We start from the raw sequence: 144,179 nt of genomic DNA, 5'->3' as shown, positions 1-144,179 counted from the left end.
TTAAAAACATTGCTTTCGGTATACATCTTGCAGATAAACCAAAATTTTCTGCATACAATCATAAAAAATATAATATCCTCGAAAGATAACTTCGTTTCAAAATGGTTTTCCCGTATTGATGTGTGTGTGTGCGTGTGTACGTGCCAGCGGGGGCGCGCGCGCGTTTGTGTGTGTGTGGAGCAAGAGACATGGATAGAGAGAGAGAGAGAGAGAGAGAGAGAGAGAGAGCGTGTCGCCAAAAATTAATGAAGTGGGACGTAATTTCAAGTTTATGAGGTAGGAAATGAAATGAGCAGCAAATAACCGTAAAACTACCAGGCAGGAATCGTTAAATTCGCAAAACGTGTTTGGTAATGGGAACAGCGAAGAGTGTCTACAGCAGGTATCTCTCGCCGCAGACAGCGAAAATGAAGTGCACCCAAGTTCCGAAGAGACAAAAATAAACTGCTATCATAATATAAAAAAGCTACAAAATACTATATCTCCTGTTTATCCCCTGTTCTTTGCGCCAGTTCATTAGCCTTGACACTATAGCAGGCAGAATTCTTGCGATTATTACATGACGCTTTTAAGGCTGTTGTATATTTTAGCATAACGTCACCGAGCACTTTTGTTTCATGTTCCACCACAGTCTCAATTTCAGCCTTACGTCCGGAAATCAAAATGCCCACTCTGTTCCAAAACCATGCTACATTCAAGAGGAGACTAATGACTTCGGTGTTGACATCGGCGTAACTTACCAATTACGGATTTCAGCTGTTTTCCTCCTGTCCTATCCATCAATAACACGGTCGACCTTCTCCCAGCTTTCTCTATTCCCAGTCCATCTGTCCTTTTATTTTGCTTTTCCCTTCCCTGCCTTTTCTTCTCTCATCATCTCTCAGCTTATCGCTATTTCCAAGAGCAACTATTTTCCATTCCATATTTTTTTTCGAGATAGCTTTTATAAATTGGTATTTACATAGCTGCACAAACGTAAATTCTTCGGTTTGGATCAGGAGCACTCGTATCCGTACGTTTGCAACACAGGATACAGTTGTTTACAGACACATCTGTAGATTGGGAATGTTTTATATTTAAGTGAAAGCCCAGAGGCTGTCGCGCCTAACCGAAACGAAACGAGTAACGTATTTTCAACGCCGTTTTGAGAATTGTTGTGGTGGAGCTTCCTGCATTTTTTGGGTATAAGGTATAAAAGTTGTGTTAAGAGTTTTATAAGGTAGAAGTACAGAGTCGGTGCTATATGCGTTGTTCGTATTACGGTCGCCTGCCAAGTGGTGAAAATTTACACTAATATCAAGCCAACAATATTCCAGACTAAATGTTCCATATCTGTTAGCATCTAATAAAAAAAAAGAAAAAAAGAAAAAAATCACATAAGCTGTATTGTTGCACTTGATATACGTGGGTTCTGTAAGTCGTGTATATATCCACCACAAAACACACCTACTTGTGGGTCAATAAAACGATTAGCAAGAAATGTCGCAAAATGATTGACTCCTCACTATCAGTACAATTGGAAATTAAATGTCAATTACTTATGCAGTTTATACAGTCAAGCCAGAATCGTATGTTTTATCTTTTTCTACTTACGTCAGGTTATGATGCGTAAATCATTGTTTTCGTCTTTAAATACTCGCCAGGATCATGTACTCCACATTTTAAGCATTTTGTTTTGCGCCTTAGAGTGCGCTGTTGGTTTTTAAATACACTGAAATTTAAAAAGTCCGCGTAATGGTGGATCAAATGGCGGTGACCGATAATCCTTTTCGCCTACGCGGCGTTTGTGCTAAATTGCTGTAAAATCTCAAATAAGTGGCAAATATAGATTTTTATATAGTAAATGAATACTTGTGCGTTCAGTGTTGCTTTACAATGAATTAAGAAACATAATCATGGTACATATACAGCAATACCGACCTATAAGCCGAGATAAGAAAAAAATCGCTCCTATAATAAATGAAACAAGGAGTAGCTCTACACGACATACGAGAAACAAGATCAAAACGAAACGAGCAATAAAAAGCAATAGATAGAGAGATTTTAATTGTGAGTTGCTATTTATACACTGTTTACAATCGCAGGGAATGTTATATGTCTGCTTGCATCTACATATCTTTGATTGCCTTTCTTGTAACTAATATATGACATAAGTACACAAAATATCCCTACATTAAAGTTTCTTCGTTTTTATACGTTTAAAATTATTGTTTGTTAATATGTAATATCACTTTTTCTATAAATTATGAATGGTTTATTGAATTCACTACCCAAGGGACGGAACTCGCAAAGTTACCCTAATTCAGGTACAGAAATTTTCGCAGGAAAGGATTGTTGAAACACAAGGAATCATTCACGACAGTCACCGTTTACATTTGTCTTTTCCGAGCGGTGTGAAAAAATATTTTCGAGTGGTACGTTAATTACGTAACTGCCTCTTGGGAAGAGACCAATTTCTGGTCTGTGCTAAGAGGAACAGGCATAATGGCAATATTTTAAGGAGAATAAATATTGATACTGAGATTGATTGCGAGATTTGTAGCCTTCAAGCGTGTAAATAACTCTTGCAGGTTTTGTTTTTAACAAAATTAACCTTCAAACTTGTCTATTGTAGTGTGCCGCTGTTGATAGGAGTTAGGCAAGATTCCCGACCGGCATAATAAATTTCACGTCACCGTTACTGTGCGGCCAATGCTGACATTTTGGTCGGCATGATGCTACTAACTGTTTTAATCCGTTGAACTTACCGTGCAACAAGTACAAAATACTGGGTTCGAGTAGTCAAACGTTATTTGAGCCATCCCAACATTAGTGAACATAACTCCCATTATATTGTTGTTGTTGTGGTCTTCAGTCCTGAGACTGGTTTGATGCAGCTCTCCATGCTACTCTATCCTGTGCAAGCTTCTTCATCTCCCAGTAACTACTGCAACCTACATCCTACTGAATCTGCTTAGTGTATTCATCTCTTGGTCTCCCTCTACGATTTTTACCCTCCATGCTGCCCTCCAATACTAAATTGGTGATCCCTCGATGCCTCAGAACATGTGCTACCAACCGATCCCTTCTTCTAGTCAAGTTCTGCCACAAACTCCTCTTCTTCCCAATTCTATTCAATACCTCCTCATTAGTTATGTAATCTACCCATCTAATCTTCAGCATCCTTCTGTAGCACCACATTTCGAAAGCTTCTATTCTCTTCTTGTCCAAACGGTTTATCGTCCATGTTTCACTTCCATACATGGCTACACTCCATACAAGTATTTTCAGAAACGTCTCCCTGACACTTAAATCTATACTCGATGTTAACAAACTTCTCTTCTTCAGAAACGCTTTCCTTGCCATTACCAGTCTACATTTTATATCCTCTCTACTTCGACCATCGTCAGTTATTTTGCTCCCCAAATAGCAAAACTCCTTTACTACTTTAAGTGTCTCATTTCCTAATCTAATTCCCTCAAAATCACCTGACTTAATTCGACTACATTCCATTATCCTCGTTTTGCTTTTGTTGATTTTATTTATTTATTTATACGTGTCCAGAACATAACATATTAAATATAACTTATAGTACATAGCATATCATACGTAGTATATCACATAGCATATCATACATAGCATATATATTACAAGTATTACAGAGAATATGTGCGTCTTTATATTCCATGTGCTGCCCAGTATTCCGCTGTACAGACTGCCTTATCATTGGCGATAATCAGATCGTCCATGGACACAGGTTGCGACAGTTTCCTGCAGTTGAGTAGGTGCTGATGGTCTTGAGGTTCACCACATTTACATAGTTCGTCCCCTGAGATGTATCCCCATTTCTTCATGTTCTCCTTACATCGAGATACGCCAGTTCTAAGTCTATTGAGTACCTTCCATGTTGTGTATGGGAGATGATGACCTATAGCAAGTTCTTCCTTGGGGTTGTCCCAGTATTTCTCTGATGATGAGCTACGCCAGAGTTGTATCCTATGGTCTGCAGGTGATGTCTGGATTGGTCGCGTTGTCTGGAGAAAACTTTTTCTCGAGTCTTGACGTTTGATGTTCGCATCCACACAGGGGGTGTCTCTGATCTGTCTCCTGCTTCTTTCTTTCCACTTCAGCTACTGTTCTCCTTCGGATGTCTGGCGGTGCTACGCCCATGAGGTGGTAGATTTTGTCAACAGGGGTTGCCCGCAAGTAGCCGGTTACAATTCGTCCTGTTTCATTTAGGGCAATATTTACCTGTTTGGCATGGCTGGTGTTCTGCCATACAGGTGCTGCATATTCAGCAGTGGAGAAGCACAAAGCGAGGGCAGATGTGCGGAGGACCTGTGGGTGTGCTCCCCAGTTGTTGCCGGTCAGTCTCCTAATAATGTTGTTCCTAGCACTGACTTTCATTTTTGTATCTGTACAGTGGTCCTTGAAGGTGAGGGACCGGTCAAACTTCACTCCGAGGTACTTTGGGGTGTTACAGTGGGCCAGCTGTTGACCTCTCCAGGTTATTCTCAGTTTCCTCCGTGCCTCTCCGTTCCGTAAGTGAAATGCACACACTTGTGTTTTGGAGGGGTTTGGCTTCAGGTAGTTGCTATCGTAGTAGCTAGATAATGCCTCAAGACTTGTTGTGAGTTTTTCTTCCACCTCCTCAAAGGTTCTTCCTTGCGCTGCAAGTGCTGTGTCATCTGCATAAATGAAAGATCTTGTGACAGAATTAACAGGCTGGTCATTAGAGTAAATATTAAACTGCAGTGGGGCTAGCACACTTCCTTGGTGGATACCATTTCTCTGTGCCCTCCACCAGCTCCTCTTATTTTGTAGGGTAACAAAGAAACGTCTGTTTGTAGCAGGCATCTTATAAACTGTGTTAGGTGGAAGTCTTTCGTGATGGCATAGATCTTTGTTAACATTTTCCTGTGATTAACGGTGTCATATGAAGCAGTAAGATCCACAAAGGTGACACCGGTGATCTGCCCGCGTTCATATCCATCCTCTATGTGCTGTGTCAGGTTCAAGATCTGTCCACAACATGACCTCCCGGGGCGGAACCAAGATTGTTCTCTGATCAGTCTTTGATCGACTTGGTCCGAGATGCGATTGAGGACCATTGTCTCTAAAACTTTGTATAGATGACATAGGAGTGACATGGGTCGGAAATTTTTGACATCAGTGGGCTGTTTCCCCGGTTTCTGTAAGGCCACAACTTTGGTTTTGCTCCAGATCTTTGGTGTTTGCAATGTTGAGACACAGGTGTTAATCGTATCTAGAATCCACTTCTTGGTTGCTGGTCCAAACATTTTTATGTGTTCCGTCCTCAAATCATCAAACCCCGCAGCTTTATTATTCTTCATTGAGCATATTGCGGTTTCTAATTCTTCCAATGAGAATGGTGTGCCAATATAGTTATTCTCCTCAGTAATTCTCTGGATCTTTGGAGTTGCCGATTTTTTATTAACTTTGCCATTCAGCAGTAACTGATGTGCTATCTGGTTAGGTGTTATATCAGAAATGGCCGAGGGAATAGCTGTTGGGTCGTTTCCAAGATTTTTCAGCAATTGCCATGCCTTTCTACAATTTTGTTTCATATCGAGCTGCATCATAAGATCGCAACATTTTTCTTTCCTTCTAGCTGATATGGCTAGTATAAGTTCTTCACCAACCTGTATTGTTTCTTCAGCAAATGGGTCATCTTCAAAAAGGTGTTCATATTTATTCATAAGTGTTATTGTATCTTTGTCTAGTCCTGGTATGTAAGTTGTTCTACATCCGCGGGGTATATGCCTACAAGAGACAGCTTTCACCCGCTTTATAAAGCTATCATATTTCTCTGGAGAAGCATCTAGTTCAAAGATTTTGGAATCGAGTTCTTCAGTAAATTTATCCCATTGTGCTCGTTTAAGTTAAATCTTCTCTTGAAGGGGGTATAGCTGGGTTTGATGACTGCTTCTATAGTGCAAATAATTGCTCGGTGTTGTGTCCTTGGAATTGGGTCTCCCATTTCTTTCTTCACTTGGTGGGCAACATTTTCACTTGCAAAGATGTTATCTGGGTTATATCCACGGCCCCACCTTCCACTCCTGAAGGAGTATGGCAGTTTTGGATCATGTATTAACTTAAGCCCCTTGCTTTCTACCCAGTTTTCAAGGTCTTCTCCACTTTGGGCTGTTTCTCTGTAGCCCCATGGTACACTGTGGCAGTTAAAATCTCCCATGACCAACTTCACTGGTTGTAGATTGAAATTATCAGGTTCTTTGAAACGGAATGCATTATTTGGTGGTTTGTACACTGATGTTACTGTATAAGTCTCTGTTGCTGCAGTCAGTATTTCTGTGTCGTTATCTACAGTTAAGTCTGCGGACGAGATGTTGAGGCCTGGTTTAGCAAATATTGCACTGTCATATTGTTCGCTGGGTCTCTCAGTGATTAATGTCATTTCATGTATCCTCGGCCTTCTGCCATTCGGTCCTCTATGAGTTTCCTGGATGAGCAGGAGATCATAGTTCTTTGTCTTACACATATTGGATAGTAATAATTCCTTCTCTGCTGATATTCCTTCTATATTTATGGAGATTGTTGTAACTGCAAGTTGACTCTGAAGCCAATCTTGATGAAGTGAAGAAAAAGTACAAGCGTCTGTCCATATTGGTTCATCCAGACAAGAACCCAGATAAGAACGTGCTCAGCAAGCATTTGAAATTATTAATAAGGCGTGGAAAACACTAGAAAATGAAGAGACGAGGAGGAAATGTCTTGATGTTATTGAATAAGCAAAAGCTCGAACTGATCATATGATTTCAGAGAAACGGAAAAAGCTTAAGAAAGAAGGCAAAGATCCAAGAATTGATGAGGATGACCCTGCAAATTACAAGCATGCTGTATATGTAATGACGATGAAATTGTTTGCGGATATGGAGCGAAAGAGGCGGGACCTAGAACAGCGAGAAATGGAAGAAAGAAAACGTAAACGTGAACAGGAAATTGAAGAAGAAGAGAAGGTAAATTTGGAGAGAGAATGGCAGAAAAATTTCGAAGAATCTCGACAAAATCGTGTTAACAGCTGGAAAGCTTTCCAGGCTGGGAGCTCCGGATCAGGAAAAGTTAAAAACAAGAAGTTTAAAGGTACATTCAAACCCCCAAAGCACAAAGCAGAGTCTAGATAATGGATATTGCAGATTACATCAAACAGTTAATTATTTTTATTTCATACATCGGCAAAACTTGTATATCATTCTTCGTAGCATTTTCATCCATGTGTTTTCAGGATACCTTTTATTAGTTCCTTTGGAACAGCCTTGAAGCAAAGCAAGCGCTGTATCATGTATAAGATACAGAGGCGAGCGAGTGCACGGGACTTACCCTAGTTCACTGCTAGTAGCGTCACGTCATCGTAACGCGCCTGCATATAGTATTGCACCACATTTAACATAAAAGTAAAAATTAAGATTTGTGTGTAAAACTTTGTTAAAGTATAGTTCTATGTAATAATGTTTCAGGTAACAAATCTTAATGTTATAAAATTAGTAGTTTACGTAAAATTCACGTTTTGAAAGAAAAATAGGAGGCGCTAAATAATGACGCTAGGAAGCCAAAATTTGGTGAGAAGGTGCAGTAAGAAGTCATTAATGAGTGGTGCTGGTTTCCAAAACCATAAAACTAAAATTGACTCCAGAATCCGCGTTTTTCGGAAAAATCAGAGGCGCGAAATAATAGAGCTACAGTATTGAAAATTGGTAGGATGCTTCAGTTCACCCTAATAATAATAATGGAAATACCACAATCAGTTACCTCTTCTAGTTTTTTAGTAATTTAGTAAAAACTACTTTTGTGAGTAAAATGTACATAAGCATTATAGATTAAGTACTTTAAATTTTAATGATAAAACAAATTCTTTAAGACCAATGATCAGATAGGACAATTAACAAAGCTACACCAAGTTTTAGTCTTGTAGCATAATTAACAGCTGATACAAGTCTTGATAAAGCTATGGTTCAGAGGTGACAATCTACCGTTGGTTCCATTGTAAAAATTCTAGAGAGTAAAGTTTTAATTTTAGCGGGCTGAGATTTTCTACGTGCTTCTGTACTGCTCAGATGTATGTATACAAAAATTGAGAAGTTTGTAAAGCTATTATTAAATGTGATATTTAAGATTATGTGCCTGAGATAGCGGTCATTTGGAGGCCGCAGGCATCTGCATACGAACGGAAAGAACAGATGCTCTCTTGGCGGTACGCGCCGGAGCTATATAAAAAGAGCGGCAGAGGCAGTAGTAAGCTCACTCCGCATTAGACCAACGCCTAGTCCACGCGAGCTTAACGTCCGATCGCGCCTCGCCTCGGGTGACGTCATAGCGGGCTGTGACATGCGCGTACTTAGCAATGTAAACGGACATTGAAAATCGCGAGGACTGTACACCGTCCTGGATCGTTTAGACTTCGGTAACAAACTGTTATTGTGCCGTCCGTGTGAAGTATAATTCCGCGTGGCAAGTGGTGACTAACTCCACTTTTAAGGCGAGCATTAATTTTTTTTTTAACATTATTGCGAACTATTAATAGAGCACCGTTAGTTAGAGTAATGAACTATTCGGGAGGAACTTGCTGTAGAAGTCGCCTCTGAACTATTAAACGATTGGCTGAATTAACAATATTTAATGTCTTTAGCATTTTCAGAAGTTTCGAGTAATTTGTGTGAGCCTTTAAGATAATAAAATCTTGTTTGGAACTTTAAATTTTATTGAAGCAGCCCTAATCCCGTGAAGAACTATGGATATTTTTCGTTTAGCTGGGCTGTACAGGAATGTGGCCGTGCAGACTGGGAACTAAGGTCAGTAAGTTTCCCTTCGCTTTCTGACTGGCCACCAAATTAGTTGCCAGGCTCGCGTGATTTAAGGTGGCAATGTTCAACTTTCATTCAACATTAAACAACGACTTCTTCGCCGTCCCACATATGTTGCATCGGCAATAGTCTGTTACGTGAAATGAACATTCAAACAACTCATTCGACGACTTCTTCGCCGCCCCACATATGGTGCATCGGCCGGGAAAACTGAATTAAAAGCAAATAAAAGTGCTCGATGTGTGAAAGCGATTGGTATAAATTAACGAACTCGGTAGGCAATAACAGGACACTGAATTGAACTAGTGTGGGAACAGTGTTACCAGTAAAGGCAGGTGTAGTGTATAAACAATAAGTGTCTACCGCTGTACGTTGGTTAGTGACGATGGTGAGGAAGGCGACGATGCTGGATCGCGGCTGCCGACGGCGCTGAGACTAAAGGAAGACGGTGCGTCATCGCGGAGCTGCGCTGATCTGCGAGACAGCTGCCGGCTGCGCCGAGCGGTCAACGGTGCCTTGCTGCCCCCCCCCCCCCCCCCCCCTGGAGCTATTGCAGTAGGCGATTCCTGTGGCGGTACTCGACGCTACGGCTGCTGCTGCTGCCTTCAATACGTCGCGACGCGTCGCATCACGATTGCTGGTACACCGCGACGACATCATTCGTCGAAATCAAGCATTTAAGTTAAGTCAAAGACTTTTAAAATATTTATTAACTGCTGCTAACAAACTAAAAGATATGGAAAGTAGTGTACATTTCAGAAGGGAACCGGTCTCTGACCAAGAATCCTCACGATCAGGAATTGAGTTTAATGAGGATGGTTCCATTAATCCCTCAAATATTGAACTAGAACGTAATTTGTCACCAGTAAATTATGACTTTAATTTAAATGAGAGTGCAGGGATGCAATCAATAAGTGAAATAGAAGTCAAAAGGGAGCCAGTAGAGTTGCTAACTTTGTCAGGTAGTGAAACTGAGCTCAAAATATCTCCAGCTCAGTCAAGTCAAGAGATACAAAGTATCAAGGTAGAAGCTCCGGATTGGATGCAAATACTGTTTGCCAAACTCGAATCAAACCAAAATAAAATTGAGGCTAAAATTGAAAATAGTAATAAAGAGTTGGAGAATAAAATTGAGGTTAGTAATAAAGGGTTGGAGAATAAAATTGAGGTTAGTAATAAAGGGTTGGAGAATAAAATTGAGGTTAGTAATAAAGAACTAAAAGAAGAACTGCAATCAAAATGGAATAGTTTGAATTATAAGATAGATGCTATTCATCATGACATTCAAGTAAAAGTAGGGCAACAGTTAACTAAAATGCATAGTACTTTCAAATGTGAAATAGATCAAATTCAAAAAAATTATCAAGAGGCAGATGAACTTTTGGAAGTGAGGTTGTCCGAAAGATTGAGCAACGAGTCCAAACTTTGCTCTGACAAAGTTAAAGAGGTACAAATTAAAGTAGATACTTGTCAGAAAAACATTGAGAAAGTAAAAGAAACCTGTACCGAAATTCGTGGTGCAGTGGAACAAAGATGTTCTGCCAGGATAGAAGCAGTAGAGTCACAAGTGGAGGAATTAAATACTAACATTGCTAACCTAGAAAATAGAGTAACCTCTGTTAATTCTAGTCATTCTACTGTACAGCATGTGACTTCAGTTGACGCCGCTTTTATAGGGTGTCGACAGTTTTTGCGCTTTGATCCTGATAAGTACATTCACCCTCTTGAATTTTGGAATGACTTTGAGGATGTTCTCCCCAACACTTGGTCAGAAAGAGAAAAAATTTCATTTATAAGAAGTCATTTGTCAGGTGATGCTTTGCGATGGTCAGCGGATGTAATGATCAAATGTAAAACTTTATCTGAATTTAAGTCTGCATTTCTCAACGAATACTGGTCACATAACAAACAAAATGATGTGTTAAGGGAATTCTGGAGTGGTAAGAAGTTTTTCCCAGGGCGTGAATCAGTAAAGGATTTCGCTAGGAAGTGGGTTTCAAGACTGTCACATTTGACAGAAAAGATGAAGCCAGATATGATCATTATGGGTTTAGAAGGTAAGCTGCCGTGGTACTGGCAGAAGAGGATCATTTCCGCCCCTAGAGATAATATAGACAAATTTATTGAATATCTGGAAAGAGTGGAAAGAGTAGCTGCTGCTGAGGAGCAGGTGCAGCAGAATAACAAATCTTCTAACAATCACGTACAAAATAATGGAAACGTGAACGTTAGAAATATGGAAGTTAGGCACACCAAAACAAACTATCGAAACCAAAGCCGTGGCAGAGGAAGAGGGGGTAGATACTCACCACGCTTTCGTAACAACTACTATGACGAAAGTGGAGAAGTAAATACTATGCCATTAAGACAAGAAGGGAGTCATGATGCTACTATATCTAGTGGTGTCACAGATGAACACAACAGGCCGCGTGTGGGAAACTAAATCCCGTCTATGAGGAAACTGGCGCTCACCAGGCGGTAACAGTAACACAGCCAGTAACGGATACACAGACAATCAGCCAACATACACAGACAGACAACATGGATGACGAAATAAATACAGATAATACCAGTGATGTGTTAAGCCACTCTCACAAAATAGTGGATAGTATTTTGGATACACTAGAAAAAGGGGTCAAGGAAGAACAGGAACTCAAGGTAGATAATGGGGAAGAAATAGATAATGGGTTTGAGTCTGATGGGAATAATGATGAAGTAAAAGCTTACATCTTCGATGAAAATGGCAATCTAAAAGCTGAAGTAGAAGTAGCAGAAGTAGAATCAGTACTGCAAAACTTTAGAGAGGAGGAAATGATGAATGAAGGGGGTAGAAATAGTAACGAGGTGAAAGAATCTAGTAGCTGTGTAAACGTGCCACAAATGGTTGAAGGTGACGACATTCTTATGAACAGCAATATTGCGCAGGGACGCAGTTGCTCAGAGATAGAGGATAGTTTGGCTGATGTGCAGCAAACAAAAGTAGAAAAAGTCGTCAGATGCTTCGATTTAAAGTTAGTGGACAGATTAGAGAAAGCAGCTAAGATTATAGAGCATGATGAGCCCCAGGATGTAAATGTAAATGTAATTGCAACTGATCAGAATTACTTTAGCTGGAAGAACATAGAACGAGATTTATTAGACGAGGTGTGTGAGCAACCTGTTCAATGTAAAATAACTCACCCTGTTATCAAAGTAAACATATCAGGAGTCACTGTGCGTTGTCTGCTTGACAGTGGCAGTGAAGCAAGTGCTTTATCACAAACATTTTTTGACACCATACCCAATAAAGAGAAGTTAACAGTTATGAAAGTAAGTGGCTTAAAGATTATAGGTGCTACTGGAAAAGTCTCTAGACCAGTTCAACACGAAGCTTTGATACCCATTGGTATAAATGACGTAGTAATAGATCATCCTTGTTTGATTGTGCTAGGCTTAAGTGTTGATATGTTGATTGGTACTGATTTCTTATCAAAGTACCAGGGAAAGATCAATTTTGATCAGAACAACTTAATTTTAACTTTACCTGACTCTAAAGTGATAAGAGAGTCTTTTATAGGAAGTCATATAGGCGGTAGTAATGAAACTTGGGAACTGCCTATTAGAGTAATAAAGAATAAAGGATACTTGCAGGAAAATTTGGTTTTCAGTGAGAATGAGGAAAGTGCTAAGGTTGAAGAGAGACACATCCTAAAGGAATTTAAAATTAACAGTAATTAATTACTGTAGGGAGTCTGCCACTCTTTGGCGGATACACGGTTTGGCGTACCGTGCAGTCCCAGCTGGGTGAAACTTTATTTCCTTTTCAAGTTTCATTCCCTTCTTCTGGTCTATCATAACAGGTAAGAATCACATATGTCTTCATGTTGTATATATGCTATTAGGTTTTAAGTATTCTTAGTAAGGATCTACCTAGTGAATAGCAAAACAAAAGTCTGAGTACCAATAAGAGGCAAACATGGCTAAAATAAATAAATTAAAATATTTCATGTAATTGTAAAGGGTTAGAAACTACAACTAAGAGAGACACTTTGCAGTATACGAAGTACGGTATGAATATGAATAATCCATGAGATTATGCAGAAGGTAGTATGTTGCTAGAAATAAGGTTGTCTGAAGGAAAACAGCGTAAGAAGGTAATGCTCATAGAGGCAAGCAATGGCGTTTTAGAATTAAATAAATGGAGATGTGTGGAAGTGGTGTGAGGATCGCACCAAATATATAGAAACAGGACGTCAATAGGCTGACAAAAGGAAAAGGGAGAAAGAAGTGGAGAAATGAAGTATTTTGAATCTGGAAGAAAAGGGAGAAAATGAATAAGGTGAAGAAGTGAAGTAAGTAAATTGAAGTAAATGATGTAGGATTAAAGAATAATTCCCTCACGTCTCGTGAAATGGTGAAAAACGCTAAATCTTGCTTGAGGCAAATAAATAGTTAAACAGACAACAGAAACACACAAATATGGGAAAATGCAGAAATTTGGAATCGGTATACTGAAAATAACTAATTTCTTTAGTAATTCATACAATAAAGCAAAGTGCTGGTCAGCAAATGACTTCTTTGATGAACTAATCCATACGATAATTAAGCCAGAGTACATTAAAACTAAAAGGTTACTCAATTTTCTAAGTTGAAGCAAAATCTTAATATATTAATTTGCTAAAAGAATTTTCACTATTTAGGAACCTAAAAGATTATTTATGAAAGAAGAAAGTAGGAGCTATTGTATCAGATACGACTTAGTGCTAAATGTCTTTCTGACAACTTCACAATTAGTAAAATAGTGCCAGAATATAAATTATAAAATGTACTTTGTCCTACCTTAGATATAAGTTGAAAACAGAAACTTAGACTGTATTGTCTGTTTCTCAGGGACATGCAGGCTGCATGAATGACTGACAACAAGCGGTAGGGAGATTGGAAGTAGAGACGCAAACCACAGTGAATACAATTTCCTCCCACAATTTTGTCAATCAGTGAAATTAAATGAGTGTTACAATAGGACACCCACCACAGTGCCGAGTATTATAGTAAAAGAAAAATGTGAGTGCGTTGCAGTGATAAAAGTCGTGTGTATTTTCTTTTTCAGGAAGAGACTGATTTTAAAGAAAAAAAAAAATAACTATTTTGTAACCATTGAAAAATTTATATTTCCATGTAAATGTATGTAAATAATTTGTGAATGTCTTCTGTACTAGGTTTTCTATGTGTATATGAGTATGGTTATTTTGTGTATGTAGTAATAAGGAATTTCCTAAGAAGAAGCAACTTAAGTTGAAAGAGGTGTACTAAAGTAATCCATCGCTTGTTTGTTCTTTTAGAAATTTAATTTTGTTCAAAAATATATTTTCACGAAAATTAAAAAGGGGGTGATGAAGCAAAGCAAGCGCTGTATCATGTATAAGATACAGAGGCGAGCGAGTGCACGGGACTTACCCTAGTTCACTGCTAGTAGCGTCACGTCATCGTAACGCGCCTGCATATAGTATTGCACCAAATTTAACATAAAAGTAAAAATTAAGATTTGTGTGTAAAACTTTGTTAAAGTATAGTTCTATGTAATAATGTTTCAGGTAACAAATCTTAATGTTATAAAATTAGTAGTTTACGTAAAATTCACGTTTTGAAAGAAAAATAGGAGGCGCTAAATAATGACGCTAGGAAGCCAAAATTTGGTGAGAAGGTGCAGTAAGAAGTCATTAATGAGTGGTGCTGGTTTCCAAAACCATAAAACTAAAATTGACTCCAGAATCCGCGTTTTTCGGAAAAATCAGAGGCGCGAAATAATAGAGCTACAGTATTGAAAATTGGTAGGATGCTTCAGTTCACCCTAATAATAATAATGGAAATACCACAATCAGTTACCTCTTCTAGTTTTTTAGTAATTTAGTAAAAACTACTTTTGTGAGTAAAATGTACATAAGCATTATAGATTAAGTACTTTAAATTTTAATGATAAAACAAATTCTTTAAGACCAATGATCAGATAGGACAATTAACAAAGCTACACCAAGTTTTAGTCTTGTAGCATAATTAACAGCTGATACAAGTCTTGATAAAGCTATGGTTCAGAGGTAACAATCTACCGTTGGTTCCATTGTAAAAATTCTAGAGAGTAAAGTTTTAATTTTAGCGGGCTGAGATTTTCTACGTGCTTCTGTACTGCTCAGATGTATGTATACAAAAATTGAGAAGTTTGTAAAGCTATTATTAAATGTGATATTTAAGATTATGTGCCTGAGATAGCGGTCATTTGGAGGCCGCAGGCATCTGCATACGAACGGAAAGAACAGATGCTCTCTTGGCGGTACGCGCCGGAGCTATATAAAAAGAGCGGCAGAGGCAGTAGTAAGTAAGCTCACTCCGCATTAGACCAACGCCTAGTCCACGCGAGCTTAACGTCCGATCGCGCCTCGCCTCGGGTGACGTCATAGCGGGCTGTGACATGCGCGTACTTAGCAATGTAAACGGACATTGAAAATCGCGAGGACTGTACACCGTCCTGGATCGTTTAGACTTCGGTAACAAACTGTTATTGTGCCGTCCGTGTGAAGTATAATTCCGCGTGGCAAGTGGTGACTAACTCCACTTTTAAGGCGAGCATTAATTTTTTTTTTAACATTATTGCGAACTATTAATAGAGCACCGTTAGTTAGAGTAATGAACTATTCGGGAGGAACTTGCTGTAGAAGTCGCCTCTGAACTATTAAACGATTGGCTGAATTAACAATATTTAATGTCTTTAGCATTTTCAGAAGTTTCGAGTAATTTGTGTGAGCCTTTAAGATAATAAAATCTTGTTTGGAACTTTAAATTTTATTGAAGCAGCCCTAATCCCGTGAAGAACTATGGATATTTTTCGTTTAGCTGGGCTGTACAGGAATGTGGCCGTGCAGACTGGGAACTAAGGTCAGTAAGTTTCCCTTCGCTTTCTGACTGGCCACCAAATTAGTTGCCAGGCTCGCGTGATTTAAGGTGGCAATGTTCAACTTTCATTCAACATTAAACAACGACTTCTTCGCCGTCCCACATATGTTGCATCGGCAATAGTCTGTTACGTGAAATGAACATTCAAACAACTCATTCGACAACTTCTTCGCCGCCCCACAGCCTGTGTATAAATACTTGTCACTGATTTCCTTATGTTTCCTATTGTGTTTACAAAAGTAAAATGCTAATTGACTAATTAATAGTTTTCATAAATGTGTGCTGCTTTTATTTGAAATCGTGGATTTTTTCCTGACTGTGGCAATTCTTGAAGACAACTGTTTTTGCGAAGGACGATTCAGGCGGGGAGAGGAGCTTAAGAGAATATTCTGTCTAGAAGTTGTTACGAACTGAATTGCTGAAAAATTTCCATAACATCTCACTGAAGATTATGCACACAATATTAAAAGAACTTTCTACCTGTCAGTCTTGACTGACTGACGTATTAAATTTTGTGCGCTCTTTGCCAAGCTGAATTTTGGGATTAAAAAAAAATGTGTTGAAGTAATCAAAATGGAAGTCTGGTAGTCGTCTGTTATGGATTTACTTTGTCAGAATGATAATAGATTAGAGAAAAATCTAGTTTTTACTTACAAATGACATACGTGTTTTGATGTCAGAATTTTCTTGATGTAAATTATTGTATTAGCAAACTTCCCAAATGTCTCAGATAATTTGTGCTAATGCGTATATTGTTGCAATAACATTTAACCCTTTATGTTGAAAAATGTGTTTTGATAATAATAAATTTTAATTGAACTATCCACAAAATGTTTTCAAATAACTGCAGCATATTTTCGTGACAGCGACATTTTTTCTTAACAGAACGGTATATGACAGCGGTATTCTTTGAATGGAACGGTTTATTCAAAAGGCACTGAATTTATTGAGTCCTCGCACACATTAAGACACTCCGACTGGCATGTGCCGCAAATTAGATAGCTACTGACCAACGCACAAATCTTCAATTTCCTGTCGTATTCCCACTTCACAAAATATATTCAAAGTCCGAACTTTGTCTTAAAGTTCCTTTTTACAATCACAATCCCCATGACCTCTAAAGACTCTGTATAACGACTGTTAGGAATATTGAAACATTCAGCGACTGTCGACAATATTTCAAAGTTCAACAGGAATATTTATGCCCCACCATCTAGCAAACATTCAGAATTTCACCAATCAAACAACGTTACTGTTCCACCACTCGTTTCCCTACACTTCCTACTCACACAAATCGTTTCATGACAGTCTGTATCATGTGTGTTTGCGACGATGGATAACAAAAGACTGCAATCACGAGGGACCCTCAACTGAATTTACGATCGGGTTGACGGTTTTGCAGTGCCAGTGAAACTATAGTTTGTTTCGCCATCAAAACTTGCTGCAGTTTCCGTAGGTGTAATACATGTCGGATGACATGTCTTTCCAGTGTGCATTTCGCTCTGTGTTTATAAATTCCCTCTAACCACTGTTTTTCCAATGACCTTTAGAATACACTGTAACAAAGAATGGAGAAAACACTCACCACAAAGGAATCACTCAAACTGGTCACAGAAATATATACAGACAGATATGAGCGGAAAATGCAAAATTTTAATCTTTGGCAGCTGATGGATGAATGTGAGACGCTGCTGCGTCATTTTACCGCGCAGCTGGGTACGATAGTAAACAGGGGACACGTCGATACCAGGGCGTGAAGTCTTCGTGAATTTCATGTTCAAAATGTGTGTGAAATCTTATGGGGCTTAACTCAAAAAATGTGTGTGAAATCTTATGGGACTTAACTGCTAAGGTCATCAGTCCCTAAGCTTACGCACTACTTAACCTAAATTATCATAAGGACAAACACTCACGCCCGCGAATTTCATGCCGTGTATTCAGTTGGACAGTGACTATGCCTCGCAGACAGGCTCGTTAACAATATGAAGATATATGAAGATGGTATCTGTTCTTTCGGACATGCGACCGTGCAGCTCTCTAGGCTGAAATAATAATTAAATCAAGACCTTAAGCCATCGACAGTCGTTGATATACATCAACGGGGACAGTTGAAAATGTGTGCCCCGACCGGGACTCGAACCCGGGATCTTCTGCTTACATGGCAGACGCTCTATCCATTTTTTATTTATTTTTTAGGGCCTCCCAACTCCCTTTATAGCCCTCCTTACTCTTACCAAATAATGCCTTCTTCGGCGAGTTTCAACGCTATAATATCTGTCGTGGTAGAAGCTCGTCGCTCACAGCTTCTCTCTTGGATCATTGTGTTAAAATGAATGATCGTATCTTCTTCTGCGAAAGCAAATCATCCATCCACTCCACGGAATGCAAAAAAAAGACACTGTACCTCTTCAACTGGTAAAACCTCAAAATAATATATCCAAATTCTAAAAGAGTCCAGAGGCGACCAGCAGCTAAAATTCGTAGGGAAGTTCTTTAAAACAGAATAATGTCCATGTCCATTCGTGGAGAACAAGAAGCTCTTGGTGAATACAAAATCAAAACTCACTCTGAGTTCATAAAACGAAGGAAATAAAATGAAAGGAAAATTTTATCGTCACTTCCATGTAAGAAAACGAAATGCATAACTTCCGTAAGCTAAATAAAAGAAATATTTCATCTGTAGCGCAGAATAGCATCACCGACCAATCCCAACCGGTGGGTCGAATTCAAACATAAACGAAAGAAAAGGGAAAAAAATGATACAACCTCTTTAGTACATTCAATGGAGTATTCCTGGTGTTAATTATTGAGCGCCTTCGCGTAACCATACTGTAACGCTGCTCTCAGAAAATCGCAAAATATTCTTCAGCCGCTGTCCATGTGAATGGGAATCCCAAAAGGACGCTAAGTAAGTACACACATCCTTAACTTGGCAGTCCAGAATTGCGAAAACCGTGTGCCCTATGAGCCACACCATTGTGTTGTGCTTCGCGCGAGGGAAAGGTTTAAATCCTGGCGCAAGAACATCGGTGGGCGTCACGTTCGAAGGGGTCGTCCTCTTGATCAGAGCCACCGTGACCCTACACAGTTCCCAAACGGCCGATACAAGTCGACATTCAAAGCGGTGCTCTCTTGTGTCAGGAACACCGCAAGCCCCGCAGCTGGCAGATGAGAGCAAGCGAATTTCCGATAGACGCTGATTGGTGGCCACCGTTTATTAACCAGCTTACACTATTGGAACCGAGCGACCGCTACGGTCGCAAATTCGAATCCTGCCTCGGGCATGGATGTGTGTGATGTCCTTAGATTAGTTAGGTCTAATTAGTTCTAAGTTCTGATGACCTCAGAAGTTAAGTCGTATAGTGCTCAAAGCCATTACAACCGGACGCCGGAGGGCAACACAGAGTGGTGAATGTTGTGCCAGTTGGTCGTGGGGAAGCGAAGTGCCAGCTTGTGAGGGGGTGGTCTCCCTACCATCACTGCATAGGGGCGTCGAGAGTTCCGGTTCGTATTCAGTGCCGTGTCGAGGACGTAGCTCCGCTGCAGGTAGTAGGTCTTGGTGTAACCCAGTTGCTAAGGGATGCCTTCCACGGACACTGGTGCAGTCTCGGAGGGCGGCCGGAAAGCGACGAACAGGGCCGCCGTTGTTCCATCCCGACTGTCAACTCGCAGGGAGCTCATGCGGTTCACCAGTAGCGCCGAACACTTCCGTGAAAAATCGACGAGGCCGAGTCCTCGGAAGGTGGTGTCGAGAACGCAGGTCGCCGCCCGATCCTCGAAAATTTCGTGGCGCCACAGGAGCCAGTGCGCGGCCTGCGGAAAGGACGTGGCGAGTGGTCGCAGAACGTCCAGCAGTTGTGCCACGTACGAGGCCTTGGAATACACGGCGTAGTTAATTAGGTCGACCTTCTGTAGGAGAGTTAGGCGTCGTCTGGCGTGAGTCTTACAAAGTCCTCTGACAGTATTCAGCAGCTGGCGCCAGAGCGCGCCCGCATCTGTTGAGGATTAGCTGTAATATCGAGGCCCAGGATCGTGTGCTTACGGGCGACGCGCAACCAAGTCTGACTGCGATCCACGTCGCATTGGCCTAACGGAATCAGTACAGGGCTATTACAAATGATTGAAGCGATTTCATAAATTCACTGTAGCTCCATTCATTGACATATGGTCACGACACACTACAGATACGTAGAAAAACACATAAAGTTTCGTTCGCCTGAAGCCGCACTTCAGGTTTCTGCCGCCAGAGCGCTCTAGAGCGCAGTGAGACAAAATGGCGACAGGAGCCGAGAAAGCGTATGTCGTGCTTGAAATGCACTCACACCAGTCAGTCATAACACTGCAACGACACTTCAGGACGAAGTTCAACAAAGATCCACCAACTGCTAACTCCATTCGGCGATGGTATGCGCAGTTTAAAGCTTCTGGATGTCTCTGTAAGGGGAAATGAACGGGTCGGCCTGCACTGAGCGAAGAAACGGTTGAACGCGTTCACGCGTAGCCCGCGGAAGTCGACGAATAAAGCAAGCAGGGAGCTAAACGTACCACAGCCGACGCTTTGGAAAATCTTACGGAAAAGGCTAAAGCGGAAGCCTTACCGTTTACAATTGCTACAAGCCCTGACACCCGATGACAAAGTCAAACGCTTTGAATTTTCGGCGCTGTTGCAACAGCTCATGGAAGAGGATGCGTTCAGTACGAAACTTGTTTTCAGTGATGAAGCAACATTTTTTTCTTAATGGTAAAGTGAACAGACAAAATGTGGGATTCAGGGCGGTAGAGAATCCTCACGCATTCATGCAGCAAATTCGCAATTCACCAAAAGTTAACGTGTTTTGTGCAATCTCACGGTTTAAAGTTTACGGCCCCTTTTCCTTCTGCAAAAAAAAAAAGGAAAAAAAAACGTTACAGGACACGTGTATCTGGAAATCCTGGAAAATTGGCTCATGCCACAACTGGAGACCGACAGCGCCGACTTCATCTTTCAACAGGATGGTGCTCCACCGCACTTCCATCATGATGTTCGGCATTTCTTAAACAGGAGATTGGAAAACCGATGGATCGGTCGTGGTGGAGATCAGAGATCATGATCAGCAATTCATGTCATGGCCTCCACGCTCTCCCGCCTTAACCCCATGCGATTTCTCTCTGCGAGGTTATGTGAAAGATTCAGTGTTTAAACCTCATCTACCAAGAAACGTGCCAGAACTGCGAGCTCGCATCAACGATGCTTTCGAACTCATTGATGGGGACTTGCTGCGCCGAGTGTGGGAGGAACTTGATTATCGGCTTGATGTCTACCGAATCACTAAAGGGGCACATATCGAACATTTGTGAATGCCTAAAAAAAACTTTTTGGGTTTTTGTATGTGTGTGCAAAGCATTGTCAAAATATCTCAAATAATAAAGTTATTGTAGAGCTGCGAAATCGCTTCAATCATTTGTAATAACCCTGTACAGTCTTCCGCTGATTTATCAGGGCACCTGACGCACGTTTGTACCGCCTCAGTGAGGGCTGGATGTGGTCAAAATCACAGTCGTTGTAGATAAAAACACCTACGTCACCAGCGTAGGCTAGACATTTGACAGTGGAATGATGAATATCCACGCCGCCAATCGTGCGGTCTAGCGCTCGAAACAATGGGTCCAGCGCAAGCACAAAATGGTACATAGATAAGTGACAGCCCTGTCTCACCGATGGATGAAGAACAATAGGTGGCGTTCGCCATCCATTAATTGTGATCTCAAAACTGGCTCCTGTCAGGAAATGGCGAATCACCCAAATAAAGTGGAAGCTAAATCCCATCTTATCCGTAACTCGCAGCAAATAACCGTGGCCCATCCCGTGAAAAGCGTCGGCAAAGTCCAGAGAAAGAACACCTGCTGATAGGCGATGGATAACAGAGTAGGCTATGACGTCAAGATAAGTAGATGCCGCAATGAAATTGGTGCGCCGCTTAACGCCACAGGATTGGTAAGGACAGATGACTTTGTCCATGAGAGCCTATATCTTCGTTGCAACACATCTTGTCGCCAGCTTGTAGTCAGCATTCAACAGTGTAATCGGCCTAAGATCGGTGACTCGGCACGTACCCCGTTTTTTGGGGATGAGTACAATGTGACCTTCGAGAAACTGACACGGGCTTACAGTGCCTCGAAGCACCTCGTTCATCACGACCGTTAATTTTTCACCTACAATATCCCAGAACGTAAGCACTGCTGATAAAAATCCAACGTACGCCTTTGCCAGTAACTTGTGTTTGGACTATATAATTGCGCCGCCTTTCGCAAAATCGGTTTGTCATGCGCCACCCACCACTCAATGATGGACCGGTAATTGTTGAAATTTTCTAAGTACTGCTGCCATGGTACACGCATCTTCGCACGGAGACCTTTGGAACCAAGATGTCCATAAGAACAGACACCATCTTCATATAGTTTAGGCTAACTGGCCATTGACCTTCTTCTTCCGTGTAGGTGCGCAAGCATTGCCTGAACTCTTACGGGACTCGGTAAGATTGTCTCCCGCGGGTAATGAGTGTAATGGGCTGTGCCACTACGAATGTAGTGTGTGGACATTCTTGGGAATGTGGGTCTCATGGGGAGCGTGCAAGGTATAAGTTAAAAATTGTTCGCACTATGAGACTTAGCGTCTTAGGTGATCAGTCCCCTAGAACGTAGAACTACTTGAACCTAACTAACCTAAGGACATCACACACATCCATGCCCGAGGCAGGATTCGAAACTGCGACCGTAGCAGTTCTGCGGTTCCGGACTGCAGCGCCTAGAACCGCACGGCCACCGCGGCCGGCAAGGGATACGTCCCTGCAATCGGTCTATCCTCTCTGTCCTCCGTGACTCAGATGGATAGAGCTTCTGCCATGTAAGCAGGAGCTCCCGGGTTCGAGTCCCAGTCGAGGCACACATTTTCAACTGTCCCCGTTGATGTATATCAACGACTGTCGACAGCTTAAGCTCTTGATTTGATTAGCATTTAAATAAACGAAGATGTCAGCATTTGAAAGAGGAGGTGGAATTGGGCTCCAAAAAGCCGATTGGAGTAATCGGCGAATCGCTCAACATTTGAACAGGAGCGACGCCACTACACGAGGCTGTTAGCACATCGTCAAGAAAGAAGTGGTCCATCTACAGAGACGACAGAACGTGAGGACAAAACAATCGTCAGACAGTCACTCAGAGCCCAGTACCATCATTGTCATTGATCCGACGTGCAAATGGCACTTCAGTGATCACAAGAACCACTAACAGGCGGCTCACAGAAAGGGAGCTGAGCTCACGGTGCGCCTTGCGCAGACTACCATTGGCCTCTGCACACCAAAAAGAATGTTGTCAGTGGTGTCGGGCACATTCGGACTGGAATCTCATTGACTGGAGTAGAATTGTCTTCAGTGATGATCCCCCCTTCCAGTTGAGCCCAGATGACCAGCGAAGACGTGTCTAGATACGCCCCAAACAGCGGTGGGGTACCAACATGACAGACACCCGCCATACGGCCCGACAACCAGGGATAACAGTCTGGGGTGTTGTCGTCCGCGGCACCTTTACACCACGGTAGTACGTCTACGATATTCAACACCTCATTTCATTGCCCCTCATCACAACCCATCGCGGGCTTACGTTGTAGCAACGTAATGTCCACCCGTACGAGGCGAGAGTTTGTAGTGCTTGTCTTCGCGCTTTCCAAACCCTACCTTGGTTAGCAATGTCGCCAGATGCCAGATCACTCCCCCCCCCCCCCCCCACCAAACTGAGAACGTTTGGAGCATTAGGGGCAGAGCCCTGTAACCAGCTCGGAATTTCGATGATCCAACGCACCAGTTGGTCAGAAACTGGCACGATGGCCCTATGGAGAACATACAGTGTCAGTCAGTGCGAAGCCGAATAGCTGCTTTCAAAGGCCCAGGCTGGAACAAACCTTTACTGCCACGCTCAGTTTGTGAAGCCCTTCCTCTTCAATAAATCAACCATTTTTTCTGAAATTTTAATTTTTTTTTATATGGACATCACGTCTACCGATTTGCGGCCCATTTGGATAATTTCTTCGTGGTGGGTGGCTTTTTCATGTTAGAATGTTTTTCAATAATTCTCTGCAGTATCAAAGGTTTGCACAAGAGAGAGATTGTTTACAGGAAGTATAAAGTTATTATATTCTCACATGCGGAGAAAGAGTAAATCATCAGGTGCTACGTGTAGGTGACTGTGGTTAAGAAGAGTGGTTATCCCTAAGAAATTTGATCATTGATAGATGTATATTTTTCTCGCGGAATGTAGTAATACTCGAACATGGATTATGGTTTAGGAGTCTACAACAGTAGAACATTAGCATTATTGGTCTATAAATTTATACAGCCTATTTTTTACTCTTTTTGTCTACGAAAGTGATGTGTGCTCTTTTACAGTCACGTTCCTTACATGACAAGTTCTTGAAATATATGAGCCAGGGAACAGGTTAATTCCGCTGCGCATTCAGCTAACAGCAAACCCATCTGGATCTCAGTTTATGTAGCCGCTGACTGTTTTTCAGTAACGAGGCTCCACGTTTCTGTATCTGTCATTTGATTGTGCCCAGTTAGTGTGTCAGTATCTCTATGGACCAATACATTTTAAATTCAGAATTCGACAAACTTGTGTCTTGTGTTTGGACACCAGGCGCATCCACGACATAGTGGATGGAATATTTGGTTCTGTGTATTGACTTACGACCACATCTCTCTTGGATATTCTGCTGGGTCGGTAGCCAGGATCTGTGGATATTGTTGCAGGATTCGCTAGTAACCCTTCTCACGGATATATCTAATATCGTTACAATTTGTATTTCAGTTGCCTTACGTTCAGTTTCGTACCGAGAGTGTACCAGTCGTAGAGCTAAGGAATATTCTCGGAAAATCAGACAAATTAAAGCTCTCACTGATTTTTATATAAAATTCTTCTGGGTTGTAGATCCAGTCACGTAGAATGTAGCAACGCTTTTGGCCACTTATCGCAAGTGACCTTCTCAAGCTTGCGTAATCCTAACGTACTACACTTACAATACTGGTCAAAACTTTGCCGCATTTTATAACATGACACCGTCTATAACCCAGAAGAACCTTATGAAAACTGACTGCAGCCGCGAAAGAGTACAAACTTACATCTCTCGGGTTCGATGTCGACACAATGAAGCCTTCACAGCAGGGTTGGACTTTGTTCAAATGATTCAAATGGCTCTGAGCACTATGAGACTTAACTTCTGAGGTCATCAGTGCCCCAGAACTTAGAACTACTTAAACCTAACTAACCTAAGGACATCACACACATCCATGCCCGAGGCAGGATTCGAACCTGCGACCGTAGTGGTCGCGCGGTTGCAGACTGTAGCGCCGAGAACCGCTCGGCCACCCCGGCCGGCTTTGGAGTTTGTATCAGAGCGAATAGTTTAGTCATATTTCTTCATTGCACAGTTAGTTTTTGTGCCACAACTGTATACAAATTTTGCTTTTCTACACTGGATGTATAGAAGCGATCTGTAATTAACACACCATTTCTATCTGCCGCTGTTTATGAAAAAAAGACGAGTGTCACTGCCAATTGTCGGCTGCGGTTTTTTCCCCATGCTACCATACGGGCTGCCAGTCTGGAATGTGCATACATGTCGGTCAAAAGAACGGCTCCAGCATAAAACAGGACACAATCACGCCAAAAAGGATGTAACAGTTTGAATCTGCATTATTAACACTGAGATTTAATGCGATTATCGAATGTCTGTCTTTTGTAACTTTGCTACACCTAAGCGACTGCTCTGCAATTCACACTTAAGTGCCTGGCAGAGGGTTCTTCAAATCACCTTCAGACTCTTTCTCTACCTTTTTTCCGAACTGAGCAAAAAATCCGAACATTTTTTTTTTCGCGTGTGCTTATCATTTCTCTTATTTTATTACGATTATTTCTCCACGTGTAGGTGGACATTAAAAAAATAATTTAAAATTCGAAGGAGAAACTTCGTGATTGAAATTTCGTGAAAAGGTCTCACTTCAACGAAAAAGTTTTGTCTTAATGACTGGTATCCCAGCTCAGTTGTCACATCCATGAAATTCTCCTGTATTTCGTGATAATAAAAAACGCTAAGTAATTTATACAGATCACGAACTGTAAAGGGACCATAACGATTACTACTGTGACCTCTTTGATACGAAATCACGAATCCAGTCGCGCAACTGAGACGATACTGCTTAAGCATGCGATTTTGTTAGAAGTCTCTTGTGAGGAAGTGTGTCCTCCAAAACCTTCAGCGAATCTTTAGATATGGAAACAACTTGAAATCCTCTGTCGATAGCACTCATTACTTCCTGTTAATACAGAGCTAGTTGTGTTTCACAAGAACGACATTTTCTGAGTCAGTGCTGACTATATGTCAGGAGCTAAATAAACAATTAACAGTCAAATGGCGGAAATTTCATCTAAAAAATTCTCCGAAGGGAAAACGTTCATAGACCGGTTTCTTCGAGGTAATTCATAATGTTCGGAAAATCATACGCACATCAGCGTCAATAAATCATAGTAGTGTTACTCTTCCTTTGTTGAATATTGGTGTGACCTGTGCACCTTTCCAGTCTTTAGATAGGGATCTTTCATCGAGCGAGTGGTTGTATCTGATTACTAACTAAGGAGCCACTATAATAGCATGCTATGAAAAGAATCTCCCTGGTATACAATCTGGACCAGAAGACTTGCCTTTGTTAAGCGAAATAAGTTTCTTCGATACACCAAGGATACCGATTTACAGGTTTCTCTTCTTTCTATCAGTTATTGATTCGAATTTTAGAATATTTACTTTTTATCCATGGTGAAGGGACTTCGGAAAACCGTATTTAGTCACTCCGCTTTAGAGACACTGTTATCGGTAACATAACCATTGCCGTCATCCTATTACTACTGATTGTGTTTTGCCGATGGCGTATTTTACATAAGACCAAAATCTCTTTGTATTTTCTGTCCAATTTCGAGACAAAGATTCATTGTTGAAACTATTATAAGCATCTCACATTGAAGTTTACTTTAAGTTTCGAGCTTTAATAAAACATCGTCAATCTCGGTGATTTTACACTTTTTAAAATCTGGCATTCTTTCCCTACCGCTTCTTCTGAAGTCATGAGGGGTTTGTGTTCTAACTTTTCTTATTATTATTATTATCTCTTCTGTTCTTTCTTGAAATTTTCCGACTTTTTTGGTATTATGACCTGTTTTGTGTACCATGTGGGACCGTTTCCGCTTTTTAATGGTATAAATCCGAACTGCCATCGACGCAATTTCTATCAGTTTAAGCCACATCTGGTTTTCAGTTACACAGCTTGGAAAAGGAGGTTCCTGTGTCTTACGAAGTAGTCGAGCGAATTTTTATCAGCTTTTTTTAAATAGATATATTTTGCATTTATTTTTGGTAGAATTGAATGATACGGTCAGTGATCCCCTTTATGCACCATGATGCTCTCTATTTGCTCAAGATTATTTGTTGCTAAGAGGTCAAGTGTGTCATCGGCAACCATTTACAATTCGAGTGGGCTTCTGAAGTAATAATTCCGGAGAAAGTACTCCTCACGATTTCGAAAGACATTCCATGCCTATCACCTACTTTGGACGTACATTTTTTCCAAAATATCGATGGCCGATTGTAGTCACAACCAACTATAGTTGTGTAAGTGGGGTTCCTGTCGAAAATGAGACTCAAGTTTTCTTTGAACTGCTCAGCAACTGTATCATATGTCATGGGGTGGGGAGGAGATATATTCAGTAAACGTAACTAATTATTAATTTATTCCTGTTATCACGTATAACATCTACCAATACTAACACACAGGAAGTCTCTACTGCAATTTCACTACAACATAAACTAGCTTTATGAGCAACACACTCTGCCACCAACTGTAATCTATCCTTTCTGAACACCGTTAGATCCTTAATTAAACTTTCGGCTGGCCGTATCTCGTGCTTTAGCCAGTTTTCAGTAACTTCCCTGCTTTGAAATAAAATAACTAGTTGGAGATGACAGCGAGAGTCCTACCAAGAATATGGCGGGGTAGGCCAGTAACTCCTTCTTTACCCAGTTTTCAGAAAATTGTACGCGTTGTAATTCAGCATCTACTTAGAAATGACACCATGGATCGTACTGAGGATATATCGAAGTAGGCCATCTGCAAAGGCGGAGATACAAGGACGGTTAAGTAAGCTGAGTTCTCTTACCTTTTTGTTTCTGACTTCCACCTATGAGAATAAGCAATTTGCTTGTCTTTAACTGTAAACGAACGATATGGTCGCAGTTTCATTTCTACAGTGCCATCACGTCCATGTAATGATCCAGGATCTGGGAGAGTAAGTCTTCCATTCAGTCCCTTCTTGACTAGTTCGGTGTGGCTGTTGAAGACAGCAAAACGAAACCCGAAATTTTAAATTTCACGTTCAAGAAATCGATCACACTGGAGAGTCGTACAAACATACCGTCTTTTGACCATCGGACAGAATCGAGTACGGACGACATAGTAATAAGTATCCCTACCGTAGAGAAACAACTGCAAGATCTGAAAGCAAGTAAATCACCAGGTCACGATGCACGGATGCAGGGAGCACGTAAGACGGTGCTCGTCGGTGTCTTCGAGCTGACAGTCAGGGCAGAGTGGGGAGGTGGCCAGTCCTATGCGATAAAGTCGACTATTAGTCGGGAATTTCCATAGACTAAAACATACCAGACTGCAGACACAGACGACGGTAAAAAGGGTGCATGCACACACCCCCAAACCGTGCGCCACTTAATGTCAGGATGGTGTAGCACCATGGGGTCGCAAGGGTTGGACAGCATAAACAAACGATAATAATCTTTTGTACGGGGAGGACGGGTGACTGGAAGATCGGCCCGAACGTAGCTGAGTTCTATGAAACAATTGGCGACGTGGTACAATAATGGAGAAATAGGAGCCACATTGATCGGTGGATCGAGAGAAGCTGGTCGGAGGATATCTAAGAGACTGCGTGTTAAGGACGGAACCGTCCCCTGCCAGTGCCGCAACAGAGTATGGACAAAGAGTACAGCCGGCCGCGGTGGTCTCGCGGTTCTAGGTGCGCAGTCCAGAACCGTGCGACTGCTACGATCGCAGGTTCGAATCCTGCCTCGGGCATGGATGTGTGTGATGTCCTTAGATTAGTTAGGTTTAAGTAATTCTAAGTTCTAGGGGACTAATGACCACAGCAGTTGAGTCCCATAGTGCTCAGAGCCATTTGAACCATTTTTGAACAAAGAGTGCAGAAGATCGTGCCCGCACGTTGACGAGTCAGAGGCCAACTTTTGCAGGAGGCAATGTTAGAGTGTTGTAGTGGACTTTCAAAAGTGCCCCTGCTGACACGAAATATCCAAAGGCTGATTGAATGCGGCGGCCAAGGAGTAACGGCGTTGGGAGGATCTGGGCGACGTGTACCAGTTTAGGGGCTACATACATGTTGACATAGGACACACGTTGAAGTTGGTTTAAGTTACGGTGCACTTGACCGCGGACATGGTGCCGAATCGATTGCAAAAGCCGCCGGTAAGCCAGGGCCATTGTGCGGTGTGTGGAGCTAGAGGTAAGTCCAGTGATGAAGGGCTCAAGTGCAATGGCATATAGTAAAGTAGACATAGGGCCTCCTTGTCGTACAGAGCGGCGTATAGGAATCGGTGCTACAAGCCTCCCATTGACTTGTACAATCGAGACTGCGGGAAGTAGTAACCGGCAAATGGCATCGCCACCATGAGGAGGAATGGGTGTCGAACGCGATCAAAGGCACTCGTGAAATCGACGGATACCAGTGCTGCACGAAGGCGACAAACCGACGCCAGTGCAATGAGGTCACGGCATTCTCCTAGGGCTGTTTGTAAGGTGGCCCCACAACCGCGTGCAGTCTGCTCCGGTGAAAGAACCGTAGGTAAGACGGTGCGTATGCGCGCTGCTAAGAGGTGTGCATAGATTTTATAGTCTGCATTCAGTAGTGTAAGGGGGCGATATGCAGAGACATGAGGCCCTCCCTTCGGTTTAGGCACAGGTAGAAGAATGCCAGTGACGAATTCAGGTGGAATTGGGAAGGACGGAGTAAAGAGTTCCTGAGTCATTTCCGTCCAGCGTGGAAGCATTAACGTGGCGAACGCCCGGTAAAATTCCACTGGGAGACCATCTGGTCCGGGTGATTTGTTCTTGGCCCCTTTGTTGATCGCAGACATCATGAACATTCACTCCGCTACGGTGAGAGTCCGATCAGGGGAAGGTCGGAGATCATCAGGAATGGGCGTCGCCATCGGTTCATCATCATAAAATTGGCGATAATGTTCAGCAAAGGCAGACACCATCGCCGCCTGTTGTGTGGTGAACACCATCGGAGGTCGTGATGTTGGGGACGAAAAGTCGACGTCGACGACTATGGTCGGATGCGGCACGGATTGTGGATGGGGTTTCGTCGTGGAGGAGGTCTTGTCTTCAGGAACGCACCACGACACCATGCAGTCGTGCACGTTGAAGAGAGAGGAGCCGGGCTTTAGTACGTTGTCCTTCCCTATGGGTGTCAGGTGATGGAGGGAGCGCATCGAGCTCACGGAGGACGGCGTAGTAAAAATTTGTGGTGTCTCGATGCCATGCTGCAGCTTCCTTGCCACATTGTATGCAGGCCTTTCTGATCGCAGGTTTGGCACATTTGAACCACCAATGGAACGTGGATGTGTACTGCAGGAGGCGTCTTTCGCAAGATGCCCATGTAGTGGCAATACATTGTCGGCAGTGTGGATCATTAAGGAGGGAGGTATTAAGCTTCCAGTAACGTCTGCTGCGCCACACTGACTGAGGTGGCAGAGCCAGGGAGCAAATGACGGCGCAGTGGTCCGAAAATGCAAGGGGCCATCGTTCAGCTTGGGTGACGTCATTGCCAAGGTGGGCAGAGGCATAAAAACGGTCCAGTCAGCTCGCAGAATGTGCTGTATAATGGGTAAAACCGGGGGTATTGCCATGAATTTTCTCCCAATCGTCCACTAGATGAAAATCTTTGATTAAGGTGAGAAGCGCCGGGCATGGCGAATAACCAGGCATTTGGTCCTGAGGATGGAGCACGCAGTTGAAATTGCCTCCCATGATAACGCAATCATAGCGTCCAGAAAACAGGGGCGCCACGTCATGTCTGAAGAAAGTGGACCGCTGCCGACGGTTCGAGGAGACAGACGGAGCGTAGATATTGATGACGCGCGTGTCGAAGATGGTAACACCCATGCCTCTTCCACAGGGAAGGATTGTCGTGTCCTTGAGTGGGATTCCTTCGTGTATGTAGAAAGCCACTTCACGCCCTGATTGATCGCATGTGGACGTGTATGAGTCGTAGCCGTAGACTGGTGGTAGTGTGGCAACGCGTACTTCCTGAAGAAGGGCGACGTCGACGTCAGAGGCCCGAAGCATGTCTCATAGGAGTTGCAACTTGGGTGCAGTGCCGATCATGTTGATGTTCAGTGTGGCAAACCGGTACGTTTGTTTCAGTGGTGGTGGACGCGCATCTACCATCACCAAGGGAAGGAAGAGGAGGGCACCGACAGGAAGTCCCGTCCCATCAGTTGCAGTGCTTTGCTTTTGATGTTAACAGGCAGCCTTGTCCGGCGGAGGCAACTCATCCGGAGGAGGGGGCGTATCTTCCTGAATCTCGTCGGCCCATGCTCCTGTGCCATGGGTCCGTCCAATGTCCATGGGAATTGCGTCGTGGTGAGAGAGATCTAGAGTTGTCGGCGGGGAGACAGGCATCTCAACCGGCGCACCGATCGTTGCATTGTGCGTGGCGACCTCCATAGTGGTCCCGTCCTGCGAAATGTCTTGTTCATCGTGAAAGTTGTCCGCCGACCTCTGAGTGGAAATGTCGGCTGGTTGGGTGTCATCTTCGTCGTAGCGGGTGGCGACGCTTTGAGAGCCCGTGGGTGAACGGCGACGGCGTTTGCGCCTACGTGGCGAGCGTTGTTTGCGCACGTGTTCCTCAGTGTCGGACGACGGCAAGGAAGAGTGTCGACCTGGTTCGAATGCGTCGGTGGGTACAATGAAATTGTCAGACAGGTGTTGTGAAGAAGTACTGTTCTCCTCAGCGTGCGGGAGCCTGTTCGGCTGCAAGATCGTCAGGTGGGACGTCCACACCGTCCATAGGTGACTGGGACGGTGGGACGTGCCGATCGGAAAGACCGGGCGACGAACTGGACAAAACTGTAGACGTGGCAAGAGCCGCTGCGTAAGTGACCGGTAGGGCGGTCATCGTGGGTGTGACGGACGCTTCCGACAACGGGAGCTGCCCGACACGACGTTGAATGCATTCAGACCGTAGGTGACCTTCATTCCCGCAACCGGAACAGGTTCGAGGTTGGCCGTCGTACATTATAATGGCACGGCTGCCTCCGATACGTAGACAGGAAGGCACGTTTACAACGGGATAGGTCTGAAATTGTACCCATCGTTCGGCAACATGTTCCAGAACGTTGCCATCGTGACGGAGCGCCTCGATGAGGACGTCTGCAGGTAGTTCGAACGGCAGTTCGAAGATCCTTATCGTCCGTGTGCCGAGATCTGCGTGATCGACGGTAACGGGTGCGACGTTGCCGTCGGTATGACAGAAGCGCAGTCCACGTTTTGCCTATTGAAGCACCTTGTCGCACGCAGCATCGTTGATCATTTTGACGTAAACGGGACTGCTAACTATCGACAAGTGGATACCAATTAGATCCGTTGGTGGTATTTTAACTTCATCGCGAATAAATCGTTCTACCTCCAGGGCCTTGGGTCGGGCGAAGTCGGAACAAAAGTTGAAACGTAATGTCTTCTTCCGATAGCTGTGCGCCATGGTGTTCTAGAAGGGAAAACGACACTTACAGCGGCCGAAGTAAACACAAACACACCGTTCGCGCCTCGCCCGCAACGCTCTGGCGCGTGACCGCCTCGCAGCACTGCCGGCGGCAGACTGTCGACCATCTGAGCTACCGAAGCACGACTCACGACTGGTACTCACAGCTTTACTTCTGCCAGTATCTCGTCTCCTACCTTCCAAACTGAACAGAAGTTCACAGAAGTAAAGTTTGGAAGGTAGGAGACGAGATATTGGTAGAAGTAAAGCTGTGAGTACCAGTCGCGAGTCGTGCTTCGGTAGCATAGATGGTAGCCGACACGGTAGCTCAGCGTGTGCCGTCAGAGGGTTAGCTACCCTCTGTAATAAAAAAAAAAAAAAAAAAACTGAGTTAATCGATCGACAACGAACTTTAACGAATGTCTTACGACTCCGCCCCGAGCACATTCAACGAACAAAAGCGAACAAAATGAGATTTAAAAAAATGGTAGAGCACTTTCCCGCGAAAGGCAAAGGTCCCGAGTTCGAGTCTCGGTCGGGCACACAGTTTTAATCTGCCAGGAAGTTTCATATCAGGGCACACTCTGCTGCAGAGTGAAAATCTCATTCCCTAAGGAATGGTTTCTTCTCTGTGAACTTTAATTCATACTCCCAATTTTTCTTTTTTCTTTACTGCTGTCTCAGTGAACAGATTGAATAACATCGGGGATAGGCTACAACCCTGTCTCAGTCCGTCTTCAACCCCTCGACTCTTATAATGGGCACATCGTTTCTGTAAAAGCTGTAAATACCCTTTCGCTCCCTGTAATTAACCTCTGTTACATTCGGAATTTCAAAGAAGGTATTTCAGTCAGCACCTGACACGTGATAAGACACTGAAAGGCTTAAATATCGTTGTTTATCGCTGCTAAATGGTTAAACTATGTATTTCTTGTATCTGTTCTCAGGACTGTTGGTTTCGCTGTGCAGCATTTTTATAAATCCATTACACAACTATAAAAATTGCTTAATCTACATACACTCCTGGAAATGGAAAAAAGAACACATTGACACCGGTGTGTCAGACCCACCATACTTGCTCCGGACACTGCGAGAGGGCTGTACAAGCAATGATCACACGCACGGCACAGCGGACACACCAGGAACCGCGGTGTTGGCCGTCGAATGGCGCTAGCTGCGCAGCATTTGTGCACCGCCGCCGTCAGTGTCAGCCAGTTTGCCGTGGCATACGGAGCTCCATCGCAGTCTTTAACACTGGTAGCATGCCGCGACAGCGTGGACGTGTACCGTATGTCCAGTTGACGGACTTTGAGCGAGGGCGTATAGTGGGCATGCGGGAGGCCGGGTGAACGTACCGCCGAATTGCTCAACACGTGGGGCGTGGGGTCTCCACAGTACATCGATGTTGTCGCCAGTGGTCGGCGGAAGGTACACGTGCCCATCGACCTGGGACCGGACCGCAGCGACGCACGGATGCACGCTAAGACCGTAGGATCCTACGCAGTGCCGTAGGGGACCGCACCGCCACTTCCCAGCAAATTAGTGACACTGTTGCTCCTGGGGTATCGGCGAGGACCATTCGCAACCGTCTCCATGAAGCTGGGCTACGGTCCCGCACACCGTTAGGCCGTCTTCCGCTCACGCCCCAACATCGTGCAGCCCGCCTCCAGTGGTGTCGCAACAGGCGTGAATGGAGGGACGAATGGAGACGTGTCGTCTTCAGCGATGAGAGTCGCTTCTGCCTTGGTGCCAATGATGGTCGTATGCGTGTTTGGCGCCGTGCAGGTGAGCGCCACAATCAGGACTGCATACGACCGAGGCACACAGGGCCAACACCCGGCATCATGGTGTGGGGAGCGATCTCCTACACTGGCCGTAGACCTCTGGTGATCGTCGAGGGGACACTGAATAGTGCACGGTACATCCAAACCGTCATCGAACCCATCGTTGTACCATTCCTAGACCGGCAAGGGAACTTGCTGTTCCAACAGGACAATGCATATTCGCATGTATCCCGTGCCACCCAACGTGCTCTAGAAGGTGTAAGTCAACTACCCTGGCCAGCAAGATATCCGGATCTGTCCCCCATTGAGCATGTTTGGGACTGGATGAAGCGTCGTCTCACGCGGTCTGCACGTCCAGCCCGAACGCTGGTCCAACTGAGGCGCCAGGTGGAAATGGCATGGCAAGCCGTTCCACAGGACTACATCCAGCATCTCTACGATCGTCTCCATGGGAGAATAGCAGCCTGCATTGCTGCGAAAGGTGGATATACACTGTACTAGTGCCGACATTGTGCATTCTTTGTTGCCTGTGTCTATGTGCCTGTGGTTCTGTCAGTGTGATCATGTGATGTATCTGACCCTAGGAATGTGTCAATAAAGTTTCCCCTTCCTGGGACAATGAATGCACGGTGTTCTTATTTCAATTTCCAGGAGTGTAGAACAGAATTGGCTGAATGCTATTTTACAGCTTTGGCAGTTCCTCCAGAGGCGCAAGATCGCCTGCCATTGCTATGTAAAACTCATGGCTGAAGCCCCAGTGTAATGAAGGTGACTAGAACGGCGATCACATTCGCTTGCACCTACACATTTACTGGTCCGACACTCGGTTACCATCCCGGGAGGCCTACAGGACGGGTGCGTTCGGTGTGGATCACCGCGAGCCCCGATCACCGAATCGCGTTTTGTGTTGCATGCAGCGTCAACAATGGTGCTGCGCACGAGCCAGCCATCGTTGTCCAGGGGACAACGCAGTTGGTGGCGAGGGTGGCTTTTGTACTGTTTCTCCTGAGTGGACTTGGATTTAAAAAAAATGTAAACGAAATATTACGACAAATTTTATAAATAATCGACAAGTACGCCAAAGAAGAAGAGATAGAACTACACTGGACATGTTATTCCATGGACTCTTGCGCTTCTATGCATGAAATGTCTTTCCTTTGTCATTCACATATCTTATCTGCTTGGATTCGGACCTAAGAGGACGTTCTTGTGTAAAGCTCATATTGCTGTACCAACTGCTAATGTAAGTTGTGCTTAAAACCCGAAAAATATAGTGGTTATTTTGTCAAAAGAATTTTTGTATGTGGTCAATCTATTGTAAATCTGATACCTTTATTGTAGTAAGTAGATATGGGCCTTAACAAAGAATTTTAGTTTGTTAGGTGCCATCTTAGAAAATCTTTAACATTTTTCTTTTAGCTCATCTACGAGACGTCCGGTCGGTTAGGATAATCAACTTTATTTCAGATCCCACGTGACCGGAGGCAGCTACTAAGAATGTAACAATTTTACTTACAGATTTTCTTTATATAACAAGATAACATCCCTGGCAGTAAAAGATCTGGTCACAGGATTCAAGTTCCATTATAGGATTTCATTTGTAGAGACTACTCTTGTTATATTATATTGGAGAATCGAGACGAAACCACGATGTATCGACGATTACGTAACTACCCTGAGAACTGAGCTAGCTTGCTGAGTGCTTATACACGTCGGGCTAAATTAAACAACGTTTTACACTGTTAATAATATCCCTACATTAGTTATTTCTCTTTTATGCTGAGCCATTGCATTAATGTATGTTTCTTTTTTGTGTAAGTCACGGCACATATTTTATTTTATTACATTGCACTAATAGTCATAAAACAAATAAAAAATTTATATTTTATTACAATACACTTTACAGAGCGAGAAGTGCATACTTAGCGACACGGCGTGAATTGAACATCTTCACGAGTGGTGCACGTATCTGGTAAAAAGGCGCAGTGCGTGGTGGGACAATAAATAGAAAGCATCGAGAAAGAACCCCCGAGATGACAACAATTCAGCATATTTTCCCATTAGTTACATAAAGCACCGAGACTACAAACGTTGTTTGACAGCTACATTCACATATTCAGACGGCGGTAGAATCGCGTACGCAAGGTATAAAAGGGCAGTGGATTGGCGGAGCTGTCATTTGTACTCAGGTGACTCATGTGAAAGGATTTCCGACTTGACTGTGGCCGCATGGCGTGAATTAACAGACTTTGAAACCCCAGTGATAGGTGGAGCTAGACACATAGACACGTGGGACGTTCCATTTGGGAAATCGTTTGGGAATTCAGTACTCCGAGATCCACAGTGTCAAGAGTGTGTCGAGAAAACCAAATTTAAGGCGTAACCTCTCACCATGGACAACGCAGTGGCCGGCGGCCTTTACTTAACGACCGAGAGCACGGGATTTGTGTAGAGTTGTCAGTGCTAACAGAGAAGCAACTCTCCGTTAAAGAAACGTACGAGTCAATGTGGGACGTACGACAAACGTATCCGTTAGGACAGTGCGTCTAAATTTGAAGTTAATGGGCTACGGCAGTAGAAGACCGAAGCGAGCGTCTTTGCTAAGAGCAATACATTACTCACATAGCTTTTCCTGGGGGTGGGTTGTTTGGGGGAGGAGACCAGACAGCGAGGTCATCGTTCTCATCGGATTAGGGAACGAAGGGGAAGGAAGTCGTCTGTGCCCTTTCAAAGGACCCATCCCGGCATTACCCTGGAACGATTTAGGGAAATCACGGAATACCTAAATCAGGATGGTCGGATGCGGGATTGAAGCGTCGTCCTTCCGAATGCGAGTCCAGTGTTCCTGCCAATGCGCCACCTCGCTCGTTAACTATCCTGGGCTCGTGACCATATCGATTGAACCCTTGACGCCTGGAAAACGCTGGCCTTGTCAGATGAGTCCCGATTTCAGTTGGCATAATTGGGGTTGGCGTGTGGGGCGGACCGCACGAAGTCATGAGCCCAAGTTGTCAACAAGGCACTGCGCAAGCTGGTGGTTGCTCCATAATGGTGTGGCCCGCGTTTAACACGGAATGGACTGGGTCCTCTGGCCGACCCGGAGGGTCAGCGATTTTCACCTGCCTCGAGATGACTGGGTGCTTGTGTTGTCCTCATCATGTCATCATCATTCCTGAAAGTTGCGAGTTTAGACTGACCAATCGTTGGGAATTTGTATGGGCGCTGATAACAGCGCAGTTGAGCGCCCCACAAACCAAACATCATCATCATCAGCATCCTCTGGCCGAACTGAAACGATCATTAACTGAAATGGTTACATTCGGCTATCTGGTGGCCATTTGCAGCCACTCATGGACTCCCAAACAACGAGGGAAGTGTTAAAGATAACAATGCAGCGTGTCACCAGTCCACGGTTGTTCGCGATTGGTTTGAAGAACATTCTGGACAATTCTAGCGAATGATTTGGCTACCCATATCCCCCGACATGATTCCCAACGAACATTTATGGGACGTAACCTAGAGGTCAGATCGTGCACAAAATCCTGCACTGGCAACACGACACTTTCACAATTATGGAAGGCTATACAGGCAACATGGCTGAATATTTCAGCAGAGGACTTTCAACGTTTTCTTGAGTTCATGCCACGTTGTTTCCCAATGCCGGGAAAAAGGAGATCCGACACGATATTATGTTGTATCCCATGACCTTTGTCACTTCAGTGTATAATAGATAAATACGTGCCGTTAGCCTACGGATTGGAGAAGCCAAGCAGTTAAAATCGGTAGAGGTGTTTTAGTTCTGAATGACCGATATTGTTCGATATTTGTTGAGTCTCTGTTATAAAAGGTAGTTTTTTTCATTTTTTGCTGATAACCGAACTAAAAAATACGAAATATCAAGCAACAGTTCTGAAATTTTTCGCTTTCAAGTAAACAATTTTTTTAAAAAAGGAGTAAGTTTTATTTGTAGTATTTGCAGTTGCTTGAAATACTGCGTTATTATAAAACATGGCAAAAGCGTCAGTGCTATTTTAAAACAATTCCGACAGAAACGAGAAACGTATGATATAAGTTTTGGTACAGGTTTGCTTAGACAATAATGTCGCTGTTGCAATGTGTCGTAGCTTAAGGTACACGGCCGGCCGTTGTGGCTGAGCAGTTCTAGGTGCTTTAGTCCGGAGCCGCGCTGCTGCTACGGTCAGAAGTTCGAATCCTGCCACGGGCATGGATGCGTGTGATGTCCTTAGCTTAGTTAGGTTTAAGTAGTTCTAAGTCTACGGGACTGATGACCTCATATGTTAAGTCCAATAGTGCCCAGAGCCATTTGAACCATTTAAGGTACGCGTGTTCGTGCAGTGTGCAGCTCTTGCCCGTTCCTGGTCTATACGGACATCTGTTGTGTTGCAGAATGGAACCGACCCTAACCTGGAAATATTTTTATGAAGTGACGCTGGAATGAAGTACAATGCTTCATTTGCTTTAAAAGATTAAAGATTTGAGTGCTACTTCTATGAGATAATAAAAGAGGAAATGAATTACGGGAACAGTAATAAATTAAAAACTTACCATCAGTGCAGTCATCGTATGCAATAAAAATAGACAGCAGCCATTGAAAAAGGAAATTTTAACACGAATAACGGGTTTGTTTAACATCAATTTTCAGCCTCTAGCATTGACTATTCCTGATGCCGAAATAGTGGTGCGATTCTGGATTACATGATTTTTGAGCAAAGAGTCAAAAAATTAGAATACTGGTGTTTTTTTTTTGTACTGGCAATTTTTTTTCACATTTCGAGAAAAGTAGTGAACGGAGGAAGACAAACTTGAACTTGAAACTGAGTGACTCAAAATTTTTCTGTCTTTGTTCGAGTTCTACGTTTACTACAGAAAATAACAGGGAGAAAAAACAGGAAATCGGTTATTTTATGAAGCGGTTACTTTGAGCAGTTTTAATAGTCAGGTTAAACTGGCGCGGAAACAACCGATGTATGACCGGGAACCGGTTGTTCCAGCGATAACCGCCATCCCTGTGGTAGCGTCTTTTGTTAGTACAGTTGTGATACTGCATCCGTTGAGACACTGAGAGTACAAAATTGTGAGTAAATAACGAATGGGTGGAGCAGTTTATGAACGTTTTAATTCAGTTGCGGCAGATGATTGAGAAATAGCTCTAATTTCAATCACGTGAAAGAAGCATTATTTTCACAACAACTTTATACTACATGAAGCATTAAGAGCCGGCCCCGGTGGTCTTGCGGTTCTAGGCGCGCAGTCCGGAACCGTGCGACTGTTACGGTCGCAGGTTCGAATCCTGTCTCTGGCATGGATGTGTGTGATGTCCTTAGGTTAGTTAGGTTTAAGTAGTTCTAAGTTCTAGGGGACTGATAACCATAGCAGTTGAGTCGCATGGTGCTCAGAGCCATTTGAACCATTTTTTGAAGCATTGAGAAAACAACTAAAGAATCTGGCATCGGTTTAAATGACGACGTCGCATTGCTGGGAATGCAATAAATGCAGCCCTTTTAGCCGAACAGGTAGAGCCTCACGAAGCTCGAAGCATATCCTCGTTTCTGTATGACAATCCAGCACGCTTCCAGCTTGGCTATAGGAGCTGTATTCACGGTTGTTTTCTTCCAGCTGACAGTTCTGGTGTGTTGCGCCATGGCGGTAGCGCTGTGTGACTTTATCCCGGCACTGTCAGTTATTTCTCATTATAGTGCGCGGTGTGACTCTTCGACAACGTCCGGCTCCGTATTCTAAGGTATCGTTCTTCGTAGTTAATCTGCAACGGTGCAGTTTAATTTTGCAGCATATACCATAGCGACTGAATATTCAAGAGGGAGAATGTGATACACTTCAACAGCCAACACCATACCTGAGTAGGACTAACAATACTTCCCCGAAACTCAAGGTCAGTCCAGTAGCAGCGCTTTTGCATGAAGCTGGTGCATAGACTTCTCCCATAAGTTTAATAAACACAACAGCTACATGTAACACAGACTTGAGTCGTCAATAATACAGAGTCGATCAAAAAGTATCATTCGATTTAACAAAAATCAAAACTAATATGTAATTTCATGGAAATTAACACTCCTAGCTGCATACAGGCGTTGTTATAAGTCAACGGGGACAGTTGAAAATGTGTGTCCCGACCGGGACTCGAACCCGGGATCTCCTGCTTACATGGCATACTCTCTACCCATATGACTCTCCCAGGACACAGTGGATTGTGTCACTCCAGGGACTTATCTCTGGCACGCCTCCCGAGAGACCCACATTCACAACTAATTGTCCCGCACTATATTCATAGTGCCCCTGCCCGTTATACTCAATACTCGCGGCTTTACTACCTATACCCATTAAGAGTTCGGGCAACGTTTGTGCACCCGCACAGAAGAAGATGGTCAAATAGCCGGTGAGCCTTAACTATATATACATTAAGATGGTATCTGTTATTTCGGACATGTCCGAAAGAACAGGTGCCATCCTCAAATTCAGGGTGTTTCAAAAATGACCGGTATATTTGAAACGGCAATACAAACTAAACGAGCAGCGATAGAAATACACCGTTTGTTGCAATATGCTTGGGACAACAGTACATTTTCAGGCAGACAAACTTTCGAAATTACTGTAGTTACAATTGTCAACAACAGATGGCGCTGCGGTCTGGGAAACTCTATTGTTCGATATTTTCCACATATCCACCATGCGTAGCAATAATATGGCGCAGTCTCTGAATGAAATTACCCGAAACCTTTGACAACGTGTCTGGTGGAATGGCTTCACATGCAGATGAGATGTACTGCTTCAGCTCTTCAATTGTTTCTGGATTCTGGCGGTACACCTGGTCTTTCAAGTGTCCCCACAGAAAGAAGTCACAGGGGTTCATGTCTGGCGAATAGGGAGGCCAATCCACGCCGCCTCCTGTATGTTTCGGATAGCCCAAAGCAATCACACGACCTTTGAAGTATTCATTCAGGGAATTAAAGACGTCGGCCGTGCGATGTGGCCGGGCACCATCTTGCATAAACCACGAGATGTTCGCAGTGTCGTCTAAGGCAGTCTGTACCGCCACAAATTCACGAAGAATGTCCAGATAGCGTGATGCAGTAATCGTTTCGGATCTGAAAAATGGCCCAATGATTCCTTTGGAAGCAATGGCGGCCCAGACCAGTACTTTTTGAGGATGCAGGGACTATGGGACTGCAACATGGGGCTTTTCGGTTCCCCACATGCGCCAGTTCTGTTTATTGAGGAAGCCGTCCAGGTAAAAATAAGCTTCGTCAGTAAACCAAATGCTGCCCACATGCATATCGCCGTCATCAATCCTGTGCACTATATCGTTAGCGAATGTCTCTCGTGCAGCAATGGTAGCGTCGCTGAGGGGTTGCCGCGTTTGAATTTTGTATAGATAGAGGTGTAAACTCTGGCGCATGAGACGATACGTGGACGTTGGCGTCATTTGGACCGCAGGTGCAACACGGCGAACGCTGTTGGATCACCTGCTACACTAGCTGCGCGTTGCTCTCTGTGGTTGCCGTCCGCGGTCGCCCTACCTTTCCAGCACGTTCATCCGTCACGTTCCCAGTCCGTTGAAATTTTTCAAACAGATCCTTTATTTTATCGCTTTTCGGTCCTTTGGTTACATTAAACCTCAGCTGAAAATTTCGTCTTGTTGCAACAACACTGTGTTCTAGGCGGTGGAATTCCAACACCAGAAAAATCCTCTGTTCTAAGGAATAAACCACGTTGTCCACAGCACACTTGCATGTTGTGAACATCACACGCTTACAGCAGAAAGACGACGTACAGAATGGCGCACCCACAGACTGCGTTTTCTTCTATATCTTTCACATCACTTGCAGCGCCATCTGCTGTTGAAAATTGTAACTACTGTAATTTCTAAAGTTTGTCCGCCTGAAAATGTACTGTTGTCCCAAGCATAATGCAACAAACGGTGTATTTCTATCGCTGCTCGTTTAGTTTTTATTGCCGTTTCAAATATACCGGTCATTTTTAAAACACCCTGTATATCAAAACTATTATATTATTTGAGATACGTGCGAGAACAACGTACTGTTGGAGAGAACAGGCTCTTGAGTTTTACACGGTTCCCGCTAGGTATCAGCAGTGTGCACCCACTTCAGTTCTAATACCAATGGCTTCGGAACAACAGAAAGAGTTTTGTGTTCTGCGTTTTGCGCAGTGCGGGTCATAACCGTTCTGCGTGACTTCCGTACTAGATATGTGTGGATTCTCCTACAGCACAGAGCATTAGACAATGGCATGAACATTTCCGAGAAACACATCTGTGTAAAGGTAAATCGCCGGGCCGTCTCCGAGTGCCTGACACAGACGTCGAACGCATGCGCCATAGTTTCACAAGGAACCGCAGAAATCCGTACGCCGTGCAGTTCGACAGCTCAACATGTCCCCGATGTCCGTCTGGCGTGTGCTGCGTCGACGTTTACACATGAAACCATACAAAATTCAGCTACTGCAAGCTCTTGATGAAGGTGACAAGTAACAACGTGTGAAGTTCTGTAATTTCATTCTCGGCAAATGGAGGATGACTGAATTCTTCCAGCCTTAGTGTTTAGTGACGAGGCTACATTGCATTTAAATCGAAAGTTGAACCGCCATAACGTGAGAATATGGGGTACGGAACAACCACATGAAGTTGTACATGAGAGGAGCTCTCCAAAACGTAATGTGTTTTGTTTCACAGGAAAAGGTGTGTGGTCCATTTTCCTTCTTTGCCGAGGACACTTACAAGAAGTACGTATTTCCATATGCTTGAGAACTTTCTTTTCCCGTAATTGGAGACTGTGAGAACAGTCGAAAGACTTCATTTACCAACAGACTGGGACACCGTCACACTGGCATATGGAAGTGTAGCAATTTTTAAATCAAAGGATTACTGAACGATGGATCGGTCGCACAGGACCAAATGATTCAGCCTTACATTACTGGCCTCCAATATCACCGGCCCTGACCATATATAATTATTTCTTGTGGCAGTTTAGAAAAGACTCTGTTTATGTGCCTCCATTACCAATGATACAGAATAAAGTGAGACATCGCATAACAGCAGCAGTGAAAACTGTAACTCAACATATGATCTCTAAAGTGTGGGGAACAATTTGAATACTGCCTCTCAAGGGGGGCATATTAAGCACCTATGAAAAGGTAAGAAAAAAAAACTTTTTGAGTTTCCCGTTCATCAAAAAATAAAATTCATTGTATATGTTCATTAGTTTCAGAAATATAGAAGTGCCATATCGGCTAATTTTTTATCCATACTGTATACTCGCGTTCACTATTTACAACAGTCTGCCAACGCTGGGGTAACTTTTCGATTCCGCGACTGTTTTGTGGCGAAGACCTCGTTGAGCCACGTTCAGAGCGCATTCATCCGAAAAGGAAGTTCCTTGAAGATTACTGGATATAGAGAAGGAAAGGTAAAAATCTGTGGGCGCAAGATCAAGTGAATAAGGTGGGTGCGGAATGACTTCCCAACACAACTCCTGTAGAGTGTTTTTTTCCTCAGTCTAGCACAATACGGACGACCATTATCGTGGAGTGGCACCACCTTACGCTGCCTTCCTGATCGTTATTCCTGGACTGCGTCTGCAAGACGGTGCAGCTGTTGAAAATAAATGTCAGCACTGGTGGTTACACCACGGGGAAGCAATTCGTAGTAAGCCACAGAATCTCTGTTGCAGTAGATGCATAACATTATCTTTCGGGGCTGCGCGTAGGTAATTGTGCGAGGCGTTCCTGCTTTGAGCTCAATCGCCCACGGCTGTGGCCGAGAGGTTCAAAATGCAACCTTTTGACTACGAGAGTCCCACAAGATCCGATGAGTACGACACTTATTACATCGTAAAATGTTGTTAACCACGTGCTGTATTGTCAATGTGGTTAGACACTGCACTCGCGTTTGGGAGGACGACGGTTCAATCCCGCGTCCGGCCATCCTGATTTAGGTTTACCGTGATTTCCCTAAATCTCTCCAGGCAAATGCCGGGATGGTTCCTCTGAAAGGGCACGGCCGACTTCCTTCCCCATCTTTCCCTAATCCGATAAGACCGATGACCACGCTGTCTGGTCTCCTTTCCCAAACCAACCAACCAACCAATCATCGTTCTAACAATCTATCACAGATAAAAGCTCAGGTGTACTGACAACATGTGGAGCTAAGTCTGTTGGCGCGAAAATACATTTACTAAAGATACTGCCTGTGCACGTGGCAAAGATGTTGCACACCAAGGATACAAATTATAAGCTTTATTTCGTCAAGTCTTTTCATCTGTCGACATCAGACAGCTTTCTAAATAGTGCTATGATTGTAAGGGGCAGTAGGACAGGATGGGGATATTTATTTATAACATAATAGAGGATAATACATGTGTTATATGTTAAAAAGCTCTCACATTGACTTGAGTGCTCGTAAATGAGACGAAGACAGTGCTCTGATATATAATACTTTGTGTGCGTATACATTTTACGACTCGCACACGCTACGTGGACTTTCGCGCTCCGGAGATCATCGCCATCAGTGTCTCGTGTGTGCCGTCGTGTTTAGTGTTCAGTGTTCACCGTCGCACTCCATCGTTCACCTGTGCCATAGTCGTCTTCAGTGTTTGTGCGTCGTGTTTCAAGTGTGGATTATCGTCGAGTGTGAACGGCTCCGTGTTTGTCTTTCTGAGTCAACTGTTTTCTTGCCCACCGTTCTGTAACCTATGTGTAATCTTTCTGTATTTCCTCATTGTGTATCCTCTGGCTGAAGAGCAGCATAGAACGCTGCTCACAGCCTGCCTGTTGTACAGGCTTTAAAATAGCAATAAAGAAAAAAAACGTATACATTTTATGAATGTGAAGGGCGTAAAACGCTCGCCAGCAATCCAATTCACTGTGTAGCACCACAAATCGGGACAAAACATCACAATGCTTCTGCACAAATACAGGATGCATCATTCAGCAGGCTATATTATAGGAAACAAGACTAAGTAAATCATTGTTCCATCAAAATCGCTTAAAATGTCTTCAATAAGTGTCCAAAAATAATTGAACAGTACTTTGAATCACTGTTAAAGTAGATTGATACAATAAATCAAATTATTCGGATACAATGAAATTTCGAGGCCACATTTCATTTATAAAAATATACATAAATAAAATACATTGGAGTATGCTTTTCTTCCCTCGCTATAGTCCATAAACTTTTTTGTACAGTAAAAAACATCGGGATTGCTGATAAAATTTGTTACTTATGATTTAAGAAGAAACTGGTCAGATATATCACATGAAATTGGCGATCCTAAAATATATAAAATAAGAGAATACATACATTGCAAGTGGTAGCGGATAAGAAACTTCACAGTTACTAATATAATTGGAAAGTGTCCACGTATTTAAAAAAAAAATCTCGTTTACATGCTTGTCTGTACAAAATGTCAGGGTGGCAAACTCCCATCAGATGTCAAAGGTATTGCGTCCGTAAGCCATTTTACAATCTGTCATTGGTACATAAAACGGACTGGAAATTATCTAAAAATCTTTTATTTTTTAAATCAGCTTGATCATTAAGTAAACTCTATGACTGTGAATCTCAACCATGAGAAATTAAACAAATAAATGTGATAATCGATAGATATAACCAAAGCAAGCGGAATATGAACACTAAATGTAAAACCTCTATGACCTTATGCACCAACCAAATGTATTTGATTTTCAGAAATACCACCAATGACTAAAATAGCTTGACTTATTCATATGCGGTATCTTGCAGATGAACTGCTGTTTTTTTTTTTTTTGAGTCATCAGTATTCTTACTGGTTTTATTTGCAAACTACGTTCCCAATTACCTGCTGACGTATTTCAATCTCCGTCTTCCTCTACAGTTTTGCCCTCTACAGCGCCCTCTAGTACCATGGAAGTCATTCCCTGATGTCTTAGCAGATGTCCTATCATCCTGTCCCTTCTCCTTGTCAGTGTTTTCCACGTATTCCTTTGCTCTTCTATTCTGCACAGAACCTCTTCAGTCCTTACCTCATGAGTCCACTTAATTTTCAACATTCGTCTGTAGAACCACAATTCAAATGCTTCGATTCTCTTCTGCCAATGCTATTAGAAGACAAAATGATGTATCACGTGCGCTGAGCAGCTCTGTAACGTTGACTACTGGTGTACAGGATTGTACGATCGTTCGACAAGCTTTAAGGAATCGGAGACAGACTTGGACAAAATCTCCACTTGGTGGGATGAATGGCAGCTCTCCTTACCTCATGCTATGAAGACTTTCACAGTCGGTTATCTCCAGCTGTTGGTGAACCTTGCCCGAACCAGGTCGTTGTCCATGAAACTTTTTTGTTGCTAACGCTTTGTCCAGAGCTGCGACGTTCATCTTCAGAGGTGCTCCGAATAGCGTTGAGTCTTGACGCCTGACGGGACGGTAGCGAAGTGAATAGCGCGAAAAGGGGCTATCACCAGCAGAAATAATACCGTAGAGGAACATAACAAAAATGTTCTAAACCGAAGATCGCATAAACATTTCTTTATCTTCAATAACCCGTTTCGACAGACTTTGTGCTCATCTTTAGGTCTTCAAAAATCTTAAATCTTATTTTTAATGGCAGACGTTTGTACAACGTAACTGCAAAATTTTTCTTGACGGAGTCCTTGATTAAAAATTTCACGGTTCACTTGGGGCGTCGAATTTAGATAAAATTCCAAACTTTCGATGATATCAAATGGTTCAAATGGCTCTGGGCACTATGGGACATAACATCTGAGGTCATCAGTCCCCTAGAACTGCTTAAACCTAACTAACCTAAGGACATGACACACATCCATGCCCGAGGCAGGATTCGAACTTGCGACCGTAGCGGTCGCGCGTTTCCATACTGAAGCGCCTAGAACTTCTCGGCCAAATCAGCCGGTGATGATATCCACCATGATCTTCGTCAAGGAGTAAACCTGTCAGAATTTTATCCTAATTAGACGCGGCAAGTGAACCGAGAAAAAAATTAAGCTTTGTTCAATGTGTTATATTGTATCGACTAACATGATAGCTTTATGATTTAGAAGATCTGAAGATGACAAGAAGTCCTGTCGAAATGGTTGTTGTAAATAATGAAATATTTATTCGATGTTGGCTTTAGATAGTTTTTTCGAGATAAACGGGTATGTCAACGTGAGAAAATTCAATATAGGGAAGCTATCGAAATGTATACAGCCGGCCTTGTGGACGAGCGGTTCTAGGCGCTTTAGTCTGAAACCGCGCTGCTACTACGGTCGCAGGTTCAAATCCTGCCTCGGACATGGTTGTGTGTGACGTCCTTAGGTTAGTTAGGTTTAAGTAATTCTAAGTTCTAGGGGACTGATGACCTCAGATGTTAAGTCCCATAGTGCTCAGATCCATTTGAACTATTTGAAATGTATACACATGCGGGAAATTTTAACAGAAATAAACAAGTCATGAAACAGTATCTCTACAGAAACGATAATTCTTGTGTTTGACAGACGACAGTTCGATATTTTACTTTAATACTGACAAGAATTATTTCGACATAATTAAGTTTCATGGTTTCTGCGTTTCTGTTAAAATTTCCCGCGTATATGTACATTTCGCTGGCTTCTGTATGTAGATATATATAATTGTTGCCTTCGAAGAAGTTTTATTTTGCAGAGTAACTAAGCGAATACGTGCTCATAGCTATTCACGTATGCACTTTAGAGCCCATGTTTACTAGACGTTTGTGATACATTTACCCTTTTGCATCATCACTGAAAGCATGTAATATCATCACGGAATCACCACGTGGTAAGATTTTGTATATGTGTGGTATGGTCTACATTGGAACTACACTCCTGGAAATGGAAAAAAGAACACATTGACACCGGTGTGTCAGACCCACCATACTTGCTCCGGACACTGCGAGAGGGCTGTACAAGCAATGATCACACGCACGGCACAGCGGACACACCAAAAAACGCGGTGTTGGCTGTCGAATGGCGCTAGCTGCGCAGCTTTTGTGCACCGCCACCATCAGTGTCAGCCAGTTTGCCGTGGCATACGGAGCTCCATCGCAGTCTTTAACACTGGTAGCATGCCGCGACAGCGTGGACGTGAACCGTATGTGCAGCTGACGGACTTTGAGCGAGGGCGTATAGTGGGCATGCGGGAGGCCGGGTGGACGTACCGCCGAATAGCTCAACACGTGGGGCGTGAGGTCTCCACAGTACATCGATGTTGTCGCCAGTGGTCGGCGGAAGGTGCACGTGCCCGTCGACCTGGGACCAGACCGCAGCGATGCACGGATGTACGCCAAGACCGTAGGATCCTACGCAGTGCCGTAGGGGACCGCACCGCCACTTCCCAGCAAATTAGGGACACTGTTGCTCCTGGGGTATCGGCGAGGACCATTCGCAACCGTCTCCATGAAGCTGGGCTACGGTCCCGCACACCGTTAGGCCGTCTTCCGCTCACGCCCCAACATCGTGCAGCCAGCCTCCAGTGGTGTCGCGACAGGCGTGAATGGAGGGACGAATGAAGACGTGTCGTCTTCAGCGATGAGAGTCGCTTCTGCCTTGGTGCCAATGATGGTCGTATGCTTGTTTGGCGCCATGCAGGTGAGCGCCACAATCAGGACTGCATACGACTGAGGCACACAGGGCCAACACCCGGCATCATGGTGTGGGGAGCGATCTCCTACACTGGCCGTACACCTCTGGTGATCGTCGAGGGGACACTGAATAGTGCACGGTACATCCAAACCGTCATCGAACCCATCGTTCTACCATTCCTAGACCGGCAAGGGAACTTGCTGTTCCAACAGGACAATGCACGTCCGCATGTATCCCGTGCCACTCAACGTGCTCTAGAAGATGTAAGTCAACTACCCTGGCCAGCAAGATCTCCGGATCTGTCCCCCATTGAGCATGTTTTGGGTTGGATGAAGCGTCGTCTCACGCGGTCTGCACGTCCAGCACGAACGCTGGTCCAACTGAGGCGCCAGGTGGAAATGGCATGGCAAGCCGTTCCACAGGACTACATCCAGCATCTCTACGATCGTCTCCGTGGGAGAATAACAGCCTGCATTGCTGCGAAAGGTGGATATACACTGTACTAGTGCCGACATTGTGCATGCTCTGTTGCCTGTGTCTATGTGCCTGTGGTTCTGTCAGTGTGATCATGTGATGTATCTGACCCCAGGAATGTGTCAATAAAGTTTCCCCTTCCTGGGACAATGAATTCACGGTGTTGTTATTTCAATTTCCAAGAGTGTACTAACAGTAGCGCGACGTCATGTGCGAAGCAAAACATGAATATTCGTCGACTAAGGAAAGTAGAAACATCAGTCACAGCAGAGAATGTTTTTCAGCCAGGAAACCATAAAGTGATGTTTCTTGAAACCAAAATTTCAGGTACAGTGATGACTGTCCATGGCTGTACAGGGTGAAGAAAAAATGTCGCATTTGGGGGCTAGCATGCGATACTTCATCCACATTCAAGACTAAAGTTTATCTAGAAAAATCAGATCGGATGCATTTTGAAAACACGAGTATGAAAACGAGGACTGCAACGCATCGGAAAGTACAGAGGAACGAGTAGAAACCCACACTGCCGTATCAGCCGGCGTGGTTCACAGAGTAGACTGCTGGAATACCAAACCAGTACGCTACGGAACCATGGCTCGACACCTCGTCAGATTTACTTGTTATTTTCTTCTTCTTTTTTAGACGCTCGTTCCCTAGTTCTCGCCCTTAATAAGCAGCACATTATTTTACCACGTGAGAATAGCCTATCACATGACAGTGGGATCCATTAAACTGCATGCTGCGTGTGTCTACTAATCGTGCACTACATAACTATAACTAGTCCTGTCAATTTCATGTCGGGCGGCTTCCCTGTGGAGTACACAAACGATGAATGGGTCGATATGTTGTTGGTGCTGGGTGCATCCGATAACCAAACTGCAGCTGCTGCAGCTTGTGCGTATGCTGTATGGTATCCTCAAAGGCATCATTACGATAAGAAGGTTTTTCGTCGCCTGGAGCAAGCCTTTGGGAAACTGATACTCTTCATCCACAAGCAATGGGCAGAGGTCATCCAAGAACTAGACGTACTCCACAAACATAGGATGCGGTTCTTGATACCGTTCACCAATAACCTCGGAAAAGTAGGCGTAATATTGTAAGGCTGTTCCAGTTGCTGGTGTGTTGCACAGTGAAGAAAATAGACTTTTCTTAGATCTTCATTTTTATGCATGCATCTTACAGATCTCATCATTTAGATATGCACCAATGTGAAAATCTTTACATTTCTTTAATTTAAATATTATTTTTAGGATTACACGTTAACTCAACACCAGCGGCCACAAACATCGAGCACAATTTTGTGAACAGCTTTTGCACCAAGTGGAAGAAAATGAACATGTTGTTTAGACGATGGTCAACAGCATGGACAAATTTTAAAAAATGCTTGGTACTGTGCTGTCTATAATAGTGTTATTTTGCTACCGGTTTCGCTTCTGAACCGTCATCAACGGAGGGAAAATTATCACAGATGTATCACATGTCGCACATGCTTTAAAAATAAGTTATCACAGGAAACCGTCATTGCCAAACTAATATAAAATTGAAAATAGTAACAAGATAAAAATATGGGGGCACATTGACGCAACGACCGCAAATTATCACTTAGTGGCGTTGTGTCAATTTGCTCCTTTAACTGAGGGGGGAAAAATGCCCCGAAAGCGACACTAACATTCCCTCGTTTGACTGAGCTAGTGGAACAGCGCCAACACAGCTAGTGCATACTGCCTGTTCTTGACCACGCTGCACGCATCCATAGAGCCTCGTTTTTCTTTAGATCGCATTTCTCTTATGGTTTGCTAGATACACTTTTTTGTTTCATGGGATGAGGAATAGCATGCCATCCGCCAAGTGCGGCATTTTTTCTTCACCTCATATAGAGAAGCCATCGAAATGAGTAACTATGGTCGCTATTTTAATAGGAAATTCGAAGTTGTGAAACTTAGAGATATACGGATATTAGCGCTCCAGAGTCGACGCTTCGATAGCTAACTTTTGTCATTGACAAGAATTATCTCTGTCTATAACACGCCCTTTCCTTGGTGGTTATGTCATCCGCCAACTCCCGATCCGTGAAGTCGGCAAGACTAAATGGAATCAGGTGCACTTCTGAAGATGACCAACGCAGTCTGGCCGAAACACCGGGAAGAAAACTTTATTTGGGAAGTTTCGTCGGAAACTGTGCCCCAAGTCGCTCCTACTCAAAACGCATTGTTTCTCGCTGAATAGTACACTTATGGCTGTCAAAGATTCTGGCCGCATGTTATCTACTGGAAAATTAAACCGGATCGTTACAGAAATAACTCGTCGTCATCTTAATCATCATCATCATCTTCCTGTCAAGGATTAGGCTGTTGCCTGTTCCGAACTCACAAACAAATCATTCCCATCTTTTTCGATGTCTTCCAATATCTCTTCTCCCAATCGGGAATTCAGTGACCTGGCGTTCTCATGAGGTATTGTCTCCAATTCTCACGGTATTTTTGATTTTTTTTCATTCATATTGAAAATATTTAACTCTTTCCTGATCTCTTCATTTCTAGTCAAGTCTCTTCTTTTGCAGCCCTTCGTCCTTCTTAGCAACCTGATCTGTGCTGTTTGAGTGTCATTTTTTTTTTTTTTTTGTGGTAACCCTGCCTTAGCTTCCATAGGATAAGGTAGGAAACATCCATCACTTCATAGAATTTCATAATGCTTTCTTTTTGCACTCCATGCCGAATGTCCTGCTAATTGTACCACAGCCTGCTTGGGATTTGTGTATTTTATTTTCAATATCAAAGCCAAAATCATAACTTATAGCACAGCTTAAATAAGGCATTAGAGACTCTTGTTCTAAGACTGAATTACCCAAAACAAATTTTGATCTGACAGGATATTTTCCTTGGAATGCGATTATTTTAAAGCTATATTTCCTGCATATTTCGTTCAGCTGGATACTGAAATTTCGAGGTCATCTACATTTTTTAAAATAACTTTACGTTTCTGCTTACGAAAACTGAAGTCAACGTAAATACGTGACACTCCACACCCTTGTCTAATACCTTCGGTATTGTTATTTCCTACCTGTATCATGTTTAATTCCATGGAAATGGTTTTGCCGCACGACCGCGGTGTAATCCTGGACAGAAGAAGGTCGATATCTCATCTGTCTCTTTTAATGCATTGCAGACATAGATTTGAGGTGACAGTGCAGCTGTTATCAATGATTAATTTTAACGGGAAATATTCTTGTTTTATGTGAAGATATATTGATATGTGGCGTGTTTCGCCTGCGCGAGTGAAATGTTTATTCCTTGTCTTCGCGTTGCTCCATGGTGAGCGAAGAAAAGTATGAAAATCGGAATGTGAATTGATTTTGTTACCAGACAGGATAATGAAAAGACGTGTAGGAAGTGTGTGCTCTGAAACAGTCATTGTTAGCCGCCATATTGTATAATTTGTGTTTTTTGAGGTTCACAAGCGATATTTAATGTTTATGTGAAGTTTAGTAACGGCCATTTGACAGTCTGTTGCATTTCAAAAGCATCTGTGCGTATTTAATTTTGATCAAACAATTCTGTGTTGGACAATTACGTACTACAAGCTTGTATAGGACCTCGAAGATATGGCGGTCGATGTTTGCTGTAGAAGCTGCTTCAATAACACGGTCAAAAGAATAGAGAAACTTTTCTCTGCTAAAAATAACTCATTTCACTCGCAGACAATCATCGAATGACCAAATGCGAATGGCAGTGTTTCAGTTCTAAAAGATTCTATAGAAGTTGTCTTTCTATTACATTCAAGAGTTTTACAGGCCACCGTCGGGGTCGGCAACTGCTTCTATACCACGAGAGTAACTTGTCTACGTGTACGAAATTAGTATACTGCGTGAGTAGTAGACGCCGATCGAAACAGTGTCCTTCACAGACATACAAGACACTGCACACACTAGTTCAACAACAATGAATTTAATATTACCAGGTTAAAAACGCTAAATTGTTCTTTTGAGTATAAAATATAGATAGAAGAGATTAGTACCGATGCTAACCTTTATATCTGTTCTGAATTCCTACCTGTGTTATTTCAATGCGTTTATTTTTGTAAAGATTTTACACTGCCACAATTAGGAGTTAAGACATCCACATTCAGTCACAATCTATCATAGCGTATCACAAGCCTTCTCAAGGTCGATAAAGGCCATATGCGTTTCTATATTAAATTCTCCGTGTTTTTCTATAAAGTTTCTAATTACTGACATACTGTCTGTGCGTGAACGACCAGACGTAAACCCAATTTGTTGTTCAGAAATAATAGCTTCTATGATATTCTTCATGGGGTTTATTGGTTATTTTTTAGAATAGTTTGTAGCCAGGAATAACTACGATTCTTCATGGAGTTCATTGGTTATCTTTGAGAACAGTTTGTACCAGAAACAACTACGACGACCGATACTTTAGAATTTTGAGCAAAGTGTTTTGAGGACTCATAGTGCCCGTTGAAATGAAGAGTGACCTACAATGACCGTGTAGAGGCAGACAGCGTATAATGCCTCTAAATGATGTTATGGATAACGAGAAAATGCTTTAACGATTATTAATTATTACTTTTGGTTATTATTTAGCTTTTTAGGTTTGCCGTAGTTAAAGTCCTTAATAGGAATTGCTGCTGATGTATTTTCGTTATATACGTTACATGCCGTTTACTAACTTGCCACAGGGTTATTTCACTAAGTCTTGTAGTGAATATTGAAATTAATAGTACTTTTTTAGTTAGCAGAAGAGCATGATTTTAAAATCAGGAGATAAGACACATCTGTTTAGGGGGGGGGGGGGGGGGGGGTAGGACGTCAAACGGGCCGACTTGGAGCAGGAGAGGCACCACACGACATTTTAATTTCCACTGTGTATACTTTTACTAATAAATTCATAAAACTTTGTCAACACGACCAGGAAGGATTCAGGATTCAAACTCAGAGCAATGTACGCTCAAAAGTATAATAAAATAATTTTTTTGCGTGTGAAATTTCATCAGTTTTCACTTACTATTGGGTGCATTTGTTGCTATAGGTACACTTTTCTTCACAAGTAAGAGAGATTATTCGAAGAATTTTGCACAGCATAAAACCATCTCACACGTGTATGAAACTCTAGAATATATTTAATTAATGAAACAATGAATGAGCTGTTACAATTTAAACTTCAGGTTTAGAAAAAAAACTCCAATTTTATGGTTAATTATTTCAATTTTTAGCACAGTTTTTAATAGATTTGGAAAATTCTAGAGTTTCATACACTTGTAAGTATGGTTTGCATGCTGTGCAAAATCCATCGAAGAATCTCCCTTACTTATGAAGAAATGTGTACCTATCGCAACGAATGCAGCCAATACTAAGTGAAAAAATGATGACATTTCACATGTAAAAAAATATATATTGTTGTATTTTTGAACTTCCACTGCTATGAGCGTGAATCCTGAACCTTTCCTGGTCATGCTGACAAAGTTTTATGAATTTATTTGTAAAAGTATAGACAGTGGAAATTAAAATGTCCTGTGGTGCCTCTCCTGCTCCAAGTTGCACAGTTTGACGTCCTACCCCCCTTAACTGAAAACAATATTTGTAATGGCTATTCGTTACACGTCGCCCAGCCAGCAACACACAAAATTATTTAAAGTCTATCGACTTAGAAAAGACAAAAAACGTTGGCTGCGCCAGGTCCGCCTAATCCTGTGAAAGAAAGTGTTAATATTTGTTGCTGGAAGGAAAAAAGTTTTAAATTCAATTTTGCCGCGTAATGGCGGCGATCTGGTCGACCAATCGCTGTTAGGTTGTTTCGCGGTCAGCCTGCTATGAATGCTGGAATAATGCAGGTATCTGACAGAGGGTACACAAAACAACAGAATAAAGGCACGAAATAACCAGTTTTAAACAATTATCTATTTTCCTCTTCTCCTTCTCCTTCTTCCTCTTTGTCGTGATCGTTGTCCTCTTCATACCCTCACTGCCATCAAGAGCGTTAGTTACGCCGTACTTCTTCAGAGATTTGACAACAATGTCTTCTCTCACTGTAGGTCACGACTATTTCATCTACTGACTCACTTGTTTGATAGTAGGTCAGTTTAGAGCTCCCTTCGGTGTGTATTCATGTTGGGTTTCATGCATCATCCATTTGTTCAATTCCTCTGTCATATACACTTTAAATGATTTATTTATCGACATATCAAGAGGCTGCAGTTGCGAAGCAAGCTCTGTGTTTCCCTGTCTCAGTTCCTCTTTCACAGAATTTTTCAATCCGTAATCTTATACCAGCCTCGTGCATCCAACCCTTGTGATGTACATGGACAACAACATCTGGCAATATTTGAGAAGGTTTGGCATTGTTTTGCGCTTGAAAAGATCATTGTATTAAGTTATATCGCCAACACAACATGAAAGGACAACAGTGTAGTGCACTCTTTCATGTCCACATGCTTTTACAGTTACAGTTTTAGCCTCTTCCATGGCAACAGTTCCGTTACTCGGCACACCGAATGTCAGAGGACTTTCCTCCATATTCGCTATCTGGCTTAGTTCCATATTCTTTTTCTTTCTATCTTGAACAATGAAGCAATGAAAAGATAATATTTTCTCTTCATACTCTTGTGGAATTTTCAGAGAAATTTTGGTTTTGTTTTGCATGTTACCAACTCCACCCCTAAATTCTGTTAAGTGTACGCCCCCGGCAACTGAGTGGTAACTGGCACGGTAGCTCAGCGTGTTCGGTCAGAGGGCCAATTGTCCACTGTAATAAAAAAATCTGTGTGAAGGAATCAACGATCAACTTCTACAGATGTGTGACGTCCTCCCATACCAAACGAAACGAAAAAAAGTGGTCAGTGCGACAGAATGAAAATTCTAAGGGCCTGGGTTCGATTACCGGCTGGGTCGGAGATTTTCTCCGCTCAGGGAATGGGTGTTGTGGTGTCCAAGTCGCCGAAGCGGCGTAAAATCGAAAGACTTGCACCCGGCGAACGGTCTACCCGACAGGATGGCGTAGTCACCCGACATTTACATTTTTAGTGTGTTAAGTTACACTGTAGAACTAGCTTACGAGCGTGTATTTGATTAATTTTTGTATTAATTACAATGTCATTTTGACAGTGTCCTTGAATCCATCTCAGTACGTCGTCTTCTAGTTTTTAGTCATTTTTCATTCAGTCCTTTATTTGCACACTTAGTTTTCCTCATTTTGTTTCAGCAGTCCTCCAACCGCGAACTTTTTTTTTTCTTTTTGTATAAGACCGAAATGCCGTCAGCTGGTTTGTTTGCGCGTTCTGCATTATGCTATCACTTTCAATTTATATCCCGCATTATGTGAATAAATTTAATTTTTTTCTAGTACGAAGCTAGCTACCATCAAAAATATAGTAAGGTCATCGGTAACACCAAACAGTTTCAATTGAAACACACTGACACCGTAGAGTGCAATGATGCGTCATAGGCTGGACAATGTTCTGGGTCTGTGATGGCGGGGTGGGAGAGAGACAGCTTGTGAATCCCCGTAACACTCATTCATAGCTGCCAGTTGAATCCAGTGTTGCCAAATAGAGACAGGTTTCCCGCGGCATCGAATATATCGCCATTTTTAAGACTGGCGGGCATTTTAAATCAAACATTGGACCTTTTTATCTTAATTTGGAGTATAAGAGGCACATGAGGTTTGGAGACAGTTTTTCGAAGGAAAAACGTGCCTCTTTCGTCCGTATCGCTGTCGCCTCGCTTACTGTGCCACCTGTGAAGCTGCGAGAGATGTTATTGTGTACTCGTTCAACTATAGTAACCAGTCTTTGAGCAAAAAATATCAGTCTGTTGCAAAATTAATAAAAAGTGGTGTGATAGGCGCCACAGAGCGTTGCATTAACAGCCATGAGTGTGTAGCAGCCAGTGTAGTGACATATGGGTCACAGTAACAGACACACAGTGGGACTACAAAGCCAGGATAGCCGAGTGCAGCAGTAGACTGAACAGGACTGTGGTAACCGTGTAGCGAGTGGGGCGATGTCACCAAACTAGGATTGTTACGGGCGACGTGACTAGGTGCTTGGTTTTAGTGAAGCAAATGCGTTCCAGGAGCACAAAAAATAGTCTCTGGTAACCGATCAAGGAAAGTGTTACAGCAGCTGGACACAAGTACTTGAATAATGACAACAAAACTAAGAGCTGTATTGGAATCCAACGTCGTTTATTCAACACACGCTACCAGTTCAGACTCCAAGTGGTGTCACCCTTAGCCGTCAAGCGTAACCTACTATCCACAAGGGTAGTGACAAAGACCAACAGAGTCTTCAAATGGGAACAACTATCAAGAACGTACGCCAACATGTGGCTGTAGATACTTCAATAAGGAACAGCTCAGTAGGCAGTTGAAGAAGAATGGACATCTCTGAAAAGGACAATCACGGAAGGTGGAAAGAAAAATAAAATTCTGGCCGCTGTGGCCGAGCGGTTCTAGGCACTTCAATCTGGAACCGCGCTGCTGCTACGGTCGCAGGTTCGCATCCTGCCTCGGGCATGGATGTGTGTGATGTCCTTAGGTTAGTTAGCAGCTATGATAAAATAAGGAAGAAGGCATGGATAAAAATTCATCAGAACTTCTAAGACCATTGGGGGAAATGGCAACAAAACAATTATTCACGTTGGCGTGTAGAATGTATACGACTGGCCATAAACCACGTGACTTTGGGAAAGCTATCAACCGCACTATTCCGAAAATTGCAAGAGCCAACAAGAGCGAGAATTATCGCGTAATGAGCTTAACAGGTCATGCATCTAAGTTGCTGATAAGACTAATAATCAGAAGAATGGAGAAGAAAATAGAGGCTCTGTTGGATGACGGTGTTGTTTTGGGTGAGCAGGAAAACCAAACACTTTCGGGAGAATTCAGTCCGCATTACTAGACTTAAGTGGGTTTCCTTGTAAGGATTGTTTTGGGACTATCTTGTCTTGGGAAGCTTGCTGCGAACTGTAGTCGCAAGAACAAAGTTGCGCAAGTTGTTACAGAGCAGAGGGTTAACAAACCACCGGATAGACATGTGAGATGTTTAATGAGGCTGACCATGTTTTGCTGAAGTTGGTAGTCTCACATATTTCATTAAGAAAGAGGGCAAGTCATTTTTAGTTGGCACCTGAATGGGCGGTTGGCAGTTGTTTTTGATTAGCAAGAGGCCAAGCAGTGAAATACACTCCTGGAAATTGAAATAAGAACACCGTGAATTCATTGTCCCAGGAAGGGGAGACTTTATTGACACATTCCTGGGGTCAGATACATCACATGATCACACTGACAGAACCACAGGCACATAGACACAGGCAACAGAGCATGCACAATGTCGGCACTAGTACAGTGTGTATTCACCTTTCGCAGCAATGCAGGCTGCTATTCTCCCATGGAGACGATCGTAGAGATGCTGGATGTAGTCCTGTGGAACGGCTTGCCATGCCATTTCCACCTGGCGCCTCAGTTGGACCAGCGTTCGTGCTGGACGTGCAGAACGCGTGAGACGACGCTTCATCCAGTCCCAAACATGCTCAATGGGGGACAGATCCGGAGATCTTGCTGGCCAGGGTAGTTGACTTACACCTTCTAGAACACGTTGGGTGGCACGGGATACATGCGGACGTGCATTGTCCTGTTGGAACAGCAAGTTCCCTTGCCGGTCTAGGAATGGTAGAACGATGGGTTCGATGACGGTTTGGATGTACCGTGCACTATTCAGTGTCCCCTCGACGATCACCAGAGGTGTACGGCCAGTGTAGGAGATCGCTCCCCACACCATGATGCCGGGTGTTGGCCCTGTGTGCCTCGGTCGTATGCAGTCCTGATTGTGGCGCTCACCTGCACGGCGCCAAACACGCATACGACCATCATTGGCACCAAGGCAGAAGCGACTCTCATCGCTGAAGACGACACGTCTCCATTCGTCCCTCCATTCACGCCTGTCGCGACACCACTGGAGGCAGGCTGCACGATGTTGGGGCGTGAGCGGAAGACGGCCTAACGGTGTGCGGGACCGTAGCCCAGCTTCATGGAGACGGTTGCGAATGGTCCTCGCCGATACCCCAGGCACTGCGTAGGATCCTACGGTCTTGGCGTGCATCCGTGCGTCACTGCGGTCCGGTCCCAGGTCGACGGGCACGTGCACCTTCCGCCGACCACTGGCAACAACATCGATGTACTGTGGAGACCTCACGCCCCACGTGTTGAGCAATTCGGCGGTACGTCCACCCGGCCTCCCGCATGCCCACTATACGCCCTCGCTCAAAGTCCGTCAACTGCACATACGGTTCACGTCCACGCTGTCGCGGCATGCTACCAGTGTTAAAGGCTGCGATGGAGCTCCGTATGCCACGGCAAACTGGCTGACACTGACGGCGGCGGTGCACAAATGCTTCGCAGCTAGCGCCATTCGACGGCCAACACCGCGGTTCCTGGTGTGTCCGCTGTGCCGTGCGTGTGATCATCGCTTGTGCAGCCCTCTCGCAGTGTCCGGAGCAAGTATGGTGGGTCTGACACACCGGTGTCAATGTGTTCTTTTTTCCATTTCCAGGAGTGTATTTCCAGAATGAGATTTTCACTCTACAGCCGAGTGTGCGCTGATTTGAATCTTCCTGGCAGATTAAAACTATGTGCAGGACCGAGACTAGAACTCGGGACCTTTGTCTTTCGTGGGCAAGCGCTCCTTTCTTTTAGGAGTGCTAGTTCTGCAAGTTTCGCAGGATAGCTTCTGTAAAGTTTGGAAGGTAGGAGACGAGGTACTGGCAAAAGTAAAGCTGTGAAAACGGGGCGTGAGTCGTGCTTGGTTAGCTCAGTTGGTAGAGCACTTGCCCGCGAATGGCGAAGGTCCCGAGTTCGAGTCTCGGTCCGGCACACAGTTTTAATCTGCCAGGAAGTTTCAGTGAAATATTTGTTGTAGTATTCCAGTTAATAAGCAAGGCGATGGAGCCTTGAAAGATGTAGTGAGATTAAGTAGTATGAGCATGAATGGGGAGATAAGTTTATGGAGTTTGTGAATCAATGTATCAAATATGTAGCTTTAGAGAGTAGCTAGTTCAGTAGTACGAGGGCTATTTGGAAAGTAACTTGCGATCGGTCGCGAAATGGAAACCACTGTGAAAATCGGATGAAGCTTTGGATGGACGTGTTGGGCAGTGTCTCTAGTATGCCCGTCCATCGCGTCACGCCGCTGTTTTAAGGTGTGGGCGCACTATGGAGCGCGTAAATATGCCTACAAACTAGTGTCTCCCACCAAGTCTGAGGTCCCAGTGAGTAATTCACCCCGAAGCCATGCAGCCCACATAACATAACTGTCACACGTCTCCCCTTTCAAAACGATTCTCAACCGCATTCTGCAGGGGCAATGAAGATGCTGCTGCAGCGTTTTCGATCGGAAATGTTTGATCATCCACAATACAGCCTGTAATTGGCTCCCTCTGAGTTTCATCTGTCCTCACATGAATCAGTGCCTGTGAAGACAACATTTTGGCACGGACAGTGAGCTGTAGAGCAGTGTAGAGAATTGACTGCAAGCACTGGCGTCTGCCTTCTATGACGAGAACATTGGGAAGTTGTTACAACGCGGTTACGAATGTCTAAGTCTGTGTGACAACTATGCAGATTAGTTTGTAGAAGTTGTAACTAACTGTTGCAAATAAAACATTTTTGATTTTCACAGTGGTTTGCATGTCGCGTCCGATCGAAACTTAGTTTCCGACTATACCTTGTGTGTACTTGTTTCACAGATTAATGATGGAAATAATAACAATAAGGGAACTGGGTCACAGCAACACATGAGGGGCCGGTTCTTCTCCATGGAGGGGGCAGTGTAGTGCCACTTCTCAGCGTTACAGCAAAATTTATAGGTCTTCAGCAAAGTAATGAGAAGTAGTGTGGAAGCCACTCTGGAGTTTTGCGTTAACAGCCGAGAGTCGGTAGCAACCAGTGTGGTGACATGTTAATCACAATAACAGACACGCAAAGGGATTGTGATGCCAGGATAACCGAGTGCAGTTGTAAACTGTACCACACAGTGGTAACGGTGCAGTCAGTGGAGTGATGTCGTGACATCAAGATAAGTGTCTTGTTTCCGGTGACGTGACAAGGAGCTGGGTTTCAGTGAAGCAAATGCGCACAAGAGGCATATGAATAAGTCCGAATTTCGAGGCAGGTGATCAGTTCTAGTCACCGGAAAAAGGCAGCGCCAGGGCATACCAGACAGCCAGACGACTGGGCACTTCCAGTAGCAGCCATGGGTTCGAGGCCGGGCTGCGCCTGCCAACAGCTGAGTCATTCACGAGGCTCGGTGCCACAGCCCCCGTTCACCTGCTGTCATTGCCTCCTGCCGCCGATGCTGAGTTCCTTGTCAGTTAATTGTCACTTTGTCACTGTTTAGTTAATTACTCTATGCTTACAGTTATGGCCTAATTACCTCACCATGCTTGGATGTATTGATTTATAGATATGATTTTATTTTTAAACTTTTGTACTGGCTTCTACACAGTTGTGTGTTTTATTTTTCCAGTCTATTACTATTTGCAACGTTTATGTGGATTTTAAGTAGTGTTCTAATTCCACATATTGTGTGTCGGTACAGATTTCTTGTCAGACGCTCATTTTGGCATTTGAAGTGATTTTAATTAATGACTACGCACGCAGCATTTAAACTTTTTTCTTACTCTCGTCAGCGGTCTCTTCTTCTGGGATAGATGGCAGAAGGAAATTTTCGCTCTTTATTTGACACTTTCAGAGGAGGATGGGCAATGAAGAGGGTCCTCTCCACCTTCGGAATCGTAATGCAAAATGGTTGAACACTGAACTGTACTAAGGCTGAACGTAGCTGAACATATCGATGAACATAGGGCAGATGAGGTTCTTATTTTAACGGTCCACTAGTTGTCGGGGTATATTATATCTAGGCCACGGACATGGTTCGATGGTGCTTAAGTTTTCAAGCTGCCGGACAGCATGTCGTAAGGCGTCTATCTTCTGGAAGATGGTAGCTGCATGGTCGCCTACATTTTCGCTGAGTTATTCTTCGTGAAGAGCTCTGTGGTTCCGGAGAGTCTGAAATTCTTTAATAGAGGTAGTCCCCCATGCCGCACTGCCGTATGGGAGGGTGGGATGTACCATCGCCTTGAAGAGTTTCAGTTTCGTTGCTACATCTACATCTACATCTACATACATACTTCGCAATCCACCATACGGCGCGTGGCGGAGGGTACCTCGTACCACAACTAGCACTTCTCTCCCTGTTCCACTCCCAAACAGAACGAGGGAAAAATGACTGCCTATGTGCCTCTGTACAAGCCCTAATCTCTCTTATCTTTGTGGTCTTTCCGCGAAATGTAGGTTGGCGGCAGTAAAATTGTACTGCAGTCAGCCTCAAATGCTGGTTCTCTAAATTTCCTCAATAGCGATTCACGAAAAGAACGCCTCCTTTGCTCTAGAGACTCCCACCCGAGTTCCTGAACCATTTCCGTAACACTAGCGTGATGATCAAATCTACCAGTAACAAATCTAGCAACCCGCCGCTGAATTGCTTCTATGTCCTCCCTCAATTCGACCTGATAGGGATCCCAAACGTTAGAGCAGTACTCAAGAATAGGTCGTATTAATGTTCTACAAGCGGTCTCCTTTACAGATGAACCATATCTTCCCAAAATTCTACCAATGAACCGAAGACGACTATCCGCCTTCCCCACAACTGCCATTACATGCTTGTCCCCCTTCATATCGCTCTGCAATGTTACGCCCAAATATTTAATCGACGTGACTGTGTCAAGCGCTACACTACTAATGGAGTGTTCAAACATTACAGGATTCTTTTTCCTATTCATCTGCATTAATTTACATTTATCAATATTTAGAGTTAGCTGCCATTCTTTACACCAATCACAAATTCTGTCCAAGTCATCTTGTATCCTCCTACAGTCACTCAACGACGACACCTTCTCGTACACCACAGCATCATCAGCAAACAGCCGCACATTGCTATCCACCCTACCGAAAAGATCATTCATGTAGATAGAAAACAGCAGAGACCTACCACACTTCCCTGGGGCACTCCAGATGATACCCTCACCTCTGCCGCCATGTTGAGATCTTTGTTCAGAAAGACTGGAATCAGGCTGCGTAGCATCTTTAGTATCGTCTTTTTCTTCTCCGTAACATGTCGTGTTTTCCTTCTCCTTAACATATGTTTTGAAGACAAGTCCCTTCTCAAGCCATACACCGAGGTATTTAGGGCGACTCTTCCAGGGTAAACTCACGTCATTGTTCATTAACTCTACGTCCAGTATTGGCCGTGTCTTCGTAAATAAGACCGCTACAGTTTCTATTGCTCTAATTGTAATTTTGGTTTAGAAAACCCATGTTTCAAATCGATCCAGTTGCCGCAGCTTGCGGTATAATGCGACCCGCGGTTAAGAAAGCCGTGTCATCGGCATGAAGACTCGTAGACACGTTGTGTTTCAGTGTGAGGTCGTTACTATAAAGATTAAACAGTAACGGTGACAAGACGGAGCCCTGAGGGATGCCATCGACATGATGTTTCGTGCCAGATTTCTTTCCTTCAAGCTAAACGAATATCTTCACGTGTCAGTCCTGAATAGACGTATTGGTGAGAAGCTCCTCTAGCAGCTTAAGTCACCAAACATTATGGTACACTTTCTCTATATCTACGAAGAAGCCGAGGCTAGAGCTGGACCTGTTATAATTATGCTAGATAAAGTCAGTGATCCGGAAGAGCTGACGTTCCGCAATCAACTTTGCCTGGAAACCAAACTGTTCTGGGCGTCTGATGTGATGTTGTTCCAAATGAGCGATGGTCTTGTTAAGGAGGATTCGTTCCAGCACTTTCCCGATAGTAGGCAGCAAGCTTATCGGGCAACAGCTGTCTGGTTGAAAACGATCTTTACCAGCTTCGAAATTTCAATAACGTGACTATCATTTCAACTATTAAGTTTGCGATTCTTGCTGCTCATGTACCTTAGCTTTTGTTCACTCTGCTGGGCATCAGTTATCTGTATAAATACCAGGCGCTTCCAGGTCATCATCAGCATTTACTGTCTACCTAAAAGTTTAAGTTGACGTTGATATCTACATCAGAATATTTTATGGTATGTATGGCTAGTATGGATAGCTGTTAGTGATGTAAATATTTTTTAATTTTTGTTATGTGTCACCTGACCTGTTATAGATTTTGCTTAAGGTCAATGAACTTAGTTGGTTTCACTACTTATTTGTTAGCGACAGCTCTGAAAATGGCAATAGCTGAAACCGGTAATAGTGAAGTGTAAAAGTTTGTGTGACCAAGACGGACCCTTCTAAGTAAAGAATTGTCTCGATATACTGGCACCGTTTTATGAAGTCGTCTGTTGTCGAAACCTCATTCAGGAGTAGGGCTTGATACACGTCCTCAGCAACATCCTTCATGAGATGTGCAAACTTATCTTCAAAATGGTTCACATGACTCTGAACACTATGGGACTTAAGAGATGTAGTCATCAGTCCCCTAGAACTTATAACTACTTAAACCTAACTAACCTAAAGACATCACACACATCCATGCCCGAGGCAGGATTCGAACCTGCGACCGTAGCGGTCGCGAGGTTCCAGACTGAAGCGCCTAGAACCGCATGGCAACAACGGCCGGCAAAGCTTATCTTCCTCCTTCATTTTAGGATCCACTATTTTACACAGTTCCAAGACGTCGTAAAGGTAGGATGCCGTAGTATCTCCTGGTCGCTGTGCCCTGCACATTAATTTATCTTCAGCCTTGCACTTCTGTCGTTGTGTGCCGCCGAAATACTTGCGCAGTTCCGCCTGGAATACTTCCCAGCTTGTGAACATCTTCTCGTTGTTCTCATACCATTCGTTGGCAGTGCCCTCCAAGTAGAAAAATACGTTAACCAAACACATGGTGTCATCCCATTTGTTAAATTTCGCTATACGCTCATATAGCTTCAACCACTTGTTTGGATCTTGGCCATCATCACCAGAGAACAGGGAGGATGTCGCATGTGGTGGCACATAGTTCCTGTCATCGTAACGTCCTCTTCTTCTTCTGTTGAAATGGTTCAAATGGCTCTGAGCACTATGGGACTTAACATCTGAGGTCATCAGTGTCCTAGAACTTAGAGCTACTTAAACCTAACTAACCTGAGGACATCACACACATCCATGCCCGAGGCAGGATTCGAACCTGCGACCTAGCGGTCGCGCAGTTCCAGACAGAAGCGCCTAGAACCGCTCGGCCACAGCGGCCGGTTCTTCTTCTTCTGTCTCCGATAGATTGCGATCCTCACGTAAACGGCGCCTCTGTCGTGGCCTGACGGGAGCCACTGTGTCGTGTGCAGAGGGCAGCGAGTCGTAACCCACACACGGAAGTCTTCGAATATCGTCGCGGGACGAGTGGAGTGAGCGGCATTGCGAGTTCCACGACGCCAAGTGAGAAAGTGCACAGCTGATGTTACCGGCCGCGGCCTTCGAAGGTTGCCGGCGAACCACGGGCGCTCTGTCAGCGTAACGCAGGGCACCGGCTCAGCAGTGAGCGAGGAAACCACCGCCCGTACGTCAGTGCCGTCCAGGGGCAACAGAGGCGTGGTTGCCTCACTACATCACGTATTGAAGACAATAAAAAATCATTCTTTACTGCCACCTTTACAACGCTGGACTACGTCAGATAAGCCAGGAAAATATTCACGGTCAGTAAATCCTTGTATTCAGCACGATTTTTCACATCATTGCAACAAGTTTACGCTCAGCTACATGAAGGCCACGGCTGTAAACAAAAGTACGGTACAGCCTATGAGAACTGAGGTACTGCATGTCAAAACAAGTTCCAGGATAAACTGAGGAATAGCTAAATCTGTCTCCAGTTTCAGGTACTCTATAGTGCCAACTTTGTCAGGATGTGTCCACGTGAACACTGCTAAGCGCCAAAATAATGGCTTATAGCCATTAAAAGTTGTTGCTTATCAGGAAGACGTGAAAAATTCTTTCAATAAGTAAATAATGTTAACCTGTGATATTCAAATAGTTAACAGAGACGAAAATTTAATAGTCATGGGGGACTGGAATTCGATAGTAGGAAAAGGAAGAGAAGGAAGAGTAGTCGGTGAGTATGGACTGGGCGTAAGGAATAAAACAGGAAGTCGCCTAGTAGAATTTTGCACAGAGCACAACTTAATCGTAGCTAACACTTGGTTTAAGAACCGTGAAAGAAGCGAGTAAGCGTGCATTGGGGCATGGAGACACTGGAAGGTTTCAGATAGATTACTAGTGGTAATAGAAAGATTTAGGAATCAGGATTTAAATTGTAAGTCATTTCCAGGGGGAGATGTGACCACAATTTGTTTGTTATGAACTGTAGATAAAAACTGAAGAATCTGCAAAAGGGTGGGAATGTAAGGAGATGGGACCTGGATAAAGCGAAAGAAACAGAAATTGTAGAGAATTTCAGATAGAGCATTACGGAACGATTTACAAGAGCAGGGGAAAGAATTACAGTAGAAGAAGAATGGGTACGTTTGAGAGTTGAAATAGCGAAGTTTGACGGTACGTCACATAAAAGGACATTTGGAGAAAGGGATGTGAACTTTTTGTTATGAGACGTGTGAATTATAAATTATTTCAAGACTGTGTACGTGTGCGCGATGTATAACAAATAATAAAGAACGTAAGTTATTATTATCAAAACACAAATATCGATGTAATTAACAAAACACAGTGTTTTTGGTATAGTCTCTGTGTAACATAGGCCATGAAGATCAAAGACAATGCTTTGATTGAACTATCTCTCCTGTTTTGTTTCGCCTAGCGGTAGGCCGCCATTGTCGTGCTGTCTGACAATTAAAGTAAGTTTTATCTGTATTTTTGAAACATATATAACAGAAAGTGTTATTAGAAAGTGTGTATGATTGACTTAGCTATCACCTCACATGTTCACAACCATTAATTATAATTAACAAAGTTTTTACAGGACATCGTAGTGCAGGGAGCTCATCTCCCCTAGCAGGATTTGCTCAGCCATTACGCTGACTATTCATGTTATTAAATGTAAATGTGAGAGACTTCTCAATTTTAATCTTTCGTTAATTTCGAAATTAAAATTAATTTCAGTTACCAATATCACAGCACTGAATGAGTTCAGTCTGTTTCATTTTGGTCGCCTAACGGCAGACGAGATTCTCTCCAGTTTTGCCTTGCAAAAAATGAGCAAGATATATTGAAAATCATTACATTCCGCAGTGTCTCAGTTAATCTTTATGTAATTTGGTACATAAATAACCAGTAGTCCCTGAGACCCATATTAATAATTACAGTTTGCGTAAGAATACGCATATTTCCTTTTCTAAATAGCAGCGCTCACGTAAACTATTTATTAGAAGGCGGTGAGTCGCGCGCTTTGTTTAAAAAATATTTTATCGTACGTACTTCGGGGCAGCCGATGTCCGTACGAGTGTAATCGCGGAATAAGTTAATTAAACGTCTCATGCTATCCCACAATATATAAAGCCACCACAACCAAAATCATAAAATATATAATTATAAAAATAAAAATATACACTTATACCGTCTTAGAAGGCAGCAGACGATGAAGTAGGTAAAATGACGAGGGCTAGTTGAAATCTTTGGGTGACAGCAGAGATATTGAATTTAATTGATACAGTAAATGAAGCAAGCCAACACCGATTGCCGTCAGATCACCGAAGTTAAGCGCTGTCGGGCTGGGGTAGCACTTGGATGGGTGACCATCCGGTCTACAGAGCGCTGTTGGCAAGCGCAGTGCACTCAGCCTTTGTGAGGCAAACTGAGGAGCTACGTGATTGAGAAGTAGCGGCTCCGGTCTCCTAAACTGACATACAGCCGGGAGAGCGGTCTGCTGAGAACATGCCCCTCCATATCCACATCCAGTGACGCCTGTCGGCAGAGGATGACACGGCGGCGGGTCGGTACCGTCGGGCCTTCATGGCGTGTTCGGACGGATTGTCTCTTACCATTGTTTACGAGAATTTACGTTACACTGTGATCGCAAAAATGTTAATTGCCGTACTTAACATTGTTTACATGCAACAATAAAATTAATTTCATACTTTACTGACACATAGATTAATTTGTGAGATTGTTGAGTAAGGCGTCAGCACCAAAGCCGAGACACAAGGAGCCACAGATAAGTAATCGATTTTGTGACATTTTACGAGTTCCTAAACAGGAGCTAATTGTATAGTTCTATCTGCGTGCTTTGGTAGTTGAGTTCTTTGAGTTTTTGCGCGTTAATTTCACATTTAATAGACACAGTTATCGCGTTTACGTTTATGTCGGAAAGTAAACAGATTTTGTGACATATTACAGGTTCCAAACCGCGAGATAATTATTTAGTCTTACCTTAGTGATTTGGTAGTACAGCTTTTGAATCTTGTTACGACATTTCAATCACCAGCTTCTTTCTCCAGATGCGAAAATATTTTGTTGGCACCCAAATGCATTGGGAGAAACGCTCATCGTAACAAAATAAGGAAAATCAGAGTTCACACGGAAGGATATAGGTGTTAGTTTTTTTCTGCGCGCTTTTCAAGAGTGGAATAATAGAGAATTGTTGTGAAGATGTTTCGAAGAACCCTCTGCTAGAGAGTGAAGTATGATTTGCAGTGTAGATGTTACGCTTCATTATTTGAAAAGCTTGGCGACGGGAGTCTCAATATCATAAACTGAAACATTTAGGACGTCTTAAATTTGTATTTTTGGGAGGTTTCCCATTAATGTGTCGTTAGCTCGCCCAGTAAGTAAAGAGTGGAATGTCATGATAAGTGCATTCAGTTTGCAAGTAAGCAATGTTAAGTACCAATTTACATACTTTTGCCAATAAAGTTTTGGATGTAATTTACAAATAAATGTTGTCACTCTAGAAATGTTTGAAAATAATGACTTACCTGGTAAAAAAATCACAATGGATGTACTAGAAATATATTTTTTACGGAATTTTATTGAAGCTGTACTGTTATGTTTCTCAAACCTTGTCCCTTACCACTGTTTACAGCTGAGGTATTCATCTGATTTTTAAATATATCTGAGTTTTATTCGTAACATAATACAAATTAATGAATATAATGTGGGTAAAGGTAGGAACGTGTGAGATCAGGTATTGTCGGAATGGGGTTGGGGCTTGGGTAGGTCATGGTGTTAAGAATAACTCTGCCAACTGGTAGTGAAATTGTTGTTTGTTAAAACACAAGCGGTTTCGCGGCCTAAAGCCGCATCATCAGGTGCACCAATGTTAAAAAAATATAAGTATAGCCATCGTTCCTAGTCAAAATTTACCACATGAGTTTCTCTCTGTTGTTAGTGCTAGCCACTTCTATTTTGCCCTGCATCCAGCTGCGCTGCTGTCACACGGATGCACGCAAATTTTAAAGAATGGGGCACGTCTTCGTTCAAAATTTTCAAATGTGTGTGAAATCTTATGGGACTTAGCTGCTAAGGTCATCAGTCCCTAAGGTTACACACTACTTAACTTAAATTATCCTAAGGACAAACATACACACCCATGCCCGAGGGAGGACTCGAACCTCCGCCGGGACCAGCCTAAAAGTCCATGAAAAAAAAAAAAAAAATAGTTCAAATGGCTCTGAGCACTATGGGACTTAACATCTATGGTCATCAGTCCCCTAGAACTTAGAACTACTTAAACCTAACTAACCGAAGGACATCACACAACACCCAGTCATCACGAGGCAGAGAAAATCTCTGAGCCCACCGGGAGTCGAACCCGGGAACCCGGGCTTGGGAAGCGAGAACGCTACCGCACGACCGCGAGCTGCGGACAGCAGACCATGACTGCAGCGCCTCAGACCGCTCGGCTAATACCGCGTGGCGATCGTCTTCGCTACCTTTAGGTCGTCGTAGTATTGACGATACTTATTGATCAGTAAATTTTGGTTAGGAGTGACGGGTCTGCCTATGATGTCGTAACGTTGGTGCACCTGATGATGCTGCTTTAGGCCGCGAAACCATTTGTGTTTTAATAAACAATTTTACCAGCTGTTAGCGGACTTCTTCCAGACGCTGACATCATGCTCTTCAACAGCTCCGGTTGTCTGCAATACAAAAAATATTCATTTATCTCAGTTGGTAGAGCAGTTCTCTGCGAAAGACAAAGATTCCGGTTTGAGTCTAGGTCAAGAACACAGTTTTCATCTGCCAGGAACTTTCATGATGTGGGTAGTTTGCGCACCGCGAGGTGTGTTACCGCAAGACACAGTTTCTGACTTCAATACTTATCTTGGCGTGTTAAATCTTTGACGTAAGATCATACTTCTTAATGAGCAGATTATGAAAGGATTTTAAATTTTTAAATTCGGTCAGTAATTATATGAAATACTGACAATCAAATTTTCGTTGACTCTGAAAGCCGTTATACAGGCAAACTGCAACTGAAGCAGGTGACGGGATTCGTCGTTTTCTAATATAGATACTAGAAATAGTTTCATATAAAACATCCTGTCGGAGGTTGGAGTGATGGGAGAACTTCTAAACGTTATATAGATCGGCACATTTTTATAAAAAGTTGTCTAGTGTAAGATTGTAGAGAAGAAAACGAGGGGACGAGCGCCCTATTTAGAAAATGTAGATATTTAGATGCAACGTTCTTCATATATTGCGGTGAAAGGATTGCTGAAGAGAAGGAAAAAAATGAAATGAGCGTCTGGCATCGTTGGCTGGCCCCGTCCGGGGAAGTTCGGCCACCAAGTGCAAGTTTTATGTTAGTCGACGCCACATTGGGCGACTTGCGCGCCGGTGATAACAACAAGCAGTCGAGGAGCGGAGAAAATCTCCAACCCGGCTGGGAAGCGAAATCGGGCCCGCTGCAACGTAGGCAAGCAGGGTACTACCCAGCTAAGAGGATGTGGCTGCACACAGGGCAGAAGAAGAAGATTGCATTCTGATAATTTCTTTATTCCGATGTATTTTTTCCGTCCAGTGATCAATGACTTTCGCCAACGCTCTGGAGATAGATGCAATGCAATCCGGATTCACTAAGTGCATTAATGCAGAAAATCGTTTTGGAGTCACGTGTCGCGTTCCGCTATTAACCGTTTCAGTGACTAGACGCCCACGGAGGCAGGAATGTGCGGTTGAAGTGAGTAACCTGCACCCTAACAGCTGGCAGAATGCGCAGGAGTGCCACTTAAAGACAGTGACGCAGCCAGCGGCGAGGGAATGGGGAACGCGCTCCTCCGGCACTTGTTAAGTCTGCAGACAGATTGCCTCTCTGGGATACTCAACGGCACTGCAGCGGCTTCTGCGACTCTCGACGCAATTACGGGTACTCTACGACAGAGGGCTACAAATTTTCCAGCGTGTTTTACGTTCTACGCTTGCAGTTACTGCAGAGTATTGCGAAAGTACTAGCTCATTTGCTTATTCGTACTTCACTAGCACGTTGCTACGCGTTACTTCATGGCATTCTTCTTTCGAGAACAAGTTACAGTGTCACACATTTGCTCCATGGCCATCTATATCCAGGTTTTTTACAACCGCCCCTCCTCTCCCCCCGTACAGTGCATGGCGGAAGGTAGCAGGTACCTTCCTTTCACGTTCTACTCGCAAGAAGACAGAAGGAAAAATGACTGACTGTATGGTTCCGTACGAACCCTAATTTCTCTCATCTTCGCCGTCTTTACTGGTCTCATATAATGGTCCTCTAAATTTTCTGATACTGCTTCCCGAAAAAAACGTCGTCTTCTCTCCAGAGAATCTCACTTGAGTTCACGAAGCACCTCCGTAATACTTCAGTGCTGATAGTTCAATTTACAGGTAACAAATCTAGTAGCGCGCCTCTGAAATGGTTCTACGTCTTGCTTTAAACCGACTTATGTTATGTTAACCGGGAACCTAGAATCGGCGTAGCCGCAGTGATCCGCAACCCCACGACGACTACCGCAGTCCACTTCACTCCTCTACCGCTCCACACCGAACCCAGGGTTATTGTGCGGTTCGGCCCCCGGTGGACCCCCCAGGGGACGTCTCACACCAGACGAGTGTAACCCCTATGTTTGCGCGGTAGAGTAATGATGGTGTACGCGTACGTGGAGAACTTGTTTGTGCAGCAATCGCCGACATACTGTAGCTGAGGCGGAATAAGGGGAACCAGCCCTCATTCGCCGACGCAGATGGAAAACCGCCTAAAAACCATCCACAGACTGGCCAATTCACCGGACCTCGACACAAATCCGCCGGGCGGATTCGTGCCGGGGGCCGACGCTCCTTCCCATCCGGAAAGCCGTGCGTTAGACCGCACGCCAACCAGGCGGGCTAAACCAACTTGGTTGGAGTCCCAAACACTCGAGCAGCACTCAGGAATGGGTCGCAGTAATGCATTATACACCGTCTTCTTTACAGATGAGCTGCACTTTCCCAAAATTCTCCGAATAATACGTGGTGGCGCATTCGCCTTCCCTTCTACCAACATGACGTGTGCGTTCCATTTCATATCGCTTCGCAATCCTACACCTAGATATTTAATTCATTTGACGGTTTCAAGTAGCACACTAAGAATGCTATATTCGAACGTAACAGGATTATGTTTCCTACTCATCCGCATTGACTTATATTTTTCTACATTTAGAGCAAGTTGCTATCACCACACATACTAGAAATTCGGTCTAAGTTGTATCTTGATACAGTCACTTTGGAGAACTGTGGTCCTTGACACCAAGCACTTCGTAACCCCTCCACATCTCTGTCTAACATCCGCCGAGGACCAGTAACAGGCTTTCTGCGACATTCTGCCTCATCCCACGCCATTGGCCGGAAACCAACAGCATGCCAACTAGGAAATAACCGTCCATTGCGGAAACTGCCGTTAATACACATCGCAATTTCATCAAGTAACCTCTCCTTAGGAATGTGGAATGCACTCAACGACTGTGATCTGACCTTCAAAATGATGCAACACAGCAATCAGTTGTCCTTTCCTTTCAGGTTTATTTAAGCAGATCTAGATTTCGGCTAGTGCCTGGCCATTATCAACGTACTATTTTATAGTTACAGTACATGGCCTAGTACGTCAGTCCACTGTTGTTCGCGGGCTTCTGTCACAGTTAATTCACGACTATTGTACTCAAGACTACTACGGTAGACAGGGCTGTAGAGGGAGATTACCAGATAAAGACAGTAAAGCAGATTCAGAATTATGTAAGTTGCTGTAGATGCTTCGAGATGCAGAAGCTTGCACAGGATAGAGTAGCATAGAGAGCTGCCTCAAACCAGTCCACAGGGTCGCTGGACTGAGATGTTATTTATACATTTATTCCCGGAAACGCACAAGACTTAAATATTGAGACTATGAAACAGTCCACTGATAATGGTTGGGTGCTAGCCGAAATCTAGATTTGTTTTAATAAATGTGAAAGAAAAGGACAACCGATTGCTGTGCTCCATCATTTTCAAGGACACCACAATCTGCTGCGTTTGGAGTGGCAACGTGACTGAGCATCATGAATCGCGTAGGGAAACTTCTACGGTACTAGAGGCAGCCGTACAGGGCAAAATGTGTAGGAGAAGCCAGATATTGGAATACATCCAATAAATACGAAGGTTGCCTAGAAAGTAATCCACTGCATTTTTTCAACACTTCTTCATTGAACATAATGAGAATTACACACACGAAAGTATGGTGTTTTATCTACACGTCCTGTTTTTCCGCGTAATCTCCATCCCGTCCTATGGACTTCCTCCAGAGCGGAATATGGGTTGTGTGCCCTGTCGGTACCAATACTTGTCCTGGTGGCGGTGCCAGTGCTTCATTGTGTGAATCACCTCCTCATCGTCCTCAAAATGTCTTCGAAAAATGTCCCAGAACACCGTGATCATGACGCTACCGGCGGAAGCAGTTTCTTTGAATTTTTTCTTCTGTGGGGAGTGGGAATCACGCCATTCCGTCGACTGTCGTTTCGTTTCGGAGTCAAAATGTTGAACCCAGGTTTCATGGCCTGTCTCAATCCGGGACAAGAAGGGCTCTCACTCAGTTTGAAAACGTTGCAACAAATCAAGATAAATGGTTTTTCTGTGCAATTTGTGATCCACCATTAAACACCGCGGGACCCTCGTCACACAATTTTGAATATCAAAGAACGCAGATAGTTGCACCCACAGTTCTTTTGCTGATTCACAGGTGCAGCGCTAACTCCCGAGTCGTAAAGTGTCTGTCCTCGCTTATGACAACATCAGCTCGTTGCAACACGTCAGCAACATGTGAGAGCCGTGGATGGTCTCCCCGAACGCAGCAAATCGTGGAGCTCCGCCGAATCGCCTTCTGATGACCTCTCCTTCCGTGCCCTGCGACTAACTGTACTTCTGTCCACAGCAAGTGCGTCATAGACTTTGCACAAGCGTTTGAGCGTTTGTGAATATTCCCCACAGTTTCTGTCTCTGCAGCGAGAAATTCAATGACGGCAAGTTGCTTGTAACATACTGTAGCAACGCTATCAGTCTAAAAGTGACGGAAACTTGGGGCACTCACTCAGAAGACTTCAAATAAAACATACGTAACGTTTCGCATTCGTATCATTGTTTAAACTGAGAAAAAAACTGCGGTGGATTACTTTCTGGGCAACCCTCGTAACTGAGTACGTGCACATGTGTGGCTGTCAGATGTAGGGGCTGGCACAGGAGAGGAATTCGTGGCGGGCCGAACACAGCCAGACACGAAACAGTTTTTTTTTTTTTTATTATATAAAAAGGTATTCACCAGAGGTAACCCTTCAACTTTTGGTGAAAGTGCTTTGTTTCAGTTTCATATCGACACCTATCTGCAACATATACCTAAGAGAAACTTTTTATTAATTTTTATTGTACTTTTTGTTACAGTTCAAAAACTACGAATGTCAACAGTTACTTTCTGTGTTTGGCCTTGCGGTCTAACGCACGGCTTTCTGGGCGGGATCCCCGGCACGAATCCGCCCGGCGGTTTTGTGTTGAGGTCCGGTGAACCGGCCAATCTTTGGATGGTTTTTACGCGGTTTTCCATCTGCCTCGGCGAATGCGGGCTGGTTCCCCTTATTGGGCCTCAGTTACACTATGTCGGCGATTGCTGCGCAAACAAGGTCTCCACGTACGCGTACGCCACCATTACTCTACCACGCAAACATAGGGGTTACACTCGTCTGGTGTGAGACGCTCCCTGGGTGGTCCACCGGGGCCGAACCACACAATAACCCTGGGTTCGGTGTGGGGCGGCGGAGGGGTGAAGTGAACTGTGGTAGTCGTCGTGGAGTTGTGGACCACTGCGGCTGCGGCGGTGACGGAGCCTCTCCGCCGTTTCTAGGTTCCCCGTTAACATACAATATAATACAATACAATACACTGTGTCTTGATAGCATCAATAAAATCCATCTTTTTATTATTTTAAAAACGAATGAAACTGAATCGTTTCCTCTCTGTGTACATTTGAGGGGCACAATATAAACTCGACGCAGCTCGTTCCCCGCCCATGTGAGGTGGCTGGGGGAAGGATGAAACACCAATATAAGAAAAAAAGTGCCTGTACTGCATCTTGATGTTAGAGGAAGTCTCTACTTTCAATTCTGCTAGTCTTCTTTTCTTTCGGCTTAACTTCTTTTCTCGACTACTTACATTCTGAGCTCTACTGGTCTTCGAAGTCCTCTTTACTTTAGGCCAGAACGGCTATGTCGTCTTGGAATTTCAACAATGGATTTTTGTAGTGTGACAGTCAGGGCGATTTTAATATATTTTAAGGGAGCAGCAACTTGTACAGAATTCACAATGAATTTTCGAAAAAAAAAAGATTATCCGGTAAATCTGGATACTCCTTTATTATCCTTAGAAGGTGGCTAGGCACGAATGGCCTTGGTCCTTTCTTGTTAGTTTTTAATACAACTGTATTAACAAAACTTAAAGGACTGGTAATCAAACTTACGGGTTATATTTTACTTACCAGATAACTCATTGTTCTCTTTGAGGTTTTCCAGACGAGGTGAGCCCTTGAAAGATTGTAGGTCATTGCTGCTAGTGCTGTTCTGCACAATATTTATAACAAGCAGACACTGGTAATGGAGTTAATGCTGTCGTCTTGTTGGAATATTGTGCAGGTATACGACAGCATTCAAGGAAATAATTTATAAATTAATACATTCAAACACTGCATAACAATTTTTTTGTGTTCGCCAGGCGATACAGAATCCGGAATTGGATAATGTCATCTGTTTAGTTCTTCTAGATTATCTGTACATATAACTAAAATCTCCCGTCGCGGTTTTTTACCTGCATGTGAAGACTAATCTCTGAAACTACTGTAGGTATTTTGATATGGGTTTCATTAATAGACGGATTGACGTAGAAAGTTTGTGTGTATAATTTATATTAATGATGAGTATCTCCCACAACAGAAAGTGTCTGTTCCGTAACAAAACAATGATCCACAGCTAGATGGTCACGTTCACGGAAAACCTATATGCTTCAGAGAGAGTGTCTAATACGCAACAGGTAGGGTCTCACAGACAAACTTGAAATCAAGGAGATAAAAATAATGAGGGAGATACTGGAACCAATCAGTAAAACAACCAATATAAAAGAAAACCAAATCAGGCGGTCTACAAATACTGTGAAGAACCCACAGATGTAGCTAGAAAAAGCAGTCCAGGCTTATATGGACAAGCCCAGCGAACGTGTACGAGCAGACTGAACAACCATCTTCTCTTATACTAGCATAAGAGGAAGAGCAAGTCACCGTGGTCGAGGCAAGCAGTAAAAGACCTGGGACGTACAGGAAGAGACTTGAAAGACCGGACACTTCGCAGGATAGTGCATAAGCAAGCGACGTTCAAGGACAAATCAGCGAGAAAGAAGAGAGGTACTTCCGGAGAAAAGAGAGGAAGGGACAACACAACCAGAGGATCTGAAACTATCGGGGGAATATCAAAACCCACACCAGATTTAATATCTGAAAGTTTGGTTCTCAGTAGTCGCCCTAAACGAAACAAGAAGAAGAACAATGATGAGAGTGTAATACACTTGTTCTTACTTCTTCCATAATTAACTGGCGTTTGGAGTGTCATCTCGTGGCATTGATGGGAGGTATAGCGTGCTCACTCAACGCGGTTAAATCTCATAAAATGGCTATACGTTCGCCATATTTGAGAACAACTGAACTGCCATCTTTTCTGGAGTAAAAGGTAATAGCTACTTGTCTTTTGAAACCGGTTCCGCAATTTAAACTATGACTGTTTAACAGCGCGGTGAGGCAGGATCTGTCAATGTTTGCAGACTTGATCAAAACCGGGAATTGACGAGTCTGATTGCGTATTTCCTAAAAATATCGTAGTGAAATCTCACAAACTTCCCCGTATCATACTTTCAGTTTGAAGTATTCTACTTACAAGAACAGGTCCCCAGCGGTGAGATCGACTTTTTCAAACCATCTACACTCCTGGAAATTGAAATAAGAACACCGTGAATTCATTGTCCCAGGAAGGGGAAACTTTATTGACACATTCCTGGGGTCAGATACATCACATGATCACACTGACAGAACCACAGGCACATAGACACAGGCAACAGAGCATGCACAATGTCGGCACTAGTACAGTGTATATCCACCTTTCGCAGCAATGCATACTGCTATTCTCCCATGGAGACGATCGTAGAGATGCTGGATGTAGTCCTGTGGAACGGCTTGCCATGCCATTTCCACCTGCCGCCTCAGTTGGACCAGCGTTCGTGCTGGACGTGCAGACCGCGTGAGACGACGCTTCATCCAGTCCCAAACATGCTCAATGGGGGACAGATCCGGAGATCTTGCTGGCCAGGGTAGTTGACTTACACCTTCTAGAGCACGTTGGGTGGCACGGGATACATGCGGACGTGCATTGTCCTGTTGGAACAGCAAGTTCCCTTGCCGGTCTAGGAATGGTAGAACGATGGGTTCGATGACGGTTTGGATGTACCGTGCACTATTCAGTGTCCCCTCGACGATCACCAGAGTTGTACGGCCAGTGTAGGAGATCGCTCCCCACACCATGATGCCGGGTGTTGGCCCTGTGTGCCTCGGTCGTATGCAGTCCTGATTGTGGCGCTCACCTGCACGGCTCCAAAACGCATACGACCATCATTGGCACGAAGGCAGAAGCGACTCTCGTCGCTGAAGACGACACGTCTCCATTCGTCCCTCCATTCACGCCTCTCGCGACACCACTGTAGGCGGGCTGCACGATGTTGGGGCGTGAGCGGAAGACGGCCTAACGGTGTGCGGGACCGTAGCCCAGCTTCATGGAGACGGTTGCGAATGGTCCTCGCCGATACCCCAGGAGCAAAAGTGTCCCTAATTTGCTGGGAAGTGGCGGTGCAGTCCCCTACGGCACTGCGTAGGATCCTACGGTCTTGGCGTGCATCCGTGCGTCGCTGCGGTCCGGTCCCAGGTCGACGGGCCCGTGCACCTTCCGCCGACCACTGGCGACAACATCGATGTACTGTGGAGACCTCAAGCCCTACGTGTGAGCAATTCGGCGGTACGTCCACCCGGCCTCCCGCATGCTTACTATACGCCCTCGCTCAAAGTCCGTCAACTGCACATACGGTCCACGTCCACGCTGTCGCGGCATGCTACCAGTGTTAATGACTGCGCTGGAGCTCCGTATGCCACGGCAAACTGGCTGACACTGACGGCGGCGGTGCACAAATGCTGCGCAGCTAGCGCCATTCGACGGCCAACACCGCGGTTCCTGGTTTGTCCGCTGTGCCGTGCGTGTGATCATTGCTTGTACAGCCCTCTCGCAGTGTCCGGAGCAAGTATGGTGGGTCTGACAGACCGGTGTCAATGTGTTCTTTTTTCCATTTCCAGGAGTGTATAAAGTCATGTAGGTTAAGGTCCCAGCTATCGCAGCCTGGTGGGCCTTCGTTTGCGAGTAATCGACGAAAAAATATGCGGAATTTTGCGTCACGCTCATAAGCTTTATGAAGGTACAGATGTACTGGTTGTGAAAGAAAAAACAGTTGTGTAGTGTAATAGATAGGGTAATGGCTGTGGGTTCGAATACCGTCAGGTACTAAAATTGTTTATTTATAAATCTTCATCAAAATGACATTGATCATTACTTCTATTCAATTAACTGGTATAAATATTACCTTTTTATTTCCATTCCTTTGTCACACTTTTAATTATAATATTAACTTTTTCATTTGCTCTCATTTTCTCATCAATCTTTTACCACTTGAAAACATTGTTCATATTATTTTAATTAATTTTATCTTTTAGTTTTGATTCAATTTCTTTAGTTCTAACATCTTATATTTTCATCAGTGTTACTGCAGTTATCATTTCTATTCCCCATTTTTCTTGAATTTCATTATACTTATAATCCCTTCTTTCGTTTATATCTTCACCTGTCCTATGCTGTCCTTAGTGCAATAGGAACTTATGATTTCAACGTTTGAAAGACAATTACCATCTAAAAACATACACATGTTCTAGCGAAAAATACATTTCTGACCCCATTGCATAATCAAGAGAAATACTTTATTTCGTATTTTGTTTTTTAACCGATAGACAGGCGCCTGCATCTGTGGCCGAGCAGTTCTAGGAGCTTCAGTCCGAAACCATTCAGCTGCTACGATCGCAGGTTTGAATCCTGTCTCGGGCACGAATGTGCGTGATGTCCTTAGGTTAGTTAGGTTTAAGTAGTTCTAAGTCTATGGTCCTGATGACCTCAGATGTTTAGTTCCATAGTGCTTAGAGCCATTTGAACCATTTGATAGACAGGCATCAGCAAATTTATAAATATTTAACAGATAAATGAAAATATAATTAAAGTCACATTCACAAAAATTTCGATCGATGTGACTGGGAAGTACTGTACCATCCACCATACACCCCGGTCCTAAGTCCTTGTGACTTTGACTTGATTTCGAAAATGAAGGAACCACTTCGTGGCATTCGCTTCAGAACTGTTCCAGAGATTCGACAGGCAGTAGACCGCTCCATTAACACCATCAACAACACAGGTTCTGCTAACGGCATACTACGCCTTCCACATCGCTGGCAGCGGGTTCTACATAGCGCTGGTGACTACTTTGAAGGACATTAACAGGTGCAAACATGTAACTCTTTTGTATCGGTTGTGAATAAGTAGTTGCCACTATTTAAGTTGCAACCCTCGTAGATACCCTCAGGGTAGTGAAACAACTTAAATCACTTAATAAAAGCTTCTTCCGCTCCAGACAGTATACTAATTAGGTTCCTTTCAGAATATGATGATGCAATAGCTCCATATTTAACATTCATATATAATCTCTCGCTCGACGAAAGATCCGTACCCAAAGACCGGAAAGTTGCACAGGTCACACCAATATTCAAGAGAGGTAGTAGGAGTAATCCAGTAAATTACAGGCCCATATCACTAACACAGATATGCAGCAGAATTATGGAACATATATTGTGTTCGGACATTGTGAATTACCCCGAAGAAAACGGTCTACTGACGCACAGTAAACACGGGTTTAGAAAACATCGTTCTTGTGAAACACAACTAGCTCTTTACTTGTATGAAGTGTTGAGTGCTATTGACAAGGGTTTTCAAATTGATTCCACGTTTCTTGACTTCCAGAAGGCTTTTGTCATTTTACCACACAAGCGGCTTTTAGTGCTCATGGAATATCGTCTCAGTTATTGGACTGGGTTTGTAATTTGCTGGCAGCGAGGTCACAGTTCGTAGTAATTGACGGAAAGTCATCCAGTAGAACATAAGTGATTTCTGGCGTTCCCCAAGGTAGTGTTATAGGCCATTTGCTGTTCATTATCTATACAAACAATTTGGGAGAAAATCTGAACAGTCGTCTTAGGTTTGTGCCGATGATGCTGTCGTTTATCGACTGGTAATGTCATCAGAAGATCAAAATAAATTGCAAAACGATTTAGAAAAAATATGAGTATGGTTTGAAAATTGGCAACTGATCCTAAATAATGAAACCTATTAGGTCGTCCACATGAGTGCTAAACGGAATCCCTTAAACTTCCGTTACACGATAAATCAGTCAAATCTAAAGGCTGTAAATCCAATTAAATACGTAGGAATTACTATTACGAACAATTTAAATTGGAAATAAAATATAGAAAAATGTTGTAGGAAAGGCAAACCAAAGGCTGCGTTTTATTGGCAGAACACTTAGACAATTTAACAGATCTACTAAAGAGACTACCTACAATACATTTGTGCGTACTCTTTTGGAGTACTGCTGTGCTGTGTTGGATCCTTACCAGACAGGACTAACGGAATACATTGAGAAAGCTGCAAGAAGGGCAGCTTCATAGAGAAATAGAGGAGAGAGTGTCACTGACATGATACAGGATTTGGGGTGAACATCAGTAACACAAAGGTGTTTCTCGTTGCGGTGAAATCTTGTCACGAAAATTCAGTCGGCAACTTTCTCATCCGAACGCGAAAATATTTTGTCGACGCCAACTTACATAGGGAGAAATGGCCGACACAATAAAATAAGGGAAATCACAGCTCACATCGAAAGATATAGGTGTTCGTTTTCTCCGCGTAGTATTCGAGATTGGAATAATGTAGAATTATTGTGAAGGTAGTTCGATGAACCCTCTGTCAGACACTGAAGTGTGATTTGTAGAGTATCCATGTAGGACGAAATTTCTGAGAATGTACGTATGGAGCTTAGGGAATGGTACTGAATCACGTGAGAGGCTAACCACATTTCAGCTTGATTACAGAATCAACAGAGTACGACTGGAAGGCAGACAGGATGTTGATTTAGAAGAATAAGGTCGAATATGGCGGTGATTAGAGACACAGTATTAACTATCTATGTTTTTCTTTCTTTACCGTACCTCTATAACGGCAGGTGTAGTAGGAAAGGTGCTGGGCCGTTCGCGGAAAACGAGAACGAGGCAGCGATTGGCAGCTGCAATTGTCTCTCCATTTGGATGCACACAGCGGCTGTTTTGTAGAACTGCGTCGCAAATTCGCTGCAGTGAGAAAGAGAGAGAGAGAGAGGGAGAGCAGCAGGTCAGGTTTCTGTGCAGGTGGATGGCTAGGCGCCGGACTCCGACCCATCCTGACATCGGACGATGCGGTCGAACATCTACAGCCACATGATTACCCTGCAGTTCACAATTAAGCGCCTGGTGGGAGGTTCATCGATCCACCTGCGAGCTATTTTGCTACCGTTCCACCCTCGAACGGCGCGCGGGAATAACGAGCACTTAAATTCTTCTGTTCTAACTCTGATTTCTCTTATTTATTATGGTGACTACTTCTCCCATTGTACTTGTGTGCCAACACAGTGTTTTTTGCAATCGGAGGAGAAAGTTGGTGACTGAAATTTCACGGGAAGATCCTGCTGCAACGAGAAAGGCTTTTATTGCATCCCAACTCATGTATCATGTCCATAACATTCACTTCCCTATATCGGTATAATACAAAACGAGCTGCCTTCCTTTGAACCCCTACGAGGTCCTCCATCATTCTCATCTGATATGGATCCTGCATCGCACAGCAGTACTCCAGAAGAGGACGTACGAACGTGGTGTTTGCAGTCTCTTTAGCAGACGTGTTACAGTTTCTAAGAGTTCTGCCAACCATGTGGTTTCCTTTCCCAGCATCATTGTCTATGTAATATCTCCATTGTAATTGTAATCCTTATGTACTGAATTTACTGCTTTTATTGTGCAACCAAAATTTAGCGGATTTCTTTTAGTAGTCATGTGGGTGATTTCACACTTTTCATTATTTACAGTCAATTGCCAGTTTTCGCACCATACAGATCTATTATCTGATTCTTTTTACAAATAGTTTTCAGTGTCTGATGAGTTTATAAGACGGTCAGTGACAATCTAAGAGGGTTGCTCAGCTTGTCTATTAAATCGTTTGTATAGATTACTAACAGTAGAGGGCCTATAAAGTATCCCTGGGAAGGCCAGATAACACTTCTGTTTTACTCGATGACTTTCCGTAAATTACTATGAACTGTGATCGTTGTGAAAGGAAATTACAAATCGAGTCGCACAGCTGAGGCGATACTCCATAGTCACGCAGTTTGATTAGAAGTAGATTGTGAGGAACGGTGTCAAAAACGTTCTGGAAATCTTAAAGTGTGGAATAAATTTTAGATTCCGTTTCGGTAGCACTCATTAGTTCGTGAGAATAAAGAGCTAGTTGCGCATCAAAAGAACGATATTTTCTGAATCCTTGCTGAATATTTGTCACCAAATCGTTTTTTGGAGCTAATTCATAATGCTGGGAAACAGCATATGATCCACAATCCTACTGCAGATCGCCATTAGCGATATGGGTCTGTAATTGAGCGAATTTTTCCTCTTTCCTTTCATGGGTATTGGTGTGACTAGTGCTACTTTCCAATCTTTAGGTGTGGGTCTTCGATGGGTGAGCAGTTCTGCAAAATTGGTAAATAGCTATTGTATCAGCGTACTCTGAAAGGAACCTGACTGATATAGAATCTGGACTGGAGGCTTTGCCTTCCTTAAGTATTTTAAGCTCCTTCGGAACACCGAGGATTATATTTTAGTTTCTCAATAATGCGAAACCCCACTGCTTCCGAGTGCACAAACTGCAGTGGAGGAGAACGGCATTCCTATAGCGCGACGGTGTCCAGAGAAAACATTATTCTTCGCGTGCAGGAGCACAATCTAAGGATGAAGGTAAGTTCTGTAGAAAGCTGGCCGAAGAAACACCACAAACTGTGCCGATGTAGCAGTGTGGCTCACTCTCCAAGCCAGTGCTTAAAGGCCACAACCCATCTCTACCCTTTTTTCCCATGGTACACAGAACGGAGTAGTTGCAAGAAGCCGCTCTGTCATTGGCGGACGAGCTGTGACGTAGTTCTATGTTCCACATTCTGAGCAGAGACTGGCGCTAAAGAAGCGGTCTGGGAGAGGAGTTTTTACAGATCCGATGGAAAGAGTGAGAGATTATAAATTTATTTTACTGTTCAATGTTAGTGGCAAAGCGAGAGATGCGATAGAAAATTTGTGGAGGTGCGAAAAGCTGTAGATCAGAGCGTGAGGAGAGTGCTTTTTAGAGAGACTAAAATTCAGACAGGGGACTCGGAGGACAGTAAGATGCGGACAGGAGAGATATGAGGTACAAAGAAAAGAGCAGGTGTGCAACATCCCAGTGGTGGCGGAGACTGCTATATATCGGAGATCTACGCAAAAGGGAGCGACAAACAGTCCGGCACCTGGGGTACGCGTGTAGTCTACACAGCCCCTGCGCACCTCAGCATCGCGAGCTCTGCATGCTGCAGTCTCGACCGGACACCAGCGCTGCCGGAGGCCGCCACTTGCGAGGGACGTGTTCGCGTCCACACAACAACACAACAAGTGACATGAGAATAGTAGCACGAATCTTCCGCCACCGGCAGCTATAAAGGCTGAAGCACGGCCTGAACCAAGTTCATTGTAGGCAAAACCACCCCTTCCTTCCGTCTCCTCGACTTCTATATCACCATTTATGGCCGTCCTGTCACCCTCACTCCCACCATTAAGTATCTTGGCGTCACCCTTGACCATCGCCTCTCCCGGACCCCCCCCCCCATCTCCGGACGATCCAAGCCAAGGCACGCTCCCGACTCCTTCTCCTCAAACACCTGGCCGCACATGGGGTCTGGACCCCTCCACTATCCTCCTCACCTACAAATCCCTTATACGCCCTATCCTCTGCTACGCTCATCCCGCCTGGATCTCCGTCCCCCCTACCTTCTACAGATCCCTTCATAACCTAGGAGACCATGCGCTCCGCCTCGCCTATCGCATCCGCCTCCCATCCCCCACGTGGATCCTCTATGACCACATCCCGTTCCCGCACCTCCTCCTTTTCCTCGAATGGATACAGACCCCCTACACCTCCCGCAAACTCGATCCCCATCACCCGCTTGTCTCTCCCATCCTCTCCCACCCCCGTCCGCTGCCGTGCCTGCATTCCCACATCGCACCTGCTCTCCATCTCTCCACTCTCCGTACTCTCGCACAAGGTGGCTTCCACCAACTCCCCCTTCCTAATGATGCCCTCATCCCCTCCATCTACCACTCCTATCAACTTTGAGCCTCCTCTACCGCACCCTGCGTTTTTCCCTTCTCTCCCTCCTTCCTTCCTCCCTCCCTTCTCCCACTGGGCTTCCCCTACCCCACTACCTTCTTTCCTCCCCCTTCCATGTCTTCTGCAACTGGCATCTACACCCTCCCTCTCCCTCCTCCCTCACCTTTTCCCCTTTCTGGAAGGTCCCCGGACTCGTAAAATTATAGTGAACTTTCACACGCCCGAGATCATCGCCTAGTGTTTATCTGTGCCGTCGTGTGCGGTCGTGCATTATCCTGCTGAAATGTAGGGTTTCGCAGGGATCGAATGAAGGGTAGAGCCACGGGTCGTAACACATCTGAAATGTAATGTACACTGTTCAAAGTGCCGTTAATGCGAATAAGAGGTGACCGAGACGTGTAACCAATGGCACCCCATACCATCACGCCGAGTGATACGCCAGTATGGCGATGACGAATACACGCTTCCAATGTGCCTTCACCGTGATGTCGCCAAACACGGATGCTACCATCATGATGCTGTAGACAGAACCTGAATTCATCCGAAAAAATTACGTTTTACCGTTCGTGCACCCAGGTTCGTCTTTGAGTACACAATCACAGGCGCTCCTGTCTGTGATGCAGCGTCTAGGGTAACCGCAGCCATGGTCTCCGAGCTGATAGTCCATGCTGCTGCAAACGTCAGCCAACTGTTCGTGCAGATGGTTGTTGTCTTGCAAACGTCCCCATCTATTGACTCAGCGGTCGAGACGTGGTTGCACGATCCGTTACAGCCATGCAAATAAGATGCCTGTCATCTCGACTGCTAGTGATACGAGACCGTTGGGATCCAGAAAGGCGTTCCGTATTACCGTCCTGAACCCACCGATTCCATATTCTGCTAACAGTCATTGAATCTCGAGCAAAGCGAGCAGCAATGTCGCGATACGATAAACCGCAATCGCGATAGGCTACAATCCTACCTTTATCAAAGTCGGAAACGTGATGGTACGCTTTTTTCCTTCTTACACGACGCCTCACAAAAACGATTCACCGGGATACGCCGGTCAACTGTTGTTTGTGTGTGAGAAAATTGGTTGGAAACTTTCCTCATGTCAGCACGGTGTAGGTGTTGCTACTGGCTCCAACCTTGTGTGAATGCTCTGAAAAGCTAATCACTTGCATATCACAGCATCTTCTTCGTGTCGGTTAAATTTCGCGTCTGTAGCACGTCATCTTCGTGGTGTAGCAATTTTAATGGCCTGTAGTGTAGCTTGCATACAGTGGTACGGTAGGTAAGCAGTGCTTGCATGACAAGGAATTGACATCCAATGAAGATAACTTCCTATCTGGACAGAATGACCATTCTGGAGCTCACCGCTTCTATTCGAACGAACACATCATGGCGCCTATCGGTCCCCGACATGCTGCTGCAGCAGTGAATTCTTACCGCGAGCTGTGCGGGCTGGCTTCGTACCGTAGTACTCGAAGTGGCCTGCCGTCGCTGCCAGGCTTGTGTGCCTCTGCTGATATCTTCTGAAGTGCCCTTCGCAGGGACACAGGGAAAAAAATGATCAACTTTTACCAAGTTTATTGTAAGAGAAATACGTCTGCTTCGACAGTACAAACAAAGTCCCAAAATACATCATCTCACTAGATGCAGGTGCCATGTAAAATCGCTTGACTGTTTCTAGTATGTAGTAATACCACTAGTAGCTTCGAGGGAAAATACACTTGCAGGGATACAATCCAAGTCCCGAGAATGCAGTCCAGTATGTCCAAAAAAGGCACAGAAAAGTCTAAGTCCACAGAGGAAGCAACGTTGAAAGCTGAGAACAGTGACGTCCGTCCTTACGATGGGCTTTGAGAGCGTTGTGAGATGACGAGGTGAGGTGAGCACCATCCGTCTGTGGAGGCCAGAAGAGGCTCTCGAAGCCGGGAGAACTGGCTGGTGTAGGCTTTTTTTTCTTTATTGTCATTTTCACACCTGATACAGGTTGGCCAGCAGCGGCATACTACGCCGCTCTTCGGCCACAGAGATGACTAATGATACCAAAGGAGACAATCGAAAAACAGACATGATGCGAATACAAACGTAGACATACAAAATTAAAACACACGGAGCCGTTCACGGGCGCCGTGTCCAAAATAAAAACGTTCAGAAACGTGGACATGCACAGAGATGACAGATATGACTCACGCGAACGATGTAGCACAAACGATGAAACACTGGAACATTGGAACGACCTCACGTTCCAGGTCCTGTACGGGGCTTTCTGGATACAGAAAATGTTGGACTGCTGCCCTGGCCAGCACATTCTCCAGATCTCTCTTCAATTGAAAACGTCTGATCAATGGTGGCCGAGCAACTGGCTCGTCACAATACGCCAGTCACTACTCTTGATGAACTGTGGTATCGTGCTGAAACTGCATGGGCAGCTGTACTTCTACACGCCATCCAAGCTCTGTTTGAGGCACTGCCCAGGCGTATCAAGGCCGTTATTACGGCCAGAGATTGTTGTTCTGGGTACTGACTTCTCAGGATCTATGCACCCAAATTGTGTGAAAATGTAATCGCATGTCAGTTCTAGTATAATATATTTGTCCAATGAATACCCGTTTATCATCTGCGTTTCTTCTTGGTGTTGCAATTTTAATGGCCAGTAGTGTATAACAGCATCATATCCTAACTGATATCCTTACTCGGCTCAGGACTTTGCCAACCAATAAGAATGAGTGTCAGTGTGAACTGTTATGTACAGGGTGATTTATTCCACCGTGTACAAACTGTAGGGACTGATCGACTAGAGGATACGGAACAAAAAATGCGTAATGGACTTATGCCCGGAAATGCATGGTTTCCATGCTAGAGACCTTTTATTCAGTCATAGTTTCTTGCAGAGACTTCGGTCTGATGCGCGCTGTAGCGTGCAGCCACAGTGACACTATGTGCTGAAAATGGTTTCCATGTGCCTCAGCGCATGCATGTACGAGACGCAGCATGTTCTGCCTCAGTCGTTCACATCGGCCGGGCTGCAACCGAACAGCGTCTGAGGCATTATGAATATGATGCTCCAGAGTCTCGAAGTCTGGATTGGGTTCTGCATATACGATGCTTTTGAGATGGCCCCAAAACTAGAACTCGCACAGGTTTAGATGCGAGAAACGAGCAGGCCAGTCACCATACCATGGGAGATTTGCATACTATCAAACAGATGACTGTTATGAAAGTTGAAGATATCCAATCCCCATAAAGTTGGCCTCATCTGTGAATAGGATGGATGACACAAATCCTGGAATCGTGGTTGCCTGGTGAAGAAACCAGTGACCAAACTACTCCCGATGTGCAAAGTCTGTCGCTAGTAAGCCCTGCACATGCTGTAAGTGGTATGGGTAGTGACAATTGTTATGGGGAATGTTCCAGGCGGTCGTCTGGCTTACTGTGTACTGGCGGCCAACTGCCTGGTACTGAAACGTCGCCTTCCACAGTGTTAATCACATTTTCCTCCATGTCTGGTGTCCGAACATTTCGCGTAAGTCCTTCATGATTTCTTCCTCCCTGAAACACCCTGACTCAGACCAAACGCTGTTGCAAAACCTTGACTGCGTTGGTTGTTGTAGCGGGGACAGATCTCTTGGTACAACCTTGCTGCCCGCCGCCCGTTGTCATTTTCCTTTCCGTAAGTAAACAGCATGCCGGCAGGCTCTCGAAACGAATAGGGACCCGTTGAGGTACTTATAATACTATCATTTACTACGTCATTTATGTAGTGTACCAGAACTACTGAACCGTGTCACATTCACTGCAAGGTGAGTCAGCAAGAGAAGTGAATCCGACACATTACCACTTACTATGGCAGCAGAGGTCGATAGGGTTTGTCGTATGAGGAACAGTACCACCCTCTAGGAGGAAACCATGCATACTGTAGCTGTGGCTGCTTGGTAGAGCACGTATTAGACCGCAGTCTGTATAACAATGTATGACTGAATAAATGTCTCTAGCATGGAAACCATGCATTTCCGGACTTAAGTTCAATAGGCACTTTTCGTTCCGCGCCCTCTCATTGATCAATCCCTAGAGTTTGTTCACGGTGGAAAAAATTACCCTTTATTAATTGAGATGAGATTGTGAGCCACAGATGTTCAATCCTTCCAAACTCCAAGGTAGTTTATGAATTCTGGAGGTTGTAATTTGCGACTTTAATTTCATAGCTAGTTAATCCCATGTCATAGTAGAGAGTTAGAGAGGATTCAAAGGGACAACACTCGGAATGCAGAGCTTAGGGCCGCCCACACCAAATTATGTTATCAAAAATCCGTTGCCTAACTTTACTAATTAGCGCTCCACCCTGAGGAGAGGTACTGGAATCAGATCGATCAGATGAGACAGCAGAAGCACAACTGCGGCTGCTTTTTTACACGCAAAGAGGAGGTCACTCGTAGGGACTGTGGGGAATACCGTAGAATAACAGAGTCGAAACTGATGTTGAGACGCAAAGTCACATAGGAATCGTGGGACAAGAATACCTCGTATTAATTGGGAGTACTTCTTATACCACTGCTAGACTTGCGCTCTACCAAAAGCTACGGTTCAGCAGTTCTGGTACACTACGTAAATGACGTAGTAAATGGCAGTATTACTTGTAGTTCTGTTAGCATGGGTAGCGAAAGAAACATAAATGAATTTGAAAGAGAAAAATGACAGTCTACGACTGATCTTTGTTTTTTTCCTTTGTTTGTTTTTCACATGCTTAGAATCGCACACCACACAGAGTCAGTCCAGTGTGTAATTTACATCTTTAAACAATGTAAACTGCATTTTGCAACTAACAAAAAATAGTGAACGTAAACATGGTCCGTAGTAGGCTGTAACCTAATCGTTCGATTAACTAATTTCGACTACTTGTCTTTGTCAAGAACTTGTAACTTTGATGATCACACGATTAAATAAGAATCACTTAACAACCTACTGCGCATCTGGAGGCTGTGGATCCCCACAAATACAAAATTTTAATAAAAAGTAGTTAATCCTATGCCTTCCGCTGTTTCATGTAACCAAACCATTTGCTTTTAATGCAAGTACAGTTTACATGCTCAAACATAAAAAATATTTATAATTGTTATTTTTTTCTCAATAGAACGTTCTTCAACGTGATCTAAGGCAAGAATTTCCTGTTATTACTGATAAATGCGATAGTTGTTTATGAATAACAGAAACGTGTTTCATTAAGTTAAGCGAAGTACTGCAGCGTTGTTTGATATAATTTCATTCTGTGTTTTTTTCTTACATTTTTGTTGAGGAAATTGATGTTTCTAAGACTGTATGCTACACCTGTATTGTTTTCCATATTTTTACTACAACATCCATCTGTTTCACATTCAACAGTCAACAATTTTCGAATAAAACCTGAATTAAACGTTGACAATTGAACAAAAAATGATCTGTTCGTTTCAAGCAACCCATTCACAGTGATATAAGAAGTGCTCGATTTTCGGAAGGACAACTATATAGAAAAAATGTTCTGCAGGTTACGTGGTCCTTCACATATCCTTACTCAGTTTCTAGACGGTCCACCGTTTCTGGTTTTTAGGGTTATCTAGTAAGACATTGCATATGCAAAGAAAGCGATCGTTATGAAGTACCGCCCGACAAGTATGCAACACACCTAACATACAGGTAACGCGAGTACGAACTTAACTGACCAAAGCTGCTAGGAAAGCTACTGCAGTGTACGCTCACTTACTGTAGTTTACGGAAGCCTACTGAAGTTTCAACTCTCCTGACTTCTGAAAGGGGCAGTTGAAATCAGAATATCACCTGTACCTCAGGATGTTAAATTAGACGCATTTCTAGGTAGATCGTCTCCAGAGTGTCGCATAAAAGCCTTCACATAAAGTGCCGACTCACAAGTGTAAGCCCCTGATGGTGCACACTTACCTGTGTGACGCTGTATTATGTATGACATTATGGATATGCTCTATACCCGAAATGCGACAAATATATTTTATTGAACAACAAAAGATCTGTCCATTTCAAGCAACCCATTTAGCAGTGACGCAAGAAGTGCTCGCGTTTCAGAAGTGGTGCTACAGAATAATGTTGAAAATGAGGTGGACTGATATGGAATGAGAAGGTTCTCTACAGAATCGGTGTGGAAAGGAACATTTGGAAAATACTGACAAAGCAGACAGGATGATAGAAAATTTGTTAATACGTCAGGGAATGACTTCCATGGTACCAGAGGGAGCTATAGACGGAAAAACTGTAGAGTAACACAGAGACCGGAATACATCCAACAGATAATTGCGGACGTAGGCTGCAAATGCTACTCTGAGGCGAAGAGGTTGGCTCGAGAGAGGAATTCGTGGCGGTCCGCATCAAACCAGTCATAACACTGTCATTCCCCAGAGCTGAACAAGTGCATTGCTTCAGTCCAGTACTGGCACCCGTCCGCAATATCTCTTAAAAACTTTTTACTTACGTTTTTCTTTATTTTTTATTATGGAAACGAAGAAATAGAATTTTTTAAACAACTGTCACCCTTGGCACCTTGCTAACAAGTTCTGAAGTACTTAGGGTCACTGTGTGTAGCGAGATCTGAAATTGGAAAGTAGAGGTCGTAGTTCCCGTTACTTAACGACAACAAGAGAAAGAGCGCTTCTTATTTACTGCAGAAGTTGGTATTACGAAGGAACAAATTGCATGGAGTTTTGCTTCAATGTCGAAAAGCTCGTTAGAGGGCTTCTACGCTTTCGAGAGAACTGGCCGAGCGAAACTCTGTTATAGGGCACCAGAGCGCCAGACGTAACGACCTCTTGCACAACTAACGCGGAGGCGAAATGTCGGAAGCAGCAGTGACTCTTAGTGAGACGTAAATTGTTTCTCTATTTCATAGATTTGACAGCGAATTCGAACGAATACACTTTATGTACAGTACTAAAACTTTTTAAAAACTATGTGAAATGGACAGAAAACTTCGAGAATTTGTCTTTTTCTTTCGAACTACAACAAAAATATACTCACGGACTTCCAGCATGATGGAGTAGCTTGGGTCAGCAACTTCTGTTAATCGGTAGAACGAAAAATCAGTCGAAGTTGTTAATTTTTTACTTTTTATTCATTCGATGACTAGTTTCGGCCACAGAGTCGAAAATGACATTTCCGAAGGATTCAAAAATGTCCAGTAAACTATTACATTGCATACAGGTAACTTATCTGCGTGCACTGTAAATGTTCATTGCACATTTTTAACTGCTTCGGAAATGACTATGTTATGATGGTTTTGAAAATTGGTCTCGGCCCGAAACTAATCATCAAATGAATGAACAGTAAATTTTGCAACTTGGGCTGGTTTTTCGTTCTACTGAAACTATATTCACTATCTATCCGAGTAGTCAATTCTTGATTTGATGCGCTTCACACTGTATTGCACAGAATTCTCTTCATCTCAGATAACTAGCGATGATGCTCATTGTTTAGACTGTCGTAAGCCGGTATCTACTTTGGCTTACGGAATAATCCGTTCCCGACCATAAACCCCATATACCGCCCCGCTTCACCTATCACCCCACCAACCACCCACCCTACTCCTCCCCCCTCTTTCTACTAGTCGCATGTTCGGTGCTTCGCCGGCCGGAGTGGCCGAACGGTTCTAGGCGCTACAGTCTGGAACCGCTCGACCGCTACGGTCGCTGGTTAGAATCCTGCCCCGGGCATGGATGTGTGATGTCTTTAGGTTAGTTAGGTTTAAGTAGTTCTAAGTTCTAGGGGACTGCTGACCTCAGACGTTCAGTCCCGTAGTGCTCAGAGCCATTTGAACCATTTTGTTCGGTACTTCGAAGCCAAATATTTTGAATCACATTCTAGTATTTTATTGCATTTTCTCGATTGTGTCCAGGGTTTGCAAATTTAACGAGAAGATTGATGATAGAATAACACCTTTGTCGACTCTCTTTCTGTAATTTTTTATATCCTTGCCAAATGTTGTGCCCTTTCTTTTTTTTTGAGTCGTCGGTCCTTTCTCTGGTTTGATGTGGCCTATCATGAATTCCCCTTCTGTGCCGACCTCTTTATCTCAGAGTAGTACTTCTTACATTCTCACCTGCTTGTTGGATAGAGTCCACTGTCTGTCTTACTCTACAGTTTTTACCCTCTACAGTTCCCTCTAGTATTGTGAAAGTTATTCCTTACAGTCTAAGCACATGTCCTATCATGCTGCTCCTTCTTTCCATCAACGTTTTCCATGTGTTCCTTACCTTATCAGTCCAACTAATTTTCAACATTCTTCTGTGGCACGACATCTGAAATGTTTCGATTCTCTTCTGTTCGGGTTTTCCCACACCCCATGCCATGCTATGCACAAAATGTACCTTCTCAGAAATGTCTTCCTCAAATTATGATCTATATTTCATACTATTAGACTTATTTTGGCCAGGAATGCCGGCTTTGTCTGTGCTACGCTGCTTTTTATGACTTCCTTGCTTCGTCCGTAATGTTATTTGGCTTCAAATGTAGTAAAATTCCTTTATTTGGTCTGCTTTGTGATAACCATCCAGCCATTCTCATTTCTTCTACTTCTCATTAATTTCGTCATATTCTATACTCATTAGGCTGTTTCTTACTTTCAACATATCAAGTAGTCTTCTTCACCTTCACTAAGGATAGAAATGTCATCAGCGAATCTTAACATTGGTATCCACTCACCCTGAATTTTAATTCTACTCTTAAAACTTTCATCTCTGTCATTGCTTCTTCTCTGTATAGAGTGAACAGTAGAGATGAAAGATGGCATCCATATATTGTATCCTATTTAATTCTATCACTTTATTCTTTGTCTTCCAGTCTTATTGGTCCCTCTTCTTTCTCTACAGGTTCTTCCTATTTTTCTCAGAATTTCTAACATCTTGCACCATTCTACAATGTCGAAATTATTTTACAGGTCAAGAATTCCTATGAACGTGTCATGATATTTCTTCAGTCTTGCTTCCATTATCAAGGGCGATGTCAGTACTGCCACTCTGCTGCCATTTCTTTCTTAAGACCAGACTTGTCGTCATCTAAAAAATCCTCACTTTTCTTTACCGTTCTTCAGTATACTATTCTTGTCAGCAACCTGGACGCGTGGGCTGTTAAGCTGATTGTGCTGTAAATCTCACACTTGTCAGCTTTCGCAGTGTTCGGAATTTTGTGGGTGACATTGTCTCGAAAGTCTGATGGTATATCGCCAGTCTCATAGGCTCTACACACCAACTTGAATAGTTATTTGGTTCCCTCTTCCGCCAACAGTTTTAGAAATTCCGATGAAATGTTATCTGTCCCTTCCGCCTTATTTAAACTCAGGTCTTCCGAAGCCGATTCTGATTCTAATACTGGATCTCTTATCTCTTCCATATCGACTCCAGTTTCTGCTTCCACCTTGTGATCATAGAACTCCTCCACATCATAGAAGCCTTCAGTGTACTATTTTCACCTATCCGCTCTCTCCTTCGCGTTTAACAGTAGAATTACCGTTGCACTCTTAAAGTTATCACCCTTGCTTTTAATTTCAAGGGCTGTTATTTTGACTTACCTGTATACTGAGTTAGTCATTCCGACGATAACTTCTTTTTCAAATTTTTCCTCCAGCCATTTCGCCTTGTCTTCCCTGCACTTCCTCATTATTTCATTCCTGATTGATGCGTATTGTTATATTCCCATCTTTCGCTGAGCATTTTTTTGGATTTTCTTTTTTCGTAGATTAGTTGAAGTATTTATTCTGTTATTGAAGGTTTATTTGCAGTTATCTTACTAGTGCTTATGGTTGTCTTTACAACTTCAGAGTTAGCTGTTTATCTAGGAATGGATTCTTGTTCAACTGAACTATGTACTCTAGTATTTTTTATCACAGTATCAATATATTTATCATACTTCGAACGTATCTCGTCGTTCCTCATTCCTTTAGTATCTCACTTACTTCCACAGTGATTCTTCCATATGATTCTCTTAAACTTTAGTCTACTCTTCATCATTTCGAAATAATGATCTCAGGCTATATTTGCTCCTCGGTATGCCTTACAATCCTGCGTCTGATTTGAGAGTCGCAGTCTGACCATAACGTATTCCAACTGGAATCTTCCTCTTTCCCAAGTAATGTCCCCCACTTGTGATTTTTAAATAGTTATTTGCTATTACTTACTGGCATATATCGCAGAACTCTTTCTCCTCTCTCATGCCAACTGCCAGGCCCATATTCTCACGTAACTCTTTTCATATGTTCCTTCCCTTACAACTCCGTTCCAATTCTCCAGGCGCTATAGTCTGGAACCGTGAGACCGCTACGGTCGCAGGTTGGAATCCTGCCTTGGGCATGGATGTGTGTGATGTCCTTAGGTTAGTTAGGTTTAAGTAGTTCTAAATTCTAGGGGACTGATGACCTCAGATATTAAGTCCCATAGTGCTCAGAGCCATTTTAACCAATTCTCCGTGATTATTAGATACTCATGACAATTGACAATAAAAATTATCCGTTCAGTATCATCATATACTTTCTCTGTGTCTTCATCTTCTACTTGCGATGTCGGCATATATACCTGAAATATTATTGTTGGCGTTGGTCTGATGAGAACATCTCTCTTAATGAACTGTCAACAGTAACTCACTCTCTACCCTATTTTCCTACCCATGATGAATCCTACTCCCGTTACACCATTTTCTGTTGCTGCTGATATTTCCCTGTACACGACTGGCAAGAAACCCTTTTCTTCTTACAATTTTCCTTCACTGGTCCCCTATTATATCTAGACTGAGTTCCATCATTTCCCTTTTCAGATTTTTTAGTCTTCTACCACGTTCAGATTTCTGCCACTCCATGCATCGATTGATATAACATTACAGTTTCGTTGGTTATTCCATTTCTTCCTCATGGTCACCTGACTGTTCACAGTCCCCTTCTGGAGATGCGCATGGGTAACTAGTCTAGAATCTTTTGCCAATGGAGAGTGAGCCATGGCCAGCTCGCGTTCATGCCGTTTGTTCTTTGGCATTTTGTCGCAATCGAGCGGCGTCTTATTTCCCGCTGAGTTACTCCCATAACGAGTTGTTGACTTGCCTCCATCAGTGGCAGCAGCAGCGATACTGGTACTGCTGTACCATCTTTGGTGTGACCGCTATATTTCCGTGTGTGGTGTGTGTGTGGCAGTCAGTCGGTTGGGACAGAGCAGCGAGGAAGTCTCTGCAGCGCGAGGTCAGGCCGGGACCGCTGGCAGCGTGCACACGCAGTCGGATTGTGAGGCGCTAGCTGCGAGAGCTACAAAGTTCGTTGCCCATCGAACATGGACACTGAAGCTGAGTGATCAGTTAACCTGCTATGAAACCTCAACTGCTGTGACATCTCTTCATTCATTGCCGGGCGTTCCTTCTTGGTCCGCTCCGGCTAGCAGCAACGTATGGTGTGTTGGAGTCAGCGAAATTTTGCAGCTGTCTTCCTGTACGGTCTTTAACTATTAAATTGGTTGTTACTTATCAGTGACGTGCACCAGTGGTATTTTCTGCATTGTGGCCGTTAACGCCCCAGTTACCTGCCCTGGTCATTAGCGTAATTTTCGGGCAGTGTGTTTTCCTCGCCGTGTTGATGCTGTGCGGCACGCCATGTAGCTTGATAGCCTTTTAGTTGTTTGTTCATATTTTTTTCTTAAGAGTGGTTATTGTGTCTTGGCTGTTTTTAAATGCCAATTTTGAAGACATAGTGCGGCTGGTATCTTAGTCCTCGGCTGATATTGTCTTACCGTTGGTCTGGTGGAAGGGAATTGATTAGGTTGTTGGTCATTTCTTCAGCCGTCCCTGAGTCGGGTTTCCATCCGATAATTTAATCTTACTCTTGGTTGCCTGTCTCACCTCTGGATTGTACATTAACTAGGAAACACTATACCTTAGAATACTGAGCGAGACTTTATCGAAGAGTCATAGCGCTCATTGGAATCAGAACTACACACATAAAAAAAAGTTTTGCATCACCTTGGTCCCGAGAGTTTCGGAACATGTACAGAAAATTGGAATAGAGATTAACATAAACATTATTTCTGCCATTTTTATTGCTCATGAAAACCACATATTGCATGTTGTACCACCAAAGAGCGAACCCCTCAGAGGTGGTGGTCCAGATTGCTGTACACACCGGTACCTCTAATACGCAATAGCACACCCTCTCGCACCGATGCATGCCCATATTCGTTGTGGCATACTATCCACATGTTCATCAAGGCACTGTTGGTTGCCGAGCGTTGCAGTCATGGACTGTGGGGCTGGTCGCGGTGGAGGTTCCTACCTCGGGCATGGGTGTGTGTGTGTGTGTGTGTGTGTGTGTGTGTGTGTGTGTGTTTGTCCTTAGGGTAATTTAGGTTAAGTAGTGTGTAAGTTTAGGGACAGATGACCTTAAGAGTTAAGTCCCAATAAGATGTCACACACATTTGAACACTGTTAGTCCAGATTGTTCCACTTCTCAACGTCGATTCGGCGTAGATCCCTCAGAGTGGTTGGTGAGTCATGTCTTCCATAAACAGCTCTTTTCAGTCTCTCACAGGCATGTTCGATAGTGTTCATGTCTGGAGAACGTGCTGGCCACTCTAGTAGAGCGATGTCGTTATCTTGAAGGAAGTCATCCACTTGATGTGCACGATGGGGGCGCGAATTTCCGTCCATGAAGACGAATGCCTCGCCAATATGCTGCCGATGTGGTTGCACTATCGGTCGGAGGATGACATTCACGTATCGTACAGCCGTTACGGAACCTTTCATGGCCACCAGCGGCGTACGTCGGCCCTACATAATACCACCCCAAAACAGCAGGGAACCTCTACCTTGGTGCACTCGTTGGACACTGTATCTAAGGCGTTCAGCCTGACCGTTGCGTTCAAACACGTCTCCGACGATTGTCTGGTTGAAGGCATATGCGACCCGCTTCGGTGAAGATAACTTGATGCCAATTGTTGGGCCCATCTGTGCCATGCTGCATGTTGTCGTGGTTACAAAGACGGACCTCGCCATGGACGTCGGGAGTGAAATTGCGCATCATGCAGTCTATTGTGCACAGTTTGAGGCGTAACACGGCGTCCTGTGGCTGCACGAAACGCGTTATTCAACATGGTGGCGTTGCTGTCGGGGTTCCTGCAAGCCATAATCCGTAGGTAGTGCTCATCCACTGCAGTAGTAGCCCTTCGGCGACCTCGGTGAGGCATGTTGTAGGCAGTTCCCGTCTCTCTGTATCTCCTCCATGTCCGAACAACATCGCTGTGGTTTATTCCAAGACTCCTGGACACTTCTCTTGTTCAGTGCCTTCCCTGGCACAAAGTAACAATCGGACCGCGGTATTGACCGTCTAGGCATGGTTAAACTACATCTACATCTACATCTACATCTACATGACTACTCTGCAATTCACATTTAAGTGCTTGGCAGAGGGTTCATCGAACCACAATCATACTATCTCTCTACTATTCCACTCCCGAACAGCGAGCGGTAAAAACGAACACATAACCTTTCTGTTCGAACTCTGATTTCTCTTATTTTATTTTGATGATCATTCCTACCTATGTAGGTTGGGCTCAAAAAAATATTTTCGTATTCGGAAGAGAAAGTTGGTGGCTGAAATTTCGTAAAAAGGTCTCGCCGCGATGAAAAACGTCTTTTCTGTAATGACTTCCATCCCAACTCGTGTATCATATCTGCCACACTCTCTCCCCTATAACGTGATAATACAAAACGAGCTGCCCTTTTTTGCACCCTTTCGATGTCCTCCGTCAATCCCACCTGGTAAGGATCCCACACCGCGCAGCAATATTCTAACAGAGGACGAATGACTGTAGTGTAAGCTGTCTCTTTAGTAGACTTGTTGCATCTTCTAAGTGTCCTGCCAATGAAACGCAACCTTTGGCTCGCCTTCCCGACAGTATTATCTATGTGGTCCTTCCAACTGAAGTTGTTCGTAATTTTAACACCCAGGTACTTGTTGAATTGACAGCCTTGAGAATTGTACTATTTATCGAGTAATCGAATTCCAACGGATTTCTTTTGGAACTCATGTGGATCATCTCACACTTTTCGTTATTTAGCGTCAACTGCCACCTGACACACCATACAGCAATCTTTTCTAAATCGCTTTGCAACTGATACTGGTCTTCGGATGACCTTGCTAGACGGTAAATTATAGCATCATCTGCGAACAATCTAAGAAAACTGCTCAGATTGTCACCCAGGTCATTTATATAGATCAGGAACAGCAGAGGTCCCAGGACGCTTCCCTGGGGAACACCTGATATCACTTGAGTTTTACTCGATGATTTTCCGTCTATTACTACGAACTGCGACCTTCCTGACAGGAAATCACGAATCCAGTCGCACAACTGAGACGATACCCCATAGGTCCGCAGCTTCATTAGCAGTCGCTTGTGAGGAACGGTGTCAAAAGCTTTCCGGAAATCTAGAAATACGGAATCAACTTGAGATCCCCTGTCGCTAGCGGCCATTACTTCGTGCGAATAAAGAGCTAGCTGCGTTGCACAAGAGCGATGTTTTCTGAAGCCATGCTGATTACGTGTCAATAGATCGTTCCCTTCGAGGTGATTCATAATGTTTGAATACAGTATATGCTCCAAAACCCTACTGCAAACCGAAGTCAATGATATAGGTCTGTAGTTAAATTGATTACTCCTACTACCCTTCTTGAACACTGGTGCGACCTGCGCAATTTTCCAATCTGTAGGTACAGATCTATCGGTGAGCGAGCGGTTGTATATGAGTGCTAAGAAGGGAGCTATAGTATCAGCGTAATCTGAAAGGAACCTAATCGGTATACAATCTGGACCTGAAGACTTGCCCGTACCAAGCGATTTGAGTTGCTTCGCAACCCCTAAGGTATCTACTTCTAAGAAAGTCATGCTAGCAGATGTTCGTGTTTCAAATTCTGGAATATTCCATTCGTCTTCCCTGGTAAAGGAACTTCGGAAAACTGCGTTCAATAACTCCGCTTTAGCGGCACAGTCGTCGGTAACAGTAGCATCGGCATTGCGCAGCGAAGGTATTGACTGCGTCTTGCCGCTTGTGTACTTTACATACGACCAGAATTTCTTCGGATTTTCTACTAAATTTCGAGACAATGTTTCGTTGTGGAACCTATTAAAGGCATCTCGCATCGAAGTATGTGCCAAATTTCGCGCGTCTGTAAATTTTAGCCCATCTTCGGGATTTCGCGTTCTTCTGAACTTCGCATGCTTTTTCCGTTGCCTCTGCAACAGCGTTCGGACCTTTTTTGTGTACCACGGGGGATCCGTTCCATCTCTTACCAATTTGTTAGGTATGAATCTCTCAATTGCTGTTGCTACTATATCTTTGAATTTGAGCCACATCTCGTCTACATTCGCATAGTCAGTTCGGAAGGAATGGAAATTGTCTTTTAGGAAGGCTTCTAGTGACACTTTATCCGCTTTTTTAAATAAAATTATTTTGCGTTTGTTTCTGATGGATTCGGAAGAAACTGTATTGAGCCTAGCTACAACGACCTTGTGATCACTAATCCCTGTATCAGTCATGATGCTCTCTATCATCTCTGGATTGTTTGTGGCTAAGAGGTCAAGTGTGTTTTCGCAACCATTTACAATTCGCGTGGGTTCGTGGACTAACTGCTCGAAATAATATTCGGAGAAAGCATTTAGGACAATCTCGGAAGACGTTTTCTGCCTTCTATCGGTTTTGAACAAGTATTTTTGCCAACATACCGAGGGCAGGTTGAAGTCCCCACCACCTATAACCGTATGAGTGGGGTATTTATTTGTTACGAGACTCAAACTTTCTCTGAACTGTTCCGCAACTGTATCATCGGAGTCTGGGGGTCGGTAGAAGGAACCAATTATTAACTTAATTCGGCTGTTAAGTATAACCTCCACCCATACCAATTCGCACGGAGTATCTACTTCGACTTCACTACAAGATAAACCACTACTGACAGACACAAACACTCCCCCACCAATTCTGCCTAATCTATCTTTCCTGAACACCGTCTGAGCCTTCGTAAAAATATCTGCAGAAATTATTTCAGGCTTTAGCCAGCTTTCTGTACCTATAACGATATCAGCTTCTGTGCTTTCTATTAGCGCTTGAAGCTCAGGGACTTTTCCAGCGCAACTACAACAATTTACAACTATAATTCCGACTGTTCCTTGATCCAAGCTGTCCTGTAATTGCCATGCACCCTTTGACATTGCAGCCCACCCCGTACTTTCCCGAGGCCTTCTAACCTAAAAAACCGCCCAGTCCACGCCACACAGCCTCCGCTTCCCGTGTAGCCGCCAGCTGAGTGTAGTGAACTCCTGACCTATTCAGCGGAACCCGAAACCCCACCACCCTATGGCGCAAGTCAAGGAATCTGCAGCCAACACGGTCGCAAAACCGACTGAGCCTCTGATTCAGACCCTCCACCCGGCTCTGCACCAAAGGTCCGCAGTCGGTTCTGTGAAGACAAGACAACCCGTGTACCTCCTTCCTGGTGGAACGACTGGAACTGATCGGCTGTCTGATCCCATCGGTCTAGTAGGCGCTGCTCATGCACGGTTGTTTACATCTTTGGGCGGTTTTAGTAACATCTCTGAAGAGTCAAAGGGACTGGGTCTGTGATACAAAATCCGCAGTTAACGTCTATCTTCAGGAGTTCTGGGAACCGGGGTGATGCAAAAGCTTATTGGCTGTGTGTAATAATGCTGGTAGCTGAGTGGTCAGCGTGACGGAATGTCATGCCAAGGGGAACGGGTTCGACTCCCGGCTGCTTCGGACATTTTCTCCGCTCAGGGACTGGGTGTTGTGTTTTCCTAATCATCACCACCTTATCCCCATCGACACGCAAGTCACCGAAGTGGCGTCAACTCAAAAGACTTGCACCAAGGAAACGGTCTACCCGACGGTAGGCCGTAGCCACACGACATTTCTTTTTCATTTCATGCCGGAATAAAGGCAGATGGCGCTTTCTCCATCGTGTAACACAGCAGAACTGTCATTTGTAAGGGCTCTCTAGCGAATACAGTTCCCATAGCCGAACGGTCAGTGTCTTGGACTGTCATATAGGAAACAACTCCCCTTCAGTGGGGATCTATCTGTCCGGCTATAGGGGGCTGTATTTATTGCCTTCCCAACATTACGATGCCGTCATTTTAACCGATACCAGAATCTGCAGTTATCTTCTCAATGCGCCGTGTAATTGATAGTGACTGGGCCAAATATTACACGAAATAAGCATGAAACGAAAAAACTACAAAGAACGAAACTCGTCTAGCCTGCAAAGGGAAACCAGATGGCGCTATAGTTGGCCCGCTAGATGGCGCTGCCATAGGTCAAACGGATATCGACTGGGTTTTCTTAAATAGGAACCCCCATTTTTATTACATATTCGTGTAGTGCGTAAAGATATATGAATGTTTTAGTTGGACCACTTTTTTCGCTCTGTGATAGATGACGCTGTAATAGACACAAACGTTTAAGTACGTGGTATCACGTAACACTGCGCCAGTGCGGACGGTATTTGCTTCGTAATACATTACCCGTCTTAAAATGGACCGTTTACCAATTGCGGAAAAGGTCGATATCGTGTTGATGTATGGGTATTATGATCAAAATGCCCAACGGGCGTGTGCTACGTATGCTGCTCGGTATCCTGCTGCCCGGACCGTTCGCTGGATAGTTACGTTATTTAATGAAACAGGAAGTGTTCAGCCACATGTGAAACGGCAAAAACGACCTGCAACAAATGATGATGCCCAAGTAGGTGTTTTAGCTGATGTCACGGCCAATCCGCACATCAGTAGCAGACAAATTGCGCGAGAATCGGTAATCTCAAAAACGTCGGGGTTGAGAATGCCACATCAACATCGATTGCACTCGTAACATATTTCTATGCACCAGGAATTGCATGGCGACGACTTTGAACGTCGTGTACAGTTCTGCCACCGGGCACAAGAGAAATTACGGAAAGATGACAGATTTTTTACGCGTTCTATTTAGCGACGAAGCGTCATTCACCAACATGGTAACGTAAACCGGCATATTATGCATTATTGGGCAACGGAAAATCCACGATGGCTGCGACAAGTGGAACATCAGCGACCTTGGCGGGTTAATGTTTGGTGCGGCATTATGGGAGGAAGGATAATTGGCCCCCATTTTATCAATGGTAGTCTAAATGGTGCAACGTATGATGATTTCCTGCGTAATGTTCTACTGATGTTACTAGAAGATGTTTCACTGCATGTCAGAATGGCGATGTACTTCCAGTATGATGGCTCTCCGGCACATAGCTCACATGCGGTTTAAGCGGTATTGAATAGCATATTTCATGAGAGGTGGATTTGTCGTCGAAGCACCATACCCGGTCACGATCAATGGACCACCCTGTATTTATGTGTTATGAAAAGGATGTTTCATCCAGTATGTTGGAATTCAGCCAGTTTGCCAATCACGTGCCGCAACTGAATTAAAACATTCGTAAAGTGCTCCGCCGATTCGTTATTTACCCACCATTCTGTATTCTCAGTGTTTCAGTTGATGCAGTAAGAAGAGAGGCTAACGGCACCCGTTTGTCAATTGTATTACGTAACTGATGGGAAAATATCCTGAATAGCTGTCATCTCGGGGATACTTTCTCACTACTTTCTATCTAGTGTCCCGTCATCCACAGCGCCTGTTACTAGATATGTGCGCCACTCGCAAAGATGTACGATTCGCGTAGGCAGAACGAAGATGACCTTTTATCCCTAAAGTCTTCGTCCACCATTGCTGATTTCATAAAACGTCACTGATTAACTTCAAATTAATTCACTCACAACTACCTTTATCTTCAGATTATCCTGTTTCTCAAGTAACTACTATTCAACGCTATTTGTATTACATTGCAACCGTCCAGAGTCTTCCTCCCCCCCCTCCCCCCCCCCCCCCGTCAGGCCATTCTGATTTAAGTTTTCCGTGATTTCCTTTCCGAATCCTTTGACCGAGCAGTTTGGTCTCGTCCCCCAAATCAACCCCAACTCTTCCTGGCTAGACTTACAAGTAAAACCCAAAGAAGCCTTAATTAATATTCGGATTCTTTTTTTTTAATAATATTAATAGTGAATAATAATTAATATACAACTAAGTGGTGCGTGTTTATTAAGGGTTGATTTGTATCATCAATGCAAAATTTACTTTATAATTCTGGCTTCTCTGACGAACCTGTTAAATTTTTAAAGGCCAAGAGCACTAGGTCCACCCAAGCTGTATGCTTTGCCTAAGATACGCAACGACAGGTGTCCAATTAAGACCAGTTATTGTTGCTATGGACTCTCCTACATACAGGATGGCAAAGTATCTGGATACACTATTGGCACCTGTAGTCGGTCGCTGTGGACATCACATTAAAAACTCGCAAATGTTTGTTGACATCGCAAAGTAGACGGTGATAGGTCCAAATGAAGACATGGTTAACCGTCACATGGTCTCCCTGTTTACGAAGGTACCACTTGAGAACGCATTAAAACTTTTGACCATTCAGTTCTCTCCTGAAATTTTACAATTATTTCGGCTCATATTGACTACCACTTTCTTCTTTTACGGTGCAAATTATTATTAAATGGCTGATGGAGCTACCATGGGTTCGTCACTGTTACCAGCCGTGGCTAATATTCTCATGGGAGATATCGAAGAACCACTGTGGGCCACCTTGCTTCTACAAGTAAGTTTGACGATACATTTTTAATCTGGCAGCATGGCAATGACGAGCTGCAGCACTTCGCTAATCATTTGAATCGTATACATCGCAACATAGGATTTATGGTGGATCTGGAGAAGGACGGGAAGTTACTCTTCTTAGATATGTAGGTCGAACAGAAATCAAATGGAAGACTCGGCCACTCTGTAAACTGACGCATATAGATCTGCACCTCAAAGGCCGTAGCTTTCATCATCCAGCTCAGAAGAGAGCTATGCTGAACACCTATGTATATTTCGGATATGGACCACCTCGGTTCCGAGATTAAGCATCCGAAGGCAGTATTCAGAAGCAACGGGCGACATTAGATCGACGCCGTTCAAACAAGCGAAAACGACCAACACACAGCCCGGCTTCCATTGTGCGGTGCAACAATTAGCGAGATACGTTGAGACTTAAACGGTTAAGGAATCAGACCAGTCTTCCAGGCACCCAGAAAAATTAAAGAAATGTTGCGACCGGTTAAAGATAATCTCTGACTGAGAGTACGAGGCATTTATATCATTCTTTACGAGTGTGGCAAGAGTTACGTAGGCCAGTCTATACGGTTGGTTGTAGATCTACGCGTCGAGTATCAACGTCGCCTTTAGTATAGGCATTTTGATAACTGAGCGGTTGTAGAGCACAACCCGTTAAATAAGATTTTGTTTGACTAAGAGGGAATACTTGCTCACGCATGGAACTATTGGGACTCTGTGATCAGAGGAGCCGTCTAAATTAGACATTGTCAAATCAGCTTCAATCGTGACATCGACTATGCACTTAACAATGCATGAAAGCGTGCACTTGACAGGGAAAAGCACAGAGAAATACTTCTCGCGGTTCATCGCCTGATGCGATGGATGGCGCTGCAAGGAACTTTAGGTAGCGCAGACAGAATCTTTGGACGTACACCGCACCACCTGAGTACGCGCCATCATGAAGTGAACCAGCCAATGAAAGATATTACCGAAATTTCAATACTTTGATCATGGCTGCACTTCAGCAACGCTTACAGAATAGCAGGTCAATAAGACAGAAAACCAGTTGCAGTAAACGATGGTTTTCAATTAACCTATGCCGTGGTTTCAATGGATTTAAATTCGTCGTCTTCAAAAGGTCAAGAAACAAACTTCACATCGTTGCCGAGACGTACTGACTGTTTGCCAACACGAACTTTGTTTCTTGTCCTTTTAAAGGTGACTGGCTTAAATTGGTTAAAGCCATGGTAAAGGTTAATTGAAAGCCACCATTTAATGCAACTCATTAACTGTCTTATTCATCTGCAACAAAAATGGTTCAAATGGCTCTGCGCACTATGGGACTTAACATCTGAGGTCACCAGTCCCCTAGAACTTAGAACCACTTAAGCCTTACTAACCTAAGGACATCACACACATCCATTCCCGAGGCAGTATTCGAACCTGCGACCGCAGCGGTCGCGCGGTTCCAGACTGAAGCGCCTAGAACCGCTCGGCCACCCCGGCCGGCCCATCTGCTACAGACATTTTAGAATTTTAACCGCATTTGTAGCGGTAAGTGAACCGAGAAATTTTTATGCAAGGTGTATTTCTCGAAAAACTTCGTGGACAAGTGAATACAGTAGTCTCGATGACATTTTTAAGGATCACATCCTCTGTCATTTGATCGAGGGCACTTTAAGTTATTTGGTTGTGCTGCAGAATTTTCCTGGTGACTCATAATAAAGCACTACTTATTCCCCCCCTCCCTGCTCCCACCCTCTCGCTCTCTCTCTCTCTCACACACACGCACGCACACAAGCACACACACCACACACACACACACACCACACACACACACACACACACACACACACACATCTAGAAACATAGTAGTTTTCTTTGTCTACAATAAAATAAATTTGTCTAAAACAATTTTTAAATATTTTAGCGATGATCAACCTATTATAATGTGTTGATTTTTATCCACTTGACACCTTGTGCGTGAGTTTCAGCGTAAAATGAATATGTCTTACAACGAAAAGATTTTTAAGATCTGAAGGCGACAGTATGTTCGTTGAAAGCGGTTTTCTTAAACAAGCAAATATTTTATGCGATCTTGGCTGCTGAACGGATTTTTTACAGTTAAAACAGATCGCAGTTCAGTAGTCTGAAAAAGAGAAAAAATGAGAAAATTCATTCAAATTGTAAAGAAAAATTTTATAATTAAGGTGTTGTGAGTAAACACTAGAATTTTACAATATTTTTATGGTTTCGTAATAGCCAGAATCAGCGTAAGTAATAATTTTTGTAAGGTTTCTAAAAAAACCAATAGCACAAACAACCAGTGAGATCGCGGTGCGTGGTTACAGTGGACAGAGCGAGATATTGCGGTGAGCGACTACTCGTCAGCAGCTGGAAAGACTCTCACGTGAGAACAATAGAATTGTCGCTAGGTATGACAGTCATCGATCAAAGAGTATTTCGAAATTTTTTACAGTAGGCCTTTGTGCGAGGCTCTCATGCCAGCATAGAACCCTTGGGGGAGCCACTCTGAACATCTGCTGAAACGTCATTGTATAGTATTATTACGTCTACCTCGCTGAGCGTTTTGTTGAAGACACGAACATCAGATTTTAACTCTTTATATAGAGGGTGGCTATCATTAGACAATCACCAACTAAGTCAGTCTAAACGGAAAACAATTTGTCGAATGGGTACACAACTTTATATAAATAATTTTCAGACTGTGCACTGCAGAATTTGCGTTGTTAGCAGTGTTAGTGTCATTGCATGCCGTCAGGCGCCGGCATTCACATGGCAATGCAGGGTTGAAACAGTCAGACAAAGTATTTCCATGGTGCGAAAAGTGGGAACTGACTCCAAATAAAAGTGTGAACTCTCCATACGAGTAACAAATTTAATTGCCTAAAGTTCGGTTATACGAGGGTTATTTGGAAAGTAAGGAACGATCGGTCGCGAAATGGAAAATACAGTGGAAATCTGATGAAGCTTTGCACAGATGCGTTGAGCACTGTCTAGTACGCCCGTCGATCGCATCATGTCGTTCTTTTCAGTTCTGAACTCACAGTGAGAACGTAAAGATGGCTAGAAATCAACGTCTCCCGCATAGCATAAGGACTTGGGGAAAGATTTCGCTTGTGAGCTATGCAATCCACATCATGCGTTTCGTTCTTCACGACAATTCTCGGCCGCTCTCTGCGGGGGCAGTGAAGATGCTGCTGCAGCGTTTTCGATAGGAAGTGTTTGAACATCCACACTGCAGCCCGTAATTGGCTACATCTCTGCTCAAATGAACCGCTTGCTATGAAGACAATATTTTGACACAGACAACGAGCTGTAGTCTAGAGTAGAAAATTGTCTAAAAGCTCTGGCGGCTGTCTTCTGTAACGAGGGAACTGAAAAGTTGGTACAACGCTACGACAGATGTCTAAGTCTGAGCGGCGACTGTGTAGAGAAGTAGCTGGAAGGTGTAGCTAACCGTTGCAAATAAAACGGTTTTGATTTCCACTGTTGTTTCCATTTCGCTACCTATCGTTCCTTACTTTCCGAATAGCCCTCGTATTCTAAACCACACAAACCTAATGACTGTGAATTCAATTAAGTTACGATTAGGAATAAGTTAAATAGGAACGATTGCATACATAATTCTGTGGGGAAGGCGAACCAGAGACTGCGGTTTATTGGCAGAGCACTTAGAAGATACAACAGTTCTACTAGAAAGACTGCCTACACCACGTTTGTAATTCCTCTTCTGCAGTACTGCTGCGCGGTCTGGGACCTGCATCACATAGGTTTGAAGGAAGACAACAAAAAAGTTCAAAGAAGGGCAGCTCGATTTGTATTATCGCGAAATAGAATAAAGACTGCCATTGATATAATTCGCGATCTGGGATGGTACTCTATAAAGCAAAGGCGTTTTGCGTTGCAGCAGGGTCTTCTCAATAAATTTCAATCGCCATTTCCTCCTTTGAATGCGAAAATATTTTGTTCGCGTTCACATACGTTGGTGATAAGTGATCATTCTAATAAAATAAGAGAAATGGGAGCTTTCACTGAATGACGTAAGTTTTCCCTGCGTGCTGTTCGATAGTGAAACGGTGGAGATATAACGTGAAGGAGATTCGGCGAACCCTCTGCGCGGCATTTATATGTGAATTGCAGAGTGGCCATGTGGTTGTTGACATGTAAACGTAGTTGAAACACAAGCATCTGTGTGTAGTCGCAGGCAGTCAACATGGACCTGGACGAGCCAAGCAGGGCTTTTCACGTAAAATTGTTTTATAAAAACAACAGTAATAGTACGAGTACTTTTCACGGGTATCGAGACATTAAAGGAATACGGCGAGGTCCTCTCTCCACAACTGCGTTCAAGAACAAGATTCGGAATTTCGAATAAATTGGTTATTTGCGAATTGCTCCTGGACGTCGAGGGCCAACTGCTCCACAAATCATTGAAAAAGTTACTGTTCTCATGACTGAGAAAGCTGCACGCAGTGCTCGTTCTTCAAGCAGTGCACCAGCTGTTCCACGACAGCTGAACATTCCGTGGTCCACCTGAGATATTTCGGGCAGCAGCAGACTAATCTCTAGCGCTGTTCCAAGCTGTCGTGGGTTCAGACGGTCGTCACACTGTGCAACATTCGTAATACAGAACTTAAACGTGGTAAGCAATAAACAAACGTTACCCTCTCAAGGAGAAATTAAAATGTGTTTCTTGCAATGGTTAATTAGTTAATTTTCTTCCGAATCTCTTAACAATTGCCTTCAAACACTTTCATTTTCATACGATCGTCCTCTTCTCATGGGGCCCTCTCAAGATGCAAGGGTTTATATACTTTTATACACTACTGGACATTAAAATTGCTACACCACGAAGATGACGTGCTACAGACGCGAAATTTAACCGACAGGAAGAAGATGCTGTGACATGCAAATAATTAGCTTTTAAGAGCATTCACACGAGGTTGGCGCCGATGGCGACACCTACAACGTGCTGACATGAGGAAAGTTTCCAACCGATTTCTCATACACAAACAGCAGTTGACTGGCGTTGCCTGGTGAAATTTTGTTGTGATGCCTCGTGTGAGGAGGAGAAATGCGTACCATCACGTTTCCGACTTTCATAAAGGTCGGATTACAGATTATTGCGATTGCGGTTTATCGTATCGCGACATTGCTGCTCGCGTTGGTCGAGATCCAATGACTGTTAGCAGAATATGGAATCGGTGGGTTCAGGAGGGTACTGCGAAACACCGTGCTGGATTCCAACGGCCTCGTATTATTAGCAGTCGAGATGACAGGCATCTTATCCCCATGGCGTGCAGCCACGTCTCGATCCCTGGGTCAACAGAGGGGGACGTTTGCAAGACAACAACCATCTGCACGAACAGTTCGACGACGTTTGCAGTAGCATGGACTATCAGCTCGGAGACCATGGCTGCGATCACCCTTGACGCTGCATCACAGACAGGAGCGCCTGCGATGGTGTGATCAACGACGAACCTGGGTGCACGAAAGACAAACGTCATTTTTTCGGATGACTCCAGGTTCTGTTTACTGCATAATGATGGTCGAATCCCTGTTTAGCGACATCGCGGTAAAAGCACATTGGAAGCTTGAATGCGTCATCGGCATACTGGTTTATCACCCGGACTGATGTTATGGGGTGCCATTGGTTAGACGTCTCGGTAACCTCTTGTTAGCATTGACGGTACTTTGAACAGTGGACGTTACATTTCAGATGTGTTACAATCCGTGGTTCTACACTTCAATCGATCCCTGCGAAACACTAGATTTCAGTAGGATAAGTACGACCGCATCTTGGAGGTCCTCTACGGGCATTTCTGGATAGAGAAAATGTTCGACTGCTGTCCTGGCCAGCACATTCTCCAGATCTCTCACCAATTGAAATCGTCTGATGAATGGTGGTCGTGCAACTGGCTCGTCACAATACGGCAGTCACTATTCGTGATGAACTGTGGTATCGTGTTGAAGCTGCATGGGCAGCTGTACCTGTACACGCCATCCAAGCTCTGTTTGACTCAATGCCCAGGCGTATCAAGGCTCGTCACAATACGGCAGTCACTACTCTTGATGAACTGTGGTATCGTGTTGAAGCTGCATGGGCAGCTGTACATGTACACGCCATCCAAGTTCTGTTTGACTCAATGCCCAGGCGTATCAAGACTCGTCACAATACGGCAGTCACTACTCTTGATGAAATGTGGTACCGTGTTGAAGCTGCATGGGCAGCTGTACCTGTACACGCCATCCAAGCTCTGTTTGACTCAATGCCCAGGCGTATCAAGGCTCGTAACAATATGGCAGTCGCAACTCTTGGTGAAGTGTGTTATCGTGTTGAAGCTGCATGGGCAGCTGTACCTGTACACGCCATCCCAGCTCTGTGTGACTGAATGCACAGGCACGAGTATCAAGGCTCGTAACAATATGGCAGTCACTACTCTTGATGAAGTACGTTATCGTGTTGAAGCTGCATGGCAGCTGTACCTGTACACGCCATCCAAGCTCTGCTTGACTCAATGCCCAGGCGTATCAAGGCTCGTCACAATACGGCAGTCACTACTCTTGACGAACTGTGGTATCGTGTTGAAGCTACATGGGCAGCTGTACCTGTACACGCCATCCAAGTTCTGTTTGACTCAATGCCCAGGCATATCAAGGCTCGTCACAATACGGCAGTCACTACTCTTGATGAACTGTGGTATCGTGTTGAAGCTGCATGGGCAGCTGTACCTGTACACGCCATCCAAGTTCTGTTTGACTCAATGCCCAGGCGTATCAAGGCTCGTCACAATACGACAGTCACTACTCTTGATGAAATGTGGTACCGTGTTGAAGCTGCATGTGCAGCTGTACCTGTACACGCCATCCAAGCTCTGTTTGACTCAATGCCCAGGCGTATCAAGGCTCGTAACAATATGGCAGTCGCTACTCTTGATGAAGTGTGTTATCGTGTTGAAGCTGCATGGGCAGCTGTACCTGTACACGCCATCCAAGCTCTGTGTGACTGAATGCACAGGCACGAGTATCAAGGCTCGTAACAATATGGCAGTCACTACTCTTGATGAAGTACGTTATCGTGTTGAAGCTGCATGGGCAGCTGTACCTGTACACGCCATCCAAGCTCTGCTTGACTCAATGCCCAGGCGTATCAAGGCTCGTCACAATACGGCAGTCACTACTCTTGACGAACTGTGGTATCGTGTTGAAGCTACACGGGCAGCTGTACCTGTACACGCCATCCAAGTTCTGTTTGACTCAATGCCCAGGCATATCAAGGCTCGTCACAATACGGCAGTCACTACTCTTGATGAACTGTGGTATCGTGTTGAAGCTGCATGGGCAGCTGTACCTGTACACGCCATCCAAGTTCTGTTTGACTCAATGCCCAGGCGTATCAAGGCTCGTCACAATACGACAGTCACTACTCTTGATGAAATGTGGTACCGTGTTGAAGCTGCATGTGCAGCTGTACCTGTACACGCCATCCAAGCTCTGTTTGACTCAATGCCCAGGCGTATCAAGGCTCGTAACAATATGGCAGTCACTACTCTTGATGAACTGTGGTATCGTGTTGAAGGTGCATGGGCAGCTGTACCTGTACACGCCATCCAAGCTCTGTTTGACTCAATGCGCAGGCGTATCAAGGCTCGTCACAATACGGCAGTCACTACTCTTGACGAACTGTGGTATCGTGTTGAAGCTACACGGGCAGCTGTACCTGTACACGCCATCCAAGTTCTGTTTGACTCAATGCCCAGGCATATCAAGGCTCGTCACAATACGGCAGTCACTACTCTTGATGAACTGTGGTATCGTGTTGAAGCTGCATGGGCAGCTGTACCTGTACACGCCATCCAAGTTCTGTTTGACTCAATGCCCAGGCGTATCAAGGCTCGTCACAATACGACAGTCACTACTCTTGATGAAATGTGGTACCGTGTTGAAGCTGCATGTGCAGCTGTACCTGTACACGCCATCCAAGCTCTGTTTGACTCAATGCCCAGGCGTATCAAGGCTCGTAACAATATGGCAGTCACTACTCTTGATGAACTGTGGTATCGTGTTGAAGGTGCATGGGCAGCTGTACCTGTACACGCCATCCAAGCTCTGTTTGACTCAATGCGCAGGCGTATCAAGGCTCGTCACAATACGGCAGTCACTACTCTTGACGAACTGTGGTATCGTGTTGAAGCTACACGGGCAGCTGTACCTGTACACGCCATCCAAGTTCTGTTTGACTCAATGCCCAGGCATATCAAGGCTCGTCACAATACGGCAGTCACTACTCTTGATGAACTGTGGTATCGTGTTGAAGCTGCATGGGCAGCTGTACCTGTACACGCCATCCAAGTTCTGTTTGACTCAATGCCCAGGCGTATCAAGGCTCGTCACAATACGGCAGTCACTACTCTTGATGAACTGTGGTATCGTGTTGAAGCTGCATGGGCAGCTGTACCTGTACACGCCATCCAAGTTCTGTTTGACTCAATGCCCAGGCGTATCAAGGCTCGTCACAATACGACAGTCACTACTCTTGATGAAATGTGGTACCGTGTTGAAGCTGCATGTGCAGCTGTACCTGTACACGCCATCCAAGCTCTGTTTGACTCAATGCCCAGGCGTATCAAGGCTCGTAACAATATGGCAGTCACTACTCTTGATGAACTGTGGTATCGTGTTGAAGCTGCATGGGCAGCTGTACCTGTACACGCCATCCAAGCTCTGTTTGACTCAATGCGCAGGCGTATCATGGCCGTTATTACGGCTAGAGGTGGTGAATTCTCAGGATCTATGCACCCAAATTGTGTGAAAATGTAATTACATGTCAATTCTAGTATAATATAGTTGTCCATTGAATACCCGTTTATCATCTGCATTTCTTCTTGGTGCAACAATTTTAATGGCCAGTAGAGCATATATATAAGCAACGTAGACTACTTCTCCTGTCTATCTGTCATTTACTTCATATACTGTTCTAATAATAAAAATTACAGCATCACGTGTTTGAACAAGATCCTGAACGTGGGCTTTCAACGCAGTTTAGTATATAACTGAACATCTATAAATTTGAATGATTAGTATCACCAATCGTGAGACCGTTCTGTGGAATTAAAACGTCAGGTTTTGTTGATTTGTGTGTTCCAAACTATACGAACTGAGTCATACTGTGATTTAGCGTTAGTTTTTTTTCTACAAGCCTTAAACTTACGTCATGAACTCCACTACTTGAAACAGTGCCAACGTTGCACACAACATCTTTTACTATCATGATGGTGTCGTCAGCAAGCAGAAATATTTTATAATCCCCTGTATTGTTTTTCTTGATTTCAAAAAATGGTTCAAACGGGTCTGAGCACTATGCGACTCAACATCTGAGGTCATCAGTCCCCTAGATCGCGGAACTACTTAAACCTAACTAAGGACATCACACATACCCATGCCCGAGGCAGGATTCGAACCTGTGACCGTAGCGGTCGCGCGGTTACAGACTGGAGCGCCTAGACCCGCTCGGCCACAGCGGCCGGCTTTCCTAATTTTCCACTTTAATTATTGTTACTTGGTGTTTGAAGATACTGCGGCTCTCTGGCCAGTCTGTGTGCATCGTGATTACTTTTTTCTTGGGGATCGCCTTGTCCTACCCTACACTACAGAGGTCCTTCTGAAGAATCCTCTGCCATTGTCACGCAGATGACGCATTATCAGCAGCGTCCTACGGGACGGAAGATAGTTTCTAGCGCTGCGGCCTGCCCGGAGGGACGACTGGGGATTGTCCGCAGAGAATGGGGGAAATCCTCGTCCTATATCGCAGTGGGCGAGAGACGGCGGAGCGGTCGTTGGTTGCCGAGATGAGCAACTTCCGCCCTCCTCAGATAGAAGGCTTCCTCCGCATCCGGTCCGTAGCCGCTCTAACAAGCTATCTCTCCGGCAACTGTACCTCATCATCTGCGCAGTCGTTATGACGCAGAAAGCCTGCTCGGAAGATACTCCCAGCGTACGTTCACAATCGCTAGCCGCCTTCAAAAAATCATTGTAGGAAACAATTGACAGGGGGCAACCTCGTAACAACAGGCACTAGCTTGCTGTAAATACCTGTGAGTGTGTATTAGCGATTTTAACTTGGCACGTGTGGTCTTCGTATAATTCTTCTAGAATGTCCATAAAGGGATCCTCTATGTCTGCCAAATATAATGCTTTTCAAAATATGATATGCTTTTTCTGAAACAATAAAAAGTAATATAATATTTTTTGAGTTTTTCTGTATTTGTAGACAATTTGTCGCAATGTGAAAATGGGGACTCTTGCACTGAGGGTTCCATAAAATTTGTAAATATATTGCATCCTGTGAATCGAGAATTCAACCATTTTTGCCTGCTATTATCGATACTGGCAAGGTATTCGTCCAGTAATTCCAAGACTTTATCAAAACCTCCACAGTAGTTTCTCAGACTAGCCCAGACATATGTACAAAAAGAAGGGTGCAGGGGATTTCAGTTTGCGTGTATACATGTAGAGGGAGAAGATTTAATAAAACAGCTTTTATTTACTTATAAAAACATGACTACAACTTATATTTTATGTCTGCATGCATAATGTTCGTCTGTTATGCTATTGACGAATGATGAATGCAATGTACGTTCAAATGACCAAGAATATTTTTTGTTATATAATTACAGTTTAACAGTTTTCAGATTTTGTTAATTTACTTCTATTGTGAAACCTTGCTTTTTGCCGAATTTCATGATTCTAGGTCAACGGGAACACCCTAGTGGTTTTGGTGAGTCAGTTTTCATCAAAATATGTGATTAACTGCATTCACTTAGAAGCTTACAATTTTTACGTCACCAGCATGTGACATAAATCTGAACTTGAAGCGCCAAACTGTTTCAGAGAAAAAAGATCTTAACAGACGCACAAACGAACAGAAGGACCAAAATGACACAAAAATATTATTTCGTGTTATATAATTACCAATTAACAGTTTTCGGATTTTTTCCTCAACTTGTACTTGCAAAGGTTGTTTCTTGCAGAATTTCCTAGTTTTAGGTCAAAAGTAAGAACGCTGTAGGTTCTGATGGGTGAGTTTTAGAGTATGGAAATATGTGACATAAATGGCAGCATCTTTTGACAGCAATGACTTACAGTTTTTACACCATCAAGGAAACATAGACCTTAATACGTAATTTAAACGTACTACGCGCACCCGATTCCTGAGAAAAAGGGCTCGTAACAGTCGAACAGACAAACAGACTCACGGGCAAGAAAGCGATCATGCTACAGCTGCATTGTACTGGCAAGAAACCCTAAAATGGCCACATAATATGACGTCATTAGCTTATTACTTGCAGTTTCCTGCTGATGCCCTCTTGTTAATTACTGTATTAGACCCGTATTAGGTTCGCTACTGCTGTTTTTACTACGGCATCGAGACTTTATCTGACGTTACCACGAAAAAACAAAGCACCTCCAGTCGTAATAAATTGTGTATTCATTATAGTCAACGTAATCATCTCGAGAGAATTCAGCAAATGTATACGAGTAGATTTTTAAAATAGTAATCTGATATGTTGTCCTGGGTAAACAAGACGGGTGGCTGGTGCAAATACTTAGACCTGAAGATGATCCAGATTGATAGAAACTTGTAATCGAATAAAAAAAGTGAGCAACTGAGACGGGACACTAAATGAGAATTGTCTTAAATATTTAAATCGTGTATTATTTGAAGCATGGCAACTGCTTAACACATATTTCTATTACAAGAGGATGACTCACGCATTCCACCACTGCCAGGATTTTCATTCGCCAAATACAGCGAACGTTCCGCCATCTCAGACGTGAAGGACGAACGAGTTGTTCAGGTGTTTATCTCTCTGGGTGCTTGAGAACATATGTCCAATAGGAAGCCATGAAGCAACGTTGCATTCGAAGTACGCGATTGAAAGTGGATCAGAGACGAAATCAGCTGATATCGTGAAAATGAATGACTGCGATCTAACACAGGGAAGAGACGAAAATGGAATTGTCTTTTAACTACTCTCTATGTTCGCTATTTATGGAGTTAAGAAACGACGCAAATTTGGCTACTGTGCGATTTTTAGATCTCGTGTTAACGATAAACAGTAATGATGTGAGTTACGTGAAGAAAATGACTCAGTAGTGTAACGAAATTAAGCCGTAACACGCTGTCTTACCTAGTGCTGTCGCGAACTGAGTCCACACGTAAAAATAACGGTTCTCAGAGCTCTGCTTTTCGTACTTTTTGACCGTCAATTTTTGTTATTTAACTCAAAAGAAGCAGTTTTACTTCCAACCTTAATGAAAGTAGCTACGTCAGTATTAGACACCAAACCCAAGCGAGCATAAGACACGAAAACTCCCACAAAACAGTTCAAAGAAATGGCTATAATGTTGTTTAGTGTTAACTGCGAGAACGAAATAAACTCACACTTGGTCATGAGTATGTGGTAATATGACTACTTTTGAATTAGACCCAGTTTACAAATATGAAAAAACAAGCAGTCTTGGTTCCAGTGTTAAAATTTTTTTATTACTTAAATTACTTTTCACCTTTATTAAGCCATCTTCGGAGTGTCTGGTGTTTGTTAGCATTGAGTAGTTAGTTAGTTACTTAGTTAGTTATTTACGTGTTCTATTGAACAATTTCGCGGTAATCGTTATGATGTGGAACGTAAGTGCACAAGGAATGTACACATGGATTTAGGCTTTCTTTTGTAAAAAAAACTAAATATTTTTGTTACCTACCGAATACTCTTAAATGGCACAAAATGCATATATACTACTGGCCATTAAAATTTCTACACCAGGAAGAAATGCAGATGATAACCGGGTATTCATTGGATAAATGTATTATACTAGAACTAACATGTGATAACATTTTCACGCAATTTGGGTGTATAGATCTTGAGAAATCAGTACTCAAAACAACCACCTCTGGCCGTGATAACGGCTTTGTTACGCCTAGGCATTGAGTCAAACAGAGCTTGGATGGCGTGTACAGGTACAGCTGCCCATGCAGCTTCAACACGATACCACAGTTCATCAAGAGTAATGACTGGCGTATTGTGACGAGCCAGTTTCTCGGCCACTATTGAGCAGACGTTTTCAAGTTGGTGAGAGATCTGGAGAATGTACTGACCAGGGCAGCAGTAGAACATTTTCTGTATCCAGAAATGCGCGTACAGGACCTCCAACATGCGGTTGTGCATTATCCTGCTGAAATCACGGGTCGTAACACAACTGAAATGTAACGTCCAATGTTCAAAGTGCCGTCAATGCGAACAAGAGGTCACCGAGACCAATGGCACCCCATACCATCACTCCGGAAAATGATGAATACACGCTTCCAATGTGCGTTCACCGCAATATCGCCAAACAGGGATGCGACCATCATGACTCTCTAAACAAAACCTTGAGTCATCCGAAAAAATGACGTTTTGTCATTCGTGCACCCAGGTTCTTCGTTCAGAACACCATCGCAGGCGCTCCTGTCTGTGATGCAGCGTCTAGGGTAACCGCAGCCATGGTCTCCAAGCTGATAGTCCCTGCTGCTGCAAACGTCGTCGAACTGTTCGTGCAGATGGTTGTTGTCTTGCAAACCTCCCCATCTGTTGCCTCCGTGATTGAGACGTTGCTGCACGATCCGTTACAGCCATGCGGATAAATGCCTGTCATCTCGACTGCTAGTGATACGAGGCCGTTGGGATCCAGCACAGCGTTCCGTATTACCCTCCTGAACCCACAGATTCCATATTCTGCTAACAGTCATTGGTTCTCGACCAACGCGAGCAGCAATGTCGCGATACGATAAAGCGCAATCGCGATAGGCTACAATCCGACCTTTATCAAAGCCGGACAAGTGATGGTACGCATTTCTCCTCCTTACACGAGGTATCACAACAACGTGTCACCAGTCAACGCCGGTCAACTGCTATTTGTGTTTGAGAAACCGGTTGGAAACTTTCCTCATGTCAGCACGTTGTAGGTGTCGCCACCGGCGCCAACCTTGTGTGAATGCTCTGAAAAGCTAATCATTTGCATATCACAGCATTTTCTTCCTGTCTGTTAAATTTCTCGTTGTAGCACGTCATCTTCGTGGTGTAATCGCCATTAGTGTATTATACTTACAGATTTATTAGTTCCTGTTCAAGAATTCATTTACGATGTAGGAGGCCTTGTTAAGGAGATATGATTTCTGTTTATTTTTGTAGCAATTACTGCTGTCTGTTAGACATTTTACTTTATTTGGCAATTTGTCGAAAAGTTTTTACAGCAGCTTATTTTACTACTTTCTCATCCAGAGATAAGTTAAGTAGAGTATAGCGAAGTCTTCTTATATAATAATCATAAATGTCACTGTTGTTTTTAAATTGCTACATAACGTGCTAGACATAACAATATGCCAGCTGGTAAATGTCCCTTGTCAAAGCTTTAAAGCCGGCCGCAGTGGCCGAGCGGTTCTGGGCGCTATTGTCTGGAACCGCACGACCGCTACGGTCGCAGGTTCGAATCCTGCCTCGGGCATGGATGTGTGTGATGTCTTTAGGTTAGTTAGATTTAAGTAGTTCTAAGTTCTTGGGGACTGATGACCTCTGAAGTTAAGTCCCATAGTGCTCGGAGCCATCCAAGCTCTGTTTGACTCAAAGCCCAGGCGTATCAAGGCTCGTAACAATACGCCAGTCACTACTCTTGATGAACTATGGTATCGTGTTGAAGCTGTACCTGTAAAAGCCATCCAAGCTCTGTTTGATTCTATGCCCAGGCGTATCAAGGCCGTTATTACGGCCAGAGGTGGTTGTTCTGGGTACTGATTTGTCAGGATCTATGCACCCAAATTTAGTGAAAATGTAATCACATGTCAGTTCTAGTATAATATATTTGTCCAATGAATACCCGTTTATCATCTGCATTTCTTCTTGGTGCAGCAAATTTTAATGGCCAGTACTGTAGAAACATGAAAACTGCCTCGCCACAATGGATACACCGGTTCCCATGATATCAGCGAAGTTAAGCGCTGTCGGGCGAGGCCGTCACTTGGATGGGTGACTATCTAGCCGCCATGCGCTGTTGCCGTTTTTCGGGGTGCACTCAGTCTCCTGATGCCAATTGCGTATCTACTCGACCGAATAGTAGCGGCTCCGGTCAAAGAAAACCACCATAACGACCGAAAGAGCGGTGTGCTGACCACGCATCCTCATCTGAGGATGACGCGGCGGTCGGATGGTCCCGATGGGCCATTTGTGGCCTGAAGACGGAGTGCTACTGTAGAAACATATATTTTTACAATACCGCTACGCACCCACCGCATTTGGTTTAGCCCGACTTATGACTAAGTAAAGTGTAAGAGATATGTTGAGAAGAAAAGGAGATATTAGCCACCCTCGCCTCCGACATGCCGACCTTCCACTTTGCGGCCCTCGAGACACGTATAACCATAACAAAAGGAGATACAAAAGAGCGTCATTTAAATCATTTCTCCTAACGGGAGTGCAGCCGTATGGAAGTTATTTCTGCGGAGAATGTGAACCTTGCGGCGAATATGAGCAGTGGTTATTGAAGAACGTTAGGCATGTATGCAAGCCTGCTTTCACATTCTATAGCCAAACAAAATCTTAAATACCCGTATGAAATGTAGAATGTGTATATGATTACTGATTAGTAAAATTACACAGTTTATAGGATTAATAAATCGTACCTAAGTACCTAGGACGTGAATAGACATTACAGAAAGAATATAAAGGCTATAATAATAATAATAATATTTATGAGTCTTTCCTTTTTGTGAAGAAGAAAATTTTATTTATGAGTAATGTACTTACATGTTCCTTTCAATTGCACAAAATGAAGATCCATTCTTACTATGGGCGGCTCAGCAGCTGCAACCTCACAGCCCTATTATCGATTTCAATACATCGTGCTAACTGATAAGAAACATAAGCGTAAGGGTGGTAATGAAGTTAGGCTTAAAGTATAATCACGCGTTTGCTGTTTTCCTCTTTGGAATCTGGTGAGCCAATGTTTGTACGATTCTTCTGTGCAAACGGTTTCTTAAATGTGAAATTTAAAACTTCGGCTTTCGCTCTGCTGTCCTCAATTGCCACATCAGATTTGGTAACGAATTACTGCATGGACAACTTGGAACCACGTAGCGATTTTACGTAGGACCAGAGTTTTCTCGGTTTTTCTGCCAGATCTTTTGTTAAGGTATGACGGTGGTAATAATTATATGCTTCACGCTTAGCTCTTTTCACGGATGCGCGAATCTCTTCTAACCTTTGCCTGGCGTCATTTGTGGACTCTCTTTTGAACTGAGAGTGCGACAGCCTTTACTTCCCCAGCAGTTTCCGGGTTCCGTTGTTAAACCACGGTGCGTTTTTTTCCGTCATTAATCTACTTACTAGGCACATAGTTCTCCGGACCACGATTTACTGTCTATTTAAACTTCGCCCGTAATACCTCTACATCATTCTTACTGGAACTAAATGATGTCAATTCATTTTGTAGCCGGCTGGGGTGGTCGAGCGGTTCTAGGCGCTACATTCTGGAACCGCGCGACCCCTACGGTCGCAGGTTCGAATCCTGCCTCGGGTATGGATGTGTGTGGTGTCCTTAGGTTAGTTAGGCTTAAGTAGTTCTAAGTTCTAGGGGATTGATGACCTCAGAGTGCTCAGAGCCATTTGAACCATTTCATTTTGTAAGTAAGATGCTAACGACTGCTTATCTGCTCTTTCTAGCAAAAACTCACTACTAGCCTGCTTGAGTGATTTACTAACTTATTTAACTATAGTCGCTAATCCCCGTCTCTATACTGACGCTGTCGATAATGTACGGCCTGTTTGTAGCCACAATGTGTAAAATAATTCCGGTTGCTTGTGGGCCACCGAATTAGCTACTCAAGACAGTTTTCGAAAAACGTGTTCAGAAGTACTTCACAAGACTGTCTTCCTATAGTGTACCCCCTGTAGTGAATCCATAGACGTCCCAGTTTATACTCGGCACGTTAAAGTCGCCTTCCACTTGTATGGTATGATCTATGTATCTTCCCGCTACTGACTGTAGAATCAAGAGGCATCCTATCTATTAAGAACCACGTCCTCCGCCCTTTTAATGTCGCATGGCCCATCGTGAAACGTGGTGGCTACAGTATAATTATTGTCATTAAATAAATGTGTCATTTCTGTCCGTCTCAATGCATATTTCTGTCAATTACTTTCTGTACTACACTGTGACTGTTCTTTGTACATGGGACCAAGTTTCATCGAGCTGTGTTGCTTGGCACGTGATGTGAAAGTTTTGCACACCAGTGTGTTTCTATAGTAAATTGTTTCTGCAGGGTTGGAGTTGTGATCATTCGTAATTCTAATTACCGAAATTTGTATAATTATTTGGAGGAAGGCATTTATGCAACGTACTAATTTTGTTCGCTAGGAAAGTTCATCAGTAGAGACAAATATAAAATTGTAGTCTGCAGTGACGCCTTACTTCAATCAGTTCTACAGTTTTAACAAGCAAAAACGAAATATGTGAATGCTTAATTTGTGTGGGCACAGTTCCGAATAACCCAGAGGTTCTGAATTATTTAAAATTTGCAAGTAAAATATGATCGCCGTTACATTTTTCTCTTACAGAATACCAGATTTTCTTGTGTGCCAATATACTGTTTTAAATATAGTATTCACAATTAGATTAACTAGCGTTTCAAATCAGTTTTCCGAGCTAATATCTCAATCTAAAGCCGATACGCGATGTCATAAAAGCGGAATAAACTCGTGTCACCGCGAAGCCGTTATTACGTACAGAATATTGTTTCTCTGTGGCGAAGAGCACAATAAGTTGAGAATCCATTACTACAATCCACTGATATAAATATATATCAGTGTTACTGGCAGCAGTCTCGAGCACATGGCACTTCGCATCACTACCGGTAAAAATTTTCATTAGAGGGGAAAACTAATGGATTTTTATACGGTTTGTATAAAAGTATCTGAAATATTGTTATGTTGTAATATATACGGAAATTGAACTAGTGAAGAGCTGAGGAGCTAGTACGCGCTAATAAATCACGATGGGGCAAATCAATAAAAAACAACAAGACTACAATGCGACCTGAAAAATGCACCAAATACTATGTCATACATGGGTTCCTCGGCGTCCGGCCGCTGTGGCCGAGCGGTTTTGGCGCTTCAGTCTGGAACCGCGCGACTGCTACGGTCGCAGTTTCGAATCCTCCCTCGGGCATGGATGTGTGTGATGACCTTAGCTTGGTTAGGTTCAGGTAGTTCTAAGTCTAGGGGACTGATGACCTCAGATGTTATGTCCCACAGTGCTCAGAGCCATTTGAACCATTTGAAATTCCTCGGCGTATTGCACTACTGAATTCTTCGCGGAAAATTAGACGATCAATGTTATCGTTTCGGAGTTGCGAACAAACATACTGCTCGGTTGAAAAGCAAATAATGTTATAGATTCGGTGAGTCTATATGACAAACACAAGAAAGTTATAGACCATCACTGTCACACAGAGCTACCCAAGTATATACGTTGGAAGCAGCGGCCTCTAAGACCTGTCAACTTGACAACACTGAGACCTGTGCTCTACGGTTCATATAAGGTTCCCTCCTGTTACCAAAGTTATTCAAATCTAAAGACATGGCACAAATGGTGTTCAATCGCATTTCAACATTTCTTAGGAATTTATGCCCTTCTGAATGATAACATAGTGAGTAGGTTAAATAGTAGTACGTTACAATCCTCTGGGGTTTCCATGCGGGTAGCAGTTCTAAAATAAAAAGACATTTCAAGAAGTGTCATACCAGTTCGATGCTGTTTCTAGCTTTCTTGGACATCGAAAATTAGCAGTCAGTTCAAAGGGTCTTTATCAATTGAAAATGTTTCTGCAGTCAATACTTGCCAAATAAAAGAAATCTACATCTATTTGCTTATCAGGAATGGTTGGCTGTAACATGTGCGTCACCTACGCGTCATGTCGTGTGCATGATTCATCACGTCCCTGTCTGTTGTGTTACGTGCTGTGCAACAGCCTGACAACGAACAACACTCATATAATCACAGTGAACAAGAGCGGTCACATGATATCGTTATTTTCTGTCACTTGTGATATTACCTTCACTTTTTATGTTAGACTCACTGGTCACGAAACCATGCAAGGTCTGCTGTCCTTAGTTATTTTACAATACGTACGCATTCATTCATTCTGCACATCGTATTTCTCATAGCAATACTTTTTAATAGTCAGTAGGTGAATATTCACCTTCTGGCGAATATAAAGTATTGCCTAAATGCAGAGTGCTACAATATTGAAATCCTAACAAACTCAACATTTTATCACCTACATCCAAATGAAGTTAAGAATGAACGGTTACTGCTATGCATTTGTGTAATGACTTAATCACCTGCTGCACGCATCCAGAGATATTAGCTTCTTGGAACACATTTCTCATGGTAGCATCATTGAAAGAAGTGGAACGTGTCCCATAAAATAAATAAGTCGGATTCTGGGATAGTTTCTTCACAAGGGCACAGTCCATTTCCTTCCCTCCGTTGTCTAGCTTTCATCGTCTTACGTTCCTAATAACTGCGTAGACATTGTGTGGTAACATGGAATCAGAACAGCTGGAAAAATTTCCCAGAAGTATTGATGTCACCCTACACTGCCGGTAAAAGTTAAGGCAGTGGTATGTGTCTGCCAAGTCGGTTGTGTGCAATCAACACAGTAAGATGATTCGACGTGAAGACATTACTGAATGGTAGAAAGGAAGCATTGGGCATGTCCATGATTACACTGTAAATAAAAGTGATCGATTTTTTTGTGTACATAGATGCTATAAACTGCCTTGCGTAATGGTTCACTGACAATAAACGTAAGAATGTCCAACCTGTATTTTATCGAACCTTAATACACTACTGGCCATTAAAATTGCTCCACCAAGAAGAAATGCAGATGGTAAAAGGTTATTTATTGGACAAATATATTATACTAGAACTGACATGCAATTACATTTTCACGCTAATTTGTTTGTACAGATCCTGATAAATCAGTACCGAGAACAATCACCTCTGGCCATAATAACGGCCTTGATACGCCTGGGCATTTAGTCAAACAGAGCTTGGATGGCTTGTACAGGTACAGCTGCCCATGTAGCTTCAACACGATACCACAGTTCATCAAGAGTAGTGATAGGCTGTGTCGAGCCAGTTGCTCGGCCACCATTGACCAGACGTTTTCAGTTGGTGAGTGATCTGGAGAATGTGCTGGCCAGGGCAGCAGTCGAACATTTTCTGTATCCAGAAAGGACCGTACAGGTTCGGCAACATGCGGTCGTGCATTGTCCTGCTGAAATGTAGGATTTCGCAGGGATCGAATGAAGGGTAGAGCCACGGGTCGTAACACATCTGAAATGTAACGTCCATTGTTGAAAATGCCGTCAAAGCGAACAAGAGGTGACCGAGACGTGTAACCAGTGGCACCCCATACGCGACAAGTGATACGCCAGTATGGCGATGACGAATACACGCTTGCAATGTGCGTTCACCGCGATGTCGCCAGACGCGGATGCGACCATCATGATGCTGTAAACAGAACCTGGTTTCATCCGAAAAAATGACGTTTTGCCATTCGTGCACCCAGGTTCGTCGGTGAGTACACCATCGCAGGCGCTCCTGTCTGTGATGCAGCGTCTAGGGTAACCGCAGCCATGGTCTCCGAGTTGATAGTCCATGCCGATGCAAACGTCGTCGAACTGTTCGTGCAGATGGTTGACGTCTTGCAAACGGTCTCCATCTGTTGACTCAAGGATCGAGACGTGGCTGCACGATCCGTTACAGCCATGCGGATAAGATGCCTGTCATCTCGACTGCTAGTGATACGAGGCCGTTGGGATCCAGCACGGCGTTCGTATTACCCTCCTGAACCAACCGATTCCATATTCCGCTAACAGTCACTGGATCTCGACCAACGCGAGCAGGAGTGCCACGATACGGTAAACCACAATCGCGATAGGCTACAATCCGACCTTTATAAAAGTCGGAAACGTAATGGTACGCATATCTCCTCTTTACACGAGGCATCACAACAACGTTGCACCAGGCAACGCCGGCCAACTGCTATTTGTGTATGAGAAATCTATGGGAAACTTTCCTCATGTCAGCACGTTGTAGGTGTCGTCACCGGCGCCAACCTTGTGTGAATGCTCTGAAAAGCTAATAATTTTCATACCACAGTATCTTATTCCTGTCTGTTAAATTTCGCATCTGTGGCACGTCATCTTCGTGGTGCAGCTATTTTAATGGCCAGTAGTGTATTTTTGCAAGATGAAATTAGTTCAGTGAGATGGTAGTTTATTTGAAACGCTGATCTCTACTCATCTTACTGTTCGATGGCGTCATGGTTTAGACGAGTTTAGTGATTCTTGACTGCGTGTTTAAGTGCATGGAAATTCTCGATAGCAAACGTCAACGTTAAGAGCTGCACGGAGCCTAGCATTCCCGAAGTGTGGCGGACAAGCCTACTAGTGCGACGCCACTAGTTCGCTGTAGGGCCCGCATATCTCGTTGGCCCCAGTGTGAAGTGAGCGTGACTCTAGAAGAAGGAACATGTAATGCACCCAGGAGTATTATCATATCGGATCGTTTTGATGGCCAATGTGTTATGGTATGGGGATGGTGCAGATGGTCTTGCAGAAAAACGGTACGCTCACCAGTGAAGTTAGTTGTGGCACTGTACTCCTGCCCCATATCCGTTCTTTCAAGTGCTCATTTCCACAGATGATAGTGCGTGACTGCATCGCACAGCGCAGATGGAGGAAGAAATGGTAGAAAATCTGCGAATGGACTGGTGTACGCCTTCCTCAGTGAGAAATGCCATCGAGAACACGCCGACTGAAAAAGTCACTGCTGCAACGTATTCAGAGCAGCGGAGCACAGGTCGTGCTTCTTAAAGGTTGCTGCGTGGTGTCGAATGGCAGCAGTAGCGGCCTTCGACGTGTGAGGAACATCCAGTGGACCTGCTTGCCGCAGGACACCGTTTCCATGTCTTGGAGCTCTTACCTTCTTTGTCCGTACCATCAACAGGGGTGTTACCACCGAGTGGTCTAATGTGTTAAGGTTGTTTTGAAACCATTCAACATCCAAGATCACATAAGATATTTTCTTATTGAAGACAACAGGTTTCTTAGCAACAAATAATTCTGAGTTAGTAACGAGCATCAAAACAGATGAGGGATTAGTGAACACAGTGTTGTCGTAGCGAGATTGAATGTTGTAACCCACAAATACTCCAAAAATAAACGAAAAATACACCTACTCAAAAAACAGAAAAAAATTCACTTGACGACCTCCTGAGAGACAATCTCCACTCCTTCCAAATTAATAAGTGTAGACCAGATGTGGCTTGAAATCAGGGAAACAGTTTCGGCAGCAATTGAGAGATGTATACCAAGTAAATTAACAAACGAAGGAGCTGATCCTCCTTGGTACACAAAACGTTTCGAAACACTGTTGCAGAAACAACAAAACAAACATGCCAAATTGAAACAGACGCAAAATCCCGAAGATTGGCGATCGTTTGTAGAAGCTCGAAATTTAGCGCGGACTTCAGTGCGAGTTGCTTATAACAGTTTCCACAACAAAACTTTGTCCCAAAACCTGGCAGAAAACCTAAAGAGATTCTGGTCGTATGTGAAGTATGTTAGCGGCAAGAAACAATCAATGCCTTCTCTGCGCGATAGCAATGGGGATATTATCGAAGACAGTGCTGCCAAAGCAGAGTTACTAAACGGAGCCTTCCGAAATGCCTTCACAAAAGAAGGCGAAGTAAATATTTCACAATTCGAATCAAGAACAGCTGTCATCGTGAGTAGCGTAGAAGTAAATATCCTCGGGGTGGTGAAGCAACTTAAATCCCTTGATAAAAGCAAGCCTTTTGGTTCAATTGGTTCAAATGACTCTGAGCCCTATAAGACTTAACTCCCGAGGTCATCAGTCCCCTAGAACTTAGAACTACTTAATCCTAACTAAGGACATCACACACTTTCATTACCGAGGCACGATTCGAACCTGCGACCGTAGCGGTCGCGCGCCTCCAGACTGTAGCGCCTAGAACCGCTCGACCACCCTGGCCGGACAAGTCTTATGGTCCAGACTGTATACCAATGAGGTTCCTTTCAGAGAATGCTGATGCGTTAGCTCCATACTTAACAATCATATACACCTGTTCGCTCGACGAAAGATCCGTAACCAAAGACTGGAAAGTTGCACAGGTCACACCAATATTCAAGAAAGGTAGTAGGATTAATCGTCTTAATTACAGGCCCATATCGTTAACGTCGATGTGCAGCAGGATTCTAGAACATATATTGTCTTCGAACATTATGAATTACCTGTAAGAAAACGGTCTATTGACACACAGTCAACATGAGTTTAGAAAACATCGTTCTTGTGAAACAGAACTAGCTCTTCACTTGTACGAATTTTTGAATGCTGTTGGCAAGGTATTTCAAATTGATTCAGTATTTCTGTATTTCCAGAAGGCTTTTGACACTGTCCCACACATGCGGGGTGTAGTTGAATTGTGTGATCACGGAATATCGCCTCAGTTATGTGACTGGGTTTGTGATTTACTGGCAGAGAGGTCACAGTTCGTAGTAAATGACGGAAAATTATCGAGTAAAACAGAAGTGATTTCAGGCGTTCCCCAAGGTAGTGTTATAGTCCCTTTACTGTTCTTTATCTACGTAAACGATTTGGGAGACAATCTGAACAGCCGTCTCAGGTTGTGTGTCGGTGATGCTGTCGTTTATCGACTGGCAAAGTCATCAGAAGATCAAAATAAACTGCAAAACGATTAAGAAAAAAATTGAGTATGGTGCAAAATATTTTGTTGACACCGACCTACGTAGGGAGAAACGATATAGGTGTTCGTTCTTTCCGCGCGATACGACATTGGAATAATAGAGAATTGTGATGGTGGTTCGGTGAACCCTCTGCTAGGCACTTAAATGTGATTTGCAGAGTATCCATGTAGATTTAGATGTAGATGAAAAGAATATTTTATCATCTTCAGGTCTTAAAATCTTTTTGTTGCAAAACATGCTCATCTTAGGTGAAATAACACATAACATGTCAAGTGGAAAAAAATAGCACATTACGAAAGGTTTGTTATGAGTAGATATTTAAAAAAATATAAAGTACCTTGTGCAACAGGCTATGCCCATATGGAAATTGTTCACAGTTGTTTGTTGCATTATACAAACACGGTGCACGCAGGTACAACTGTTTACATGTGCTGGACGTAGGTAAACAGCTACTGTGAACAATGTGTAAATGGGAATTGCACAAGGTCCTTTATGTTTTTTTAAGATTTTAGAGTTGACAAACATTTTATAATATGCTATTTTTATCCACTTGACATCTTGTGTGTGATGTCAGCGTGAAATGAACATGTTTTACAACGAAAAGATTTTAAGACCTGAAGATGACAGCACAGTCTGTCGAACCCGGTTGCTTGGATAAAAAAATATTTTATACGGTCTTGGATGTTGAATAGTTTTTAACAATTAAACAGATCGCGCTTCAGCTCTCTCAAAATGAGAAAATTCAGTGAAGGATGTTGTTCGACTTGTATCGCCTCGATCCTCTCCAGTAGTTGTCTGTCTGGGGTGGTGGCTCAAGGTGTACCTCGCTAGTTGCATGAAAGTACCGTATGGCCTTGATTATTATTCACAAAGGGCTTGGTTATTACTCAGATAGTGGTTCATGCAGATACCTTAAAAAAGGTTGATTGGCTCAAGAGCGTATGAACATGGTGGTTCCATCGTAGTTGGTCTGCTGTATTTAATCGGCGCTCGGTTATATGACAGTTCATGAACAATATTGCACAACAATTGAGCTCTTGGTAAGTGATAAATGTGTTGCTAAGAGCTGATGGTTGTTTGATAGACTTTAATGCCACCACTGTCTCCGATAATGTTTCACACTGATGGATTCAAGGGGACTTAGAGATTATGAATTTTAAGGATACCGTTTTATTCAGGAGTTTATGATTGTTTTTATAGTGCATTTCGTAAAACTATGTTAGGTTCCGTCCTCGTATCCGCCGAGCAAATTATGAAGGCCATCCATGCCTGCAGAGCGTTTTCCATGGATGGATTCTGGCGGCTTTATAGATTATGAATTTTGAGACAACGGTTTTATTAAACAGTATATTATAGTTTTTATAGTGCCTTTTGTACAACTATATTAGGTTCTGTTCTTGCATCTGCCGGGCAAATTATGAAAGTGTATGTATGTAATTGTTTTCAATTACATTTGGCTTTGTAATGTAACGCTGTCTCGATTATGTGAGAGTTACCTAGTTATGAATATTGCTACTGTAGTGTGGGAGACTTTTGCAGTAGTAAAACTGAGTGATGTGCTTTTGATGAAACGCGATTTGGAATGTTGTCACACATACCTCGACCTAGCCATTCCACTAAATTAAACGGTGTCAGCGATTAGCGTCTATGTGGCGTTGGAAAAACCCGAGCGTTTGGCAGGGTCGCATATGGCCGTGTCTGGCCAGAGAAAAATTGATAAAAATAAAACTAAGAGCGATACTGAGGTGCGAGATGGCACTCATGGACAGAGGAATATGAAAGTTAAATTATCTAGACGCGAAACAAAAGTATATAATAGTTTAAAAGTTATTGTTGTCTTAAAAACTGTAAATTTATGGAAGTTCAAAAGCTAATATCTCGGCAATGCTTTGGCCGATTAATATGAAAATGTGTCTACGGATGCGGATAGTAGAGCTGCATCGAGCAATCATAGCCGATTTAACATAATGTGTACTATTTTTGAATGAGAGGTCGGAATATGGGTTTAGACAGAGAGAAACTGTGTTTTTGATAATAAATAAATTTAAAGAGACGAAACTAGCGGCGGCATTCTAAAGATTAAAGAGGTAAATGAGTAATTAAGTATGTATATTTATTTGTTTTTATTTTTAGTACCAAAAATCTGGGATAAGCAAAATCACGCCACAAGAACATTAGTGTGAAAAAACGGTGGCAGATACAGAAGGTTGGACCTTAAATTGTTATTGCCCGGAAAGTTTGCATATTTTTCAATGTATAGTGTGTTTTTGTGTTCAGTTTTAGAATATTGGTAATTTTTGTCAAACATTGTTTTGAGTTATGCAGTCGTTTCGAAGGTGAATAGGGCGGCCATCTTTGAGGTGTTGGTTCTGAGCGACGTGCCGCGCCTCTGGGGGTAGTGGTAGGTTGGTAGCCACGTTGGAAAGCGATCAAGTGGAGCGCAATATAGTGGTTTAGGACAGCAGACAAGAGTATATTTTGTGAATTCTGAACAGACTATCGAGTGCCGTGATCGCGACATATGAATGTTATAGGGAAGTGCTGTAGCATCAGTTGTTAAAGGCCGCCCCTAAGTAAAAGCCCCTCAGACTGAGTTTTAAGTGTTTACTCAATATACTGAAGACTATACGTGGAGAAATAGAAATAAACTACTTGTTCAAATTATAAATCAACGTGAGTGACTCAATATTTTTTTTTAATTTCACCGCAATACCTGCCTGCATTACTTTGTTTTTAATATTTTATTTCAGCTTTAAAAATTGAGTTTACGACAGGTATGAGCGGCACCCTATGACAAAAAACGTAGCCAAACATTGAGACCAGCTACATCTCTGGGCCACTCAGTTCAGCTGAGTGTAACAAATTTCAACGTGTAGTGCCCAGTACAGTCATATACACACGATTCCATCAGTGGCCAGCATCTATGACCTGGTTCTCGCATGCTACCTGTAACAATGATGTTGTGCCTCCTACTATCAACTACCAAGTTGATTGTTGATCGCTGGAGTCACAACATCGTTGTTACAGGTAGCCTGCAAGAGCCAGGTCATAGATGCTGGCCACTGATGGAATCGAGTACTGGAGTTAACCCCCTCAGCGTCAGTTAAAGCCTGGAGATGAATCACCCAAGCGCCGAAACTGGAAGCCATACAATAAATAACATCGTAAGGATGGCTGTAACTGTTCAATTTTATTACACAAGTGAATGGCCGAAGTCCGTCAAACCTCCTATTAGAAGGACGGACAACTTATTAAGAACCGCATCCTCCCCTTTTATAATGTCTAGTGGACCATCTCAAATCTCGGAAAGTTCAGTGTAATTATTGTCTATAAAAAAGCATCATTTGTGTTCGTCTGACAGGGTATTTCTTCCAGTTACCTTCTGTAGTATACTGCACCAGTTCTCTCTACGTGCAGTCCACGTTTTATCGAGCTATGTTACGTGGCAGTGACAAATCGTCGAAAGCTACTGTCGTCCTTTAAGTTTTGCACACCAGAGTACATTCCAGACTGTACCCTAGAACGAAAACTGGACGTTACTGCCGTTTCAACCTTCGACGCTTCTTCATTAGGTGCAAATACGCTGAACTCGACACGAGATTAGAGTCTGCGAGACGCCCCAGTGAACGTTAAAAGCGTAATAGCGCAGAGTGCGACGGAACGGGATGAGAAATCATAGTCGCAGAGCAGCACTAGCGCTGCAGACGTCAGCGTTGCTCTACTCAGGTAATGGAATTAGTTCTGTAGCAGCGAGTGTACATTACAGCCGGTACCTTCCCTCTAACTATAATTGTGTCTGAAAGCTCAGCCATGTTTGCGATGGACTTGGCAGCAAAAGGAGCTCAACGATGAAGGCCAGCAGACGTCAGTAAACTACCTCTGCTTCGTCGTTCGTATGATTAAGCTCTGGAAGGCAATACTGAAATGGTACCATGGATCCACACCCTCTTATCCTTTAGAGAACGGAACTCCCACCTATGAAATAGTTTTAAATGCCTCGTTACTTAATAGATGACTCCACATGTAAAATTTTTGACGTTAAGTATGAAAGCATAATGACTGTAACCATAATTATGCTGGTTTCATTAATTTGACGTTATTCACCCATGTTTAAAAATAAAAAAAGTCGTAACCAAAACTAGTAAGCGAGAATAAGTTAAGAAACTGTTCGAAATTATGTTTTAAGTTTGCTGACAGTCGTTAAGCGCTCTCATCAAACACTAGATGAGTATAGTCCGCACAATTTGAGCTTCGTGTTAAGAAAAGCTACACTGGCGTCCAAAATTAAAGCAACAAACGGAAATTTTGAAAGTTTGCGTTTATTTTGCTACAAAACAGTATAAACAGGTGATAGTAAAACAGAAACAATGCCAAGAATGGAGAACGTAATCCACTGCAACACGCATGAAGATAGACAAAAATGTTCTTCCTTTTTTCTCTCCAGCTTAACGGATTTGCATACACACTCTGACAACTGGTTAATGTTCTCGGCATTCGTGTGATCACATCTGTCAGCAGTATAGGCCTGACAAGGATGGGGGATGCTGTGAATGATGTCATCATTCTTATGTTGAGGCAATAACGCCTATTGTTCCTGCAGAGCTGCTCAAAAGTCTTGCAGAGAAGTTGATGGAAGCTGACGTGATACAACCTGTCTCCCTAGTGTATCTCAGACATGTGATTCAAATCGGGAGAGCGAGCATGCCACGTCATGGGTGCAATATCTTCCAAGAAAACACAACCACCCGTGCTCTAGGAGGTAGAGCATCATCGTCCATCACTACGAAGTCTGGGTCTACAGCACCTCGCAGCAGCCACATACGAGATCCCAAGATCTCGTCATGATACTTGACAGTAGTTAAATTTTACTGATTCAGCGGTACAGTTTCATGACCAGATGTTCAAGTGGTCAACATAATCCTTGCCCACACCATTTTGTATCCTCTTCGACATCGGTCCCTTTCCCTAATGTTTGGGTCCCGAAATCGTGTTCCACATGCCTTACAGATGCTAATCCGTGGAAAAACCCTGTACAGACCAAATCGGGACTCATCTGTGGAAAGAACATTGGCCCACCGTTCGACCGTCCAGGTGGCACGTTGATGGCTCCACTCTAGACCTTCTCTTCTGTGAAGACACGCCAGAGGTAAACATAAAGCAGGTCTCCGACAGTAAAGAACACTCTGCTACTGCCTTCTATACACCGTTTGACTCGATACAACACGTCCAATGGATGCTGCGAGGTCATATGCCAGTTCAGTTCTGTACTAGGGCAGTACGGTCGTGCCTTTACAGCCAAATAATGGTCCGCTCTTTCTGATGTCACATACAGTCGGCCCTGTCCTGGTCTCCGGCATACAGTTTCGGTCTCTATAAAGTGTCACCTTTATCCGAGAAACAGCAGAACGATTCCCATTAAGCCATCGGGCTTCATCACTTTTCTCCTGCTTCCGTTCTTCCTATGGCTCTCCACAGCAGAGAGTCTGTAGGCATCTTCTCTGTGCCATTCTGCACCTTCTGTAACTGTCTTCACAGCGACTGTGGATGTGCAACTACCCTGCAAACACTACCGCGCTTGATATGTGCCTTGACGTCATTGCTGCTGTGGTTGTCGGTCGATCGGAATGCCGTCTTCCGTGGAGAACACTATCGTAAAGACATCTGTTGACTGTTTGTATGATTATATCGTGAATTAGGTACAGGACGGATAAATAGTGATTTGCTGTTTTAATTTTGGATACCAGTTAATGGTTATGACGTCATATTTCCCCAACTATGTGTCTTGCAATGACGTAAGTTAGTACATTCATTGGTATATGTGCATACAGTCCGCAAAATGTGTTGCGAATAGTGTTAGTAGTAAAGAAGTAATAAATTAAAACGCCATGCCAGATGCTGAACGGCGAACATTTAGTAAGGGATAAACTATTTTCCTTTCAGTATTTTGTTGAGACAGACAGAGACAAAAAGTTTCGAAAAGGTTTGGAATTACGTGTAAACTTTGTCGGAAATCGTTAAGTGACCTCATTCTCAACTATTATAGGAATATAATCCGGGTAATTTCTGCGCAGTGAGTTATTTTGGCTCGACACATATATACAGTTTCTAACCGTGCTACTAGTCTTACTGTGTTATACCTTCAACGTAATATTGTACCTCTTAATGAATAGATTATGACATCATTTTAAATTTTTAATTTCGGTCAAGAAAAACTGAAAATTAAATTTCTTTTTGCCCTTGTAACTGGTATCTGGTCTCTGGTTACCACTATAGCACTTTAATTATGTAGTTAAATTCAGCCGTGACTCTAACAGCCGTCAGTGTCGGTATTAGAGATCTAAACTGTTGCTTCTTCTTGTTGAAGCAGCTTCTCATCACCAGGGTGAAAAAATCTCATGCTATCCCTTCCATAAAAAGAAAAAAAAGGGAAAGAATTATTTTAGGATCGTTGGGGACAGAATCTGAGTTCTTCGTCTTGCTATCTGATAAGAACGTTCTGAAACGGAGGTAGTGCCATGCACAGCCACTTGGGAGTTGTCTAGAGATAGCTATCGAGATGAGCAGTCTGCGGTACCAAATGCTATACTCTTGCCACATTATCATAGTTGCATATGAGCTATTGCTTGCAGACAGATTAAGCGCAATGAATATCACAATATTGCTGTAGAATGTTATCAAACAATTAACTCTTTCAAAAAATTGTATAGGGAGATAGTACCATGTTCCGACAGCAAATCGAGTTCAGAAAAGACGTCTTAAAACTCTGCCTAGAACTGATATTGTAAGTAGGTTGTTTAGGTTTTTTTATTGGTAACGCCACGTAGCGCTCTGTATGAAAAATCACTGGCTGTGCTGTGTGCAGTCTGTGGCTAGTTTGCATTGTTGTCTGCCATTGTAGTGTTGGGCAGCGGCAGCTGGATGTGAACAGCGCGTAGCGTTGCGCAGTTGGAGGTGAGCCGCCAGCAGTGGTGGAGAGATGGCGGAGTTTTGAAATTTGTAAGAATGGATGTCACGAACTGCTATATATATATATTATGACTATTAAGGTAAATACATTGTTTGTTCTCTATTAAAATCTTTCATTTGCGAACTATGCCTATCAGTAGTTAGTGCCTTCCGTAGTTTGAATCTTTTATTTAGCTGGCAGTAGTGGCGCTCGCTGTATTGCAGTAGTTCGAGTAACCAAGATTTTTGTGAGGAAAGTGATTTGTGAAACGTGTAGGTTAATGTTAGTCAGGGCCATTCTTTGTAGGGATTTTTGAAAGTCAGATTGCGTTGTGCTAAAATTATTGTGTGTCAGTTTAAGCACAGTAATTCATTAATTGTTCCAAGGGGACGTTTCAATATATTAATAACTTTTGTCATAATTGGATTTGAAATCACAATTAGGTCTACAAATAATATCAACGTAATTCGAGAGGACTGTTAGATGTCGTCGAAACTACAGGAAAATAACAGTCCTCAGTATCAAGCATCATTATTTTGCAACGTAGTTCACTTTGTTGGCTTAAGAGGAACCAGTTATGTAATCCCTTGTGTAGTGCGATAATGGCTGGTAATAAATTGCGGAAAACCATAAAATAATTAACACAATAAAACCAATGGTTTAACGGTTTTCCGAAAGATATCGAGAGCTACATTTGTGCTATATAATATGCACTCATAACCCGTTCCCGCATGCAATTTCTCTGTGATAATTTGGTACAACTGAAGTAAAAATTATGTAATGTAGAACACAGCAGTGATATTACTGGACAACTAACATCTTGTGCCACGGTCAGATTCCTGAATCAACACAATTCTCAAGGCGGAAAGAAGTGGAATTATTATTTAAATAAAAATAAATTTTTAACATAATCTGTTTTTAAATTAGAATAAAAGTTCATTTCTCTTAGCACTATTCAGATTCCCGACACCATATAGACAGTCCTCCAAATTTGGCTTGTGAATTTTTAATAGCTAAAGGCAATACTTGTAAGATTTATATCGAAAACGTAGGACACATAGAAAACATAATTGATGCATGCATAGTTCAGCTTTTAACTACATATCTATTGAATATGCCCGACATTTTATCTCATAAATCTAACAAGTAGTGTCATAACTATTAAAAAATCACGAGCACAAAGCATCGGTCTGTCTGCATAGAGTTTGGAATCTGTAATCTGCAGAGGGCTAGGAGAAATTATTTTATACTTTTTAGTCCAATTTGAAAAAGTGTTATATTAAAAACTTTATTTTATAGCAATAATTATGTTCCGCTGTTTAGTATTGTGTGTGTGTGTGTGTGTGTGTGTGTGTGTGTGTGTGTGTGTGAAATTTCTAAATGGATTTATACATTTTTATGAAATTATTATTTTCTTGTAGAAAGAGTAAACAGCTAATCAGTTGCGAATTGGAAGGTATATTGTAACCCATTTACTGTGGTTTCACTGTTTACTCAGAAGCCAACTGTTGTGGCAGAGGTACATTAAAATACAACCGAAAGCCGTCAATCAAATATAAAATTTCACCTCCATAATAAATTAAAACACGCACAACATGGTTGATGTAATGTGGTATTTCCTGACCAATGTTGTAACGTTACGAGTATGTAGGCGAGTCATTCGTCCGCCTAGTAATGATATTGAGGAGAGCTGAATTTGCTTGCTGGGGTGGCTCCACGATGACGTCACAAGGCTTTTCGTGGCGTGTGCAGGTGCATAGATGAGCAGCGTCGCCAGAAACGGTAAATCCCAACGCTGGGAATTTGTACGGCTGTCGCTCTTATTGCCTTTGTGCAAAACACAGTGCTCCAAGAAATGGCAGAGTGTCAGGCAATCTTAAAGGTGGCCAAGTTACAGCTCTTCGAGATTCGACAACAACGGACAGTCTGAATAGGGTATTCTCCACACTGACACAGCAAATGAAGGCATCATCGATACCTCATATTTTGTCATATTTACATTTTTATTTAATGAACAGTTTACTGTTTTTGCCAGTAACTTTATTCAAAAGTTGATTGCAAGTGCTATTAAAAAGCTTTGCTAATTTTAAAGTGCTCAATCGCGTGTGTTAGCGGAAACGACAATTGAAAAAGAGAACGAAAAGACACTTTTGTTGATAAGGCATAAATAGTTGTTTAAATAATGTTTACCGATAATCTGTAGTCATTTAACTTGAGCGCACTTGTACAAAATACTGGCTTACACATTTATGAACCAACTATTACTTTTATTTATTATAAATGATCTGAATGTAAACAATTGTCTACAACATTTGTTTTATTTTTAATATTGTTATAATGTGTGAGTTTAGTGCATGGAAGAGGTCAAGATAAGTCAAATAATGTCAGTAGCACTTAAGAGGAGGTTAATTATATTTGGCCCGAAGAAAGCATGTTCTCTGACAATTTTTTCTCTGGATGTGTTATAGATATCAATGTCAAATTTGACCAAAATGATTATTGATATTTGCTCTAGAAACGAGAATTTTTTCTACCGGAAATGTCGAAGAGCAATGGCGGAAGTGCCGTCGGAACGAAACAAAATTTCGATGTAGACCTCCACGCGCGGTATGTCGCAGGTCAACCGGCTCGTCTGAAATCAAAATTGAGTTGACGTTAGCGAAGTATTTGAGATTCTTTAGGAGCTGTACCTCACTTAAGTTATTTGGACCATAAGAAACCAAATGGCGGCCATTTGAAAAAACTAGGGTTTTTCATCGATTTTTGGAATTCGTCGGCCAAGTAAAAATATTTATAGTTGATGGATCGGAATGAAAGTGCTACAACTCCTAGACAATTTGGTTAGCTTCGTCGGAAACAAAGAATCATGCCAATCGGTTCAGTAGATTTGAAGTTACCATACCACGCGATAAAGACAAAGTCATTTCGAGAAAAACGCGTTTGAAGATTTGACTGCATATAAATGCAATATTATACAACGTACGTTCAATCTCTGCTATTCCGGGTCCACAAACTAATGCTTCCTCTTCCTCATAGAGGGCGTTCTGCTCCGTCTGGGCCATCCTGCGCTGCTCCATATGGGCAAGCACATAGAATGCGGTTTTCGGCCGCTTGAATCCGGTGGTCGTCCGAATGCTTGGCGAACTGCGTCGAAAAGCGTCCCAGGGCGACGTCCATCGTTGTCATGGTCTTCAGAATTGCTGAACACCCTTCTTTGAAGCTGCTCACTGCCAGTATAGTCGCAATCTCCACAGTCTTCGCACCAGAATGCAAATGCTTGGGGGCTAACTTCCAAACACACGCGTTCAAACTTTCATCTTAATTTTGTGTGTTTCCTCCCAAGCACCGGTACAATAACTTGATAACTTGATAGTGTTGATATTCGTCCAGATGTCCGGTAGCCTTTGCAATGCGCCAGTTGCACCACCTAGTTTCCCCATCCGGACAATTTTGGTGTTGTTGGTGGTCATCCGTCCGATATTTGTGGAAATACGTTGCCAAAATTGCATTCTTCATCTGTTCCACCGAATTGGAATGCAGTCGGATTGACAAGCCATAGTACGTCGTAAGCTCCTTGATCACTTTGTCAGCTTTAGACATGGGCAAGCACACAGAATAATTTTTCGCAGCTACAAAGTCAAAATTCCCGAAAAAAAACTGGTGCGTGAGAAAGCCCGTTTCAGGCAGGTGAATTTTTTTGTTCGACCGCGAATAACAAAGATTTCCGTTCCGTATTCGGAAAAACCGTTTCAGGCGTAGATTCTAGACTTTTTTATGGATCCAAAAATGCAATTTAAAAAAATCGATTTTTTGAACCAAAAGATAGTAAATCTCCCCTTAAGGACGCTGTATTTTTCGCGGGAACAGCCTTCACCCAATGGAGAAGCCGACAGTATAGGCACACTGTGGGAGTCAAGTGCAGACTGGGTCTTATTGAGTGATGAGCTCAAGGTAGTCATTGTGGACCTTCACGCGATTTCTGGGAGGAGGCAGACCTGCCTGTTCTAATGAGTGGTATTCGATTGTGGAGGAGATTGATTCTGGGTGACAATACTTTAACTTCTGAAGGGTATTTTGTCTAAAACTGACATGGTGAGACCGTGGCTGTATACAATTAATGTAGGTTGATTCTTACAAAGAAGAAAACAGCAACCAGCCACTATTAATGCTGCTATTTATGTAAGTAAATAGCGCCGTAACCGGTTTCGAACTGAAAAGTTCATCTTCAGACGTCTGAAGATGAACTTTTCAGTTCGAAACCGGTTACGGTGCTATTTACTTAAGTAAATAGCAGTATTAATAGTGGCTGGTTGCTGTTTTCTTCTTTGTAAGAATCAACCTACATTACTTCTGAAGGGGCTTACATTTCGAAAGCTTTGAGTGTGCACCAGAGTAGGAATCTAACTTTTGCCGCTCGTTTTATGGAACTGGAATAGACAGGGTATGAGTTACTATTCTTCATATTGAGTGTGTTTGTTTGTGAATCATCATGTTCAACTCTGAACTATTTTGAACTGGGGAATCTTTCATATATTGTGCTTACGAGATCGACTTAGTTTTCATGTATCATTGATTACAGTTTAGTTTCGGGATTTTGTTACCATTCTCGTAACGCTTTCAATGTAACTTTACTATGTTTGATATGTGCGTCTTCTGTCTGTGTTTCAACTTTATAACGTAGGACCACTTTCTGTTTATTTAAGATATCCTTTCTGGAATAAACATTGTTCAACACAAATATCTGTTGTCTATATCAGTTACAGAAGTTAGAACAGAATTCTTTTCATTAAATTATTCATTAATGTTTTATTTTATATTTCTGTGTACTTTATTAAATCTTGATTCTAGCCAATGTATAGATTATTTCTATACAGGATCACCGCTACATGTTATTACTTGCAGTGAATTAGCAGTGGGGCGCGAAAGCAGAAGTGCATACCTCGACCCTATGACTACATCAAGCCACTGTTTTTAAACAGAGCTGTGCGTAGCCACAATACCTAAAGTAAGGGTAAATTCAGGTAAAGATGAAACTGGTTTGCTCATATGGGATGCTGTTCGGAAGAGCAGCCACTCAGCAGCAGTAACTGTTGCGTACTGTTGCAGTGTGCAGCTAGTGTACTATACGTATACTAGCTTTTTACCCATGGCTTCGCCTGTGTATGCGTATGTCATATATACTGCACGTATCTCAGCCTCGCCCTCTCTTTGTTCATCTCCTGTTCCGCCCTCTCGTTGCTCCTCAGCCATACTCATCCACTCACATAGCACCTGGAACGCATTCAAATATGACCTACACAACAGGCCGGTCCTGCAGGACAGCAGAGATGTCAGGTGTTACCAAAGTTTTTGAACCCTCACCTACATCCTCACCTAACAGAAGGAAACCGAGCTAACATTCATTTTCGTACAGGTCTGTGTTACATTTAAAGTTTTAAGTGTCTTGTTCATAGGGAATTTAGTTAAGATCTACTGCAAAATTTGGAGAGAGCAGACAGACAGACAAGAGAGCGTACTAATAAAAACGTTACAAAAAAAAAGAGCTGAGACAAATCATGACATCTATGAGAAGATATTGCTGGCTGCAGTTTTCTTTCATTCACGGTCACTCACATGCGATTTTTCAAGAAATTGGACATGAACTTGTTGCCCTTCAATTGACAGCACAGCGAGACCTAAAATCGGGTTCTATCTTTGCAATGGCTCAGTCGTTATCCGCTGAAGAACTGGCAGACACTGTAAATGTACTTTCTTGGGGAAGTTAAAGAATCGTCCTTCGGTTAAAACTACGAATAATCAGCTCCCTACTTATCTAACCAGTAGAGAACATTAATCAAATAAAAACTCGCCTAGAGGTGTATCAGCAATCATTTATCAACATTTCATTCGTGAATAGAAGGCGAGGAAACTGTAATAGTGGGTGCAACAACACGTAACAGATGCCAACGTTGCACTAGAAGTGACTTAGTTTCCCACTTCCTCAAGCCACCAGAAGAGAAGAGACACTTTTTGTCTTCCAGGTGGCGGAATGATCATTGCAATAACAGAGCACTGTTGATGTTCGCAACAGTATTACATAGCAGGACAGAAGACTAAGGATGTGTGCTGAAAATCAAGGTGTAGACGATGACCCCACGAGGGAAGGGGGAGGAGAGGGGAGCGGTTACCGACTGCATCTAATTGGCTATGGAACAACGAACAGAAATGGACCATGACAATGTCATCTTCGGACGGGTAATCTCCTTGCGTTATTATGACCGCTAGAAGGAAAGCTTGTTTAACGAAGCACGAACGGAGCGGCGACCTACGTTATGGAAGTAATTTTATCCTACGGCTTTTCCCGTGGGGAACAGTTTACTCAGAATTTATGAAGCAGGGATAATTTGGAAGTTTATTCACTCTGTCGTAACAATTTCAAAAAGGAAAGAAGTGCTCAGGATCAGCTTCATTTGCTCACGTACCATGCGTTTCTAGAAGGTGTACAAGTGTTAGCGTTCATCCACATGTTTCATTGCCAAGTTATTATTCTAGCGTTTGACAGTACACTATGCAACCTGTCACTATTCGTTCCACAGACATCATCATAGACTGTATGTCCTTGTTTTCGCAGTTCTTAAGCTGAACTTAAAAGCTAAAAGCTCCAACCGACCATCGTGTCATCCTCTGACAGCAGAGTCGTTAGATACAATACGAGGGGCGTGGGATGAACTCTCCGCTCTCTCTCAGCTACTTTTCACCCTAGTATTTCCTCAACTGGCATCACAAGCAGAGTACACCCTGTTTCGGGTTTCCCACAAAGAAAAAAAATCTTCTGCAGTACCCTTCAAATGTAGTACGACCTTCACGTTCTTCAAGATAGCGGAAATCCCATATCAGTGTGAATAATTTCTGTATTTGTCAGCTTTACAGAAACTGTCATCGTATTCAACTATTTTTCGAACGAACACTGTACTTCTATATACTCTATTTCTGTAGCCAATACTTTGGATTTCAGATAGCTTTATTTAAGAGGTTGTCTACAATAGATAAATATTTATAAAAAAATTGTTTCCAAATATTTATTGACTGTGGATAACCACTTAAATGAAGCTTTAGTAACATTGCCTGGCTAGGCAAATAAAGTGATACTATCTTATCAACGTTGAAAATTGAAGATACTTTGCAGTGTCTCCAGTACCGCAAGAAGTAGAAGCATCATGGCATGTACAGCGATTAGTGACCACAAACTAACTAGACTGAATACCGTAACATCCAAACCCACCAAAAATAAGCGTATAATACATGTACGAGGTCTGTTTAAAAAATTCCGAAGCTTTGTCCGCAAAATGTTTCTACGCTTACCTTTTACTTATGGTGCAGGGTCTCCTTCGAAATACTCTCCCCCCCCCCCCCCCCCCCCCCACAATTGACACACCGCTGCCAAAGCCGTTTCCACTACCGGCAGCAGTCTTGGATCGCGAAGCGCCGTCTGCGAATTTTCTTTTATGTCGTCTACTTTGCAGATCTTCGTCCTTCCAACGGGGTTTCCAACTTTGGAAATGAAAAACAGGTACGGAAAGTACCGAGGATGAGGCAGCACAGTGGCTTCGTTTTTTTTATGCAATAGTCACGCACCAACAGGGATGAATGCACTGGTGCGTTAGCGTGACGCAAGAGCAATGAATTGTCTCCCACATTTTAGGCTATTTCCTTCTCATATTATCTCTCTGGCATCGCAAGACGTCCAGACAGTGCCGTTGATTAACTATTTTTCCCTGTGACTCGGATTCATGATGAAGTAATCCTTCAAAGCCACAGCATGGCTTTGACATTTGGTATAGGATAACGAGCTTGTTTTGGCCTTGGAGATCCTTTCCCTATCCATTGCGAAGGTTGAACCGTGGTCTCAACATCATAACCGTAAACCCAAGTCTCATCACCAATTATGATTCTCAAGGACCGTCTCTTTCTCGTTTACGCTGTCCAAAAGCTCTTCACAGATTGCGAGCCAAAGGTCTTTCTCACTGTGAATCACGAGCCGGGGGACGA

The 144,179-nt window shown here is 43.4% G+C and overlaps 1 pseudogene; it reads left to right on the top strand.

The window, feature by feature from the left end:
* The first annotated feature begins 6,564 nt into the window (after positions 1–6,564).
* On the top strand, positions 6,565–7,234 carry LOC126290261 (dnaJ homolog subfamily C member 8-like; annotated as a pseudogene).
* The last annotated feature ends 136,945 nt before the right edge of the window (positions 7,235–144,179 follow it).

This window comes from Schistocerca gregaria, chromosome 1 (assembly GCF_023897955.1).
Source record: "Schistocerca gregaria isolate iqSchGreg1 chromosome 1, iqSchGreg1.2, whole genome shotgun sequence".
Classification (NCBI taxonomy): Eukaryota; Metazoa; Arthropoda; class Insecta; order Orthoptera; family Acrididae; genus Schistocerca; species Schistocerca gregaria.
The sequence above is the reverse complement of the archived record's forward strand: the minus strand, read 5'-3'. Positions and strand labels throughout refer to the sequence as shown.